Below are 144179 nucleotides of genomic sequence, written 5' to 3'. Positions count from 1 at the left end.
GCAATGCTAACCACTGTGCCGCCCTCCATTGTTGACGTTTTCACTGATGGAGGATGTGGATGACAGCTGCCAGCGACTATTATGGTGGCATCCTCAGAACTCTCCTCTGAGGTGTTCTCTTTGGCGTCATGAGAGGGGGCCACGTGGGATGGGCCAGCGCTGTCGGATGGAGGACCTGTAGGAGAATGGACATGTGGTCAGTGGGAGGGATGGGTCAGTCAGAAAGGCAATCACGACGCACATTTGACAGGTCCTCCGGGTGGATCCCGGTGTCACCTCTGAGGCATCCGCCAGCCTCTGCGTTGGTGACCGCCTAGTTCTTGACTTCACCAGTCACCTCCAGGGCCCGCTCCACGAAGGAGGTTGAGGATTCTTAAGTCCGACACCCCACCGCCAGTCTAGGCCCTCTCCCATCGATTGTGCGAGAGCTTTTCCTGAGGTGACACAGAGAACATTGTTATCTAAATGCGTGGTTCAAGATGGGAGAGGGGGTGTGAAAGCGGGGTTGGGGGGGGGGGGGGCGGAAGGAGGAGGGAGGGCTGGGGGTCACTTGGAGACCTGGGGGGTGGATGCTCCCTTGGTGGGGGTGGGGGGGGGAGCATTGATGTCTACTCATTCATGCTGCCTGCTGTAGACCTTCTTCCTGCACTGCTGGCCAGTCCTCTTGGTTGGAACTAATGGCTGCCGCCACCTCATCTCAGGCAGCACTGGCTGCCTTTTGGCTCACTCTCCAGGACCCCCCGGGGGAACAGGACATCCCTCCTGGCCTCTACCGCATCCAGGAGCCTCCACAGGTCAGCACCCTGAATCTTGGGGCCTGTCTCCTCAGCGCCATTATTGCGCGCTGGCTGGGGTTGACCGAACAAGTGCAATTTAAGTGCTGCTAGACCTTGTGAGCGAGGGGGCTGGCGAGCGCCTTCCTGGCGAATTAGTTGTCGAGGTGTTGTTTGCAGCGAGAAGCCCGTGAGGCCTCCTTAAGTGAATTAACGTTGAATTGCGTTGCCGGTTTCACTGGGTTGAGCGCCGAGAAACTCGCGGCAATTCCTGCTCACTACAACACTTGGAAATTTCTTCGGAGAATCGCACATGAAGTGTCATTTTGGGTGGGTTTGACAGGATCATTGGAGTGAACATTTTTTTTTCAAACATTACAAAGCTGCCAATTCTTCAAGTGAGCTGAGTGAGAAAGTGGTACTGCCCTCGTGAGACCAGTACTAATATTTGCTTATCTCTTCCATTCATTAACAATATTAACACAAGGGAATGACATAAGACCGGCTCACATCATGAATTATTTCACAAATATTGTAATTGTTTTGCGCCTTATCGGTCCCAGAGTTACAGGCCGCAAAGCAAACACTCCGCCTCAGTGCGCTGGAGGCTGAAGTTGGAAAGAATATTCCATCCAGGTGGCCAAAAGCTGTCTCTCCCTCCAGGTCGTGTTTCCTCAGCCAGGGTGTTTGGGTGTGATCCAGACCGGCATTCACCTACACTTAGTCATTTCTTTGGAGTTTGGGGACATTCTCACTGAAATGTTCCACACTTAAAATATTTCCTGGAACTAAAGATACCAGCAAGACTGGCTCCTCAGAGATTTTTAAAGGGTGCCCAGATCTCAAAGTTAAGTTGAATGTCCCCCACACCTCCCACCCACTGACATCATGAGTCACGCTAACATGAGCAATACCCCAACCCTCAGGCCCGGAGCGGCAACCTTCCCCATCACTAAATGGCCGGGTCACCTCTGGTCCCTCCCTCCCCCCACACCACCCAGGCGTGAGGGCGACTTGGCCCCACCCCCATCCATCCTCATCGGTACATCGCCCTTCCCACCACCAAGTGAGCATATCCCACTATGGGGTCAGAGGGCCCCCACCTTTAAGGCCACCCCCCCTTTCAGCCTCTCTTTTCAGGCCACACACTTACGCGCACCACCCCAAGCTCTTGTTCAGAGCCCAGCCTTCATACCTCAACCCCCCCCCCCCCTTCACTCCCCCATCATACCCACCATTGATCCCCCACCCTTCATGCCCCCATCCTTCATACACCCCTTCAGGAAGAAGTGCAAAGTTTAAGAAAATGAACAAGCAGGAAGATGAAATGAAATGAAAATCGCTTATTGGCACAAGTAGGCTTCAAATGAAGTTACTGTGAAAAGCCCCTAATCGCCACATTCCAGCGCCTGTTCGGGGAGGCTGGTACGGGAATTGAACCGTGCTGTTGGCCTGCCTTGGTCTGCTTTCAAAGCCAGCGATTTAGCCCAGTGTGCTAAACCAGCCCCAGATGGGGAATAATTCAATGCGTTATGTGGAGAAAAACACCTGCAAGCACATAACCCACATAAGATTCAGTAATCTTATCTCAATACTCTGCAGGATATGATTTAGGGATCTTTGTAGAATTGGTACTCAATATACCCAACTACTGATGCCAACAATCAACAATTTAAATTGAACAGCAAGTTATATAGGCAAAAGTTTAGAGGGCAGGTCATAGGAAGTTATATAGTAACTGTATAGCACATTATTCACATCCCACCTTGAGCACTCTGTCTAGTTTAATCACCGATAGGCAATGGAGACAAATTTATTTACATTCGATAGTTTCTAAACTTCAAGGTAATTGTTATTTTGTAAAGCAATTTGAGAAGTGATAATTTGTCTTTTTGATACCAGGATGTCTAATACACTATTTTTTTTTACTAAAACAATAATAAATAAGTGAATCAAAAATGAGAGGGGAGATAGCTCCTCATGGGGCACTGTAACAAATATAATTTATTTCAATATTCTGCTGGTCAGGACAAATCTAAATTTGAAGTAATATTAAGTAAATTTGATGACCACTGCAAGATACAAATGAATGAAACATTTGAACGTTTCATATTCAACAAAAAATTTCAGAAAACAGGAGAATCATTTACTACATTTGTGACGGACTTAAAGCTCCTAGCTCAATTTTGCAACTTTGCAGCACGGCATGACTCGTTAATCCGTGATCAAATTGTATATGGCATAAATGAAGAACATCTAAGAGAAAGGCTTTTAAGACAGCAAGACCTAACATTACAATTAGCAATTGAAAAATACCTAGCACATGAGCAGAGCAAGAATCAATATAATGAATATTATACCTGTGAAAAAGGCGCAAAAGTCCATCACAAGGTTGAGTGTGTAAAAATGGTGTTGCAATCGATGAAGAAGCACATTTGAGAAGGCAGCCATCCTGTGCATGTGCACTCGATCCCTGCGCATGCGCACTTAGTCAGAAAATGCGAGATGGAAGAGAACCGGTCTGCGCATACACGGAAGTGTCTCATGCGTCAAAACGTCAACATGTTATCGATATGGAATGCCCATTTAAAGAGGAAATGTCCATCACATGGAAAACAATTTTCTAAGTGTGGCAAAATTAATAATTATGCTTCACAGTGTAGATCTTCTTTCTGATTTCAATCTCCTAAACAAAAATACAAGAACATCAACGTTTTGAGTGTAGATTCAACAGAGCAAGAAACCAAAGAGAACTTTTTAAACAGACAATTACAATTATTCACTCGAAAATACATTTTTCGTAGCAATTATAGAACAATGTGAGGAAACAAAAGAAACGGCAAGTAATCCTCAGCAAGTCAATTCAATCAACACCAATAATGAATGGAATTGTGTCGTTAAAGTTAACAACTGCCCAATTCTGTTTAAGCTTGACACAGGAGTTTCTGCAAATCTACTGTCAAGACTGGATCTCAGTAAGATTCAAGAAGAACCCGAGATACTTCCAGCAGCTTGCAGACTGAAGGACTATAACAGCAACCTGATCTCTTCAGGGGCTCATTAGGGGCTGGTTTAGCTCACTTGGCTAAATCGCTGGCTTTTAAAGCGGACCAAGCAAGCCAGCAGCACGGTTCGATTCCTATACCAGCCTCCCCGGACAGGTGCCGGAATGTGGCGACTAGGGGCTTTTCACAGTAACTTCATTGAAGCCCACTCGTGACAATAAGCGATTTTCATTTCATTTCATTTTCAATAGGGTCATGCCATTTGAAAGTCTCGAACAAACAAATCAAGAAACTCTTTAAGATTTGAAATCGTAAACAATGATAAATCTTCACTTTTAGGAGCACAAGCATGTAAAGTCTTGTAGCTTGCACAAGGTATATACACAGCAACACAATTAACACCAAATTTGGATGAGAAAATACAACACATCTTGAATCAGTACCCTGATGTTTTCAGAGGCATGTGCACACTACCGTTCCAATATAAATTTTACTCAGGAAGGATGCCAAGCCAGTTATTCATCCACCTAGGAAAATTCCTGCTCCTTTGCGAGAAAGGTTAAAACACAAACTGGACCGCCTTCAAACCCAAGGCATTATATCTCAAGTCACACAACCGACTGACTGGGTCAGCTCATTGGTTTGCGTAAAAAAAACGTCCGGTAATCTTCGCATCTGCATTGATCTTAAAGATCTCAAGAAGAACATAAGAAGGGAATACTATCGCATACCAAAGCACAAGGAAATCACAAGTTAGATGGCGAATGCACGCATCTTCACAAAGTTAGATGCGTCACAGGGATTTTGGCAAATGCAACTCGACGACTCGACCAGACTACTATGTATATTTAACGCGCCCTCTGGACGATTTTGCTTCAACCTTATGCCGTTTGGTATCATGACAGCATCTGAGATATTCCACAGGATCATGGAGCAAATGACAGAAGGAATTTAAGGTGTGAGGGTGTATGTTGACGACATCATTATTTGGTCTACAACCAGTGAAGAGCACATTGACTGTTTAAAAAAGCATTCAAACGTATCAACAAGTATGGTCTCAAACTAAATCAAGCGAAATGTACCTTTGCACAGTCTTCATTATAATTTCTGGGAGATACCGGGCGAAATTCTCCGACCCCCACGACGGGTCGGAGAATAGCGGGAGGGCCTTCCCGACATTTTTCCCGCCCTCCCGCTATTCTCCCCCACCCCCCGCCCAACTCCCGACCCAAATCGCTGCCGCCGTTTTTTTACGGCCGGCAGCGATTCACAGCTGTTCGATGGGCCGAAGTCCCAGCCCTTTACGCCGTTTTTACGAACGGCAAACACACCTGGTCTGGCCGTTCGTAAAAACGGCGTCACAAACTCGCTTTTCATAACCATGGCACCGATTGGCACGGCAGTACCACGGCCGTGCCAAGGGTGCCATGGGCCCGCGATCGGTGGGCACCGATCGCGGGCAGCGGGCCCGATGCCCGCGCACTCTTTCTCCTTCCGCCGCCCCGCAGTATCCATTCGCGGGGCGGCTGAGGGGCAACCCGGCCCGCGCATGCGCGGGTTTTGCGCAAATACGCGATGACGTCATCCGCGCATGCACGGGTTGGAGTCTTCCAATCCGCGCATGCGCGGCTGACGTCATATGATGCGTCAGCCGGCGCTAACTCCGGCAAGCGGGCTTAACGATATTCGTTAAGCCCGTCATGCCGGAGCCTACGGCGTCGGGCTGCTAGCCCCGACCGGGGACCAGAATCGGTTCCCGGTCGGGAAGGGGCGCGCTGGCGTCAAACCCGCCCGGGTTGGACGCCAGCTTTACGATTTCTCCCGTTTTGGGAGAATCGCGCCCACCATTTCCCATCAAGGATACTCGCTTTCTTTGATCTGAAAAGGGCAACCAAAATATCCACTGATGCAAGTCAGGATGGGATAGGCACAGTTCTCTTACAAAGAGATGAAAATTCAGATTGGATTCCTGTAGCATATGCTTCAAGAACTCTGACAGCAACAGAATGCAGATACACTGAAATTGAGAAGGAATTTCTAGGTTTATTGACAGGAATACTCAAATTGCATGATTATGTCTATGGACTCCCATCCTTCACAGTTGGGATGGATCACAGGCCATTGGTCTATACCATCGACTAAGAGCGAAATGATATGATGCCCAGACTTCAAAGGATAATGATGAAGTTGCGATAGTATGATTTCAATTTAATTTACACACCTGGGAAATAGTTAATTATTGCAGACACTTTATCACGCTCCATCACAGCTGACAGCACACTGATTGAATTTATACGTGATGTCGAAGCTCAGGCTCACCTCTGTGCGGAGAACCTTCCTGCATCAGATACAAAGTTGAATTGAATCAAGTCAGAAACAAAGAAGGACGCTACATGTCAGAGGATCATGCACCATCTTCAACATGGGTGGCCGAAGGGGCGATGCCCTCAATACCCTAACATTCAATCTGATTTGGTGATCGTAGATGGCCTACTATTGAGACTTGACCGAATTGTTATTCCAGAATGTCTTCCTTCCAACATACCTGAAAAGATTCACGAGGGGCACCTCGGGACCGAAAAATGTAAAAGACAAGGACGACAGGCAGTCTACTGACTGGGAATAAATAGGGACATTACTGACATGATTATCACCTGCGAACCCGGTCATAGACACCAACCTGTGCAACAACACAAACTGGTTACTTCTTGGACCAAAGTAAGGATTGACGTATTTCATTCAACTGGTCGAGATTATGTCTTAATAATAGATTATTATTCTAAGTACGCAGAAGTGATGAAATTTCCAGACTTGACATCAAACTCAGCAATTAAAGTGTGCAAAGAAACATTCTCAAGGCATGGAATACCGGATACTGTCATGTTGGACAATGGTGTTTGCGATGCAGATTCAGTAACGATATCCATTATGACACAGTCCCGGGCGGCACGGTGGCACAGTGGTTAGCATTGCTGCCTACGGCGCTGAGGACCCGGGTTCGAATCCCGGCCCTGGGTCACTGTCTGTGAGGAGTTTGCACATTCTCCCCGTGTCTGTGTGGGTTTCACCCCCACAACCCAAAGATGTGGTTAGGTGGATTGGCCATGTTAAATTGCCCCTTAATTGGAAAAAATTAATTGGATATTCTAAATTTTTAAAAAAGTGTTGGACAATGGTCCATGTTTTGCAAGTTTGGAATGGTCAGAATTCTCGAAGAAATATAACCTCACGCATGTGACATCCAGTCCTCACTACCCTCTGTCCAACGGTAAGGTTAGTCAAACAGTTGATTGGTAAAGCAAATGACTCGATGTCAGGTGTCCATCTCGCGTTGTTACCTTATAGAGCAACACTTCTATCTTCATGACTCTTGCCAACTCAAATGTTATTTAATAGGAATATCAGGTCTACCGTACCAGCATTTAGACTGCAGAATCCAGACCACTTGCCTGTTCTGAAAAAGATTGAAGAACAACGTTCACGACAGCAATCATACAACAACAGACACGCATCTCAATTGGAACCACTCACAACGGATGACCTTGTCAGAATCAAAAATCCAGAAGGAGGATGGTCTGCTCCAGCTACAATCATTCAGCAAGCAGCTCCACGTTCCTACATAGTAAAATCAGCGGAAGGCACAATTTTCCGACCCAACAGACGTGCTTTGCTAAAATTCGACGACACTTAACTTTTCCAACTTTAGACCTCACAGACGCAATATTTTGCGACAATTTATTGCACACGAGAAAATTAGATGACATGCACAAGACTGTGAAAGCTTCAAATTCACCACCTCGTCAGCTAAGAAGATCGACAAGACGACGAAGAAAAACAAACACACTGAACTTGTAACATATGGAATTATTGTGTATAGGCATTACTCAAGTTTTGCTTGTTCTGATATACATCTCATGATTTATAGTTATCTTGCTGTACAATTTTCTCTGCCACATAGAAAATATGTTAAAAAAAGGGGGCGTATGTAGTGGTCTGTATATCTGCTGGCATGTAAAGGGTTAACATCCGAATTATAGTGCTAGACAACCACTAAATGGCAGCACCAGATTTATGTTTATAAACTGTACTCAGAGGAGTTTCCCGCCTCTTTGTATCAGGAGTGACTAGAGAGCAGAGTGTTAGAGATATAGCTTAGTTGGCATGTGTAGTTAAACATTATTTATGCTTCTTATTTACTTAATCATCAGTTTAGTTGTAGAAGAGTGAACAAACTCCTAGATATTTATATTCGTTATTCAATAAATGTTATTTGCTTAAATTGAAGACTGATAGTTTTACTGAACTACAAACATCAGATCATTCTGGAAGTAAGGAAAAGAGTAACGATGTAGTACTATCACGTAATGTGACAGAAGGGGGTGGGGGGGGGGGGTATCTTTTCCAGTCCTCTGAGAGGGCACACATGATCTCAGTTTGACATCTCATCCGGAAGGCTCTCTCAGTACTGTAATGCTCTCTCAGTACTGTTATGGAGTGTCGGCTTTGGGTTTTGTGCTCAAGGCTTGGAGTTATACTTGATCCCACAACTATCTGACGAGATAGTGAGGTGAGGCGAGAGGACTACCAATTTAGCCACAGCTGAGACTAATAATTTCAAAGAATAAAAGAACACTTTGGAAAAACCTGATCTATTTCTCGTCTGAAGACGTTTCCTTGTGAGAAAGGCTGAAGGAAAGGGTTAAAAAAATGAATAGAATGGAAATACAGTCAACTACATCTGAATATGTAGAAGATAAATCAGTGAAATGCAAATGCCAGTCAGATTAAATGTTAAAACTGATTAAAATCTCTGTGCAGATGTGCTGATCGGATGGGCTTCCTAAACATGGATTTTCTCAGAATCAGAAAAGCTTCCTATCACAGTTTACACAATGCGAATGTGCAGTAATACAGTGATTATCTGTTACAATTATACGTAAACACAACATCTAAGCTCTCCAATGAAGGTAGATTTAATTTTAGTTGAGCGCTAAAAGCAGAAGCTTACATCAGTGTTTACGACTGAGAGATACATCATTAAACCTGCTTAACATTTCCAAAGACTAAATACTGGTTTAAACAAAACCGGGTTTGTGTAGTAACAAGAATATTCTCCAATGATAGAAATAGCCAATAATATGACAGATTGCATTCTCTTTCCCCAAATCGGAAGACTGTAATTAAATAGAGTTCTTTAAAAGGTGAATTTTTTTTTTTACTCTCCCATGCAATGGCTGGTGTAAGATGCGTGGATCTAATCCTTAACAGGAGTCTGCGGCATTCCCTCCACTCAGTATCTTGGGTTTCCGATAAATAGTGAAACAAGAGGCTCTTGGCTTGGTTTGGAATCCAGTTTCTAACTTTGTGCAACACTGGATTATTGCTGCTTTTGTGGCATGGTAGTGAAATTGTCAGCATTAAGGACAAAACAAGTATTAGTGTTCTGTGCTTACTGACTAAATGAGAGGGAAATGCAAAGATAGGGCTACCAAAGTGGCTCATATCAATGACAGCATGTACCCAATTGTTACGCACGTTACGCAAAAGTAATCATAGAATAATCGCTTATTGTCACAAGTAGGCTTCAGTGAAGTTACTGTGAAAAGCCCCTAGTTGCCACATTCCAGTGCCTGTTCGGGGAGGCCGGTATGGGAATTGAACCGTGCTGCTGGCCTTGTTCTGCATTACAAGCCAGCTGTCTAGCCCACTGTGCTAAACCAGCCCCTTTTGTTTTATACAGTTTCTTATAATAGTTTACAATTTGACTGTTTCCATTTTGTAAAACTTTATTTTCCTTTCTTTCCCGTTCCAATTCCCATCTATTTCCTCCCTTCTCCCTCTGCTGACAATGCGGACTCTCTCTGCCGTCCAAACCACAGGCATCAGGAAGCCTTTGCCGAAATGGCCGTTCGTTGTATATAAAATAAAAATAATAATAATACTCTTTATCGTCACAAGTAGGCTTGCATTGCAGTGAAGTTACTGTGAAAAGCCCCTAGTCGCCACATTCCGGCGTCTGTTTGGGTACACAAAGGGAGAATTCAGAATGTCCAAATTACGTAACAGCACAACGTTCGGGACTAGTGGAAGGAAACCGGAGCACCCGGAGGAAACCCACGCAGGCACAGGGAGAATGTGCAGACTCCGCATGGACAGTGACCCAGCTGGGAATCAAACCTGTGCTATCTTGCTACCCGATGAGTTGAAGCAAACTGTTGAAGTTATCACAGCCAACTAAGCCAAGCCAATCCTTTCCTCGTCCACCAGGGGATTTATGGATGCTAATTTGGAATAGGAACCTTGGTTGATTCTTTTCCCTAACCTTAATACATGAGCACTGATGCTAGTTGCGGCACTCTTTGCTGCTGCCCCTGCTAACTCAACAGCGACCAGGCATTAAACATGGTGAGCTTTTTCTTGTCCATATGAAACAAGCCCCTCATCGTCCTCACCATCTGATCTATGGAGGAAATCTGTAACATTGGTTTCAAGTTTTCTATCTCTGGCACCCACTCCCACAAGCATCGTGAATTGATTTTTGGAGGAAAATTAATTTTCCTTTGCCTTAATAGTGGGTCACAGTGTAATGCTCCTCTGATGCATTCATGTATTTTCTGTTGCCCACAGCAGCCACATGGTGGTTCCAGAGTGAGATTGCTAATTTAGTAATAAATGCTTCGACCGGTTTGATTTTGAATTTGTAAATAAGGGTCGTCAGCCCAAAGTCCTTGTGGGGAGGGGACATTCAGTAAAATAACCAGGAGTCATGTTCAGCCACCAGTGAATTTTCCAGCGGCAGGCTGCGAGCTGTCCAATCCAAGGAGACAGGCAAATGTTTTACATATTTATAGACAGTTTTGTAGGGCTGCTGGTGTTTTTTGCCAATGGCAGGAAGGCCCACTGTTGCCGAGTACATTGGCAGCATGATGGAGGCAGCCTCCCTGTAGCAGTTGCGGGGTGCGAACCCTCAGAGTCAGAGGCTCCATTGCTTGAACAAGGGTTGTATGGGAGGGTTGGAAAAGCAGCCCTATGGCCCTAATGCTCCCTGCAGAAGGCTCCCCCCCCCCTCTGACCCTGGAGGCACCCAGAAGTCTTCTGCCTGCTTCATCAACGCTCACCTCGCCCGCCAGCATTGCTGAAGCTTCGGAGCTGCTGGCTCCCTGACTGGACTGACAGCCTCAGGAGCCCATTCCCTATGCTTACTTGGACAGCAGACCCACCCCACCAGCAGCCATTTAGAGGGCGGCCTGCGGTAAAATCATCAAACTAGCTCGGCTGCCAACAAGTGCACCCTATCCTTGCCCCCATCAGGGTCTCCCCGCATAAAATTCAACGTTTAAGATTTGAACAGAGGGATAAGCAGATAATTTGCTGACCTATTGCGCCACCCAGTGGTTCTAAGAATGGTATACCAGCATGATAACAACATCAGCTCAGGAAGACAAACAAACTTCTATTTTTATAGCACCTTTTATTATTATATAAGGACATCCCAATGTACGGCACAGCTAATGAAACACTTTTAAATGTTTAAAAAAATATATATATTACAGGATGTGGGCATCGCTGGCTAGACTAGTATTTTTATTGCCCTTCCCTAGTTGCCCTAGAGATCGTGAGCTGCTTTCTTCAACCGCTGCAGTCTTGAGGTGTAGGTATATCCACAGTGTTGTTAGGGAGATATTTCCAGAAGTTTGACTCAATGACAGTGAAGGAACAGCCAATATATTTCCGCAGTAAGAAGTCTTACAACACCAGGTCCAACAGGTTTGTTTTGAATCACTGGCTTTCGGAGCGCAGCTCCTTCCTCAGGTGAATGAAGAGGTGGGTTCCAGAAACACATATATAGACAAAGTCAATGATGCAAGACGATACTTTGAATGAGAGTCTTTGAAGGTAATTAAGTCTTTACAGATCCAGGTGGAGTGACTGGAGAGAGGGTTAAAGAGGTGTGAATTGTCTCAAGCCAGGACAGTTGGTAGGATTTTGCAAGCCCAGGCCAGATGGTAGGGGGTGAATGTAATGTGACATGAATCCAAGGTCCCGGTTGAGGCGGAACTTAGCTATCAGTTTCTGCTCGGCGATTCTGCGTTGTTGTACGTCCTGAAGGCCACCTTGGAGAATGCTTATTCGAAGATCAGAGGCTGAATGCCCTTGACTGCTAAAGTGTTCCCCGACTGGAAGGGAACATTCCTGCCTGGCGATTGTCGCGCGATATCCATTCATGCACTGTTGCAGCGTCTGCATGGTCTTTGGGGCATCCTTTCCTGCAGCGTATGAGGTAGACCAGTGATATTTAAAGTCAGGGGTGCGTCCCGCGGGTGGGTCATGGGCGTGTGTTGGGTCGGCCGCGGAACTGTCCATCGCGACGCTCCCGATTGCACAAATGTTCGTGCAACAGCCACAGCAGCCGCTTTTAACTATGCCGGCTGTGAGCGGCCTCTTTACCATATTAAAAAAATGCACCCGCAATGCGCGTGCATGCCTGCTTATCGGTGTGCACGTGCAGATTTGCGCATGCGCAACCATGAGCAGACACGCATGCGCAGTGTGGGCGCATTTTTTTTTTATATGGTAAAAAGGCTGCTCGCAATCGGCATAGTTAAAAGCCGGCTGCTGCTCACTCTGCCCGGTGTGGAAGTGCTCGGTTTTTCTAAACAAAGCTAAGGCAGAGTTTCCCCCGATGACTAGCACCATCGGACCGACCCGCAGATATCCAGTGCCATGGCCTCCACCTCAGAACTCGCCTGTATCTACAGAGCGCTCATCCTGCACGACAACGTGGTCACCGTCACCGAAGAACAAACTCAATGCCCTGATTAAACTAGCTGGTGTGACCATTGAGCCTTTCTGGCCTAGTCTGTTTTCCAAGGCATTGGCTAATATTGACGTCAATAGTCTGATCTGATCTGCACCGTTGGTGCTGGTAGCAGTGCCCCAGTTGCTGCAGTTGTTTTCATGGCTGCCCCTGTTGCTGCTGAAGTGAAAAAGGAAGAGAAGAAATAGGAAGAATCTGAAGAGTCTGACGATGATAAGGGCCTTGGTCTCTTTGATTAAACGTGCCTGCAACGACATTGTTACAATGTACAAAAATTAAATAAAAATTGAATATAAAAGCTAGCTGCTGCGGCTGGAGACCGTGAATTTGCGAAATCCGAGACGAAGAAGATTTTAAAAAAAATTCTACGTAATCTTCCTGCCTGAGGGAGGCGGGGAGTAGGTCACGGCCCCGAATGTCGCCATCACGTGCTTTGGGCGCAATTGCAATTCCTCCATTTTGTCAGCAGCAAACCAGGTAAGAGAAAATGGTGGGTTGCGAAGGTTGGCCGGCGTGGGTCCCTAAAATTGGCCTGTTAGTAAAAATGGGTCCCCGAAAACAATGTTTGGAAAATACTGAGATCGACAACGTTGGCAGAGTCGCACTAGTATGTCCCGCGTACCTGGTGGGTGGTGTTCTCATGTGCAATGGTGGTACCCATGTCGATGACCTGGCACATCATGCAGAGGTTGCCATGGCATGGTTGTGTGGTGTCGTGGTCGCTGTTCTCCTGAAGGCTGGGTAGTTTGCTGCAAACAATGGTCTGTTTGAGGTTGTGCTGTTCTTTGAAGGCAAGTAGTGGGGGGTGAGGGGATGGCCTTGGCAAGATGTTCGTCTTCATCGATGACGTGTTGAAGGCTGTGAAGAAGATGTCGCAGTTTCTCCACTCCAGGGAAGTATTGGATGATGAAGGGTATTCTGTTGGTTGTGTCCTTTGTTTGTCTTCTGAGGAGGTCAATGCGGTTTTTTGCTGTGGTACTTTGGAACTGTCGATTGATGAGTCGAGTGCCATATCCCATTCATACAAGGGCATCCTTCAGCGTCTGTAGAAGTCTGGTATGCTCCTACTCGTCTGAGAATATGCTGTGTATACGGAAGGCTTGTTCATAGGGGATGGCTTCTTTAATGTGTTTAGCGTGGAAGCTGGAGAAGTGGAGCATTGTGAGATGATCGATGGGCTTGCGGTAAAGCAAAGTGCTGAGGTGACCGTCCTTGATGGAGATGAGTGTGTCCAAGAATGCAACCGATTCTGGAGAGTAGTCCATGATGAGTCTGATGGTGGGATGGAGCTTATTGATGTCATCGTGTAGTCGTTTCAATGATTCTTCGCCGTGGGTCCAAAGGATAAAACAGCCATCGATGTATCTGGTGTATAACGTCGGTTGTGGTAAGAAAGTCTTGTTCAAACTTGTGCATGAAGATGTTGGCGTATTGAGGTGCAAGTTTGGACCCCATGGCTGTTCCATGTGTCTGGATGAAGAACTTGTTGTTGAAGGTGAAGACGTTGTGATCCAGGATCCATGCCAGGATGGTAGGAGTAGCCAGTGTTGTACTGTAAGGAAACACAGTGCCAAATTTGTGCAAAGCAAGGTTCCACCAACAGCAGTAAGATGAACGATAAGATAATGTTTTATAGTGGTGTTGCTTGAGGGATTAATGCTATCCAAGTGGAAGTGTGGTTGATTTCTTATCAGAGAAATTGTACACTTGCTTTAAGGGGAGGGGAAAAAACTGCAAAAATGGTCTTCTGTTAGTACAAAGTCAATTTTAATCCTTTAATCTAGGGGCATTCTTGATTTAATGTATATGTATGTTGTAAAAAGGTAAAGTCGCCACAGTCCCAGATGACCACAGGCTGCTTTCCCATTTGAAGGGGAGAGTTGCCTGATTGTGATTTAACCAGAGGGTCACCACACCTGAGGCAAGGGGCAATGTTGAGAAGGCGGGGCCTTCAGGAATAACCTTAGCCAATTCGGGAATTGAACCCGTACTGCTGGCCTCGCTGTGTGTCATGAACCAGCTGTCGAGCCAACTGAGCGAAACCAGCCCCTAAGTACTATGCAGTGTTCCTTTAAACCACCTGTGGAATTATAATTAGTCAGGATGGCTAATAACTTCCTTTTCAATGCAAAAGTGGGATGTAATGGTCGAAATAATCTTGAGCGCCATCATATCAAGAACGACAAACTCAGTTTGAAGTGAAAATCTCAGATGAACAAACCATCTTGTAGCAAATGAAATCCAGCTAACTGAATATTTATACAATAAAACTATAAAGGTGCAGTTGTTTAACATAGCATTGTCTAAGACATGATGTGCAAAATGAACTGAGCCTGCAGTCCGTTTCTTCCGTTTGCATGCATTAACTTCAACTCCACGGGTCTTGAAGATCAAAAAAGGGGGCACGGCCTGGATGGAGGTTTTGTATTGATTTTATGAGGCGAGAGATTTTTAGGCATGTGCAGCACTCATAGGGCCATAAGTAACCTCTTTGAATGGCAGGACACTTAGTTTAACACATGAGAAGTTGAAGCACAAGTGAAACAATAAACTAAGTCAACAGTTTTCATTGGCTGCTTGTACAGTGCAGAACAAATGCAGCTGAAGTTATCCAGCCTAGTGTATGAATATTTTGTGCAAATGGTCTCATAACACTTGGGTTTAGCTCCAATATGCAAAATGCTGTGCATGAATGCAAAAGTGGCAATTGAACTGTAACCTACTAGTTGAAATCACTGACATTGCTGTGGAAGAGATGTTTAGACTCTTTGCGTTATATTACCTTTGGTGGTAATATGTCGTTGTGCTTTGCCTTTTGATCCAGAATGGCCCATTGAGTTGATGACAAAGAAACCACCAATCTTTAGAGATTCATTGGATAACGATTAATTAAATAAAGTTTGCACACACTACTGTGCTATAACTAATAATAAAGTAAGGTTGCTCTGTCTAGCAGTAATCTATAATCTAGTAATTACAAATGATGTCCTTGTGTTAACTCTCTCGAATCTAAACTACTCCTCGTGCTGTGATCAATCTGTTTCCTCTGCTAACTCTCCACTAACTACCCAGCATTCCCTGAGGTCTGATATTTATACTGGGAACTGGTGTTTCCCTCTAGTGTCTGAGTTACACTGTGATGTAATAATTAACCCTTCACTGGCGTACCGATATACATATCATTACACTTTCAGCATCTGCATGATGGAAACTACATTCCGACTTGCATGGCAGCAGATAAAACAATGGGACAATGCCACACCTCAAATGCAGCAGGTTTAGTTAGCATCCTTTGATGCAAAATTCAAGTGTGAATTCTCTGGACGGGAATCTCCGACCCCCCGCCGGTCGGAGAATTTCCGGGGGCCGGCGTGAATCCCGCCCCCGCCGTCTCCCGAAGTCTGCGGCACCAGAGATTTGGCGGAGGCGGGAATCGCACCGCGCCTGTCGGCGGCCCCCCCCCCCGGCGATTCTCTGGCCTGCGATGGGCCGAAGTCCCGCCGCTGTCATGCCGGTCCCGCTGGCAGGAATCAAACCACCTCCCAGGCGGCGCGGGCAGGCTCCGGGGTCCTGGGGGGGGGGGGGGGGGGCGCAGGGCGATCTGGCCCCAGGGGTTGCCCCCACGGTGGCCTGGCCCGTGATCGGGGCCCACCGATCAGCAGGCGGGCCTGTGCCGTGGGGGCACTCTTTTCCTTCCGCCTTCGCCATAGTCTTCATGATGGCGGAGGCGGAAGTGACCTCCTCCCCTGCGCATGCGCGGGGATGACGTCAGCAACCGCTGACGCTCCGGCGCATGCGTGGACGTCCGCCGGCCGAAGTCCCTTCGGTCCCGGCTGGCGTGGCGCCAAAGGCCGTTCCTGCCAGCCGGCGGGGCGCCAACCACACAAGCGCGGGCCTAGCCCCTCAATGTTAGGGCTTGGCCCCTAAAGGTGCGGAGGTTTCATCCCAGCCCCGGGTCACTGCTGTGGAGTTTGCACATTCTCCCTGTGTCTGCGTGGCTCTTGCCCCCACAACCCAAAAAAGATGTGCAGGGTAGGTGGATTGGCCAAGCTAAATCGGCCCTTAGTCGGGGAAAAAAAATAATTGGATGCTCCAAATTCATTTAAAAAAAAAACAAAAAAATTAAATAAAATCCTAATATGTCAAAAAGACTAACACAGCTGCCTCCTGGACCCCAATCAAACAAGGTTTTAAATCAATGCCGCATATTGTAGATGCTGCAGTGAAGTAATTTAGCAGAATATAATCTATTTTGTGTTATGAGTACCATTAATAGATGTCCTGCAAGACCTAATCAAGACTTCCCAATTAGAGGGAATGAAAGTCCTTAATGGTGATGGTCATTGTACTTCATTAACCAGACCACTAACCAGAATATTTCTGAGTTCATATCCAATGCTTTCAGAAAGGGAGTAGGATTCTGATTCTACAGGGGTTGGTAGAATACCCCCAACAGCCCTTTGAGTTTTCTACCAATAGTTGCTACCTACCTTTCAGTCCAACCAGCAGTGATTGCCTTCCCATGTATATTCTTCATGGCTGCATGCAAATGGTATCAGTTGAATATTTAGAAACATAGAAAATAGGAGCAGGAAGAGGCCATTCGGACCTTCCGAGCCTGGTCAGCCATTCAACATAATCACGGCTGATCATCCAGTGCAACAGCATGATCCCATCCCGCCCCCAACCCCCCCCATATCCTCTGATCCCCTTCGTCCAAAGTGTGATATCGAAATGCATCTTTAAAACACAGGATGGGATTTTCCATCGGCTGATTCCGGAATTGCGGAATGCGATTGGGCAGAGAATCGGTCATGAAGCCGAAATCGTAGTGGGTGCCAGGCACACGCTAGAATGCCATGGTCCGGTGCCTCGGCAGCGGCGCCAAATGCATTCCACTCCGCATGTACAGTAAATTCCGTTTCCATATGGGCCAGCAAGGTAGCTGTGGTTAGCATGGTTGCTTCACAGTGCCAGGGCTTGGGTCACTGTCTGTGCGGAGTCTGCACGTTCTCCCCGTGTCTGCCTGGGGTTTTCTCCAGATGCTCCAGTTTCCTCCCACAGTCCAAAGATGTGCAGGTTAGGTGGATTGGCCATGATAAATTGCCCTTAGTGTTAAAAGGTTAGGTGGGGTTACTGGGTTACGGGGATAGGATGGAGGCGTGGTCTTAAGTAGGGTCCTCATTCCAAGAGTTAGTGCAGACTCGATGGGCCGAATGGCCTCCTTCTGGACTGTAAATTCTATGATCTATGACTAGGGGATTTTCACAGTAACTTCACTGCAGTGTTGATGTAAGCCTACTTGTGACACTAATAAAGATTATTATTATGTGAATAGTGGGTCTGACCCGTTTTTTTCCGGGGATTCCGTGATGCTCCACTTCCTGGGTGAATTATCAATTGCAAATTTAATTTGTGGTTTAAAGAAAAAAAAAAAATCGAGAAACCGGCACCGTGGCCAATGAGAAGAGCAAGGAGATGGGACATGCAGAGGCATGAACAAGTGCTGCCGGCCCTGGCTGGGGGTGTCAGTGGGGGATGACAGGGGCATCCAGGCACAGACCGCCATTGCCACGGCCTGCAAGGCAGCCATATTGCTGTGCACCCCACTGACCGCCCACTGTGGCCCGTGGTCCTGCAGAGTGCCACCCTACCACACCACCCACCACCCTTACAACTCTCCCCCTTCCCCAGCTGGCCACCACCCACGGGTGGGGCAACAAGCAGCCCACCCAGGGGCAATGGCCTCAATAGCCCCTGCAGGAGGGCGCCAGACGGGGGCCGCAGAGTGTACCCCTAGCATGGGTAGTACCGTCCACCGGTACCACTCACAGCAGGGGCGGGCGCCAGGGCCAGAGACCCCCCCACAGTGCCAGGTGCCAACAGGACCAGGGATGTGGAGGGCAGAATGCCAGGGGCAACAGTTGGGTGTGGGGATGGAGGGGGGACAGGGACATGCAGGGGCAGAGTCTGCAGTGCAGACTGGGTCCACTATATAGCCCGGTGGACCTGGTTGGGCACCACGCTATCATGTCTGCCTTTCACCTCCTGCAGACAATAGACATTGGAATTCAACTAGGAATGACGTGCCTTCATCCGAGTCAGCCCTGGGGGATGGACTGAAGATGTACGAGCTAGAGCTGCTCGAGGGGAACCTTCGGAGGTAGGCCACCCATGAGGCGGCCGGTATGGGTACTGACATGTAGTGCAGGGCGGAGGACTGGAGGTCCTCCGGGTGGGGGCTGTTATGGGTGTATGGGTCAGGTGTTAGTGCCAGGGGCACAGTGCAGCCTACTCAACCTGGCTGCCTAAGGAGGTTGTGCAGTTCATTACTGCACTGCTGGCCGCTCCTGGCCATGTTGTCCACGGTGAAAATACAGGTTAACATTTCGCATGTAACCTATTTTTATGTTATTATATATATTAAATATATATTATATTTTTATGGTGTTCGTGGCCTCTCCCACCTGCATCCACGTTGGGTGGCAACCTCCTCCCCACCCCAGGGTACCCGCCTCTCCTCCACTGTGTCCATCAGTGTCTCCAGTTCCACATCGGTGAAATGGGGTGGCATTCTTCTTTCAGTCATCTTGTTGGCTGGGATGGTGTGTGGGGGGAGTGGAGCGCTTATATGTGGCTGCAGCTTGTAGCCTCTCCAGTGTCAATCCTGACTCCGGCAAATCGGATACGGCTTTCCATTGGAATCGAATTTTGTAGATTTTCATAAGATCCCTCCTTATTCTTCTGAACTCCAGGGAATACAATCCAATCTCTCCTCATACGTCAGTCCTGTCACCCCAGGAAGCACTCTGGTAAACCGTCTCTGTACTCTCTCTCTAGCAAGAATATTCCTACTCAGATAAGGAGACCAAACAATCATACAATATTCCAGGTGTGGTCTCACCAAGGCCTTGTATAATTGCTGCAAGACATATGCCATTTGCCTCCTGCTATATATGCATGCTTACCTTCAGTGACTCTTGTTGCACAATCCCCTCTCCTAATTTATGGCCATTCAGATAATAATCCAAATAAACCACATCCACTGATTCCCTTTCATCAACTCTGCTCGTTGCATCCTTGAAGAATTCCTGTAATTTGTCAAGCATGATTTCCCTCTCTTAAATCCATGCTGACTCTGTCCAATCCTTTCACTATTTTCCAAGTGCTATGTATTAAATCTATTACAATGGACTCTAGAATTTTCCCCACTACCGCCATCAGGCTTACTGGTCTATAACTCCCTGTTTTCTCTCTACAGGGGTCTAAGGGGGCAGCAGGGTAGCATGGTGGTTAGCATAAATGCTTCACAGCTCCAGGGTCCCAGGTTCGATTCCCGGCTGGGTCACTGTCTGTGTGGAGTCTGCACGTCCTCCCCGTGTGCGTGGGTTTCCTCCGGGTGCTCCGGTTTCCTCCCACAGTCCAAAGATGTGCGGGTTAGGTGGATTGGCCATGCTAAATTGCCCGTAGTGTCCTAATAAAAGTGAGGTTAAGGTGGGGTTGTTGGGTTACGGGTATAGGGTGGATACGTGGGTTTGAGTAGGGTGATCATGGCTCGGCACAACATTGAGGGCCGAAGGGCCTGTTCTGTGCTGTACTGTTCTATGTTCTATGTTCTATTCCTTATGAAATAGTGGGGTTACATTAGCTACCTTCCAATCTGAAGAAACTGGTCCAGAGTGTATAAATCTTGCAAGACGACCACCAATGCATCCACTATTTCTAGGGCTACTTCCTCAAGTACTCTGGGTTGAAGATTATCAGGCCCTGGGGATTTATCAGTCTTCAATCCCATCAATTTCCCCTCTACCATTTCTATACTGATACTAGTCTCCTTCAGTTCCTCCCTGCCACTAAATCTGGTGTTCCCCAACATTCTTGGCATGTTATTTGTGTCCTTCTTTATCAAGGCAGTGAGGGAAACATAGATCAATGGAAGAAATGAAAGTAAAATAAAAACAGGGTGATGTTGGAGGAGAGAGTTCACAGCCTGAAGCAAGTCTGTTACTCCAGTTTGTGCTGAGCTTCACTGGAACATTGCAGCAGGCAAAGGCCGGATATGTGGGCATAAGAGCACGACGGTGATTTGAAATGGAAAGTGACTGAAGCTCTAGGTCCTGCTTGTGAACGGACCGAAGGTGTCCTGCACAATGGTCGCCCCCAGTCTGCTCCTTGCTCAATTCCAGCATGATGCCACCACCAAATACATCTTTCCCCTACTCCCCTTGTCAGCATTTTCACCGGGACCATTCCCTCCAGGATACCGTGGTCCACTCCTTCATTATCCCCAACACCTCACCCTCTTCCCATGGCACCTTCCCATGCAATTGCAGCAGGTGTAACACCTGCCTCGTTACCTCCTCCCTGCTCACCAACTAAGGACATAAACACTCTTCAAAATGAGGCAGCACGTCACCTTCACCTTCAATCTGGTCTATTGCATTTGCTGCTTCCAATGAGGTCTACTCTATATTAGAGAGACTAAACGCAGCCTTAATCACCCCCATTTACATTCCCCTCGTCTTCCTGTCCACAACATATTTGTCAATCTTTACCTGGTGTGGGCCCTCTATCCAGCTCCACTGCACCATGCCACCCCCCCCCCCCCCCCCAATAACAGTATATATTGGACCCCTCTCCTTTGAGAAAGTTATCCCGACTCGATACGTTAGGCCCCTTCTCTCTCCACAGATGCTGTCAGGCTTGCTGAGATTGTCCAGTACTTTCTGTTTTGTTGGCCCGTTATCTAGTTGGTTCCTCAATGTATTGATCTGGAAAACCATCCCCCACACACTCCAGGAATTCCTCTAGGGTATTGTGACTTATTTGATTTGCACAAACTATATGCAGATCAAATTCACCCACAATTAGAAATGTTCCTTTATTGTGTGCATCTCCAATTTCTTGTTTAATGCCATTCCCAACATAACTGCTACAGTTTGGAGGTCTATATATATATAACCCCTACTAAACTTTTTTGCCCGTTGGGTGTTTTTCAGCTCTACCCATACAGATTCCACATTGTCGGAGCTAATGGGCACCATCCACCCGAATGGGGATGGAGTCCCATATAGCACAAGATTAGCCGGGTCTTTTGTGGCGCTTGGAGTGCCGAGAAACACCCGGCTATCTAATGCCTATCTGGGTAGATCAGAAGCCCCATTCTCTGCACTGACAAGTCCCCGATGCTACCCATGACCCCCCCCCCCCCCCCCACACACACTATAAGGGGGTCCTTGGACCCGTCCACACCCACACAGGGCACCCCGGCCTGTTCATTGCCGCACAAAAAAAGCCACCTGGCAGTGTCCCCTGGGGACCTTGCCAGTGCCAGGCTGGCATCTAGGTGATACTGCCAGGGTGCCCAGGTGGCAGTGTCAGAGTACCATTCTGCCCAAAAGACATGCACCTGGGGCCCTCAAATTCTCTACCCCCCCCCCCCCCCCCCCCCCGTGCTGTTCCGTAAGGGTGCATTGAACGATACTCACCAGAGGTCTGCAAGGCGAGAGAGTTAGATCCCACACCTTGGTTAGATCTCGGGAACACATATAAGAGGGAGACTAGCTGTCTCACTTTAATATGCAGGATTTGCCAGAGTGAATCTCCCACCCACAATGGGTGGGATTCACATTGCGACGTCTCATGAGATCATGTCGCGAGTCGGGTAGATCCTGGTATGGGATCACCTAGCATCTACCGGTCGCCTGCACTGCTCTGCTTTTCAGGCACAATGCAGGTGAATCCTGTCCAATATCTTTCCTCTCTGTTGCATTCATTGCCATATACCACATAGGATCGTGACCATACAGGATGTCAGATGAGCTCATTCCTCTCTTCACTGGACATTGGCAGAGCTCTAGATTAGTCAGCATTAAGAACAAAGGACAATACAGTACAGTAACAGGCCCTTCGGCCCTCCAAGCCTGTAACAGTCATGATACCAACCTTTGCCAAAACCCTCAGCAGTTCCTTGTGCAATATCCCTCTATACCCATCCTATCCATGTGTTTATCAAGATGCCTTTTGAACACCGTTAATGTATATGCTTCCACAACCTTCCCTGGCAACACGTTCCAGGCACTCACCACCCTCTGCATAAAAAACCTGCCTCACACATCCCCTCTAAACTTTGCCCGACAGACCTTAACCTATGCCCCCTGGTGACTGACCCCACCACCCTGAGAAAGAGTGCCTTCCCATGCCCCTCATAATCTTGTAGACCTCTATCAGGTCACCCCTCAATCTTTCTAATGAAAAAAGTAAACTAGAGAAAAATGCAGAGTGGCCATCTTGGTTAATTTTTCTTGCTGCTGCTGTCACTTGTTCCCCCTCCCACCCTAATTGAACCTAGCCGCAAGAAGATCAATTGTAAAACAACTTCTGCCCAATATTGACCGGCTAGTTCTCCTCTTATGTGTCCAGTTCAGAAGGTGCAAATAGGTGGAACAAAAAACAAACTAAACACCCACAATCTATGATTTTTAAACAGCTTCTTGAAGATGGAGGTTCAGTTTGCAAGGATGCAAAGACAAAGGGTAGGCTTATTGTGGTTAGGGCTGACAATAAGGGAAGTGAGCATCAGGGACAATTCCCTGATGGGATAGGATTGGTCTAATGAAAAGACGAGCTGAAAGTTAGGACACCAAAAAAATAGAAGAATTGAGGGCTAAGGCAGGGATGATCTTACGCGGAATACGTCTTGGTGGGCTGGGATAGGAGGAAAGCAGCAGAGGCACCATGAACAGATGGTCTCAATCTTAGTACCTCAAAAAATTGTGTTGTACTCATAGTATTACTAAGACGGCATATTTTTATAAAACAGAAAAAACTATGAAGATACCTTTTATATAAAATTTAAAAAACTAACCAAGGTCCATAAAATGGCTGAAAATGTGTCTGTCTGTAACCCCAGAACAAAATAAACCACTTAGCAGTTTTGGAAATTTCACATCTCTGAGGAGCCACTAATGCCTCCCCGGTGGATTGGACAGCTCAACTACAAAGGCCATCCTCATTTAATAACCCAGGCTGGCAAGAGCTGGGTTGTCTGCTAAGACAAAGACCTCACAATCTTCCTTGCAATGCATTATGGATAAGACTCTTTGGAATCCAGATGATGGATACACCTCCTTTGTCAAAGATAGTGGAGAGGTGGGAGACATGTGACATGGGGCCTCTGGCTTGCAGAACAAGTACTATTGCCTTGCTGAACTGCATAGCTCTGCTCACGTTGAACATCTGTTCCCATCTATACTGTTGGAGGTTCCGTGCCATCGCCGACAAGACTTGATTCATCTCTGCATGCTTATCCCATTGTGTGATGTCAACACGAGAAAATTGAATTCTACGCCATTAGTTTTCAGCCCACTGACCTGCGTTAGGCCTCATTGGTCTTTGATTCTGGTGAAACAATATTTCTTTCCTCTGTGATTTCTGTAATTATTTTCTCTATTCCTCTCTTTATTATCTGAAGGCGAGGTGGATGTTGCAAACTCTCTTTCATGTTTTGAGTGTGTGCAAATAAACTAACCCTTTGAGCTCATCCTGTCTCAGGTTTGCTGTGGGGTTATTCACAGAAAATTGGATTGCACGAAAACAAAGGTTTTTGGAAATAAACCATCACTTATAAAGAGGGAAACAAATTAAAACATCTTTTTGTTTATGGATGGGCTGTGGGAGAAAAATTCAAAGCTGTTAAAATTTTTTTAAAAATTGGAGTACCCAATTCACTTTTTCCAATCAAGGGGCAATTTAGTGAGGCCAATCTACCTACCCTGCACATCTTTGGGTTGGGGGGGGGGGGGGGGGGCAAACACATGCAAACACGGGGAGAATGTGCAAACTACACACGGACAGTGACCCAGAGTCGGGATCAAACCTGGGACCTCGGCGCAGTGAGAACTCCTGCGCCACTGTGCTGCCATTGTACTGTTTAAATTAACCCCGCTCCTGTCTGTAACACTTGTCGAAACATTGGCTTGGCTTGTAATGAATGGAAAAGTTGGGGTTATCTCAGTATTCCAGGATGATCCTGGAACACTGGACAGTTTTAGTGGATGAGATAGTACTCCATGTGGTCCAACCATATCTGACAGTGAATGGCTAAACCCGTAGACCAAAGTAAACTACGGTTTTAATTGGAACAAGGGCAGCATAAGGTGGAGGTGAGACAGTGGCTGAGAAAATCGACTACTGTAGAAATGTGAATGATGGGTAAAAAGCTTGACAGTTGGTAGTATCATTGTCAAGTACTCAATTATAACAATGCATCTCAAACATTTGACTGCTATAGGCTACACCTTGTGCTTGGTCATGATAAAGATACTCGGTCTTACTTCTTAAGAGCACAATTAACCTCTCCTGTTGATTTCAATTAAAGGGGCGATGGGATCGGACCACCTCCAAGCCCCCAACTGTAATGGTTCGGTGACTAATCTCATTCCAAATCTATTAATAGCACATTTTTTTTCTCACACAAAAACAATTTAGATGATCATGCAAGGGATTATGAGGACTGAAAAATCTTCAAGCTTTTCCATCTTCGAAAGTGGCAAATGAAAGAATACTTGTTGTTTATAAGATAGTCAATAGTAGAGAGAAGGTAGAGCTAACACAATATTTTTTCTTGTTACAGTTCAGGGGTAAAAAATTCAAACCATCAAAAACCTTTCAGTAAACTTCTAGATCGGGTAGTCGAAGAAAAACAACCTAGAATCAATAAAGAAATAGATGCCATAATCCTAAGATCATATGAAATAAGAACAGTACAACATTCAGCCCATCAAGCCTGTTCCGTCAGCAAGATCACAGCTGATCTGATCATAGGTTTAATTACAATTTCTTGTCTACCCCATAACTCTTAACTCCCCGTCAATCAAAAAGCTGTCAAACTCAGCCTTCAATATATTCAATGAACCAGTATCTAGTGTTCTGTGGGCGAGAATGATCCTCTGAAAAGGGATTCAACTCTATTTTGAATGGGAGGTCCCGTTTTTAACCACTGTGCTCCCTAGTTTTAGATTCCTCCACAAGAAGAAAATTTCTCTCAGCATCTACCCTGTCAAACCCTCAGAATCTTTTATGTTTCAATACGATCACCTCTTATGCATCTCAACTCGTGAGTACAGACGCAACCTTTGCTCACTAGGCAACTTCTTCATCCCAGAAATCAGCCTAATGAACCTGCTCTTAACTGCTTCAGTGCAGGTATATCCCTCCTTACGGAGACCTAAACGTTTTATGCTCCAAACCCCCTGTAATAATAAACATTTGATTTGCCTTCCTAATTATTTGCTGTACTTGTACACTGACTTTTTAATGTAATTTACAAGGACACACAGATCCCTCTTGCTGCATCATTCTGTATCTCTCTCCCCAATTAAATATTCTACTTTTCTATTCTTTCGACCAAAGTGGACAACCCCACAATTTCCCACATTGTACACCATCTGCCAAAATTGTGCCCAACTCACTTAACCTATCTATATCCCTTTGCAGACTCTGTATCCTCCTCACAACTTGCTCTCTTACCTACCTTTGTATCACCAGCAAACCTGGCTACAGTAACGTCAGTGCCATCACGCAAGTCATTAATATAGATGGCTAATAGTGGAGGCCCACACCAGTTCCTGCTACACTCCACTAGTTGCAGTTATAACGTGAAAATGACCTATTTATCCCAACTCACTGTTACCAGTTAGTTAGCCAATCCTCTATCCAGGCTTATATCACTTCCAAAACCATGAACATCTACTGCAGTGAGCTTTTATGTTGTATTTTATCAAATGCTTTTTAGAAATCCAAACACATCTACTGGTTTGCCTTTATTCACCCAGCTCATTACATCCTCAAAGAACTCTAATAAATTTGCACATAATAAAACCAATTTGATTATATTATTTTCTAAATTACCGTTTACATAATAATGGATTCTACCCTTTTCCCAGTGACATATGTTAGACTAACTGGCCTATAGTTTCCTGTCTCACTCCTCTTTTGAATACTACTGTTATATTTGTGACTTTCCAATCCACTGGAACCTTTCCAGAATCTAGGGAATTTTGGAAGATTACAACCAATACATCCTCTATCTTGCCCTATGATGGAGGCTATTAGGCCCAAGGGACATGTCTGCCTTTAGTCCCATTAGCTTTCCCAGTACTTTTCATCTCGTGATCATCTTTAGCACTTCTCTCCCCTTTCCGTCCTACGTTTCAACTCTTCCGAGGATGCTCTGTCTTTTACTATGAAGACAGATACAAAATAACTCTTTAAAGTGTCTCATCCTCTAAAGGGGCCATGCTCACTTGGACTATTTTCCTTTTTGTATACTTGTAGCTTTTACCATGCTTTTATAATTCTTGCTTGTTATCTCTCACTTCAATTTTCCGCTCTTCAGGATTTGTTTTGAGTCATCGTTTGCTGGTATCTAAAATTTTCACAATCTTCTGGCCTATCACAAAACTTTAGTTAGCCATCATCAGTCCTGTTAAATCTTTCTTCCTCAATGGAATCCATCCTTGTTGAGAGTTGTCAAATATCTCCTTAAAATGTCCGCCACTACTTCTCTACCATCTTACCTTGGATGAGTGCAGCACAGTGGTGCAGTGGTTAGCACTGCTGCCTCACGGCACCGAGGTCTCAGGTTCGATCCTGGTTCTGGGTCACTGTCCGTGTGGAGTTTGCACATTTTCTCCGTGTTTGTTAAGGTTTCTCCCCCACAACCTAAAGATGCGCAGGGTAGGTGGAATGGCCACGCTAAATTGCCCCTTAATTGGAAAAAAAAATGAATTGGGTACTCTAAATTAAAAAAAAATCTCATCTTGGATGAATGTTTCAAGGTGAACAGATTTTCCAGCCCGCAATAGCCAAATATGTCTTCATAAAGTTAAATAAAGACAAATCGTAGAATCCCTACAGTGCAGAAGGATGCCATTCGACCCATCAAGTCTGCACCGGCCCTCTGAAAGGTCCAGTTCCCCACCCTATCCCTGTAACCCCACCTAGAGAATCCTTTACTATGATGTAATGTACTAAACCTGTCCCATTACACATCATGTCTAAAATAGCCTATAACCTGGTAGGTTCGAGAAGACATTGTTCTAAGAAACTGTCCCAAATGCATTCTATGAACTCATCCTCCAAGCTACTTTTTCCAATTTGAGTCATCCAGTCTATAGAAAAGATTAAAATCTCCCACAATGGCCTCATTATTTTTTGATTAATCAAGGAGTCCCCAGTGACTTATTTCCTTTGTCTTATCTCCACCCAAACTGATTCTACATTCTGATCACTGGAACCAAGGTAATTTCTCAGCAGTCTACTGATCTCATCCTTGATTAACAGAACTACCCACCTCCTTTTTTCTTCCAGTCTTTCCAAAATATCAAATACTCTGGAATATTCAGCTCTCCGCCGTGTTCATTTTGCAATCCACTCTCTGTAATGGTTGGATCATCAAATGCATTTATTTCTTTTTGGGCCATCAAATTATCCAGCTTGTTATGAATTTGTGTGCATTCAGATAAAGTGCTTTGAATTCTGACTTTTTTCCGATTCTAATCGTATTTGCTGGTGCACTTTTATAGAATCATAAAATCCCTACAGTGCAGAAGGAGGCCATTCGGTCTATCGGGTCTGCACTGGTCCTTGCGCCGATAGAGCACCCTAACTAGGCACAATTTCCCCACTCCTAGCCTCGTAACTCCAGCTAATGTTTGGGCAATTTAGCATGGCCAATTCACCTAACCTGCACTGTAGGACGAAACCAGAGCACCCAGAGGAAACCCACAAGGTCACAGAGAGAACATGCAACTCCACACAGTCACCAGAGGTCAGAATCAAACTTGGGACCCTGGCGCTGTGAGGCAACAGTGTTAACCACAGTGCCACCCCATACTTGTCAGTTCTCTAAGAGTGGACTCTAATTATTGGTATGTCCAGTTGATACCAAAATTCACAAATACATTTTAAGTGATAATAAGAAAATTCCACAACAAACTTATTGAAATTAATTCAATTGACTAGTCCTGTCACTGTGTAGCGATTGTATAATTATTGCCAATCATTGCTGCCTACAGAAATGCAAGAAAGAGTAATAATACTACAGATATGGACTAAGATTAGAGTCGGACAGCGGGATTCGCCATCGGCAGGATTCTCCGCTTCGCTGGCAGTTCACCCATGCCCGTGGCTTTCCTGACGGTGTGGGGGTAGCCACAATGGGAAACCCCATTGGCCGGCTGCGGGAACGGAAAACCTCACTGCCGGCGGGGGCACGCTGTGCCAGAAAACGGGGCTGATGGGGTAGAGAATCCCGCCCAGACTATTCACACAGAGTTCAACTGTTAAGTAGCACTGCTTGGAAGAGCAATACCCTGCTATACAGGTAGCATATTCTCATGCTATGGGAGCAGCAGCTGTCTGCCTCATAACAATAAAAGATTGGGAGTTTTATAAAGACCCCAGCAGGTCCAAAGGAATAGGCCATTTTTTAAGCAGAACTTTATACTGGACTGGTGAGAAGCCCATTATGGGGTTATAATTATGTACTAGAAATGGTATCAGATCTCCCCAAGTTACCAAGCTTACAATGAGACTGGAAACCATATCACATTGCTGCTTTTATATCTATATGCCTAAAACTGCTTCACAACAAATCATAAGCACCGGTATAATGGCAGTGGAAACGTACATGTGGAAACACTTCCTAGAAAAATAAAAAATGAGAATGCATGATTAAAAAATGAATACAATGTATTGAAAAGAATAAGGTTTTAGAAAACAAACATTAACAACAATTGACAAAGTCAGCAAGAGTAGAATCCAGTGTAGTTGAGGTAATAAGAGTCAACTGCAATCATTTTAGTCCAGTTGGTAAGCAAAATATTTCATCCTATGTAATAAATTATTGTATGTACATTACTGTATATACAGTTTAGTTTCCTAATATTAGCAGGATGTGTTCATGGAAAAAAACAATGCAAATATTGGCTAATGGAAAATTGTAGCGATGGATTATTGATTCCAGCATTGAGAAAGCAACCAAGTGGATGGTTTAACAAACAAAGCTAAATGAGGTGAACAGTATTGAACTCCCAATGAGTTTTTATGCAACCCAGAAATATTAATTAACCCTGTAGCTATCAATATTGGTTTTACTATATCCTTCGATTCATTTGGATTTACTGAGATGGTACAAATTATCGTTGATGTTTTAACATGTGAACATTGTTCAGCATTCAATCCAGGAGAAGACAATATCTTGGCCCATGTTACAAGGCTGGAACACACAAGCTTCCTTATGCTTTATTACCTCTATTCTCAACAGGTCCATCATCTTGCTGTCCAGAGCATGTGAAAAGGCTCCTGATATTCTTTTCCCGGTTAGAGACCTCCAAATAGATTTCATTACTAGTGCCAATTTTCTTACTGTTAGTCACTACAAAAGGGACCAAAGTTAATGACCCAGTGACTGCTGATATCAACCAACTCAGAAGCAGCTGAGTTTGAAGTTGGATATTTTCTGGGTTTATGGTTGAATTTCATACTAGACAGTACACTACACACCGATCCATTAGCAGGTATGGTGGGAGTGGAACGTGGGAGGGGGAAAGTTCCCTGAAACATTTTAAACTTGATTTCAATATGTACCAAGTGCAAATTTTTCAGAAGGGGAATTTCATCCCCCAGAAAAGTTATTCCAGATCCTATCACGTGATCAATATATCAGGTTCCCACATATAAAATAAAAAAAGCAAGAACATTTTCTGTTCTTTCATCTTGAAAACCAAATTCACACAACAGATTGCTGCAATGGCAACTTCTTTTTAAATTCAATATCCGCTATATATTAAAATGGAAAACAAGAGGCAATGATGACTAGGGCAATGAGCTAGCCATTAATTTCTCAACTAGATCATTGTCTTAGAATTCATCCTGCAGGAATTCAATAATCTATACATAATATTTTTGTATATATTCTATATACACCCACATAAATATAAGTCATGTAAGATCTGTGTACAGAACGTTTTTCAAAAGCTGGAACCTTATCTTTTTTTTTTATATACAGGTTCATCAGCCCACATTAAACATTGTGCTAAACTTTTTAAATAACCATCAAAAATGTGATTCATAAATTGGGGTCATTTCTGAGGATTCAGTACCAAGTTTATGGATTTGCAAATTGGTCAATAACTGGACAAGGTAGGGAAGGGGCATGGCAAACAAAATATACAAATAGGCTTTTATCTGTTCATTGCATGCAGGTATCAAGGATTATCTAAGGAAAACCAAAAGTATTATAAGGCAGGGAAAGGGGATCAGTCATTTGTCTCTTTGCTTCACTGTCCCCTTCTCTCTTACTAAAATTGAAAAGTGCTTAAGTCATCTTCTGCTGCCACTTTCATTAGTCTTCAGAGTATGCAATGACCTCAGCCTGAGCCATCTCGTACTGGATTGCTTGTTGCTGAAGCTGTTGTATTTGTTCTTCTGTAGCCTCAGTTGTGTAGATTCCTTGAACCTGAGCGATAGCTGCATCAGCCACAGCTATTAAAGGAAGAGGAAACAGTAGCTTACTTTTAACAACTTTCAGCACAGTCAACAAACTTTCAAAAGAGATAATTCAAAGCTGGTCTTTACCTGACACAAAGCTACCTTTCTCTTTGAACCGCCTGCTGTGTAAATCTGCTTTTACTTTACTATACTTTAAAAGTCAACATTCAGAGCAGCAAAGTATCTCCCATCGGGCAGCTAAGTGTTGACGGCGGCGTAAAAACGGGAGTGTTTTACTCCGGCGTCAACAGGCCTTCCGGTGCCCGATTCTCTGGGCCATAGGGGGCCAGCACGGCGCTGGAGCGGCCCATGCCACTCCAGCTGCTGACCCAGGCGTCAACTGGACGCCACGGGGTCCGCACATGTGCAGTGGCACAGGCGCCAACTCGCGCATGCGCAGTGGCACTCTTCTCCGTGCCAAATGGCGTAGGGCTACAGGAGGCGGCGTGGAAAAATGGAGGCATCCAACCTGAGAGGCCGGCCCGCCGATCAGTGGGCCCTGATCGCGGGCCAGGCCACAACAGAGGCGCCCCCCAGGGTCGGACCACTCCTCCCCTCCCCCACAGGCTGCCCCCCCGGACCCTTCAACGTCGAGGTCCCGCTGCTACGGCCGCTCTGCCCATCCGGTCGGAGAACTGAAGCGGCCCCCGACTGGCGCGATTCGCGCGGCGCCCCGGGGATTCTCCGACATTGGGATGACAGTTGCAAATGGATAGAATAGAGGAAAAGCAGTTGCTGAGAAGCAGGTAAGAGATAATAGGAATTCTCCCACAAACAGGTCTAGCCTATTGGAAACAATGGAGGACAGAAGTAAAGCCCTCTCTGGGGAAGAAACTGTGTTACGAGAGCTGGCTAAATTGTTTAAAGGGTTTGGAGATAGGAATCTCTGGAATTCTGGATCATCAAAACTGTTGGGGCTTGAGAGAGAGGGGGACTTGTCAAGGTGTGCCATTGGCAACGTGATAGTCTGATCTGGAAAAACCATAAAAAGACACTGGAAGTTTTGACCTCGTGTGAAACTGATGGAGAATTTGAAGTGACATTGAGACTGTCCCATTAATGCTACATATCTGCCAGAAGTGAGGCGTGGAGTTAAAGCATTTCTAAGAGATACTTTGTTTGAGTTGATGGTTGCCATTTGAGTGAAGTTGTGGATGACGGTCTTGACTCCCCAGCACAGGTTATTGGTGCTCACACTGATGAGCTACAAGATATCCTAAAGAGAATGGATGAAGCAGAGAAGAGAATCCTATCAGTCAACAGGGCAGTTTCCTCAGTATGGTCTCACCTTCGGTCCTTGGAAATTTTGCTGCATGTTATGTCGAACATCCGGGTTGATTGGAGAGATGGGACCGGAGAAGGTGCAACTGCCACCTCGTCTCCAGAGGGGAGCTGGGGATGAATTCTCGGCCTAATTTGAGATCTGCTGCTCTGCTGTCCTGGTCTCAATTTGAAAGTTGGGTGATTTAAGTTTGAGGGAGCACATTGTATCCAGTCTTCAGGGATGGAGGTCGGTCAAGGACGAAGACCATTGGTCTGAAGTCGTCTTGATCTCGATGTTGGTCGAGAAGAGTTGGAGGCGGCTGGATGCGATGGATCTTCGTCATCCACCGAGGCTAGATTTCTCTTTACCGGGGCTCTGGGAAGATGACTTGGCGGAGGTGCAGGGGCTTCAGTGAAACTCTGGATGGATCCTGCATGTTTCTCGATGATCCGGTCATGGTTTTAGCATTTCCAAGCTCCGTGGATGGTTATATCATCCTGCAGTTCATCATTAATCTTACTTTGTTCCTCGTGATTAGACCCCTGATTTCATGCTATTGCTTTTTATCCTGACAAGGGTATATGATATATGAGCACAGAAGCTGTTGTATAGAGTTGGTTGTAGACATGAAGGTTGTGCAGTATTTAACTGTATTTGTTTTTAAAAAATGATCTGTAATCTGTGCTTTTACACTGAGGGAGTACATTTTTTGATACTATTCACTTTATTTAGAGAAGACGAGTAGCGCCACAGCTGGGTGGCAGGTAGATGGCTTGGTACAGAGGTGGTTGCTATGGCCTTACAAGTCCTTTGTGTGGATGAGGAAAACCCTCGTTAGAAGTGTCGTATTTTTCTTTTGTACTTTGTTATTTTGGGATTAATTAAGGATTCCTTACTCTTCTATCATGTATCCTGAAAATACTTTTTTTATGTCTGTTCCTCTGGCATTGTTGGAATAGTGGGGGGTGGGGTGGGGGGAGGAATATGTAGTGGTGCACTCCCAGGCGTGGTCAGTTAATCCTGGAATATATAGACTTTTTGGATTGGTCTTCTATATTTAACTTAGCTGCGCAGGTAGTGACAGTAGTTACTTGGGGCATGGAATGTATGGTGGGCATATCACCCTGTTGACAGGATTTCTTTGATGAGGGGAAAACGACTGGAATCACGTTGATGACGAGGCCTAAGTGGTGCCTCGGGGTGCTTAAAGATAGTATAGTTTGCTTTGTTCAATGTAGAAGAGTGATCCTTGGCCTGTTGTAATGTGTCATTCATCCTAATTTGCTAAATTGAGGTTAGGGCGGTATTAACTGTGTTTACCCGGGTCAGGTGGAAGGTATGTTGGGCGGGGCATAGGTCACCCTCCCCGGAAATGTCACTTTTTGGGGGTGTCTGGAATACTCTTCTTCTTGAGATCTGGGTTCCCTCGGGAAGTAGTATCCTGGTGGCTGTGGGGCATGCTTTGGTTCAATATTGTTAGAGTCTTTCTTCACTTAGAGATTACACTGGATGGAGGAGTATTATACAAGCACTTACAAACTGTCCTCCTTCTTGATGCTTGGGGAAGTAGCGTGTTTATGAGGTCATTCTGTTCTGCTCCTGGTATCCTTTTTGCAGAAGTGTACATTACTAGACCTTGTCTGACATCTATTGGTTAATTCTGGTGTTCCTCTTTCTCTCGGGATTCCTTTCTTTATTTGGGTAGATGACATGCTGATACAGACTCTGATTTGTTATATTTAATTCTAGAGGGTTTCCCTCATCTTGTTGGGAGGAGGAGAGTTGTATCTCCCTCCGAGATATCCCTTTGATGGGTGTCTTGACAATTCCTCTTCTTATTGGTTGGGATTCCTTGGTGGCAAATGATTCATATTTTCCTGTGATGGAGGGGCCTGAAGAGTGCCTCAGATATGGCTAGAGAGAAGCGAAATCTGTTGTGCTGAGCGTTTTGGTATGGTTTAACAATCCTTGGTTTACTGGCTTCTGTATACGAGTATACATTGCTGGGTCATGTCTTGCACAGTTGGCAGTGTCCTGTCGTTCCCCTTTTTCTGAGGAATCCTTGCATTGCTTGGAGGTCTTGGGATGCTGAGCTCGGTCCTGATTGGTTGCATTTTGCCCCATAAGGGTTCCGTATATCATGTTATTCTGTCTTTGTTGTCCTGTGGAGGAGGGTGTGCGCCATGTGTTCATAGCTTTATCCTGTTAGCTTGAGAACCTCCTCTCTTTTTGGCATCAGGTCGACCATCTTACCTCAGATGAATTTCCAAGGTAAACAATTTCATTTCCTGTATGAATGGAGATGCCGACTACAATGACTGATAATTTGATTCAATTGTATCAATATTTCTTGGTCTTACCTGTGTATGTGAGGAGTAATGATCACTTTCACTGTACTACATTTTGTAATTTGTTGCACCTTGTGATTAAATGCAAAATACCCCCTTAGAATTAGTATCTTCATGAGATTTTTCTATTTGGGGTTAATGAATCGCTGACTGGCTCCTGCAAAGGTACAGGCAGGTCTGTCCGAGGAAAAAACGCCACTGGTCTCTGGTATAATTGGAATTGGGGGGCAGGTATGTTTTAATGCACGCCCGAACGGGACACGGAGACCTTGCCCTATAGTTTCTTTGGCTGAAGGGACCATCGCTACACTGAAGGTGTGCACCTTTTAACCATGGATTTATCTTCTTCGCCCCATTCTCTAGCTTGTCTGTTTGTTGTTTTTTGTTGTATAAAAAGAGGCAACAAGTTTAATGACTAAGCTGAACCAACTGTGTCAGGTGTTCTCCTGCCTTTTTCTGCATTCATACTGTATTGTATCAGTTGAGGGTTTATTGTGTTAATTGTAAAAAATAGAAATAGCTAATAAAAATATATATTCAAAAAGTTATTAGTTTCTATGAGGATGGTAACATGAACCCAATGGACCCAACATCGAGAAATACAGGTTATGATTTTGTGTGCATTAGTGCCTGTTCCGTGGAATATTAGAGCGGTGACTGGACTCTTGGGTGCCAGCTGGAAAGCCAAAGAGGCTCCCACGTTGCCTCCTCCTGGAAAGGCCTGCTAGTGTTACGTGCCACTCAAGTGGGCACTGCTGGGCCATCTACAGGATCAGAATCCGGGAGATGAGAAGTCCCACCTACAGAGCTGGCGCCCAGTGCAGCGCTAACGAGCGAGCAATGGTTGCTGTAGGAAGGATACCCGCCCAAAGCCCAGATCTTTGTTGGATCCCTAGACTCACTTGAGTGATGGAGGAGGAGTTTTATGTGGTGGGCATTGCACAGAGTATGGGAGGGTTGGCAGTAAGTGAAGTGGGTAGCTCTCAGTGCTCCACCACCTTGTTCCACATACCTCACCCTCCCGAGACCACAAGCTCATCGCACTCCCCGTGTGGGGACAGGCCTGCCTGCCACTGAGTTGATGCTGTGGCAGCAGTATGAGTCCGTTAATTGGGCATCTTTGCCCACTAAAAGGCCTCACTTCACAGTGTGGCGAGAAGGCTGTCCACGAGCCTTCCTGCCGTAGAATTAATCAGGACAGACACAGGAAGATGGTGGGGCCATAAAATTAAACTCGCCATTGGCTGCTCTCCCTTTGAGAGAGAGAGAGAGAGAGAGAGAGAGAGAGAGAGAGAGAGAGAGAGAGAGAGAGAGAGAGAGAGAGAGAGAGAGAGAGAGAGAGAGAGAGAGAGAGAGAGAGAAGAGAGAGAGAGAGAGAGAGATAGAGCTGACTGGTGGTGATTTAACCTGAGGGTCACCATACCTCAGGCGAGGAACAAGGTTGCGAAGGCTGGGCCTTAATAATAACAATAATAATAAAAAATCACTTATTGTCACAAGTAGGCTTCAATGAAGTTACTGTGAAAAGCCCCTAGTCGTCACATTCCGGCACCTGTCTGAGGAGGCCGATATGGGAATTGAACCCACGCTGGTCCTGTTCTGCATTACAAGCCAGCTATTTAGCCCACTGTGCTAAACCAGCCAGGGCCTTCATGAATAACCTCAGCTGGTACGGGAATTGAACTCACAAGGTTAGTATCACTCTGCATCACAAATCGGTAGTCTAACCAACTGAGCTAACCGGCCTCGCTGGTCATAAAACACTGCTCATTTAGTTATTTAATTGAAGGTGGCCGCATTTAGAAAGAATTGACATTATGATGAAGAAGTTTACTTATCAGGGAATACAAGTTAAATGTCAGAGTTAGAACAATAGAATGTTTTTCAGGTAGCTTTTAAAAAAATGATTAAACAATAAAGTTGATTAATTAAATAATTTATGAGGAAAGGCCATTGAAGATGTTGCTACAAGTTTAAAAGGACAAATTGAGGGGCTGCAAGAAGAAAATGGAACAGTTAGGTACAGACGCCCAGTCTTAAGGAGTGTCAATGGTACTTCACCATCAACTGGACATATCTTGAAAAGTAAATGGATTTTTATAGTATGATATCCCACAATATTTTTTGTTACGGACTTGCCATTCAGTGACTGAAATTGCAAGAACATAGATCCATCAATAGCCAGGTGAGGATATTCTTAAAACAGCTGCTTAGTATCAATGAGAACAAAGATTCTGATCAGGTTCAGGTTTCGAATACGGAAAAGCTGCTGCTGCCTCACACCAGGCCTGGACCCCTGCATTTGCTTACCTGTCACTGCGGAATGTGCAGCAGCCTCCAGCTCGGCTTGTGTCACTATTTGCTGGTCTGTGATTGGCACGTATTGGATCTGTCCATCATGGCTCACTGCGATCTTAGCAAAGTAACACAACATCAAGAGATTGACAGCAAAAAATATATGTACTACAGCACACCACAGAGAATTAGCATCGGCAAGAAACTGGTCATTACAGTACTGAAGCACAAACACACACACACACACACACACACACACACACACACACACGGGAATATTGGCAACTCCACATTATCTACGAAAGATCGGACTGAAACGAAAGATCATCGGACTGAAACAATCTACGAAAGGTCATCGGACAGAAACTAAGATAGATTATCAGACTGAAACACTATTTTTCTCTCCACAGATGCTACCTGACTGATGAGTATTTCCAGCATTTTGTGTTTTTATTTCAGATTGACAGCACCTACAGCATTTAATTTTGAGTTGGCAGCTTTACATAATGGATTTTTGTAAATTTGAATATCAAAATCGCAAATTAAGAGAATTGTATGCCATTAAATGTGGCCCATATAATAGATCTTTTCTCAATATTTTAAAAAAAATTTCAATTTTTATTTGCAAATGAAAATAAAGAGGACTATGGCCAAAGGCAGAAAAACAACTATGTAATTGTTACCAAAGAGAAAATGCTGGAAAAATCTCAATAGGTCTGGCAACATCTGTAGGGAAAGAACAGAGCTAACGTTTTGAGTCCAGATGACCCTTTGTCAGTTGTGATTCTAATTCGATTGCTGTACTCTTAGTTAAGTGATGATGGGCCAAGAACTATATTTAAAATTAATCAAATATTCAAGTAATTTCCCCACAAAAAAGGTTTGTTCATACAATACCTGAAATCAAATGACTTTAATGACATAGTTGAAGCATGATGGAATAACTTGCTCATCAGTTTGTACCCATAAATCATAGAATTTACAGTGCAGAAGGAGGCCATTCGGCCCATCGAGTCTGCACCGGCTCCTGGAAAGAGCACCCTACCCAAGGTTAACACCTCCATCCTATCCCCATAACCCAGTAACCCCACCCTACACTAAGGGACACTAAGGGCAATTTATCATGGCCAATTCACCTACCCTGCACATCTTTGGACTGTGGGAGGAAACCAGAGCACCCGGAGGAAACCCACGCACACACGGAGAGGATGTGCAGACTCTGCACAGACAGTGACCCAAGCTGGAATCGAACCTGGGACCCTGGAGCTGTGAAGCGATTGTGCTATCCACAACTCGGGCTGGCCATCTGCTGACAGTCACATCAACTGAATGTCTTGTCTAAATTTCACTGTGATCATTCCTTATGCATCTGGACAGTCCAAAGATGCAAGCTAGAAGCTTTAAGATCCTATCTCAATTCAAAGTCTCTTCTAGTTTAGCTTCAGTTGAGATGTTCTAATCTTGACTATGGAGGGAGAAATGCCAGTATTCTCATTCTTGATCACTATCTATTGGGCTGTCAATTAATCCTATAGTTAACTTCTGAGATTAACATGCTAATCTCCAAAAATATTAACGTACATTTATCACAGAAGTTATGCTGGCTGAGTCATACCAGTAACTGGAGTGATTGGTATGGGCATCGCTTAAAGATCCAGGGATATACTGTTCTGTAACAGCACAAAATGTATTTTCTTGCTGCCAATAGTGACAACTGCTGCTGACCAATTGAGACAAATCCCAGATTAAGTCCAGTGTAATATATTTATTTTTACACACTCAATTTCTAAATGTAGGTACATCTTATTAGAGAAGAACTATACCTGTTGTCCCTCCAAAACCTGGTGTATATGTGGATCTGATTCGTACTGGATGTGGTGAATTTGGCCATCCTGCACCTACGGAGAGCATCAGTAAATAAATAAGGTACAATATTAATTGAAAACAACAAAACATTAACAGTTGTATTAATACAACACCTTTAAATCAGGCAAGCATTATCAAACAAAATTTGACATCAAGCTGAAAAAGGAGATATTAAGTCAGGTGTCTAAAAAAAACAGGCAAACGTTTAGGTTTTAAGGGCATCATAAAGGAGAGAAGTGTGGATAGAAGTTGAGGGAATTCCAGAATTTAGGGCCAAAGCAGCTGAAGGCACAAGTAAACCAGGGGACGACACAAAATTGGAGGAGTGCAGTGACCTCGGTGGGGAATACGTCATGAGATACGATACTGACTAAATTTAGAAATACACACAGAACATTTATTCAATTATAAGCACTGTTGTATAATTTTTGAAAAATGCTGTATTTCAAACAATCAAGTTTCTTGATTTCTGGTGACACTGCGGCACAGTGGTTAGCACTGCTGCTTATGGCACTGAGGACCTGGGTTCGATCACGGCTCACTGTCCGTGTGGAGTTTACACATTCTTGCCGTGTCTGCATGGGTTTCACCCCCACCACTCAAAAGATATGCACGTTAGGAGGATTGGTCACACTAAATTTCCCAATTGGAAAAAAATTATTGGGAACTCTAATTTTATAAAAAAAAACTTTATTGATCTCACATTGATGTGTCTCCTATCTATTCATTGTATAGATGCTACATGAAATGAGTTTAGACAAGCTCAATCTAATTCTTCGCAGATATGGGCACAGTGCAAAACTGCTGAAATATACAATTTCATTCAGATAGGGGACAGAATGGCTGGGAAATGGAAGAGTGTGAGATGTTAGGGTAGCAGTGGCACACCTATGGGTTTAGAGCGGAGGCTCATTGTTAGGACAGAATGAAGCAGGGTTATTCTGCATCTAACTCCGCTATTCCTCACCTGGAAGCGTGTTTGCTTCTGATACTTTGGGCTCAAAATCAAAATCATACCATTCACTAACACTTAAATCCTTCACCTTTATCTCCACAAAAAAGTGTTATTTTAACAAATAAATGCAGGCAGTGCAATGGATTAGCATAGCACAGGGCTATAGAGCGGAGGAAAACATCTGGATCACAATGCTCCATCTCAATAGTTTGCAATGCTGGCCGAGGTATCATGTGGCAAACAGAGGTCAGACATATAGGAATCCCAACTCATGTTCTTGGAACACCCCTTTAATAGAAAAAGAGGTGTCTCCAAGTGTTTTAGATTGCTGTGAACAAAAAAGAAAGAGAAGGGGTAGAAGTGGCTGAACATATTCCTAAAGTGAAGGGCTGCAAGGAGCTTTTCATTGCAGTGAGAGGGGTTTTGGAGAGGTACATGGCAGTCATGATAGTGTACAGTGTGTCGGGAAATAGAAGTTTCCACCACAGGCTTATACGGCAAAGGAAGGGTTGGGGAGGTCATGGTGGAATTTCAAACTGAGGGGGAGTCCCTTTATTCTTGCTACCAAAAAGTAACTTCACATTTTCCTACATTATATCCCTCTGTAGACTGTCATCCTCACCATTTGCTGTCCCCACCTATTTTTTTGTCATCCGCAAACGTGGCAATAGTGCATTCACTTCTCGTCCAAATCATTAATATAGATTGTGAATAATTGTGGCTCCAGCACTAATTACAGGATCCGACCCCAGGGGTGGCCTGGCCCGCGATCGGGGGCCTACCAACCTGTGGCCGGATGGTTCCGTTGGGGGACTTCTTTCCTCCGTGCCGGGCTGGGCACCTGTAGGGTTCCGCCATATTGCCCGGTGGCTGGCGCGTAGAAAGAACCCCCTGCGCATGCGCGGAAATACGCCGGCCGGTCTGTGCATGCGCGAACTTGTGCCGGCCCTTCGGCCTAGCCCCCCGAGAAATTGGAGAATTCCTCACTTTCGGAGGCTGTTGACGCTGGAGTGGTTGATGCCGGTTTTCCCACTGGTGTGGGGACATAGCCCCATTTTCAGAGAATCTTGCACATTACATAGAACATAGAACAGTACAGCACAGAACAGGCCCTTCAGTCCTCGATGTTGTGCCGAGCAATGATCACCCTACTCAAACCCACGTATCCACCCCATACCCGTAACCCAACAACCCCCCCCAACCTTACTTTTTTTAGGACACTACGGGCAATTTAGCATGGCCAATCCACCTAACCCACACATCTTTGGACTGTGGGAGGAAACCGGAGCACCCGGAGGAAACCCACGCACACACGGGGAGGACGTGCAGACTTCGCACAGACAGTGACCCAGCCGGGAACCGAACCTGGGACCCTGGAGCTGTGAAGCATTTATGCTAACCACCATGCTACCGTGCTGCCCTATTCTAATGTTTGACTTTCATTAAATGGTAAAATACTAGATTTTACGTGCACAGATTAGGGATGGGGGGGGGGGTCAAGAGAGAGAAAGAGATTATGTACACCGAATGTATGTAAAAACCCTATAACCACAAGGTTTTGATTTTTCATCATTTTTAATTTCCAACAGGTAAAATGGGCAGGTAAAGCACTTATTTTGCCAAAGAAAAAACAAGTTTCCTTGAATGTTCTTTGCGGTTTGCCAATGCTCATCCTAAATTATACATTGCTTTACAAGTAAAAATGTAAAGCATGCTCTACTTACTTGACATTGTCTTCTGCTACTGCCTGAATATAGAAATATTGAGCTGGAAGAACTGTTTGCATCCAGTCCAGGCCCCCAAACTAAACTTCTCATCTGACTTACTGTAGGTGTACTTTCAACTGCACAGTTCGTTGTTGCAATTAAAAGGAAAGTACAAAGCAACCATTTTTCTGGCATAGTTAAAAAAAAGCTAATTTATATGATGTAAGCAGCTGATTGAAAAAAATAATTCTACGATTTTTGACTTAACTTCAGGGTTTGAGACTAAAATCGGTGATCCGTTTGACTAAATTAATATTTGTTCATTTTGTCCTGATTGAAACGCTTTAAACTACGCTATATGTTGATAATGCGACTCTAACTTTCAACAGTATCATATTGATGCATGACTTCTGAAAATATCTACCTCAGTTCAAACTCCGAAGGACAACCAAACTGCCCCTCCCCCAGCTCCACCGTCTTCACGGTACTAGTTCCCCTCATCTATCCTGCTCATTAACACTTCAAAGAATTCTAATAATTTTGCCAGGCATGATTTGCCCTTCATGAAGACATGCTGACTCTGCTTGATTGAATTATACACTTCTAAATACTCTGCTATTACATCCTTGATAATGGACATTTTCCCAATGACAGAATTAAGCTATCCGATAGTTTCTTGCTTTTTGATCCCTCCTTTTTAGAATAAAGGTGTTGTGTTGGCAGTTTTCCAATCCTCTGGGACTTTCTCAGAATTTAAGGATTTTTGGAAGATTACTACCAGTCCATCCACTATCTCTGTAGCTACTTCCTTTAATACCCTGGGATAAAATCCAACAGATCCAGGGGACTTATCAGCCATTAACCCCATTAGTTCAAATAGAATGCAAAAGTATACCATGTTATGGTCACTGCTTCCTAGGGCATTGTTTGCTCGGAGTAAAAGGAAACAAGTTGAATATATAAAAAGCCTTTCACAACCTATTTGTGCTTCACAGCCAATGAATTATTTCTGAAATGCAACCACTGTTATTTTGTAAGCAAAGTAGCAATTGATTTGCACAAAGTAAGGTCCCATGAACAGTGATTAATTCATCCAAGACATTTAGAATGTTAATTGAGATAATTAGTCAGGACAGAGAGCACATTTCTTCAAATAATATCATGCGTTTGCTTATGTCCATCTGAACTGTCAGATAGGGTCTTATTTAATGCTGACAATGGAGCACTCCCTCAGTACCCCACTGAAGTAATTTTAGATTGCAAGTGTATCCATGTCCCATTGTTTAATGATCGTTGGCATTTTTTCCATTGTAAGTCTGTCCCTAATATCTGCCAGTGCATATCACAATAAAAGGCACCTACCTGAATGTGATGGCCTTCAGGGACGACAACGTATTCCTGTGGAACAAGGTGTTGCACACCTTCCTGCGAAATGATGTATTGCACCTTCAGAGAAAAAGAAAATGTAGCAAGATATCGGAAAGAACAACAATCTATGAGGGCAAAAATGTGACTGTCTCTGAAGTGCAAGACCTTCTTGAACCATTAATGAATTTTACTTTAAATCCAACTTTAAAAGTGTATACTCCATGGAAGGCAGACGGTAGAAGATAGTTTGCGATGGTGCTGATCTGCAACTATCACCAGCTTTAATTGGAGAATCTCAATTCCATCCTATATCCATTGTACAATACTACAAGCATTTAATGGCACCAAATTATTTCAAGAATTGGAGATAAGGGCCGGGATTCTCCCCTACTCGGCGTACCGGAGTGGCGAGAACCACTCCAGCGTCGGGCCTCCCCAAAGGTGCGGAATTCTGTGCTGCTTCAGTGGGCTCTTTACTTAATGTAAAACCACAAACGGCTTGAACAGGCTAGAGTTTCTACTGCAGATTACTTCTGCTTGATTGTCTGGCCTCTGTGTCCTCATCTTTTCAAAAATGCCTCTCCCTGATTCATGCATGAAGGTCAAAAGAGTTTGTTAACATCAACTCGTGCGTATTTTCCTGAATGATCTTCTTCTATTCTAAAAACAGAGCACGAGAAAGCTCATCTCATTTTCAGTGAGCAATTTACAGTATCAGGGATAATGTAGATAGCACCTGTCAATGTCACGTTACATGTTCACTCGACGGAACACATGACAGATATCTAGGTACAGCAAGTTCAGACTTCAGAGTCTTTAAAAATGTTGAATTGCTGATCTGTGACCTGGGATGTTTATCAGCTGACCCTGGGGATCTCAATGCGGAAAGGAAAAATTGGAGGGAGGTTTCCCAATTTCTGATGTGCATGACCATACCGTTTATGGAATACAAGTTGGTGTAAGACAAATTGGGTGTATCAAATAGGCTGCATAATTTACGGTCTTCTGTTTATTGCCCAGCAACAGAAGTACAAAATGATCCCCATTCATTCTTGTGTAAGGGAAGACCATGGCTGGATTCTCCGGTTGCCGAAATCACATAAGGCAATCAGCCGGAGAATCAAAATTCCCGACCAAATCAGAGCCCTGTGTGATGCTCTGCCCCCTCCAAATCGGCGTCATTGCAACGCACACTGCGCGCAGCTGCAACCGCACCTGCATCTCATTAAGCTCAACAGTTGTGAGCCTGGAATGGGTGGCCGAGGAGAGAGAGAGAGAGAGAGAGAGAGAGAGAGAGAGAACGTTGCCGACAGTTGTGCTGCTGGTCGGGGTGGGCGGCTATACAATCCAGCACAACCAGTGCCATTTTTTCGGGCGCAATCGATGCGTGTGTGTGAGGATTGTAAGCGTATGCGCGGCTGCAGCTCGTCAGTCCCAGCACAGACCCGGCGATTCTCCCACCATTTCTTTTGTGTTCCGTGGGTGTTTCACACGGAGCCGGTGTAAGTGTGCCGCCGATTTTTCAGTCGCGGAACTCCACGGATCCTCCGTTGGTGTCAGCACTTAGCCGCGGGAACGGAGAATCCAAAACCTTATCTTCAATTCTTGAAATAATTTGATGGCATTAAATTCTTCTTGAAGTATTGTCCATTTACAATGAATCTATGATGGTATTGATATTCTCCAATCTGCAAAAGTTAAACTCTTTGCCTTGCAATTTCAACAGTTAAAGAAGATTAGAACTTCACTGAAAACACCTTGCCTAGCATTAACTCGATCTGCTTTTGGAGAGATTAAAAGTACAAATTTTTAAACCATGTCACACTTCAAGGTCCTGCCATCGCGACAGCAAATACAGGACAGTGGGAGTCAACTCCATAGGTAACTAGACCGCTGAGGATTGACATCACTGAATGTGAGCTGATATCTGTGGAAGCTCTAAACAACAGTTTATAATATACAAAACATACAGAACACATTAAGCACTGCTGACGGGGCAAGTATGGGCACACCACCAAACTATACAATACAATGGGAAGAACCAAAATCACAAAGCTATCAAAATATATAACACCTGGTTGGCTGACGCAAATATATCTTTCACGTTCATTGCTATTCACACTTAAAAATAATTTTTTTAATAGGATGTGGCTAGGCCAGCATTTATTGCCCCTCCCTAGGCCGTCAAGAAGGTGGTGGTGAGCCCCCTTCTTGAACCGCTACAGCCCACCAGGTGTACATATTTCATATATAAAATACAAAGCATGTTACTGGTCACCATTGTCTATATGCCAAACTTTAGGGATTTCCTCAAATGTACATGGAGTATTGCTTCAACTGACTAAAATGGAGTAAGGAGTTGTAAGTTATCCAAATGTTACCTGGTTATCTGCTGTAACTAAATGTTGAACAGTCTGTCCATCAGATGTTATATGTTGGATATATGTCGTCTCATCCTGAGTGGGGAAGCAAAATAAGGTATACTTGTTAGGAAAAAGGCAAAGGGACTGAAAAGCGGTTTGAAGATGAGATGAGAATTTATTACTGGGTAGTGAACAGTGTGCCACCTACCTGGTCAGAAATGGACTGCTCTTGGGCTACTATAATGTGGTCCGGGGCCAAAGCCTGGAATCGGTCTGGTGAAATAACAGTTTCATCTGTCTGTAGAGCTACAGTGAATACAAAGATATTTTCCACAGTAAGCACAGAATTCTCAGAATTAGGTCTGAATCCTTTTGTAAATAATATAAGTCTCTAACATTGAAAGAACAAACATGGAGCAAGGTCTAGAAGGGAGCACACAGGACTCAGCAGCGAGAAATTGCACCATAAGCACCAAAATACTACGTTCAATTCTGTGCATTAGATAGCTTACCTTTCACAAACAGCCTCAACATCCCTAGATTAGGAACATCTCCAGGCCTCCCCAAAAATAAAATTAACCAGGGTCTCCTCCTGAAAATTTATCCCGTCAGGCAAATACAGGATTATACTCTGTTGTGATGCCAACCACAGTCAGATTTATGTTCACTGTGTAAAATGTTGCCTATTGAACCAAATCCCAAACTTGGATTCAAGGGATGTGAAGGTAGTACAGAAAAGTGGAATCGAGACAGTAGATCAGCTATGATCTTGTAAGTGGCAGAGACTGCAAGTTCTACTCCTACTCTTATTTCATATATTATTTTGGAATCAAAAAGGTCAGAGGAGCAAAGTGGTGAGAATAGGAAACACAGGGCCCGATTCTCTTGCAGCGTTGCGCTCAAGTGAGAGCACAATGCAGCCGGAGAATCTCAGGAGAGGCCTCCAGAGGACCTCCAGACAGCCTCTGTGCATCACTAGATTCATCCAAGTTCCAAAAGATGTTGGAGTTGGAACTCTGCCCACAATGGGCGGGTCTGAATGACACTCACTGAAGTAGGTTGTAAACCTGCTTAAGACCTACCTGCCCAGGATCCACCAGCCTCTGTCAATTCTCCGGCCTACCCAGGGAGATTGCAGCTGGGCGCTGATCAGTGCTGGTCCACGCAAACGTGGATCAGGCAGACCGGCACCCGGGGGAATCTCCTGGGCTATCGGAGACCCCTGGGTGGTCAGGGGAAGTGCAGGGTGGCTCCCTGGCTCTCCCTCTGGAACACAGACACCTTGGCACTGCCACCTGGGCACTGCCTGTGTGCGTGCAAGGGTGGCAGTGCAAGGATGCCAGAGTGCCAGGGTGGCACTGCCAAGGCAGAGAGGGGCCACGCTCATGAAAGGAGGGTGGATTTGAAGAGTAGGGGTGTGCAGGGCAGGTAAGTAGGGGTCTCTGGGTGGTTGAAGAGGTGATGAGTGAGGGTTCTGGCAGGGTGGGGGTGCTGCAAGGCAGCCTGATGAAGTGGGGGGGGGGGGGGGGGGGAGAGGAAAAGAAGACTCCCAGGGACCTCAGAGTGGGGTGTCCTCGTGTATAGGGGTGACATTGCCCATGGGTGTGGGGACCCACAAGCTCACTTGAGATCGGGGCACCCTTTCAAAATGACGACCCAATCGCGGAGCTTAGTTCCCATTGCTAAAAAATAAGTGTGGGCTGAACCAGTGAGAAACTCCCCAGGGACAAAAAAAAGTATCATTTTACGGTGGGGAGCTCGCCAGCAGAAAACCCCTCGAAAAACCCACAGAATGATCGTTTCTGCTGGTTATCCGTAATACTAATCATTAGCCAGCAGTCAGGTGCAGACAGATCTCCAGTTTGTTGCGGATTGTGTTTAATAATTAGTTAATATACCCTTATTAGAGAATATCAACAAGGAAACCTTGTTTGGGCCACATAGGAGCAGCCGAAACCTTTTGTAGTATCTGCCATTATAACTCTCTAGTATTTAGTCTGCAACTAGAAAGTTATTTTTCAAGCAACTCTCCTCAGGACTTCCCCCAGAATAGAAACAAAGGAAATGTTAGCATCAAACTATCTTGTGTATCTTCAGTAAACATGAAACAAAAGAACCTATCCCCTTCATGCTGTACTACCCGGTTTGCACTAATTTGATTTAAACGTGTATGAACAGCGCACAAAGTAGGGGCACTGCAAGTTCTATTTTCAAGCACTAATGCATGATATCCAAAATAAATTCATATCTTAAGAATTGTTTGGAAATGTTATGGTTGCTATTTTCTCCACGCAAGTCCACAAACAGCAGTGAGGTGAATGAGAAAATCCATTGACAGGATAGGCACACCAACATCAGTGTACACACTCATGCCGACATCCACAACATCAAAGCATTGACCACGCTTGATCAGCTCTGCTGGGCGGCCACATTGTCTGCATGCCTGACACGAGACTCTCACAACAAGCACTCCACTCTGAGCTTTGACAGGGCAAGCGAGCCCCACGAGGGAAGAGGAAATGCTTCGAGCACCATCCTCAAATCTGCCTTGCAAAACTGCAACAGGCCATCCACTGTCAGATCTGGTGGGATCATATAAACCCCAACATGTCCTGCATCATTTCCCAGAATTTCTTATCTGCAAAACGTTTTCCTAAACTCCTCTTGCCCCCACCACCCTTCTCTTCCACCCAACAATAAGTGTGCTCATTCATTTATTTGTCAAAAGATCAAGACCATCTGGTCTGTTGTTTCTACCATGTCCCTCCCTTCCACTAGCTTAACAGGTCAAAATCCCTTGAAAGGTCCCCCATGCCTAGCCCTAACCCCATATCTTTCTCGACTTTCTCTCCCGTCTCCCCTCATGATCTCTCCGATGTTATATTGTCTGTGAAATCCACCTCTTCTTTCCTCAATCCTAATAAACTGCCGATCACCTAACTTCCCCTTCTGGTAGCCTATTGTTAATGGTTTTCTCTGTTCAGACATTGTCCATCTCTCATTTAAATCTGGCACCATCACTCCTCTCATTAGAAGACCAACTTTTGATCCCCGAGTCCTTAAGAATTACTCCAAAACTCGAAATCCAAACTCCCTTTCCTCTCCAAATTCCTTGAACATATTGTCACCTCCCAAATCCATGCCCATCTTTCCCAGAACTCCATGTTTGAATCACTCCAATCAGATTTCTGCCCCTCTGACAGCTGCAAAATAACTCTTATTAAAGTCACAAATAAGATCCATTGTCCTGTAAACTTTCCCTCCTTATCCTTCTCGAGCTGTTTCAGCCTTTGACATGCATGTCCACACCATCCTCCTCCAATCTCTTGCCACTGAAGGGACTGTTGTAACCTGGTTCCATTTTTATCTCTCTAACCATTGCAAGGGCATCACTTTCAATTGCTTCTCTTTTTTGCTTTGGTCTTCCTCGAGACCTCTCCTTGGCCCTCTCCTCACAAGTGGTTAGAAAGATTCCATTGCATTATTTCTCTGTCAGACAATGAGTGAAATCCACCGGCCACGTTGCACTCTCGCTTGAGCGCCTATGTGGCCGGTGAATCCCGGGAGACCCCTCTCGTGAGTTTCCCGGACGTCTTCCATGGGATTCACCCAAGTCCCGTGAGGCATTGGAAACTGATTCAACTGGCGTGCGCCGAAGCCAGTTTTAAACCGACTCTGGCGAACTTACCCAGGATCCCTGGGCCTCGTGGGATCCACTGGCCTCCCCAGCATGACCCCAGCTTGGCGCCTTTCAGCACTGGTCCAATGTGGAACAGGGGGAACGGCACCCAGGGGAACACCGGGCCATTGGAGACCTCTGATGGTCAGGGCCAGTGCAGGGTAACCCTCCCCCTGGAACGCAGGGAACTTGGTACTGCCCAGCTGGTACCTTGGTACTGCCACCCAGACACTGCCGAGGTGCCTGGGTGGCACTGTCAAATCAGCAGGAGCACTGCCCGGGTGGCAGTGCAAAGGTGCCCATGTGCCAGGGTGGCACCGCCAAGGATCCAGGCTTGAGAAGAGCCATTCTCATGAAAGGAGGGGGTTTGAAAGATGGGGGCGTGCAGGGGAGGTAAGTAAGGGCCTCTGGGAGGTTAGGGGCAGCATGGCAGCGCAGTGGTTAGCACTGTTGCTTCACAGCTCCAGGGTCCCAGGTTCGATTCCCTGCTTGGGTCACTGTCTGTGCGGAGTCTGCATGTTCTCCCAGTGTCTGCGTGGGTTTCCTCCGGGCGCTCTGGTTTCCTCCCACAATCCAAAGATATGCGGGTGAGGTGGATTGGCCATGCTAAATTGCCCTGAGTGTCCAAAAAAGGTTATGTGGGGTTACTGGGTTATGGGGATAATGTAGAGGTGTGGGCTTGGGTAGGGTGCACTCTCCAAGGGACTTGCAGACTTGATGGGCCTAATGACCACCTTCAGCACTGTAAATTCTATGATTCCATGATCTCCACCGACACCTGGGAATCCCCAAAGTGGAAGAAAAGCATCCAGGAAGGATCTGAACAATGAAGTTTCATCTCCGAGAGTAAGCTGACACCAAGGAATGCATGGCAACTTGGGCACGCCACCTACCCATTCCTCCAACCACCGTATGCCCCACCTGTGGTGGAGGTTGTGCATTGAACTCCTCAGTCACCTGAGAACTCATGGTTACTGTGGAAACAAATCATCTTGAATGCTGAGGGACTGCCTAAGATCTTTCACTTTACAGGAAAACATTTTCTTCTAGGTTACCATACCCAGCTGATTAATAACCAGCATCGAGGTACACGAGGAAAAACATTGAAATGATGCAAAATCCACAAATCTCTTCTCAATAACAGGTAGCATTAAGGAACAAAGTGAATGTGGTTCACTAGCCCAGCTGACTGATGACTTGAATCTATGTGATTGGAAAAAGGCCCAAGCGTAAACTGGGGAAAAATACTGTAATTAAATTTGGGTAGAAAAACAGAAGAAATGTTTTGGTATTGCAGTAAATAGATTAGCACATTTCAAATGGAAGTGGCTTATATTCTCAAGGGACTTTTGGTTTAACTATCACCTTGAATTTGTACTATAATTTGCCCGTGCATACTTTTCAGTTAAAAATCACACTTCGGATTCAATGATTTTTCTTTCCAGAAACCAGAATGTCACTTTTACAGCACCTAAACATTTTTCTTAAACAGTGAGTGTTGGCAACATTACTGGTGATGAGATGGCTGAGGCAAGCCACTGAGCTCAACAGCTTAGGTCACAAAGGAGGGGAAACTTGCATTTATATAGCACCTTTCACAGCCTCAGGACCTCCTAATGCGTTGGGTCACTTTCCATGTGGAGTTTGTACATTCTCCCTGTGTCTGCGTGGGTCTCACCTCCACAACCCAAAAGGTGTGCAGGGTAGGTGAATTTGCCACTCTAAATTGACCCTTAAATTAGAAAAAAAATCGAAAACGAAAGGACATCCCGAAACACTCTGCAACCAATGATTACTTTTGAAGTGCAGCCAATGTTGTAATTTAGGAAATCAGCAGCCAATCTGCACACAGTGAGCTCCCACAAAGAGCAACATGACAATGTCCAGATAATCTGTGCCATCTTTTGTGTTTCAGTCACATGTTGGGGTTCAGCAAGTCCACAGAACCAATTTCTCAACGTTTAATATGCAATCAAAAATACTTGGCGAGTTCAGTCAGTTAATTTTTGAAAAGGAGAAAGCCTGGACTGAACGGAACTGGATTCGTATTTTCCAACTTACCGATCGCTTCGTCATCACTGTTCAAAATGACGTGTTGCTGTCGGGGCTGCTTCTGTTGAGAGTCAGAACTGTGTAGTCTCTCAATGTGAAACTTCAGGTGGCCATTTCGATTAAACCTTCAATTTTAAATAAATAAATGGAATTTTATGAAAGATTGTTTTTTCAATTAACACATTCACTTATGCAATAGCAATTCTTTCCATTGTAATAGTTGGATTTGATTACTACTTAGCCCTTTTGTTCTGAATTGCCTTGTAAAAGGATTCCAATTTAAGAAGATTTGCAAGTCAATACCTTTTGAAAAGAAATATACGGTTTTCTAATCTACTCATACTGCTGAGATCTACAAAATATGGGTAAATGAAAAAGAAAATAATTACTTGGTACCATTAAGATTCCCTATAGATTTGGTCAAATAAATTGGTATTTTCTCACTTTATATTTAGAGTTAAGATAATAGGTGCTTTGAGTTTGGGGTAAAGAACGATCAGTCTGTTATGAATGAACTTGGTTCAAATGCTTCTAAACTGCTCCTTAATTTTTCAATGCACGGTTGGGTAGTTTTATACTTTCTTAAAAATTAAAAACACAAGACAAATACTTTTTAAACGGCTACTTCAAAGTAATCATTTGGCAATGCCCTGCCAGGAACAATATTTCAAATATCAATGATCCAATTCCATTATTCACAACATTGCTAAAACCTCCTCAAATATGCACTTTATGCAATGCCTTATGAACCCGTGCTTCCATGCAAAGAATACCAAGTACATTTAATACAACTCAGTACTTTTCCATTGTGTCCCAAGAACACTTAAGAAAAGTAATTAATTTAACAGGTAATGCAATGGGTCATTATATTTCAGAGATAGGAGATGCTTAGAGACAGGTACAATTCATATTGTTGCAAAAAGAACTTCCAAGCAGCTGTCAACTATCTGCTCCCAAGGGATGACAAGAGAAAGGATTTTGGGAAAGGAGTGAAAGAATAGTCGAAAAGTAGATGGTCAGAGGGTTAGCCATGATCTTGTGGCTGGTTCAAAACTTGAAAAAAAAGTGATCTAGTTTAATTAGAACACATGGAGATTAATGGGTAATATGATAGCCATGTTTGGGGACGGGACAGAACATCTTATGACAGACTGTCCACAGGCCATTCAGCCCAAAGAGTCTATGCCAGTGTTTATTCTCAAAGGCGATTAATAGGTTTGATAAGTAATGAAAGGAAATGGCTAGAATTCTGCAGCATATACTCAACTGGGGATGGGCAACAAAATGTTGGCCTTGCGACAAATAAAAGAAACATGCCATTTCATACCAAAAAGCTGAACTAAGTGTGCATTAAAATAAAAGCGGTTTTATAACCTTCACTAGAGTCTAGATCAAGACCATAGAAAGTATTATAAAAAAGGCATATGACTGAAACAGTGAGACCTATTCGTTGATTCTGGGCGACTAAAGATTTGGGAAGGAAGGCCTCAACAGAAGTGGAATGACAAACAGTATTTGGCAGTTCTGTGAAGCCTAGTGGGTGAAAGATTACCTCTGTCCACAAATATCACAGGAAAAGGGCTTCTCATTTGTGTGCGTCAGCAGGTGCCGCCGAAGATCCTTCTTGTTTTTGGATGCAAAACTACACTGATTACATTTATGTGGCCTCAGGTTAGAATGCTGCAGCATATGATTCTGAAGGCAAGACAGATTACCAAAATTACCAAACACAGTACCAAAAAACATAATCAGACTAAAATCAGTTTGCACTATTATAGAAGCATGTCGCAAGTAAGTTACTCAAGAACATACACAGTACTGAAGGTGTGCCTTGGACAGCACATCCAAGATCAGAAAATGCGTGGTGTGTTTAGGTTGAGGGGACAGGGGGATACAGGAGAATGAAAAACATTAGGTCCAATCATTTCCTGCCACAGTGCACTGGTTCACCAGTGTTTACCACTCTGCCTCTGATAAAACCTACCTAATTCAAATCATAGAATCTCAGATTCTCTACAGTGCAGAAGGAGGCCTTTTGGCCCATTGAGTCTGCACCGATCCTCTGAAAGGGCACCCTGTCCCCATAATTCCACCTAACCTGCACATCTTTGGACTGTGCGAGGAAACTGGAGCACCTGAAGGAAGCCCACGCAGACACGGGGAGAACATGCAAATTCCACATAGTCACCCACCCAATTGAACAGAGGGTCTCGGACGCTGTGAGGCAACAGTGCTAACCATTGTGCCGCTATAAGCTTATAGCTATGGGCATGTTGAGCATGTTGAGGTACAATTCCTAGCTCATATAATAATGAAAGGGACCAAATTTTGAATGAGTGAAAACGAAAGGAAGTTGTAAATCAAACTAAAAGCAAAAGCAACAAAGTGCTGATTGAGCCCTTAAGTTTTCAGCTGGCTGATAAACAGACTCTAATTTCAGGCACTAAGAGTCTGGAAATAAGAAACTGGGCAGGAACACTTACTCGGACCTCCGGCCACGTGTTGGCTGCAAAGTTACAATCGAGACACTTGAAACCCTGCTCCCCTGCATGTGCTCGTTTGTGACTCTCCATCTCTGCTCGGCCATGGAACGACACGGTACATATTTTACAGGAAAACTTCTTCATTGAGGATGACTGCAGGTTTGAATCAACTTGTGGAGATGTGATGTCGCCAGCAAACTGGGAAGTCAGAAAACAAATTAAGAATTTTCAACTTTCCTCTTTTTGAAGGGGACGAAATCCAGAGTTGGGTGGTTCTGGATCATCTTCAAGACTGGTCTGAAGCCACAGGCCCTCAAATATAATCAAGTAAGTCTCTCTAAAAGATACAAGCAGCATTTCTGAAATGCTGAATCATTGGAACAACATACCCTGAGACCCTGATGTAGCAGATCAATGCCATGGTAAAACGAATTGATATTTGGGGAAAAAAATAAAATCAAGATTTTTTTAAAATACAAGATGCACTAAAGAATACTCCCTTCACAGGTTATAATCCTATTTATTTAGTTAACTTCACATGCTCCCTGAATGATTAGCTGCAAGTAGCTATTTGCCCATGGCCATCACTGCATACAGCTGGGAGTTCAGCCACCAGGAGTTCTCCTCAACAGCCAAGTGACCTTAGTTTGATACAACCCTGACTTGAACTCAAACTACTAGGACATAAAAATCAGTATTGCAACAGATCATTCAGTGGCCGGACTAAAACTTTAATGCTAGTTGGAAGAGGGCTAGTTGGAAGAGGGATGAAGTGTTATTCAAGGATGGTCTAACCCAATCCAGTTTTGCAACTATGTATTGAACTTTCTTTCTTTGAAACTTCAAACGAAGTCTCTGGAGTTGCACAGCAGATTGGAGCACCATTGCAATGTGTCACAGTATATGAATGACAATGCATGACATGGTACAGCTACCTACAGTGCATCAGGCATAAAAGGACTGTGCTGTTAATTCTTATCCTTTGACTCATTAATATTGATTCCTTCAAACCAGCACTCTTCACAGCATTGGAATAATCTGTCCTTTGGTGCCACAAAGTATTTTGGATATAAAGGATACTAGTGGATTTCAGATGGAGCTGTTCATGGCAAGTTTAAAGATGCTGCGTTATACTGCTAGAGTGTTATAATACGCAACTCGCAATGTATGAAACAATCACTATCTCATTAGCCCATTTCCAATGGGCACAAGCAGCTGCCTCAAGAAAAGCTGGTTGTTGAGAACATGGAGGCACTTTCACTCTGTTGCGTCGCCTTCAGATGCACAAAATGCACTCCCATTGAGGCAAAGACAGAACGTTCCAGCCATTTTGAGGTGATTAGTAGGTAATTTCTGTTGCTGAAGGTTTGTCTCGAGATTGACAGTTGCTTGCAAATCTTAGTTTTTTCTCAGTGAAACCAGCAAGGAATGACTAGTCCCTTGCTCTTATCCTATTTATTTTAAATTACTCAGTTGTGTTTTGTCACTTTCATGAATATGTTATATGGGTTTGTTAGATGCAAATATGACACTAGTTTCAAGTGCAAGACTGCGATACAAGAAATACGATAGACGCAAGAATTATTTTTTCGATATATGAAATACAAGTAGTACAGATAAAGAGGATTTTGCCACATGGGTAGGCCCGTCTTTGCCCCCAGACTTATGCATTGTGTCAAACCAAAATCTAACTTCAGCGGCTCGGAACTCAATCTGTGCATTCATTGATTGGACAAATTAGAAATCAGATATATCTCTACTTCTCAGCTGGAGAACTCTGACTATTTCCTGCATTATCCAGTGCCTCTCCAGAAGAATGACATTTAAACTGAATGCAAGGGCAGATAATGGAGTGGAACAGGTTGGGCGGAATTCTCCGCTCCCGCAAAAAATCGGGAAGGCCGTCGTGAACTCGGCCGAGTTTCACGACGGCCTCGGAGGCCGCTCCTCTCACCTTATTCACCCCCAACCAGGGGACTAGGAGCGGCCCTCCGTAATTTTCGGCCGCCTGGCCTTGACGCTTGCGTCAAGGCGGCGTGACGAGAATGACGCGGCTGGCGCGCCCAAGCGATGTCAGCCGCGCATGCGCAGGTTGGCCGGCTCCAACCCGCACATGCGCGGCTGACGTCACGCTGGCTGACGGCTCAAACTCGCGCATGCGCGGTTGCCGTCTTCCCCTCCGTTGCCCCGCAAGACGTGGTGGCTTGATCTTGCGGGGCGGCGGAGGGGAAAGAGTGCGTCCTTTTGAGACGCTGGCCCGACGATCGGTGGGCAATGATCGCGGGCCAGTCCCCTCCCAAGCACGGCCGTGGTGCTCACTCCCCTCTCCGCGCCCCACAAGCTTCAAACCAGCTTTTGGCGCCATTTTCATGACGGCAGCGACCAGGTGTGGTTGCCGCCGTCGTGAACCGGTCGTGAACGGCAGGCCGCTCGGCAAATCCGGGTCAGAGAATCGGCGGTTGCATGAAAAACGGCGACTGGTGAGTCTTCCGAGCGGGGTGGTGGGAGAATCGAGGGGGCGTGTCGTGAGTCGCTCGGCCCTCCCGTGATTCTCCCACCCTGCGTGGGGAGCGGAGAATCGCGCCCGTTATTTGTGGGCTTTTTAAAACTTCATTCTTGGGATGTGGCCATTGCTGAAAAAAAGTGATGGTGGGAATTTTTCTGCAGGAGGAGGCCTTTTGGCCCATTGAGTCTGTACCGATCCTCTGAAAGGGCGCCCTGTCCCCATAATTCCACCTAACCTGCACATCTTTGGACTGTGGGAGGAAACCGGAGCACCTGGAGCCCCTGCAATCCATGTGATATCCTCTGTAGGGGTTTGATCAACTAAATAGCTCACTGCAACACTTCAAAGGGCTTTTAAGGATCAAGCATGTTGGTGGCCATATGGAGCAAGATTATATATTTCTTCCCCCTGGAAGATCCAATGAACCTGTTGGACTCTTAGTGAAATTTGATAACCTTGAGGTAATTAAAAAACGGATATCAGATTTTAGTACAAAACTAAAAATTCTGATTCTCGAAACTGACATGGGAGATTCAAACTCACATTCACTAGATTAGCAGTCCCATAACAATCAATACACGACTGTACTGTGATGACTCACACTATGACTAAGACAGTGTAGAGAAAACCAATGGAGGAGAGGAAGCGACTGTTGGGTGTCACGTGAGTTCCTTTAAGAAAAGTGTGTTTTATCAAATGGCTGCAGTGATGTCATTTTGTGGGTGGAGCTGGAATGTGATTCTGCTTTTTAATTTTGTTTTTGAGCTTGAAGCTCTTTTTGGCTCTGTGTTTTAGTTTCGCTTTCAGTTGGAGAGCTGAATTTAAACCAAGCAGATGTATACTGGTCTCTCTCTCTGTATGTTAAACAAGGTGTTTAGATCTCTTGATAATTTAAAAGTGATAACTATTCTCTGTAGAGAATTTAAACCTACTGTCGTTGTTAAAAAGTGTTTTGGCTAAGAGTTACCTATAGAATACTGTATCTTTTTGGGGGGTTATCAATGCTGGTAGTTGGTAAGATGTTTACTGTGAGTTTATAAAATGTTAACTGGATGGATTCATAGAATAAACATCATTTTAAAAATACTTTAGATCTCAGTTGCATCACATCTGTAAAATGGGCCCTTGTATTCCCCATTACCAAAATCAATTTAAAGTTGTGGGTCAGGTGAACTCCATGATATACTTTGGTGTTCTCTAAACTCTGACCCATAACATGGGTCACATACCTCAATCTGCTGAAACTGGTTCCCCTGCACGTTTGTCGTCATGATGAAGTGACCATGGTGCTGTTTTAACTCATCACCACTGACGACCACTGTGTGAGCCACATCCCCATTGCCATCTGAGCCACTAAGAAGGGAAGACAAAGCAAATTTAAGCAATTAAATAGATTTACATTGATGTTGCAGGAAATGCACCACAGAATCTTGTCAGTATTATATTCGGTGCTATGTTTGAGATTTTGTATATTACACTCCCCCAATGTTGGAAGTTGTACCCTTTACAGGAGTGAAAGAGCAGTGAAACATGAAAGGTGAGATTTTGCAGATTCAACAACAATTTATTTAGTTTATGCCTTTCTTTTAGTGAAAAGGAAAATTTCACTATAGGCCTCACAGGAGGCATTCCGCTCATATAGTGCAAGTGACAAGAAAACGATGCACACTTGTGGTGTTCAAGTCATGTTTCCCAGTTCATACGCAAGATTTGGAAGCTCAATTATTACATTTTACCAGCTGAAATGTAGTTGCATTAATAATGATATTGTTTCTCAATTAAATTGGGCAGCACAGTAGCACAGTTACTTCACAGCTCCAGGGTCCCGGTTGGATACCGGCTTGAATCACGGTCTGCGTGGAGTCTGCATGTTCTCCCTGTGTCTGCATCGGTTTCCTCCGGGTGTTCCGGTTTCCTCCCACAGTCCAAAGATGTGAAGGTTAGGTGGATTGGCCATGCTAAATTGCCCTTAAGTGTCCAAGAAGGTTGGGTGGAGTTACTGGGTTACGGGGATAGGTTGGAAGTGTGGGCTTAAATAGGGTGCTCTTTCCAAAGCTGGCACAGACACAACAGGTCAAATGGCCTCCTATGTTGTAATTTCATGATCACATGATGTGTAATTACTGTAAAGGGAATTTAAGCTGTTATCTCTTGGTGTGTGACCCCCCCCCCCCCCCCCCCCCCCCGTCCTTGTCTTTTATGTTGATCACAAACAGGAGCAGAGGTAAGTGCTAACAGATCTTTACAGTGACATGTAGTGAGCTGAAGAACTCTGGGCAGCACTCCTGAATAAGTTTCATTGGAGAAAAGGTTTTATTGCATCATATGTTTCAAATGAAACAAAGTTTGCAGCTTTTATTTAGTTCCAATAAATGTTTTTTTTAAAAAAAGCTTCCAGGGGACATTTACTCAGCAATGAACTAATCCGGTGAATGAGAACTACAGCTACACAAGACAGGCATACCTGCAAGAAATTGGATTTCATGTTACCTGTAAACTGTGGTGGCATGTTGCACCTCCTCACTTCCTGGTGTGACTATATTGTATTCTGTCCCATTTGTGTAAGGATTTATGGTGACTTGTGGGATTCCAGAGCTCTCTATGGATGTGGTTTCGTACATTTCCTGAACCACAGTCTCACCATGTTCACCCACGTGAAGCGTGACAATCTTGTGTTGCGGCGATACGGTCAGTTGCTCCTCCTCGTGATTTTGAGATTCCTGAGAAGACGGATCTTGGACTGTACTGTCCGATTTCAGTACAGCTACCTGAGTGGGGCAAATCAGACGAGTGACAACCAAATCTGCTATAACCTATGCTTAAGCTGTTATATTTCTTTGTTGCCTCAAAGAGAAAATATATGAAGCACAAAGTAACCAGACACAATCAGCAATGTGGAAGGGTGAATAACAAAAGACCGACTGAATCATTGTCATTCATCGCTAAAAGATTTACTGTGTGGGTTTGCACTATGGCACACTGCGATCATTGCCCTTCTGCTTTGCTGCTAATAATAGCAGTGGTGATTTTTACAAACCCATCAACATGTACATGTAGGTAAGACTACAGAGTGAGAGCAGGCGAGCAGGGGGTCGACAGCCAATCAAATGGACCTACACCTCTTGGAGGCAGGACTTCTTCTCCACATGGGGGCGCAACACCAATCTCAACCCACTTAACTCTCAGAATGTTAAATGGCTGCCAGGCAACACACCAGAGCATGGGTAAGTTATACAGTGACATTTTAACTGCATAGTGGGAAATATAGAATTTAAAATCAGTGCTCCATTAATTTGTATATTACTATTTTTCCATCAATGAGGCAACAATTCTACATACAGCCAATTGTGAGCCTTCAGGCCCATGAAAAGCAAGAGAATAAACAGTGGGGGAAAGTACAAGCCAAGGCTCAGTTTGCAATTAGCCCATGATCTATAGTGTGCGCAACTCTGCATGGAGGCACAGACACTGGTATTATTTTGAGAAATCGGCAAATAAAAGTCAAAATGGTGTTTCTTTCCCATATTATTATTTGGTGTGAATGACTGTATGGTCTCTTGATAATCAAATTGGGTGAATGCACATTTCCCAAACACACAATTTGTTGAAAGCGTGAAGGTTATTTCAAAGTTCTGCACCTGTAATGAATTTGTGACCAGCTCCCTTGGTGTACTCATATTCAGCAGGAGGTCCAGGGCACTTTGTGCTGTGATTTCTGAGGTTGCACTTGTACCTGACAGGCAGAAGATCATATGCTTATTCATCATTCTGTATATGGTCAATATATTTTTCCCAATGGAAGGACTTAGACTAGAAATACATTGTTAATGATTTACAGGCAGAAATCCACGTGTCACAATAGGACACTGGATTTGTGCTTGGATTCAGAAAGATCAGGGAGCTGGATTCTCTGCACCCCAACGCCGAAATCGCGTTCAGCGACAGGGCGGAGAACCCGATTACCTGCACGAAATCAGGACCACAGCCGGTTCCGCTATCCTCCGCCCCCCGAAAAGCGGTTACTCCAGAGCCTCAGGCCATTGCCCGAGACCCACTTCGCTATTCTCCGTCCCAGACTGGCTGAATTCCCGACGGCGTGTATCTAATCTGGTCCTGCTGTCGGGAATCTCGCGTGGTGGCTGCGGACTCAGTTCAGGACCGCCACAATCGGTGGAGGGCTGATCGGAGGGCAGGGGGGGATTTAATTTGGAGGATGCTAGGATCAGCACTGAACTTATCAATCTAATAACTGGCGACATGCGCAATTTTGTTTTTAAAAAGAAAATGCTCTCCTGACTAGCCTCCCATTTACATCCTTCCTGCTCATCCAAAACGCAGATAATCTTTTTTCCTTAATACACACCAAAATCTATGGCTTCATGGCTTCAGAATCAGTTATGCGAGTTTAAAATCCTCATTCTCACATTCAAACCCAACCTTGACCACACCCCTTAGCACCTCTTGAACCTGCTCCAGGCCCAATAACCCACGAGAAACTCAGAATCCCTTCAACTCTGGTCTCATGTACCCACCCATTCCACACAAACCTTCCCCACACCGTGAGTACCCAACCCAGCCCACCTTCGCTTCCTTTGTTCCACCACTGGTAATTGTCAGAGCCTGAACTCTTGGAATTCACCCCTTAAAACCAGTCTCTCTTTTTTCAGACACTTCAATCTTCAGCTTGGTGTCAATTCTTGTCAGGTTGTGCTGCAATGATGATGCCTGGCATATTTTTCTATATAAATACACATTCTTGTTGTGCGCACACTTGAGGGACAGATGCTTATATCGAAAGGACCATAGAATCAGTAGAACAAAGGGATTTGTTTTTTTACACTTTGAAAAAAAAAGTACTGGAGAGCATCCTACCAAAGTCACATACCTTGCTCATATATGATAGTAGCAGTTCCCAAAGAATCCTGGTTGACCACTGATGTTGGGATGGTCTGGTAGGTCAGAGGTATCTAACAATATAAAATGTACAGAATTTGAGACCGAGTTCAGTCAAAAAAAAAATATCTCCAGCAAGGGAATGTCACCGAATCTGGTTGGTAAATGCTTTGGTCGATTAAAAAAAACTAATTTCCACATTAAACCACAGGCTTAGAAATATATTTGAAAAGTGAACTATATAGCAAGAGTAGAAAGAACTTGATATGTATAATAACATGTCCTCAAAGTCCCCAAGTGAAAGTGTAGTCACGGTTTGTGGACAAACACAGAAATTAATTTAGTACACAGCAAGATACCACAAACAGCAACTGACACAAATGTCCAGTGAACCTGTGCAGTGAGTTGTCCAATTTTAGTGCAAATGAGAGCTGGGGATGGAAGAAAGAGATGAAGGGTGGCAAAAAGTGGAAAGGGAACATTTGCATAATAAACTAGCTTAAAAAGATGAGGATCAAGAGTAATAGATGAGTTTGAACCGTTGATATCACGGCAATACTAAAATAGATCAGTCAGTACTGTTTCTGAAATTGCTGGCTTTAGAACTGTAGGCACAGGCAAGGTCAATCCTCAAAGGGGCAATTTGAATTAGAAAGGTTTCTTTCTACGAGGTTGCTAGCGAATGTTTGGCATTACAATGTAAATAGATGAACAGGATTATATTATTCACCCTTACAGTCTGTTGACCAGAGATAACATTGAATCTCAAGACTAAAGCTCATGTGCCACATTACATTTTTTCAGTCATTTGATGGGTCATGCTGTCTCTCAGACAAATACTCTATTGTGCGCACAATGTAACAAATCAAAAATTAAGGTTAGGTTAGATTCTAAACAATTAGCTTCCAATCTATTTATTGCAGCAATTTAATCCCATGCTTCTGCTCACTTTCATAGTCTACCATCTACTGAATTGCTGCTTTGAAATAGTGGCAGCTTTTCTGATCATTGCATTTTAATCACGGGGTGGAACCCATTGTTTAAAAAGGGAGGAATATAGAAATAAGTGGAATATTTCCAAGAATCCACTGAGAATGTAAGGTAACCATATCTCATGGGGAAAGAAACGTAATCGCCTTGGAACGAAATGGATGTGGGTAAGAAATTAATTGTAACTTTATTTAAATGTATATCTAACAAGTAGATCAGAGGATAGATTACTAGGTTAAAGAGAATAAAAACTGGTTGGAAGCAAAATAGAAAATTAAATGTGAATTGGGGAATGTAAAGCAAATGACAAACTTAAAATATTTAAAATAATCAAAATGACACTTTGCTTAACTACAAGGAAGTGGATAACAAAACCAGTCAGAATTTGGCATCTACGTTTTCTGCGTTTGTTAAGAGGAGTGGGTTGTCAGAATGAGATAATGGCAACCACAATATATAAAAATTGAAGTAACAACAATCCTAATCAGCGAGTCTGACATTCAGAATGAGCAAAATGCGAGGAGGGCATCTTGAAGGGCAAAAAAAGGGATATGTAGAGAAAATGGAATGCAAGTCAGATGTAATTTACTGTGAATGAATCTGAAGCAATGTCTCAAGAAGGGGGAATGGGCATTCAGAATAAAAGTAAAGCAGTAATAAAGAGGAATATTGGATGTGGTGGATGGTTGACTGAAAGCTTCAGTGCAGTGTCAACAGTAAAGACAGTGAACAAAATCTTACTGGTGCATAACTTGAGCAATGAAACATAAATCCAGGTGCAGAGGGCAATATTCAACTGGTGCCGAGCAATGAGCAAAATTCTGACAATCTATAACTATTCTGGCTGTAGAGAAAAGTACATGGTTTAGCACACTGGGCTAAATTGCTGGCTTTAAAGCAGACCAAGGCAGGCCAGCAGCACGGTTCAATTCCCGTACCAGCCTCCCCAAACAGGCGCCGGAATGTGGCGACTAGGGGCTTTTCACAGTAACTTCATTGAAGCCTACTCGTGACAATAAGCGATTTTCATTTCATTTCATTTCATTGAAAAATGAGACACCCAAACTCTAAGACAAAGGAAACCAGGCTGTTTACGATGGAGAATAGGCATCTCCGGGAGAAGTTGCAGAACAAAATCCTAATGGATATAAACTAAACCCAACATTTGTTTTTCCATTGCTCCAAAGTGAGGGCACAGACACGAACAAAAGTTAACAGGAATTTTTAATTTGACTAGCTCACTGAGGCTGGTGAACGAGCGCGTGGGAGTGACTAAGAGAGGGCACGTGGGGAAGCAAATACTAGGCATGATTCTCTTGCTGTGTTGTGCTCTCACTCGAGCAAGAGAACAACATGGCCTCCAGCAGACCACCCAACAGCATCCTCACCTCCCGGTATTCACCCAAGTCCCGCAAGAGGTTGGAGCCAGAACTCCACCATAATGGGCGGGACCAAATAACCCTCGCGGAAGGAGGCCGTAAACCTTCTTATGACCAACCTGCCCGGGATCCACTGCAACCGGGCGCCGATCAGTGCTGGTGTCATGCGAATGTGCACCAGGGCCATTGGAGACCACCCCCAACCCCGAGTGGTCAGGGTAAGTGCAGGGTGGCTCCCACCTCGGATTGTGGGCACCTTGGCACTGCCCAGATGGCACTGCCAAGGTGCCTGGGTGGCACTGCCAAGCCAGCAGCAGCACAGACTGGGTGCCAGGTCCATGAAATGAGTGTGGAAGGGGAGTTTGAAGGGTGGGGGAGTGCAGGGCAGGTAAGTAGGGATGATGGCTGGGGGTCCTGGAAGGGAGGGAGAACCCCCAGGGACCCCATAGTGGGGTGTCCTCACTTGGGGAATGTAGGATAGTGTTCATTTGTGTGGAGGGTGACATTGACCATGTGTGGGGGACCTCACAAGCTCACTCAGAGATCAGGGCGCCCTTTCAAAATGGCAGCCAGAGTTCAGCTCTCCAGTGCTAAAAGAAATTTGAAGTGTGGGCTGAACGGTGAGAAACTTCCCAGGGCCCAAAAATTGACTGAAGTGTCATTGAATAGCAGTGGGGAACTCGCTGGCAGAGTAGACAGTACACTCGCTGAAAAAAAAAAACGCCAAAAATTAACTTAGAAATGTTTTGGGAGAATCATGCCCACTGTCAACAAATTATTTGGCAATACTGTTTAGCAAAGGAAAGCTGTGCTGTGCCTTGTAAATTATATTCACAAACACTCACGGAGAAACACAATATCTAAATTGTGCCAGCATTTTGCTCTGCGGCGTTGGGGGGGGGGGGGGGGGGGGGGGGGGGGGGTTGAAGAGAGAGAGAGAGAGAGGGTGGGGAGAGAGAGAGAGAGAGAGAGAATGTAACCCAATGTTTAGAATGTCCATACGCTCCGATTATACACTCCTGTTATGGGGAAAGACGGGGAGTTGGTGGTGCCAGGATTATAGATAATTTTGAGATGGGGAGGGGAGGAGATAATGTCTTGTACCTTTACGGAGGAGATAATGTCTTATACCTTTATTCTGCCATTCATTTGATTTTGTAGGGGTACACAGTGGACTTGGAGAGAAATTGACAGGACGGTGGACCCAAATGTTTAGTATTTCATGAAAAAAAAACATCTGCATCATTAAGATTTTGAATTAAGATGACTGGAATCAATTTCCTACTTATACTGTTCACCTTTATAGTGGAAAAAACATAGGCAGACAGTGAACCTGCTGCAAGGGAAAAGAAACCTGACACTATTCACGCAGGCTCAGCTGTAGAACAAGAACAGATAAACACAAGTTGGAAGTTATGCACTCCGTGCAATTATTGGGAACAATCCCAAACCAAAGTCCAGAGTTGCCCTTACAATGGTGTCTCGTATGCTTTCCTGCGTAGATTGCATCTGCTCATGCTGTTGCTTCAACTCTTCTATCTGCTGCAGAGTGAAGAATGGCCGACGCCTGCGTGGTGGCTCTTCAGGATGGATCTTTGCCCAGTCATCATAATATTCCTGATGACGGCACTGAACATGAAGTCGCAGGTTCTTCTTGTGTTTGGTGTTGAAATGGCACAGATCACAGGAGAATGGCTTCTCACCTAGGAGAATATGCACTTAATATGTGTAATCCCCTCACAAAAACAAATCATCCACACTGCTAAACCAATCATTCAATTTTAATGGTTACTGGTTAAAATACTGTACAGGGAACATTGCTTGTAGAAAGGAACATAATTCCATTATTAGAACATTAAACTGCAAATCCCAACAAATCACAAACTGCAGTAACCACACGTCAAATTGGATTATTACCGCATGGTCTTTTCATTTCAAACACCTAGGTTTGAATCCATAATTTAGTTTACTGATAATCTTAGAGATTAGTCAGATGGGTGGGGTTATGCGAAACAGGAAAACTTCACATCACCTTCTCCCATTTCAGCTGGCCTCCATATGTAACATCAAACTGCTCCTTGCAATTTTCAAATAGTTGCTCAATAACTGAAGTGGATTATTAATCAGTTCTCACTATAATCACCACCGTTTAAAATACTTGTGTTTAAATCTTTTAAAAATTGGCCAAACAGAGCAAATCAGTTCACACAGGCTCAGCTGTAGAACAAGAACAGATGAACACAAGTTGGAAAGTTATGCATTGCGTGCGATTGTTGGGAACAATCCCAAACCAAAGTCCAGAGTTGCACTTATGGTGTCTCGTATGCTTCTTATTGTTATTGGTGCTCATAGGATCGGCTCTCACAGCATAAGTGCAAGAACTTTTCTTATTTTTCCCCTGAAAAAGCTGTTCAGTGAGTCATTAAGGTGCAACTGCAATGCACATTTAAATTACCTCTAACTGGTGTCAGGTTCCATGTGCACTATTCAGCACTGTCTGTTTAAAAAAATGAGCAAGTTCACACCTCACTAAGGTGCAATAACTGTACATTTAATCCTCTAAATGGAAAGCCATGAAATATGAAACAGTGAATTTTGAAATTAGTGGTATTTAATAATTTGTGCACACAAAAATGTCAACTTTGATAAACCATCTAATGCAGTTAGCAGACAAACTGTATTCACACTACATGCACATACTGTAAACAGTGGAGACAGTATTACTAGATTAACATATTTCAGGTGCCCATAAATAGGATATTATTTGGACAAGTACAACACAGCAACTGCTGGTTATGTGGTCCAAGGAAATTTACTAGCAAGATGCCTTACCCAACGTGCACATTCTCTCACCCACAGTATTAACCATGCAAAGACACTTCCCCCCCCACACACCAATTTAGGTTTCCTCATATGATGTGATGGGAAACACTTGAAGTATTGTGCAGATGGGGGTGTGAGGACCAGGGAGAGATCAACACATTCGAGCAGATCACAGTACTATCGCTGAATGAAAGAGTGTATTTTAGATAAGCTATGGTAACATTGGAATAGGAATGACATGGTCTTTTACTTCACTGTCAGTTGCTTTCCAATGTTAAAGACCGCATATTAGCATAACACAAAGAGTAATGAGAATACTTTGCTTCCCATAAACATCTCGGTTCAAAAGCGTTGTGTTTTTGCCTGAAAAATGAAATTATATGCTTTCTTTAAGGGGAAATAGTAGCCTGGGAAGGAAAGGTTAAGATTGAATATTGTTTAATTGAATATTTTCTCCCAATATATTAGAGGGACGAAAATGGTAAAGAAAATACATCTTTCCTCAATGAGATGGCATCAATATTCTCCCTTAAAAATTCACCTCCAGGAGACCCACTGGCAAGAAAAAAAACAGGCATATTCAGCAAACCTACTCGAGCTAAGTGTTCTTGATTTCACTATGTGGGGATCAACTTCACCCCTACCCCCAGCATCAAACACAACTACAAAAGTCTGCACAGTTTCACCTCACTGCCACTAAAAAGTATATAGAAACCTTTTAATTGTGCAAGCTAAACTAGAAGTTTTCCAACTAATTTGCTGGTGGCAGTGGGAAAGGTAGTGTTAAGGACCTGCTACAGGTATCTTCCATTTTAAGCATCTTTCCCTTCAGTTGAATTCCCTGATGCAAGTGACAAATTCCTACGCAGCAGCAAAGAAATCCTGTGCTGGATTCTCCGTTGCTGCGGCCAAGTGCCGAGGCTGGTGTGGGAACTGTGGCGTTTTACGATGCCAAAATTGGCGCCAACCCCTCACTGATTCTGGGACCGGTGAAGGGCAAGCAGCGATGCCGGGTAAAACTGCCGGCTCACAAGTCAAAAAGGCCAACGAATGGCCGGGCCTGTTGCCGTGCATGGTGACCACCTGCAGCAGTCACACCGTACAACATGGCGCCGGCCATGCATGGACCTGATCTGCCAAATACGGCCCCTCAGGACACCCCTAGCCACCCACCACCCCTCCTCCTCACTGCAGCAGCGATGGACACAGTCCGCGGCCACCATGCCGGGTTCCCGACCGCTCAGACCACACATCAACTACATGGTCGGGAGCTCAGCCCATCAGGGGTGGAGCAGCATGAGAGTGTGTTCCAATGACGCGCCAACGCCGTGCGATGCGATAATACCATTTTGGAGGGGGCAGAGATTCGAAAACCAGCATCAGATCGGCGCTGCCCCCAATTTGGGCGTCGGAAGAGATTCTCTGCCCGATCGCCGATGATATCGGTGTTAGGCAGTGGAGAATCCCACCCCTTATCTCTCCCCTTACCTGTGTGTTTAATGGCAACATGAGAAACCAGAAAGTCTTCTTTAATGGTGGAGTATTTGCAGAAATCACATTTAAATGGTTTATCTGTCGTATGCGATAGCTGGTGGTTAAGCAGAAGTTTCTTGTTCTCACAGACGTAGTCACAGAATTCACATTTAAATCTAGAAAGCAAAACAGAGGTTAGATAAGCAACACTGATCATTGTCTAAGCAGAGTATACATACTGGGCTGAAAAATATATAGAGTCGGATGCTTCTCCCTCCAGAATGTGTTTTGCAGGGACAGAGGGCGGCTCGCCAGTGGCAGGATCTTTTGGTTATGCTGGAAATATGGAAAATGCTAGATAGGCCCCAGCTAGAGTACTGCAAACAACTCCAGTCAGCACAACATTACATGAAGGATATTATTTTACCAGTGAGAACACATGGAGATTTATGGAGATGCAGCCAGGAATGGAGAATTTTAACTATGAGGAAATATTGGATAGGTTGGGGTTTTCGAAGGGGACATTTAATTGAGGTGTATAGAATTACAGGAGCCAAGATGAAATGGATAGGAAGGACCCATTTCCCTTAGAGAGCTGAACAACCAAGGGCAACAGAATTAAAGCAACTGACAGAAGGATAAGACAGGAGTTGAGGAGTATTTTCTTTTCATCCAGAAGGGCAGCACGGTAGCATAGTGGTTAGCACAATTGCTTCACAGCTCCAGGGTCCCAGGTTCGATTCCCGGCTTGGGTCACTGTCTGTGCGGAGTCTGCACGTTCTCCCTGCGTATCCGTGGGTTTCCTACTGTTTCCTCCCACAGTCCAAAGATGTGCAGGTTAGGTGGATTGGTCATGCTAACTTGCCCATAGTGTCCAAAATTGCCCTTAGTGTTGGGTGGGGTTACTGGGTTATGGGGATAGGGTTGAGGTGTGGGCTTGGATAGGGTGCTCTTTCCAAGAGCCGGTGCAGACTCGATGGGCCGAATGGCCTCCTTCTGCACTTCAATGTGCACTTGAAAATGCTGAAACCTACATGGTTATGGGCCAAGAGCTGGAAAGTGGGATTAGGCTGGGTAGCCCTTTTCAGGCAGGCAAGGCACTTGATGGCCTGAATGGCCTCTTTCTGTGCTGAAAATATCTAATTTTAACTTGAAGTTTCTAAGCCCATAGTGCTTTACAGAAAATCAACTTCAGACAGAAGTCTCAGACATTATGTTCAGAAGCAATAAGGTCAACTCTGCAATCTGTAAGGAATCAATATGGGGAGTCTTAGCTCACTTTTCAGCAAACAGACACATAGTGCAAAACTGTCTCTGATTTAGCACTAAATTGGCAAAGTGAGTCAGTGATCATTGAGAATCAGTGTGGCAAGTAGAAAATAATGCCACTAGTGGTTGAAATGAGGGACAATGTGAGGGCAGATAAGTTGGATTTGCCATGCTAAGTTGCCCCTAAGTGTCCAAATATGTACAACTAGATGGATTGGCCATAATCAATGGGGATAGGGTGGGGGAGTGGACCTAGGTGGGCTGCTCTTTCAGAGGGCCAGTGCAGACTCGACAGGCTGAATGGCCTCCTTCTGAACTATAGGGATTCTATTAAAAAAATGCATTACTCTACATTTTCCCCAACTTTTCACGCAGGCGTCAGTTGCTGTCTTTACTGTTTCTGTCCTTGTCCCCTCGGGCTCAGGAAATCTGGCACTGAAAGGGAAGAGTGAACTGGTGGATCCACAAGGCAAGTGCCCTTGCCACTACTCTTCGCAGACCCTGATTTATTGACATTTACAGCACAGAAGGCCATTCTGCCCATTTGTGTCCACACCAGTAAACAAAGATCTGACTCCATTAGTTCCATTTCCCAGTACTTGGCCTGTAGCCCTGGAGGTTATGGCAGGGCAAGTTAACAACAAAATATTTATTAAATGTTACGAGAGTTTCTGACACAACCACCCTTTCAGACAGTGAGATCCAGACTTCCCCCACCCTCAAAGTTTCTCCTCAACTCCCCTCTTAGCCTTCAACCTCTTACCTTAAACCTATGCTCCCTGGTTATTGGCCCCTCTACTATTGCAAAAATGTCTTGCTATCCACCTTATCTAGGTCCCTCAATCTCATTCACTTCTATCAAGTCCCCTCTCAACTTTCACTACTCCAAGGAAACAGACTCAACATAGCCAATGTTTTTTCATAGCTCAGACCCTCAACCCAGGCAGCATCTTTGTAAATTTCCTCTTCGCCTTCTCCAATGCAATTCATCTTTCCTATAACACAGTGACTGGAACTGCACACATTACTCCAGTTGTGGCCTACCCAGTGTTTTATACAGTTCCAGCATGACCACCCCCCCCCCCCCGATACTCTTGTATTCTACGCCTCAGCTAATAAGAGCAACTATCCCATATGCGTTTGTAACCACCTCCTCTACCTGCCTTGCCACCTTCAGGGATCTGTGCAATGCACTCCCAAGGTCCCTCTGGTCCTCATTTCCATCCAGGGTCCTACCAAGAGTACTGTTTTGTTATGCTCTTGACGTGGCATAAACTGCTTCCTTGATGTGCACTCTGACAAAGGAAGGTCCAGACTTGGAGATAGCTTTAACACATATATTAAACTGTTAACGATTCTCCTACTTGGATTCGACTCTCCTGTTAATCCTGCTATAGCTACTCAGACTATCTAACCAGTCTGCTATAATCCACGTGGTGGATGTGATGTGTTTCAATCAACCCTCTCTGTATTCACTAAGTGTCTCCACTGGAACGAGAAAGATCATGTGTGCGGTGTCCTTTTATATGGTTAGCCCCCTTGTAGTAGTGTCACCTCTGGATGTATCTTGACTGTCCATTTGTCGTGTCCTATCTTACTGACCTATTGGTTGAATGTGTGTGTGTCATGATGTCTCTGGTGCTCCCTTTAGTGTTGATCTAGTCTACGTGTACTTACATTAACCCCTTGCGTATTTACAGTGATGTATATCACCACAAGTACGATTGCTCCCCCTGGCTCAAGGAAGGATTAAATTTCTCACCAACATGATCACCTTTCCCTTACGCCCATTGTCCACTCCTACCCCATACTATTGCAATGCCCAACCTTCCCCAAGTCCTGACTACCAGGGAACATTCCCAAGGTTCCTCAGCTGCACGTCTTGTTCTGTAACTAATATGAGTTTATAATTCATTCTACCAATTTGACCAGCTGCAGTTCAGAAAACAGATAGAAAGAAACAATAGTGTTATCCTGCTGTTAGGTTTAGCAAGACCTCCAAACCCTGGCCTTGTTAGGTTCTATGGTTGTTTCCCACCTGCCCTGCAAACTCTTCATAAATGTTGGGGCCAAGACTCAATGCGAACTAAATTAATGGGAAAAAAAAACACAGTCACACTTCCACCAATGAGCTCAGCATCCAAAGTTAAAGAAAAAGAGGGTACATTTCCTTAAGAAATCATATTGTTAAAAATACACAACAGTGCATTCCAATAGGTGAACAACATATATCCTCATACAAGCTGATTTGGGAGGAGCAGTAACTCCATCTCCTGGCAGAAATACAAAAATGCTGCTGCATTTCAAATAAATAAATAAATACTGACTGATATGGATGGTCCAAACATAAAGTATTTAAAAATTGCCGCTATCTTGACTCTCATGCCACCTCCTGCTAATACTTTGTTTTAGGTTCAACCTCACTCAAATCTTTCTTCCTAATGCTCAAATTTAGGGTTCCCAGCCCTCCATGATTGGCCTTGGGAATTGACGATTAATCACCAGGACACACAGCCCTGAAAATAAAAAAGCATGAGGACCTGAAAAAACATTTTGATTGACATTTTCTTTAAACAATATTGAAATTGGGTGGGGAGAAAAGGCTGCTTGGCTGACCATCAAGCATCATCCTCCCTGTGCACACACAACTGCACGGCAAAATTTGGTTCCAACTCCCATCTCCAAGTTTGCTGACGACACAACCATAGTGGGTTGGATCTCGAATAACGACGAGTCAAAATACAGGGCGGAGGTAGAGAACCTAGTGGAGTGGAGCAACGACAACAATCTATCCCTCGATGCCAGCAAAACTAAAGAGCTGGTCATTGACTTCAGGAAGCAGAGTACTGTACACATCCCTGTCTGCATCAATGGAGCCGAGGTGGAGATGGTAAAATTCCGAGGAGCGCACATCACCAAAAATCTGTCCTGGTCCACCCACGACGACACTACCACCAAGAAAGCACAACTTCCTCAGGAAACTAAGGAAATTCAGCATGTCCACACTGACTCTTGCCAACCTTTATAGATGCGCCACAGAAAGCATCCTATCTGGCTGTATCACAGCCTGGTATGGCAACTGCATGGCCCAAGACCGCAAGAACCTTCAAGAGAGCCGTGAACACAGCCCAGTCCATCACACACACCTGCCTCCCATCCATTGACTCTATCTACACCTCCCGCTGCCTGGGGAAAGCAGGCAGCATAATCAAAGACCCCTCCCACCCGGCTTACTCACTCTTCCAACTTCTTCCATCGGGCAGGAGATACAAAAGTCTGAGAACACACACGAACAGATTCAAAAACGGCTCCTTCCCCACTGTTACCAGACCACTAAACGACCCTCTTATGAACTGACCTGATTAATACTACACCCCTATATGCTTCAACCTATGCCGATGCCCATGTATTTACATTGTGGACCTTGTGTTGCCCTTTTATGTATTTTCTTCTTATTTTCTTTTCTTTCATGTACTAAATGATCTGTTTGAGCTGCTTGCAGAAAAATACTTTTCACTGTACCTTGGTACACGTGACAATAAACAAATCCAAGTTGGGTAATAGTCTTCTTGCTTTCCAATTGACGTGGGAAGGCAGTGCGTCACAAGGGTGGATGTGTTGGCCTTCTCAAGGCTGGAGAGTGGGAGCAAGTCATGAGATGAAATCTCCAAGAATAAAACTTATTCATAGTTGGCAACCCTAATTTGACTTTATGTTTAACGCTCAATGCCTCCCACATCTTCTCTCACCCAAGAAACTCCCTCTCAAACAGGTCACTGAAGACTGGAAGCAAAATGTGCTCCGAACCTCTGCTAGCCACACAATTGGTTTAACCTCTCCCAAGAAGCCACCTCTGTATTTACTGCCACACTGCTCCCTTACTCCCCTCTTTGCTGTCCTACAGTTTTACTGTATCTCTGCTATTTTCTTTTCTTTTCTCTCTTGGATGTAGTTTTATTCTTGTTTTCCAGTTGTTCACTCAGCAACACTTTCCCCTCAGCTGAGGGGATACTGCAGGAGTAGACCAGCAGGCTAGGGGACCCCAGGAAGCAACAAGAGTCAATGGTACACTAGTGTGTAGGGAAGGTGCAGCCAGAGGTTGCCAATACAGTCAGAGAATATGTTCCAATTGACTCTGCCAACCTTGGGCTAGGAGGGCAAAAAGAAAAGACACAGTTCCTGCCCCTAACCATCGCTCAAGTGATCCGGCGGGAAAGGTTTAACGTTTGCATGTCAGGCAGAGGCTTGATCATGCTTGGCTGTAATGCACAACTGTGCTCGAGTATCCTGCCAACTCTCAATCTAGGTGCACACATGTAACTAGGAAGTTATGTAGAGTGAGGTAACTAGGAAGTTATGCGGAGTGAGGTCTAAGATTAGGCAACATTTCACCAGCATGGTTCAGTGGCTGCGGTAAGGATTTCAGACTCTGCTTCTGTACTCAATGTACCACATTTAGATAATCAGCTGCATCACAATGGTACTGTAGAAGTCAGACCTACCTGCTGTTTCCAAGAGCCTGAATATGGGTTAGTAGATGCATTTTGAATGTGTACCTCTTCTTAAAAGATTTCCCACACTGAAATAAAAGGGTTACATTATGAGGAAAGGCTTCATAAAATTAAGTTTATATTCCCTCGAATATAGAAGATTCAAGGCAAATTTAATGAGGTGTTTAAGATGACCAAAATAGTTGAGATGGTTGATCCTGAGGTTGGAGTGCAGAACAAGGGAGCAGAACTTTAAATTAGACTATTTGTGGGTGCTGTTAGAAAGCACGTTTTCCACAAAGAATAGTGGCAATCTGGAACTCTCTCTCCGCCTGCCCCAAAAGATATTGAAGCCAGGTCAATTGAAAATTGCAAAAAAGGAGATCAAGTGATTTTTGTTATGCAAATATATTCAGGGTTACAGAACCAACACAGGTAGATGAAATTTAGATACAGGTTAGAGATCAGCCATAATCTCACCAGCTTGAGGGGCTCAATGCCCACTCTTGTCCCTGTGATAAAAGAGAGCTTTATACAGCTAGCAGACTGGTGAAAAGTCAACGATAAAACCAAGCACTGTGTGATCATGTCAAAGAGGTAGAATGTCAGAACTGTCTTTTGACAATTAGGTCGTATAATAATTCTAGTACCAGACGTGGGCAAAAGTTAGATCAGTATTTACAGGAAACAGTAGAAGTAAGAAATGCCCCAACCTTATCGCACATGTGAGGTTTTTCAGCGCTGTGTGTCTTTAAGTGCTGCGTTAGCCTTTTCTGCATGGGATAGACACGATAGCACACAGGGCAAGGATAAGAATTCACCTTGGGAATCTGCAATTAACAAACCAAAACAAGAATTAAGTATAGCTAAGAAAAGGAGAAAGCAAAATTTGCTGAAATATGATTTTACTACCTTAATTCCAAAAAGACAAAAGCCTGGAAAAATATCAGGTTAGTCAGCATCTGTAAATGATTAGAGCAGATTTACCTTTCAGTCACAATCTGTTCTGATAAAGACTAACTAGTCTTTCCTCTTTACAAATGCTAACTGACCTGCTGTGCATTTCCAGCATGTTCTCGTTTTTGTTAAATCTTTTAAAGCAGGTAAAGTTGTTGTATTGCCTCTAGTAGAACAGGGATAATTGATTAGTTATTCTGTCAAAATTTTATCTTTAAAATTAAAAAAAAAAAGTACATTACTCAGCGGGTCTGAGGATAATGTAGAAAACAGCATCACTTCCCAGAAGGATCATACTGCTGTCTCCAGATTTCACCTGCAGACAGCAGGAATAACTCCTCTCTCTGTAATAAAAATGGAAAATGCTAATATAAGCAGCTCTGCTATGCAAATGAGGATGGCCATTCAGCTGCTTTTAATTCAGCTGCCCCAAAAAGTTTCAACAACACCCCCCACCCAGCCCGTTAACTTGGTTAAAGCATCCAATTTAAAACAATAATCCCATGGTTTTCTTGATTTCCTTTATTACTTTGAACCTTACCCACTGCTCACGTTTCCAAATCGATCTTTTCATATGATTTACTACCTTGTACAAGTCTGTGCAGCGAACTACTTATGAGGTGCTATGTTTCACTGTCTTCAGTCATTCCCCTATCTACTAATCAGCCACATGCAGTTCTGGTGATATAATTCTGAATCAACTACTTGAGGAGTTTCTTCTAACTCCACAGAACGTATTGAGCCTCAAATCATAATGGCAAACACCTTATCATCAAGTGAAACATATTTCAAATAAAGTTACAGAAAAGAATGGTCAAAAAATATTCCTTTTAGCCCAGCCCCATATATCATTTTGCCCCCCCCCCCCCCCCCCCCCCGAAAGAATGAAATCAGAGCAACTCAAGTCGACGATCATCTTTGCTGGATTACTGCATAATAATAGGGGTGGAGCCAATAAACTGAGGACCTTGTTCTGCCATAGTATTTGGGATGCAATTCTGTGCTGTGATGAATGGAAGAAATTTTCTATCTGTTACAGTCAAGAGTTTTTAACAGGCTGAGTCAAGGTATATATTTGGTGCAGTCATATTATTAAATAACCCAAGTTAAGGTACCCAGATTGTGTGTCTGTTAAAGCTGCAATTAAGAGGTTACAAAAAAGTGATGTAATTATAAAGGTTACCATTTACTTGTTTACAGAGAGATGCCTAATTCAACATTGTTCGGATTGCTGGAGATTCCCTGGAGAGTAGATAATTTCTGAGGAATTGTACAAGTCCTAGCTAAGCAGATAATGGAATGTCATAGTGGGATACAGATGATTTAATTAGTGGGAGGAACCAGGTCAGTCTGTAGCTTTGTAGTCTGTTAGATGTTTTTAAGGTGAATCGCAGCTTTTCCAAATGCTGTCAGATTGAGCAGAAGCTTCTGACAAGACAAATATTTTCAGGTTGCTCTCGAAAGGTTCTCTCTCCAAAATGTCTCTACACAGATAAACAAGTAACCCGTTTTGTTAAATTTATAAGTGGCATTTTGGGTTGCTTAATTGGAGTTTGGAGCAGGCAGCAGGGAGGCAGTGGCAGTGGTATTGTCACTGGACTACTAATTTAGAGACTCAGAGTAATGTTCTGGGGACCCGGGTTCAAATCTCGCAGTGCCAGATAGTAAAATTTTAATTCAATAAAAATCTGAAAATAAAAGTTCAATGATAATCATGAAACCATTGTCAATTGTTGTTGAAACCCATCTGGTTCACTAATGTCCTTTAGGGAAGGAAATCATAGAATTTACAGTGCAGAAGGAGGCCATTCAGCACCGGCCCTTGAAATGAGCACCCTACGTAAGCCCACGCCTCCATCCTATCCCCGTAACCCCACCTCGGACACAATTTAGCATGGTCAATCCACCTAACATGCACATCTTTGGACTGTGGGAGGAAACCGGAGCACCTGGAGGAAAGCCAGGCAAACACGGGGAGAAAATGCAAACTCCACACAGGCCGTAAACCGAGGCCGGAATTTAACCTGAGACACTGGAGCTGAGAGGCAGCAGTGCTAACCAGTGCCCCGTGCTGCCCATCTACCATCCTTACCCAGTCTGGCCTACATGTGACCCCAGATTCACTGCAATGTAGTTGACTCTTAATTGCCCCCCCTGAAATGGCCTAACAAACCACTCAGTTCAAAGGCAACTAGAGATGGGCAATAAATGCTGGCCCATCCAATGATGCCCACATCCTGCAAATGAATAAAAAGGTAGTTTGTAAATAAGTTTTTCCTTGTTTTAAGAACTGTTTAACTGATAATTGGAAAGCTATTTTATGTGATATTAATGTGGTTAATTCTGTGTGTAAATTGAAGTTTGTTTTAACATAAAAGATACCGATTGGTCAGAGTCATCGCTTCTGGGGTGAAGTATCATTTCCCCACAGTTTTACAAATTTAAAAGATAACTGGTATTCTAACAAATGCTGATGTCTGATCGGAGATCTTAACAGTGCTGAAATTAGGCATGCCAGTTATGGGGATTTGAACATCACTTCTATTCTCAGGAAGTGTCTGCATCCAGTGTCCCTTTAACGCGTCTATACATGGATATTCAAAGACAAACGGAACTGCACCAATGTGAGTTATTCCTTTTCCCTAATCCACCCTTCATTAGGATTACTGTGCTCATTTGTGGCAGATTTGATTTATGCTGTGGGCTCATGTTTATTTGAAGAGAGTTGAGAATGCCAAACCAATAGCTTGGCTGAATTTGATCCACTGCCAGGGGTGAAAGGAGCAAGGTTATAAACTACAACACCCAATCAACCCTCTCTTTTTCTTTTGATCTGCCTACACTAAATACCATTGTCTGCAGATAACCAATGTCCACCCCAGCCTTTTCGAATGCGTCTTGTGATGTCAACCACCAAGAAGCACAAATCTACTGATATTAAGTTGAGGGTATGGCAGATTGTGAACTAAATATTGCAAAAGCACAGATGAGCAGTTTGGATAGATATATGGAAATTTAAGAGAAATATGAAATTCATTGTGGAAGAATAGGGCAAGTTAGTACATCATAACTTTCAAAAGTCTAAGTGTAAAGGATTGCAGAGATCTTGATGCACTGACAAACAGTTTAAAGGGAACAGTGAACAGAAGACCATAAAATAGCATGTGGCACATGGGTTTTGTATCTACAAGCATAGAATATAAAAGCAAAGGGTTAGATCAGAGTTGGAACAGCGTATGCAGTTTTTGACACCTTCCCATGTTAGGAAGAATGCAGAGCCATGGAAACATGTGGCAAAGAGTCATCAGGATGTTAGCAAGTTTGAAGCAGGTTACAGAGATGAATAAATAATTGAGAAGTTATTTTTTCTCTTCCCCCCCACCCCAAAAGTCGGGAGGTGATTGCAAAGGCCTTTGAACCTAAAGAACGAAACACAGAGATTGAAAGATTGTGTGACATGCTAATGAAGCACATATTTTAGATGCTCACAAAAATAATTCAAGATAAATAAAATATATTTACTTAATGCAAAATTTTCTGCAAAACAAAATTGGAACAGAAATATTCAATTATACAGGAAGCAAACAAGAGAAAGATTAGACAAAGGCGGGTCATCTATTGGGAAAAAGCCAATACAGATCTGATGGGCTGAATGGCCTGCTTCTGCATGGTAACATTCTATTTTTCCTCTAAGAGGATGGAAGGAACTGGTTGAATAGAATGACTGAATGCTAAACCAGGATGTGTTGTGCAAAATGCATTTTTTCAAAACCACAGGGTAGAATGGATACTCCCATCTGCTGAATCACAGTGCCATACATAAAATACTGCAGTACATAAAAACAGTTCACACTTAATCCTTTCAGCAAGAAGAATGAAATATCTTGGCGCGCATCGCAAAACTTAAAATCAGCAACAATTTGATTTGTACAGCACCTGAAACTTAGCGAAATATCCCAAGGCACTTACAAAATTTGGCACTGAGCCACAGGAGAAATTAGGGCATATGACCAAAAAGATACCTTGTTTTGTCATTTATTTTGGACTCTTGGATATCCATAGCTTTTAAGGTACCTGCTGCAAACCGCTACAGGCTGGAGTCTTTGCCTCCATGTAAACATAAGAAAAATCAAAGTGATTTCCAATTCAGAATCGGATTTCCTGAGATCACCACCTAATTGTTTTTAAACCAAATCAGCTCAAGTCAAGAAAGTAGATAAGTGAAACATGAACTCTTTTTGATAAAACTGATTTCAGTAATAAAAAGTCAATCAAGTACCCAATCGTTGGTCAGCCTGGTTATAAATTCTGATAATGTACTACTTACAATCTGCATCAATGACTTAATTGAGGAGATTGAGTATAAGGTATACAATTTTGCTGATGATCCAAAGCCATTTATGAAAGTAAGCTGAGTGGAAGAATACAGACAGGTTTTCTGAATGGACAAAAGGGTGGCAGCTGGAGTTTAATGTGGGGAAATGTGAAATTATCTTCGAAAACCAGAATATATATATATTTTTTTTAAACAGAGATGACAGAATGGTCAATGTTGTGTCACAGAGATTTAGATGTCCTTGAACATGAGTCACAAAGTTAACATACAGGTACGAAAAACAATTAGGAAAGCAAATGGTATGTTAACCTTTATTACATGGAGATGGAGTACAAGATTAAGGAAGTTATATAGCAAATATATAGGGCTTTGATGAAACCACACCTGTGTACAGATTTGGGCGGGAGGCAGTGTGCCGTTCGCTGGCTGCGGGATTCCCGGTTCCCACTGCTGTCAATGAGTATTCCCATTGAAGTAACCCCACGCCACCGGGAAACCCGCAGGCGCTGCTGGCGGGACCAGAGAATCCTGCCACCAGCAAACGCCGGAGAAGTCTGGCCTTGGTCTCTTCACCTAAACAAGGCGAGAGAGGCAAGGATGCAAGGTACACTAGATTGATTCCTGGGGTGAGAGGGTTATGTCAGAAAAGATGGAGTAGAATGGGCCCATATTCTGTGGCATTTAGAGGAATGGAAGGCTCTCATCAAAACATAAAACATTCTTAGAGGGTTTGGCAGGGTGATTATTGAAAGGATGTTTCCCCTTGCTGAAGAGCCGAGAACTAGGGGTCACAAGATAAGAAGCTGACCATTTTGAATGAGGTGAAGTGAAATGTCTTCACGCAGATGGTTGTGAATCTTTGGAATTTTCCATCCACAAGATTGTAGATGCTCAAATCGGTGGGTGTATTCAACACCGAGATCGATAAGACTTTTCAGCATTAAGGGAATCATGGGAATAACCTAGCCAAGTGGAGCTCAGGTATATCTAATGGAATGGTACAGCAGACTGACTGAGTGGTATCATAGAATCCCTACAGTGCAGAAGGCCATTCAGCCCATCGAGTCTGCACCGACCCTCTGAAAGAGCACCCTACCTAGGCCCATTTCCCACCCTATCTCCATAACCCCACCCAACCTTTGGACACTATGGGGCAATTTAGCATGGGCAATCCACCTAACCTGCACAAAATTGGACTGTGGGGGGAAACCCATGCAGGCACAGGGAGAACGTGGGAACTCCACACAGACAGTCACCCAAGACCGGAATTGGCCCTTGGTCCCTGGTGCTGTGATGTAGCAGTGCTAACCACTGTGCCACCCTGCCATCTAATATGGCCCACTCCTGCTCCTATTTTTGAAGAAGCACAATTATAATAAATATAGCCATGTTTAATTGTGACCAAAAAGTATGACTGAAGTAAATGTTATGTTTAAAATAAGCACACATTTATTCATAATTTCTAAAGCAATGATGCTTTGAACTTGGCGCTGAATTAATGTTCAACAATCATGTTTGCCCAATCTTATTTAGTACTGGTTATAATAAACTTTTTTCTTTAACTTAAAGTTCTAGAAGTTCACTAAAAGTTTGCATTATCTACTGTATTAGGCAAACTTCCATGCAATATTTTTGATTCATCGCCTGAAACTGTTTCGCATCACTATCCCGACTTTGGACAAAATTCTAATATTTCACCCGAGTGTTATACAACTCCAAGTACTCTCTCAAGTTGCATCATGTTTGGAAGGATAAAAAAAATTGTAATTCTCATTCAATATTTTTTAAGTGGACGTGTATGTCAGTTTGACCTTCTTGAACCACTACAGTCTGTGTGGCGATTTGATACAACCAAGTACCTTACCGTTAAGAGTCAACTACAGTCATATAGATAGAGGACATATAGGCCAGACAGGATAGGAAAATGGCAAGTCTCTTTCCTCAAAAGGATATTTTTGAACCACCTGGATATTTTAATGCCATTCGACATCTTCAATGCCAATTTTTATTGATACCAGCTTTTTATTTCTCTACATTTTAAAAACTTATTTCAAATTCTTAAACTACCACACCAGGTCCATGGTCCATCCAAGCCTTTGGATTACTAGTCAAGTATCACAGCTTTACTGTACAGTCAAGTCTAAAGTTTAAGTTTCTCATTATATTTCCTCAGGGAAAACGCTTGTCTAATTTTGAGCAAGTTAATCCAGTTTTTAAGTGGACTGTTCAGAAGTTTGACAAAGTTTGATAGGGAAGACATGGGCCCAGATCTTCCAATCACCGGATCGTCAAGAGACCAGAGATGTGCGTCGAGACCCTGAGGTCCTGAAGTGCTGACCTCCAATGAATCTCTGATGGGCAATTCTCCACTTCTGCAAAAGTCTCTGGCTGCGTTAGAGTCACAGACTTTGGATAGCACTCCACCCCCCACCACCGCTGATTACTCCCACAAATACCTCCCAGCCTGCTTGGATGGAAGCTGCGCTCTGCATTTCTGAAGAGGCCTGGCTCAGAAGAGCTAACTATAAATGCGGAGCAACGTCTGGGTGGGAAAAAGCACGAGTGCAAGTGCAACCTGACAACGATTGCTGGTTCTCACAAAATTTGGGTCATGGCAACTCAGGAGAAACTCCTTTACCAAGAGAATGTGGAACCTGCTACTAGTTGAGGTAAACAGTATTGATATATTTAAGGGGTAACTAGATAAATACATAGAAAAAAAAGACTAGAAGGATATCCTCATTGGGTAAGAAGTGGTGTGGGAGGAAGCTTGTGCAGCATGGATCCACTGGGGATGAATGGTCTATATCTGTGCTCTACATTCTAGGTAGTGGTTTTAGATCTAAACCAGAAATCCATATTTCTATATGGTTTTGGTTTCAAAGATTGCATTTATAATTAACTGGCAGGGCCAGCAAAGCAAACATCAGAACTGAAGCCACATCAAATACACTGCTGTGCCCAATTTGGATTTGAAGGACGACAATACATTAGATAGGTAAAAATATAAAAAAAACATTTATTCACTCATTTACTTCTATGCATTTAATTACTATTAATGTTCTACCCAAACCTTGTCCGTACTTAATAAGGACTCACCAGGTCAGCTTTTTTCTTTCTGTGGCGGGGTGGGGGAGAGAAAGAAGAAAAGTCGCACATTAAATATTCTGAGAAAGAGGAGTTTTAAGCATTCATGTTCTCGTGATAGGGTTTCTTAGCTTCAAATATTTGGTCACAGCCAGCACACTGGTACACCACATTGGTAGTTTGCACAAACGGATCATTCTACACAACAACACTTTGAAAGGTTGACACTTGACAATCATCAGTACACCCCATTACAAAAGGTCCACAATCTTAGCACAGCCAGGAGCAGGTGTTTAGAGACAAGCTCACAAGAAGATATAGGTGAATTTTATTAGTATGGTAATCAATATTTCCCCTCGATTCTGTGGGGGTCAAAACTGAGGGTAAGGAGATAAAAGAAAAAGGTTGTTCTCCAAGAGGATAATTTTAAAATACTGCATAATTTTTGATATAGTAAATTAAATTCATCAATTTAAAAACAACTCGTGGCCATCTAGTACTAGTCATACCGAAAGCCGACATCAAGAATGTCACAGTTAAATATCTGGAGAAAAAGAAAATCAGGGTACATGACAATTAGATAACTATAAATGCAAATCACTCCACTACCCAGCAATACATACCTCTCCTTAGTGTGAATAGAGGAGTGCCTGAGGACATCCTTCTTGTACACACTTGTATAATCACATTCCTCACATTTGTACGGTTTTGTTCCCACATGATTAAACATATGCTCCTGTTAGACAAAAAGTGAGGTTATTGTAAAAATCAAACAGTGCACTAAAAAATACTGCATCTTGTGCTCCCTCCTTACTCACAATTGCGCAGTCCAGCTGTGAAATAACATTTTAACATTTCCAGCAGCACACAGAGTAGACTGTGTAAAGTTACCAAATTACATTTCTCAATGGCAACTGGAGGCAGTGGCGTAGTAGCATTGTCGCTGGACTAGTCCAGAGACCTAGGATATGGGACCTAGGTTTGAACCCCACCACGGCAGCAGCTGGTCGAATTTAACCTCAATACAATATCTAGAATCAAAAGTTGAATGATGACCATGAAACCATTGTCGCTAAAACCCATCTGGTTCACTAATATCCGTTAGGGAAGGAAATCTGCCATCCTTACTTGGTCTGGCCTACATGTGACTCCAGACCCACAGCAATGTGGTTGACTCTTTACTGCCCTCTGAAATAGCAAGTAACTCAGTTGTATTAAACCACTATAAAAACACAAGAAAGGAATGAAACCGGACAGACCACCTAGACTGGGACCGCAGCAGGTGGTGAGGGAACCAACAAGAGGGAAAAAGATATTTGACTTCACCCTCACCAATCCACCTGCTGCAGATGCATCTGTCCATGACAGTATCGGTAGAAGTGACTACCACACAGTCCTTGTGCAGAAAAGTCCCATCTTCACATTAAGGATACCCCTCCATCGTGTTATAGAACATAGAACAATACAGCGCAGTACAGGCCCTTCGGCCCACGATGTTGCACCAACATGGGAAGTCAAAAACTAAAGGCCATCTAACCTACACTATGCCATTATCATCCATATGCTTATCCAATAAACTTTTAAATGCCCTCAATGTTGGCGAGTTCACTACTGTTGCAGGTAGGGCATTCCACGGCCTCACCACTCTTTGCGTAAAAAACCCACCTCTGACCTCTGTCCTATATCTATTACCCCTCAATTTAAAGCTATGTCCCCTCGTGCTAGCCACCTCCATCCGCGGGAGAAGGCTCTCACTGTCCACCCTATCTAACCCTCTGATCATTTTGTATGCCTCTATTAAGTCACCTCTTAACCTTCTCTCTAACGAAAACAACCTCAAGTCCATCAGCCTTTCCTCATAAGATTTTCCCTCCATACCAGGCAACATCCTGGTAAATCTCCTCTGCACCCGTTCCAAAGCTTCCACGTCCTTCCTATAATGAGGCGACCAGAACTGTACGCAATACTCCAAATGCGGCCGTACCAGAGTTTTGTACAGCTGCAACATGACCTCATGGCTCCGGAACTCAATCCCTCTACCAATAAAGGCCAACACACCATAGGCCTTCTTCACAACCCTATCAACCTGGGTGGCAACTTTCAGGGATCTATGTACATGGACACCGAGATCCCTCTGCTCATCCACACTACCAAGAATTTTACCATTAGCCAAATATTCCGCATTCCTGTTATTCTTTCCAAAGTGAATCACCTCACACTTCTCTACATTAAACTCCATTTGCCACCTCTCAGCCCAGCTCTGCAGCTTATCTATGTCCCTCTGTAACCTGCAACATCCTTCCACACGGTCTACAACTCCACCGACTTTAGTGTCGTCTGCAAATTTACTCATCCAAACTTCTGTGCCCTCCTCTAGGTCATTTATAAAAATGACAAACAGCAACGGCCCCAGAACAGATCCTTGTGGTACGCCACTCGTAACTGAACTCCATTCTGAACATTTGCCATCAACCACCACCCTCTGTCTTCTTTCAACTAGCTAATTTCTGATCCACATCTCTAAATCACCCTCAATCCCCAGCCTCCGTATTTTCTGCAATAGCCGACCGTGGAGAACCTTATCAAACGCTTTACTGAAATCCATATACACCACATCAACTGCTCTACCCTCGTCTACCTGTTCAGTCACCTTCTCAAAGAACTCGATAAGGTTTGTGAGGCATGACCTACCCTTCACAAAACCATGCTGACTATCCCTAATCATATTATTCCTATCTAGATGATTATAAATCGTATCTCTTATAATCCTCTCCAAGACCTTACCCACAACAGACGTGAGGCTTACCGGCCTATAGTTACCGGGGTTATCTCTACTCCCCTTCTTGAGCAAAGGGACCACATTTGCACCCTCCAGTCCTCTGGCACTATTCCTGTAGCCAATAATGACCTAAAAATCAAAGCCAAAGGCTCAGCAATCTCTTCCCTGGCTTCCCAGAGAATCCTACGATAAATCCCATCAGGCTCCGGGGACTTATCTATTTTCACCGTGTCCAGAATTGCCAACAATTCTTCCCTACGCACCTCAATGCCATCTATTCTAATAGCCTGGGTCTCAGCATTCTCCTCCACAACATTATCTTTTTCCGGAGTGAATACTGACGAAAAGTATTCATTTAGTATCTCGCTTATCTCCTCAGCCTCCACACACAACTTCCCACCACTGTCCTTGACTGGCCCTACTCTTACCCTAGTCATTCTTTTATTCCTGACATACCTATAGAAAGCTTTTGGGTTTTCCTTGATCCTACCTGCCAAAGACTTTTCATGTCCCCTCCTTGCTCGTCTTAGCTCTCTCTTTAGATCCTTCCTCGCTTCCTTGTAACTATCAAGCGCCCCAACTGAAACTTCACGCCTCATCTTCACATAGGCCTCCTTCTTCCTCTTAACAAGAGATTCCACTTCTTTGGTAAACCACGGTTCCCTCGCTCTACCCCTTCCTCCCTGCCTGACTGGTACGTACTTATCAAGAACATGCAATAGCTGTTCCTTGAACAAGCTCCACATATCCAGTGTGCCCAACCCTTGCAGCCTACTTCTCCAACCTACACATCCTAAGTCATGTCTAATTGCATCATAATTGCCCTTCCCCCAGCTATAACTCTTGCCCGGCGGGGTATACTTATCCCTTTCCATCACTAACGTAAAGGTCACTACCACCGTTCTAAATGGGATAGACTCAGGGCAGCACGATAGCACAGTGGGTTATCACTGCTGCCTCACAGTGTCAGGGTGTCAGGTTTCCTTCCATAAGTCACAAAAGATGTGTGGGTTAGGTGGATTGGCCATGTTAAGGTGTCCAAAAAAGGTTAGGTGGGGGTACAGGGATAGGGTGGAGGTGTGGGCTTAAGTAGGGTGTTCTTTCCAAGGGCCGGTACAGACTCAATGGGCTGAGTGGCCTCCTGCTGCACTGTAAATTCTATGTAAATAGTTTCTTAGGGCAGCATGGTAGCACAGTGGTTAGCACAGTTGCTTCACAGCTCCAGGGTCCCAGGTTCGATTCTCGGCTTGGGACACTGTCTGTGCGAAGTCTGCACATTGCCCCCGTGTCTGTGTGGGTTTCGTCCGGGTGCTCCGTTTTCCCCTCAGTCCAAAGGTGTGCATGTTGGGTGGATCGGCCATGCTAAATTGCCCTTAGGTTAGGTGGGGCTGCTGTGTTACGGGATAGGGTGGAGGTATGAGCTTAGGTAGGGTGCTCTTTCCAAGAGCCGGTGCGGACTCGATGGGCCGAATGGCCTCCTTCTGCATTGTAAATTCTATGAAATCAATGAAACAGATCTAGCAACTCAAAACTGGGCTATCAGCACAGCAGAATTCCATTCAACCACTATCTGCATCCTCATGGTCCGGCATATCCCCACTCTACCATTATCACCAAGCCAGGGGATCAGCCTTGGTTCAAAGAGGAGTGCAGGAGAGCATGTAAGAAGCGACATCAGGCATACCAAAAAATGAGGCATCAACCTGGTGTAGCTACAACACAGGACAATGTGTGTGTCAAACAGTATAAGCGGCAAGTGATAGACAGAACTAAGCGATTCCACAACAACACATCAAATCCAAACTCTGCAGTCCTGCTACATCCAGCCATGAATGATGGTGGGCAATTAAACAATCGCTGGAGGAGGAGACTCCATAAATATCCCCTTCCTCAAAGATGGAGGAGCCCGCACATATGTGCAAAAGACAAGCGGAGGTATTCGCACCAATCTTCAGCCAGAAGTGCCGAGTGGATGATCCATCTCGCTCTCCTCCAGAGATTCCCAGCATCACAGATGTCAGTCTTCAGCCAACACGATCCACTACACGTGATATCAAGAAATGGCTGAAGGCACTGGACACTGCAAAGGCTATGGGCCTTGATAATATTCCGGCAATAGTACTGAAGAATTAGGCTCCAGCATTTGCCGCACCCCGAGCCAAGGGGCGCGATTCTCCGCCCCCCCCACGCCGGGTGGGAGAATAGCGGGAGGGCCTCCCGACATTTTTCACGCCCTCCCGCTATTCTCCCCCCCCCCCCCCCACGCCACGAATTGCCGCTCGCCGTTTTTTAGGGCGAGCAACGATTCTCCGAGGCCGATGGGCCGGGACTTCACGCCCGTTTCAACACGGCGGCAAACACACCTGCTCGCTGCCGTCATGAAACGGGTGCCAGATGCCTGTTTGGGGCATCTGGGGGCCTGATTGGCACAGCAGTACCACAGCCGTGCCAAGGGGGACATAGGCCAGCGATCGGTGCCCACCGATCGCTGGCCGTGCGTCCGTAACGGATGCACTCTTTTCCCTCCGCCGCCCCGCAAGATCAAGCCCCCATGTCTTGCAGGGCGGCTGAGTGAAAAGACGCCATCTGCGCATGCGCGGCTGACGTCATCGGCCGCGTTAGCCGCCGTGACGCACGGGGCCGCGCTCCTAGCCCCGCCCGGGGGGGGGGGGGGGGGGGGGGGGGAAGGAGGAGGAGAATCGTCCCCGGAAGTGGGCGTGAAGGCTGCCGTGGGTCACGACCTGTCCCATGGCAGCCTTTACGATTCTCCGCATTTGCGGAGAATCTCGCCCAAGTTGTTTGAGCACATCTACAACACTGACATCTATGCAGCAGTGTTGAAAATTGCCCAGGTGTGTCCTGCACACAAGAAGCAGGACAAATCCAAACTGGCCAATTCCCGCCCTAGAACAAAGAAAAGTACAGCACAGGAACAGGCTCTTCAGCCCTGCGCCGACCATGCTGCCTATCTAACCTAAAACCTTTTACACTTCTGGGGCCTGCATCCCTCTAATCCTTAGCTATTCATGTATTTGCTAGAATGCCCCTTAAACGTCACTACCATACCAGCTTCCGCCACCTCCTCCGGCAGCTCCAGGCACCTGTGTAAAAAAAAAAAACTTCCCTCACACATTTCCTCTAAACATGCCCTGGCACCTTAAACCTCTGTTCCCTAATAATTGACTCTTCCATCCTAGAAAAAAGCTCCTGACTATCTACTCTGTCCATGCCCCTCATAATTTTGTAGACTTCTATCAGGTCATCCCTCAACCTCCATCATTCCAGTGAGAAGAAACAGAGTTTATTCAACCTCTCCTCATAGCTAATGCCCTTCATAATAGGCAACAACCTGGTAAACCTCTTCTGTACCCTCTCCAAAACCTCCACATCCTTCTGGTAGTGTGGCGACCAGAATTGAACACTATATTCCAAGTGTTCTATATAGCTTCAGCATGATTTGCTAATTTTTAAACTCAATTCCTCAGCCGATGAAGGCAAGCAAGCCATATGCTTGACTACCTTCTCCACCTGTGTTGCCACTTTCAATGACCTGTGGACCTGTACACCCAGATCCCTCGGTCAATACACTTCAGGGTTCTGACATTTACTGTATATTTCCCACCTATATTAGACCTTTCAAAATGCATTACTCACATTTATCCAGATTAAACTCCATCTGCCATCTCTCCACCCAAGTCTGTAGCCAATCCATATCCTGCTGTATTCTCTGATAGTCCTCATCGCTATCCTCAATTCCACCAACCTTACGGTCGTCTGCAAACTTACTAATTAGACCAGTTACATTTTCCTCCAAATCATTTATATATACTACAAACAGTAAAGGTCCCAGCACTGAACACCATTAGTCACAGTCCTCCTTTCAGGAAAGCATCCTTCCACTGCTACGCTATGTCTTCATTGACCAAGCCACTTCTTGCCAGCTCACCTCTGATCCCATGTGACTTCACCTAGTTCTTCAAGATGGAACTGAAACAACAGTGCAATGTATAATAGTATTGTGTACAGTACACAGAGAGCTGTGAAAATGGTAGATGAAAACCTGAGTTACATCAAGAACTTTTCAATAAAAACAATGTACTAAAAGATTTAAATTACATAATTTGGGATGATTGGCCCGGGGGGGTTAACATTAACTGCCATTTTCTTTATGTTAATAGAAGTTGAGATAAAAGAGGTTTTGTTTCAGAAGTATCACTGACCTTCAGTGATGACCATCGCTTGCAGCGATAGCTGCACTGTTGGCACTTGAAGCGTTCTGGATCATTCCCCTCATGCGAGTCAATGTGAAACCTCAAGTCTTCTTGTGTCAGGAAACGGGAGCCACAGATCCGACAGTGGTGGGGTCTCATCAGGGGCTTGCTGGATCTATAGTAATTGTACCTTTATATACACACAAAAAGTTTTGAATCAGACTTTAAGAATTCTACAAACGTTCACTCATTCTTATCAATCTGGAACGGTCAGCATTTAAAAATATTACACCCTACTCTTCGCTGGAATTATAGATTTGGAACAGACTATATTTTGAGTCTGTATTTCAGAATAGGGATGTAGAGAGAGGAATTCTGTTTTTAAGTTCCTCATTCAAAATTACCAGTTGTCATGAATGAAATGAATGAAATGTAAATCGCTTATTGTCACGAGTAGGCTTCAATGAAGTTACTGTGAAAAGCCCCTAGTCGCCACATTCCGGCGCCTGTCCGGGGAGGCTGGTACGGGAATTGAACCGTGCTGCTGGCCTGCTTTAAAAGCCAGCGATTTAGCCTGGTGAGCTAAACCAGCCCCTATGGTTAATGTAGCTCTAATGAGTACATAGATGTAGTCATCACCATCGTCAGATGGTAGCTGTGTCGAGGAAGCCTTGGATAATGGGCAGAGGATAGTACAAGCCAACATCTGAGTAGCTTCACTTATCTTTGTTTCTAGAAACCTACTCTGCTCACAATGGAGTCGAATGAGGGAGAGCTGCCAAAGAACGCCCAAGGATTGGCAAGCTGAAGGGGAATCTCCAGTCACGATCTTCACAGATCAGACAAAATGAAGAAGTTATATTAATAAAACATTAGGTTGTTCAACTATTTTTTGCAGAACTGCTCCTCCCCAATATGAAGTACAGTCGTATTGGATCTCCCAGGCCTTTTTGGTGTGCCATTCAGTCACTTCCAGACCTATATGAGTCACTCCCAGACCTATATGGTATGACAGTCACTCTCAGGCCTATCTGGTGTGTCATATAGGTGTGACATTGAGTGACCGTTCCATATCTGATCTATGATGCTTAAACAGATTTGTGAAAGTTGTGTTTTTTTGGTGGAGGGTTCTTTGTGAGCTTGAACTCGGGCATGCTAGATATAATACTTGCAGAAATATGGGGTCCAGTTATCCAGAATTAGAGCTACATTCAATTCATAGTATGACAGATACCGAATTAAAACTTCAAGTACTGATATAATTAAGCCAGCATTAAACACCACATACTACATTTTAAACTACATTTTAAACTTCAAAAAGTTTCAACAAATGTCATTCGTACTGATAGGATGCAGTTAAACAGGCACACTTGTATTTTTAAGATTTCAAAATATTGGGCTAACAACGTAAGCATCAATCGATTTACCTGCGCCCCAGGTACCCCCTGTACTTCCTCCTGCCAAACCGCTTGGGTGGGCGACCACGCCTTCTTGCATGCTTGTAAGATATCTCACTGATATTTGATGATGGGTCTTTGTTCTCAGAATCAGATTGGCTGATCCCAGACTCTGCTACTATCTCACTGCTTGCTGATATGTCACCATTCTCTTGTGCAGTCGAGCTGGCTGCTTCAGAACTCTGGAGGTCCATTGGGTTGGACTGGGAGGTGACAAGTGCCTCAACCTCTGCTCCTGTTTCACAAAACGACAACGGGAGAAAGACTCAGAAACCAGAAGAACTAGGGCTTATATCTGTCATGTGCGAGTACCTTTAAGAAATGGGTGTTTATCAGTGATGTCAGAGTGTGGGTGGAGCTGGGCTGTCTGTCAGCTTTTTACTTTCATTTTAGGCTGTTTGCTGCAGGGTGTGTTTTAGTTTCGTTTTCAGAGCTGGATAGCTGCAGTCACAGCCAGAAGGGGTATTGGTCTCTCTCTCTGTAATCTAAAGAATGTAAATCGATCCTTTGGTGATTTAAAACTAATAACTGCTCTCAGTAGTGACGTTAACCTGATGTGCTTCTGTTAAAAGTTTTGTTTTAAGTTTTATGGGATGTTAAAAGGACACCTTAAGGATTACTTAGTGTTGTATTCTTTGGGGATTATATTTGAATTGATGGTCGCTAAGATGTTCACTGTATGTTTTAAAAAGGTTAACTTGTGTACATAGAATAAACATTGTCTTGCTTTAAAAAAATACTTTCCATTTCTGCTGTACTTAACCTGTAGAGTGGGCCGTGTGCTCCCCATACCACAATCTGTTAAATGTTGTGGGTCAGGTGAACTCCATGATACACTTTGGGGTTCTCTAAACCCTGGTCCATAACATAACTCAAACACAATTAAAGTGGTACATTTTGAGGAGAAAATACTGGAAACTGTCAGCTGGTCTGGCAGCATCTGTGTAGAGGGAAACAAAGTTAATATTTAATGTATATGGCTTTTCAAAGTCATAGGCCCAAAATGTAAACTTTGCATCTCCCCCGACAGATACTGCTAGACCTGCTGAGGGTTTCCAGCATTTCTTTTTAATTTCAGGATTTCCAGCATCGTCAACATTGGTTTTTTGAATTTAGGACAAGAGGTTTCAAGAAGGAAGGATTTCGGAATTTCTGAATGCAGGGTACAATGGCTGAAGGCTCCGTCACGAACAGAGCAGCTGGGAAAAAATGGAAGTGCAAAGTGTAACAGAGTTAGAAAGGCTGGGACATAATGCCAGAGGAGCTCACACAAGGTGTCTAAACAAGATGAGGATTTTGTAATCCAAATATTGCCAGTCAGTCGAGGTCTGAAAACACACGCAAGTGGGGGGGAACAGGCCTTCAGAACTTAATGCAGAATTAAATACTGCCAGCAGAGTTCTAGATGGGTTGGAGTTTGTGCAAGTAATTCAGGAGACCAACATGAAGAGCACTGAATGTGTTTGAGCCTAGGCTCAGTGATAACACTGCGTCAGAAGATGGTTGGTTCAAGATCCCTCCAAAGACTTGAGCATATTATTATTGCTGACAATGCAGTACTAAGGCATCAAGTGTCATTCAAATTTTGTGCACAATACTGTAGGCAGGACACTGCAATACAGACCTTTACATTCACTGATTGGACAAATTGATTCTTCCCTCTTGTAGATCTTAGTACTCTGCAAAAAAGAGCATGAGTGTCCTTATGGTGCCCTGGCCAATACCTACCCCTTAAATCAACACAATTTAAACTGTTTAATTGGTAATTTCTTTCATTGTTTGCGAGACTTGCTGTGCGTAAATTGGCTATCATGTTTTCTTACATTATAACAGTGACTGCATTTTCAAAGACAGTGAAGCTCTTCAGATATATTGGGAGGTTGTAAAATGTGCGATATCAATGCAAATTCTTCCTCGTTCACTTGAGACAAAGAAGTTGTAGACGAGGGTTTTAGCAGCAGTAAGGTGAGATATGAATGGAAGCATGTTAGAAAATGGAAGTAAATAAAGATGGTCTTTGTAATGGATTAGATGTGGAGCTTGAAGTACAGTCAGGGCCAAAAAAAAATTATGGCCTGTGAACAATTGAGTTTCTAGTGAGAAACTGAAATATGGAGTGGAGAAATAGACTAAAGTGTGAAACCTTTAATATCAGAAGCTAATCAGCATGGTAAAATTGGTGAAATTTCCCGATTGTCCATGCCTTGATGTCTTTGAAAACCAGCATCCCATTTCAACCTGACTTTACTCTCCAAGGTCACTGAACACCTTATCACTTCCCAGATTTGAATCCCTCCATATTTTCATCCCTGATAAGCCACTGAAATGGCCATAATCAAAGTCACACCAAACACCTGCTTGTGACAACGGTGTGCAATGTGATTGCGACAATGATGAACAACCCCTCGTCATCCTTCTCGACCCATCATCAACCTTTTAAACAGTTGACCATTTCTCCAACTCCTCTCAGTCATTGTCTAGCTGAATGGGATTGCCCTCACCTAGTTCCTTTCCCAGCCTTCTGAGAACTCTGCACTTCACCAGTTCTGATTGTGAACTCCCAAATTAATTTTCTCTACCAGCTGAGCCCAAGCATCAGGATTCCCTCCCACAAACCACCAATTCTCACTTTTCCTACAAGAGGTTCCTTATAATCTACCTCTGACCAAGGCCTAGCATTTATCATCTGCCGTAAAGGTCTTCTTCTTCGTCTCAGGTGTAATTTGGAGTTTGATTTCTTTCCCAGTAAGTGCCATGGAGCTTTTTGTTAACGTCAAAGGCATTATAGAAATGCAACTTGAACTGGACAGGCGACAGTTTTCATGGAGTCGAGAACTAGAGGACTATAGTGGAGCAAATAGAAATTTTATCAGGATACACATGGGGAGTTGACTACATGATCACAGATAATCACATCAATTGCCATCATTTAAAAAAAAAAATTTAGCACCCAATTTATTTTTTCCCCCAATTTAGCATTGCCAATTCACCTATCCTGCACATCTTTGGGTTGTGGGAGTGAGATACATGCAGACATGGGGAGCATGTGCAAACTCCATGGACAGTGACCCAGGACTAGGATCGAACCCGGGTACTTGGCACAGTAAGGCAGCAGTGCTAACCACTGCGCCACCGTGCTGCCCTCATTTGATATCAATTAGGCAAAGAACAGAAAATGGCTAAGGATGGTTCCTTAATCTGGGTGGAAATGCATTTGCAGAAGATATTATGTTCAGGAGATGGAGGAGGAAGGAGTAGTAGACTATATTTAAGGTTGTGAAGAGGTAGAGAGGAATAATGTCCATTGTTACAGTTTCTCAAGCCTGGGTGGTCTCAGTGCTGTACATGGAGACAAAACTATCCTGATGTTAACAATTTTATTTCCATCATTTTGGATTCCAAGTTCAAATCAAAAGATGTGTCATCTCCAAAACATGTCAAATGCCCTGTCCCGAAGGATCATTTAGATCAGAAACATTAATTCAGTTTCTCTCCACAGATGCTGCTGAGTTTATCCAGCATTTCCTGTTTTTATTTAATCTCCAAAAACCCCAGTTCTGAAAAAGAAAAGGTCAACTCTTCTTCCCGCATTCATCCAATTTCTAAATTTAAAATCCTGCTATAGAATTAATTACCACCTGCACTAAATAAATATATTCCCTGTTATGGAACCAAGTCTGCAGATCAAAAAAATAACCCAAGTTCGATTCTCAGTCTATGTTGAATAAATGGTTCTCCGCTACGACAAAGAGAAATTTCAGACCTCTACCCAAAGTACAACAGATAAAGATTATTTGTGATGCCTCGCACTGTCAAATGCCCTGCTAGAAGTCATGATCATGATTCAACTTGAAGGTTGGCTTAAGGAAGTTTGTTGGCAACCTTGGAAACATAACTCAGCAGGGGTCTTCAACTTCAGGAAAGATGGGGTGGAAAAAATGGAAAAAGAAAAAAAAAAGGCATTAACTACATTACTGAAAACTATACAAATCAGGTGTGACCAAGGTAAATACAACCTCTGGTTGCCCGTATAAAGAAGTAGGCTAGAGACTTAGCTCTAATCTCTGAAAAAGAGATAGGCAAGATCTAGATGCCATCCACTCAAGGTGCCCTTGCTTCCTTAGCTTCTCGGTTACATACCATAGGGAAAGACATCATGTGAACGAATGGGCACAGTACAGAAATGATTAGAAGCAAATGCAAAGCTTCCAGATGCTGGCAAGCAACACCTATGGCCAAAAAATACTGAAATCTCAAACACACGACCTGTACCATCTTTCATTTTTCTCATTGGCTTGTGCAGAAGGAAATTGTAAGCATTGTGTCAAGAGCAAAGGAAGAAGTTAAGCAGAACTCTGATAAGAAGCCAACTCAAGAAAGGTAGTATATATTTTACCATTGATCCCAGACATTGCTTCTGTCCGCAAAACCTTGCGAGGTCTTCCAGGACGCCGCCGAGGCCGGTCACTGGTCGAAGTTGTAACATTACGATTGTAGTTTGGTTGCCTTCCACGTGTCTCATCTTCTGCTGGGTTATAATCGCTGTCAGCTAAAGGAAGAGAGTTTATTTTCTAGAATGGCAAACTACCCAAAAGGAGTCAACAATTAACAGATTGAAGGCGCAAAAGCAGCACGATTTTCCTAAAACCACTTGCTTGTTAATTATTTCTAAGTGGGAGTTCACAAGATACCCTATTTAATTCAAATTAAAACCAAAAATTCATTGTGGAGTTTCTCTATTTAAAACATCATTATACCTGCAACAATTCTACTCATCCATCTACATTGATCGATATTAAGGCTCTCATTTACGGCTCCTGAGCCCAGTACATTTGAAAGGCTGATATTCACCTTTAGTACTTTTTTATACCCAAAATGATTTGAAGAGTATTTTCCTTGAGGCTAAAGCGGCTCAATGGCCGAATTGCCTACTCCTGTTCCTCGTTCTTGGTGCAAATAGGTGGTGCCATTTCTGACCTGCAATCATTTGAATGGTGAAACGGTAGCAAAAGAGGAGGCGCCTCATTTCCAAAATTACCTCAAGGAGCACGAAACTAGACCCAAACCCAACAGACGGAATTGTAGAACTAAAGGAATCCAAATGGAATTTCCTCTGGAGGGACGAAAGACATCAGCAACCCTTTGAAACATAGCAATGGAACCATATTGCATTCAACCCTACAAACAAACGAGCAATGTTTGCTTCAGTTGTGTTAGGATGCCAAAATATTGAGACATTGTGACAGATGCCAACCCCTTTTGCCATCCCCTGGCATATTTATTTTAACTCGGTTGGTAGCTGACTTTTGCTACATTTCCTGTGCTTCTCCCTGAAGCAAGCACGCTTAAATGAAAGGCCTGCTCCCCAACATTTCTGAAGGTGCATTACCCTCTCGGTCATCAATGGCTCCAGCATCCACAATGTCATCCTCCTCTTCTTCCTGCTCTTGCTCCGGTGTCTTCTTTTCCTCTGGTCTTGGTGACACATTCTGCTTCCTCGGCCGTCCCCTCCCCCTCTTTTTAAATAGAAAACCACCTAGGAAATGGCATGTAAGTTCAGGTAAAGTTTTCATTTTAATTCCCCACACACAGTTTCATTCGACTATCGGCATTAAGAAGATATTCTCTGCAATTATTTAAAAATACAGAGCTATTCATTCAAAAAAAAAACAGACACCGCTTCTTCCCTCTTTGTGAAAAGGAACGTTATGAAATAATTTAAAGGATGCAAAATATCCAGACAAAGTTATCTTACAAATTATTTGTCGTTCTTATACATTTTTAATTTACAGCTTGCAACAAAGACCCATGATAAAGGGTTTGTTTACTATAGTGTTACAGACTATTATTAATTAAGTCAAGGGCCAGTCTACACAAAACTCCAAACTTATGAAACCATAAGTGGACCAGACCCGCACTTACACGCTGAGCATCCAATTCCAGCTGTATTGTAGGAAACATTACTGACCAGCAGACCAGGAATAAAATCAAAACCAACCACTGGTAGCTTCAGGAAAACAGTTTTGAATGAGTCTGTCACACGGCTCAAACGACAAGTTGGAAGTTCTAGAACTAGGAGGCATAAACTAAAAATGTGGGCTACACTTCAGGAGAGGTATAGAATATAGGAACATAGAACATACAGTGCAGAAGGTCGTCATTCTCCCATCGAGATGCACCGACCCACTTCAGCCCTCACTTCCACCCTAACCCAATAACCTCTCCTAACATTTTTTGGACACTAAGAGCATGGCCAATCCACTTACCCTGCACGTCTTTGGACGGTGGGAGGAAACCAGAACACCCGGAGGAAACCCACGCAGACACGGGAAGAACGTGCAGACTCCACACAGACAGTGACCCAGCAGGGAATCGAACCTGGGACCCTGGCGCTGTGAAGCCACAGTGCTAACCACTATGCTACCGTGCTGCCCACATGTTAGGAAGCGCTTCCACACAAGTGGCAGAGGTTTGGAACTCTCTTCCACAAACCGAAATTGTTGCTAGACTAGTTGTTCATTTTAAATCAGAGATAGATTTTTTTTGTTCAGCAGAAGTATTAAGGGATATGGGCCAAAGGCAGGTATATGGAGTTAGGCCACAGATCAGTCAATGGTGGAGCAAGCTCGAAGGGCTGAATGGTTTACTCCTGTACCTATGAGCATAAAATGTCCTTCAGTAAAATAGTGGGAAGACCATACACAACAGTTCAAATAACCATAGCCATAAACTTCCATCCCTCCACTGCCCATTATCTGTGGTTAAACTGGACTGATCTTACCTCATTGTCCTATTTGACAATGATTCCTGCCCCATATCCTCTTCATCAGTGATTGAAACCCTCATAAACACCTTTGTTACCTCTAGGCTTGACTGTTCCAATGCTCCCATGCTGGCCTCCCACAAAACCTAGCTGCACCAAAGCTCTTCCTGCACACCAAGTGCCATTTACCCTTAAGCCGTGTGTTTGCTAACCTACATTAGCTTCCAGTCTGGCATCGTCTCACTTTAGAATTCTAAACTAGTTCAAATCCCCCCATAGCCTCACCTCTCCCCATCTCTGACCTCCTCCAGCCTGACAACCCTTCTCTGTACTTTTCCAATTCTGGCTTCTTGCACATCCTCAATTTTCATTGCTCCACCATTGGCATTTATGCTTAGGCCCCAAGCTCTGGAATTCTCCCTCTAAGCGTGTTTGCCTCTCATTCAAGTCACTTCATCAAATCTACCTCTTTGACAAAGTTTATGTTCTCATGTCGTTACGTGGATCAGTGTAAAATTCTGCACTCCTGGTAAATCACCTTGGAATGTTTTTACTATGCTAAAGGCACTATATAAACAAGTTCAAGTTGTTTCTCTAGGAGGTGCGGAGATAAAACAAGAAGGATTCCTAATTCTGCCAACCTTTCACAATTGGGCAGGCACATGGGGTAGCAGGATCATGCAGAGCTGCAAGTGAAGGGAAGGTGGGCCAACAAAGGTCTCTCATACAGCATTGCAAATGTTGGTGAGTAAATTGGAATCAGGCTGGAGTCCAAGTGTCAGTTGAAAGCCCAAATTGATACCAAAAACCAGCAAGAACGTCAACCTACACTCTGCAAATCGAGAGCCACCTGTTGACATACAGTGGTTTGTACTCAGACAGCAGCTCTGTCAACACTGAAGCTCGTTGACGAGCATCTCTGTGATTCAATAGAATCAAAGAATGGTTACAGCACAGGAGAAGGCTATTCGGCCCATCATTTCCGTGCTGGCCCTCCCAAGGAGCAACTCACTCCCCATATTCCACCTCTCCAGATATTTTGAAAATTTAATAATAATAATCTATATTAGTGTCACAAGTAGGCTTAAATTAACACGGCAATGAAGATACTGTGAAAATCCCCAAGTTGCCACATTCCGGTGCCTGTTCGGGTATACGGAGTGAGAATTCAGAATGTCTGGCATGGAAGTGACGAATAAGGGTAGGAAAGCTAATGAAGGGAGAACCGTGAGACAGAGTAGTTACATGGACCATGATAGTTGGGGTTTATGCTTGGGAGGAGATGGTTATATTATTGTGATTTTTTTTGTGTTTGTTGGATCTTTTTGTTTAAAATGTTAAAATTATAAATGCCTTAATAAAATATTTTCAAAAAACAAAAGTGAATTCCGCATGTCCAATTCACACAACAAGCATGTCTTTTGATGTAGAAATTTTTACGGCACAAAAGGAAGCCACTCTGCCCATAGTGTCTGCGCCAGCTGAAACCTCTCTTCCCCCTCACCCACCCCATTTTCCAACACTTGGGCCATGGCCCTGGAAGTTACAGGACTTTTTCGTACTGTGCATGGTATAATGAGGTCAGTAAGCAACACAGATTGGGGAAGGGAAAAGGTTGAGAAAACACTGATTTAGAGGTATAGTGCACGATTCTCCCAAAAAAACTTTGGGCTCATTTGTGGCAGCTTTTTCAGGGAGTTTCCCGCCGGCTCTGCCTGTGGGTTTCCCACTGTTTCCCTCAGAGATCAGACTGCCATTTTGAAAGAGTGCCACAATCTTGGAAGTGAGCTTCCATGGGTAATGTCACCTCACACACACTTGGGCATTACTCCCCCCATCCCCCTTCAAGTGAGGACATTTCTCTATGGGGCCATTGTAGTCCCCCCCCCCCCCTCTCTTCAGCCCCCCACCCCCCCTCACCCACTTGCAGGCCCCCCCCTTCCAGGCCCCCCACCCATCACCTCCCAGTGGACTCATTTACCTGCCCTGCATACCCCCATCCATCGAACCCCCCCTCACCTTCCTTTCATGGTCATGGCCCCACCACAGGTCCTGACCCTGGCTACCCTTGCACTGCCATCCTGGCACCTAGGCAGTGCCAGCTGGCAGTGTTACCCTAGCACCTTGATAGTGCCAAGGTGCCCACATACCAGGTGAGGGCCAGGGAGCCACCCTGCACTATCCCTGACCACCCAGGGGTCTCCGATGGCGCGGAGGAGCGCCTGGTCCACGTCTGTGCCTGGCTGCAGATGCCAGTGGATTCCGGATGAGCTCGCTGGAATCGGTTTAAAACCGGTAAGCGCCGTTTGGGCACGTTTCTGATTTGGACGCCTAGCGGGACTTGGGTGGATCCCGTGAGGCACGAAGACTTCTGGGAAGCCCGTGAGAGGCTTCTCTTGGTATTCACCGGCCGCACCACGTTCGAGTGAGCACTCAACGTGGCCGGTGAATCTCGCTCATAAGGTAGTGCGGAAATAACAACAGCTTTTTACAGCTACAGACAGCGAATTAATACGGTATAATATATGTGGGTTATGAGCACTGGATTGAGAATTACCAATGTTGAGATGTCGATCCTTCATGTGATTGATCAGATTGTCCTTCGAGATGCTTTTATATGGACACATCTTACACTTGAACTGCTGAACCACCACCACTTCCATCATGTCCTCCAGGTTAGACAAATCATGCTGCTCAAGATGGTCTGCACAAGTGGATGTCGGCCCTTCTCCCAATCCATCACCTGACATGTTGGAAAGCTGGGAGCTGGACATCTGAGAGTTGGACATTTGGGAATCAATATGACCACCTATAAAATAAATTAGAGGGTAAAAGTCAGGCGTGGCTGGGTACTAAATACTGCAGAAATAATAAACTGCCAAGGACAACTGATCTGATTACTTTTTTCAAATGTGTATCCTACAAACTACCCACAAACATAGGGAGACAATGGGCTGCGAGGAGCAATGTCAGTATTCAAAATAACATTGTACACCTAGACAGAAAGGTTCCAGCAGTTTACAACAAATTGGACTGTCACATAATGATTGGCAGGCTTGCAGCAATCTGTACACTAGAAATATAACAGAGATAAAGTTACATGCAATGTACTGATTAAAATGTCAAAATTACCACCCAGCAAAACAAAATAAATGATGATGTTTGTCGGAAATTGTTGCACCTCTGAAAGATAAGTTCAGCAGAGTTAAATTCTTACCATCATCAGGGTAAGGCAGCACAAGGTACTGAGTGACTTCTGCTCCTTCATCTCCTGCACTTGTTACAGCAATACAACCTGGAAAAGTACCAATTCATTACAGCCAACGACAGAGCACAGATGGCTTATTCATTGTCAAATATGAAACATATGGTACAAAAATGAGATGATTCAGAGAACGTAAATCAGTACCTTCGGTATAATTTTTCAACTCTGATGAAGGGTTCCATACCCAAAACATTAAGTTAATTTCCCCTATTTCATTACTTTGGTTTTTTTTCGTGAATCAGAATCAGTTAACCATTTGACAATTCCAGGTATGCCCATTTAACAAGTTTTAACTACAATGAAGCCCTGCTTCTGATCAGTAATCAATTGACATGGAAACGTCTTACAAGTGCTATATTATTGTGAGAAATAATCAGCAAGTATGGTCTTCCAATAGGAACATTCCCAGGGAACTTACTTTGCATAATGTCAGGTCCAATTGTAGATTCTATTATTTTATCGATAGCTGATCCAAGATCGGAGGATGTAGAAGCGGTGGAGTCTGATACAATCATGGTCCCATCCGGTGCCACACTGGAGTGAACCAAGACTTGAGCAGATTCAGACACCATGACAGACTGTGTGACTGTGGAGACACTGGACACAATAGTGGACTGAGCAATTGAGGAAGAGTCTGGAAGGTGCGTGATGGTAATAACATCAGTGCTGGAACTGGTTTCTGGAAGCACCTCCTGGAATTTCACAGCAAAAGGAAATGCTTTTGTTATGAATGGTTTCAACATTTTTTCAAAGATAGTTCACAGTGCTAAATGGGATCATTTTTCCATTGTAAAGTTGATTGCAAAATTCCTCTACTGCCCACTCCGAGTTCGCAACACGCTTAAAATAAGGGGACAAAAATTGACGCTTAACCCAATACATCTCTATTCCAACAGTCAAGAATTTATTTTCAAGTGTCCCTGATCGCCGAAGGCAGCTTTGCCCATGGAACAAAATGTGTCCAAACACAATTTATACTTTTAAATTTATAAAAAACATTGATAATTTACATCTACAGAAAAGAAAACAAGTTGATGTGCAGCTTCTAATTTCAATTAACAGTACAATTTAAAGTAGTCAGACCATTTGCCTAAAATTCAGTCTGGAATGAAGAGTAATTTCCTCCAGTTAAGTATTAGGAAAACTGAAGTCTTCAACTCTTGCCACAAGGACCAAACTATTACTATCAATTCCTCTTCCTTGCTATAATTGAGTTGAGCCAGACAGTTTGCAATTTTGGCATTCCAAATAATCACAGGTTGGGATTATGATTCAGTGTCCTCTTCATCATAAAGAATACCTACATACATCCTTCATCTTTACCCGTTTTAGCCCTCTGCTTATCCATTACCCTGCCCTTTTTGACCTACATTGAACCATTGAAGGACTGGAGACAAATTTATAACCATCATTCTGGTGTTTAAATCCACCCTCCCAAATTCCCCCAATTTTGCTTCCTTGCATTAAACACTCCTCTCTTTCTCTCTCCCCCTCCTCCCTCACACACACACACACACACACACACACACACCAAACGGTGACGCGCCCAGGCTCTGGAACCCCTCCCTTCTCCTCCTTGAAGAGGTTTCCAAAACCCATAATCTTTGCTCATCTAATTAGCTCTTTGGCTCGGGGCACTCGGATTCACCTTTTGTAAAGCACCTTAGAAATTCTTTTTACATTAAATGCACTGTATAAATAAGCTACATAAATGCAAATTCAAATTAAAACAGGGAGAACCAGATTATGTGCCCCATTTCTAAAGAATAAAATTTACTTTACAAACAAGATTGGTTATTAAATCGTTACGTGATTACCTGAAATTGCAGGCATTATGGGTGGGTTTCTCTGAGCCCGCGCCGGGTCTGAGAATCCCTGGGGGGGGGGGGGAGGCCGTGTGAATCCCGTCACGCCGCACCGGTGCCGGGATGCAATTCTCTGGAGAGCAGAGAATCGGCGCCATTGGCGCCGGTCAGGGCCCGCTCTATGCATCCGCCCCGGCGATTCTCGGCCCGGGATGGGCCGAGTGGCCGTACAAAAAAAACCAAATCCCGCCTGCGCCGTTCTAACCTGGTCTTACCCGGCTGGACCTCAGCGCGAATGGATCCAGAGGTGGCCTGGTGGTGGTGGGGGGGCCGACCCAGGGGGGCCTCCACTGTGGCCTGACCCACGATCGGGGCCTACCGATCGGCGTCTCAGGCTGGGCGCCTGCTTTGTTCCACACCGGCCCCTGTAGCCCTACGCCATGTTGCGTCGGGGCAGGCTCGGAGAAGGCAGCCATGCACCGGTCCCACTGCACATGCGCAGACCCGCGGCGCCCATCTGACGTCGCTATCAACAGCTGGAGCAGCGTGGGTCACTCCAGTGCCTTGCTGGCCCCCTGTGGGGGGTCAGAATCACTGCTCCTGAGGCCAGGTTGACACCGTCGGGAAATGCAACAGCGTTTATGACGGCGTCAACACTTAGCCTCAGAATCCCGCCCTATGTTCTCTACATTGTTTACCTTAGTAAAATGAATTAGCATTGTATATTACTGAATTATCCTGCAAATTCCATTTTAAAGGAGCGAGAAAAAAAGTCATGCAATAGATTACTGTGAAGTATGTCAATGTGATTGTGAATTGCCTCTTTATGGGCACTTTAGAGGACTGTAAACCAGGCAGTCATTATGAATGGAATATGGCTAATTCGCCTCAAACATCAAATGAATGTACGGATGTCCATCCCAAGAATTTAGTCAGTTCCATCCCCACAGTTCACTTGAGTTTGGAAAATTTAACATTCCACCAAGTTCTTGTGTGGACTTAAAGAGGAATATGGGGAGCCTGTGGGAAAATGGAGGTGAAGCCCAAATTGTATTGAACAGTAGAACAGGCTCGAAGGGCTATATGTTCTACTCCTATTTCTTGTGTTCTTGCATTTCAAATGTATCTGGTGGATAGTGGTATGCAAAACATGCAACGATATTTTTAATTTCTATCATTTTGCTGGATTGTGACTCTTGCTATTGACACACTGCCCCAAGGCACAAGGCCTATTTACAGCTCCATACCATAGATTGTTCAGAGCTCTGGCCCACTCCAGAGTCAACACCGGAGCCGTTGTCGGCCTCGAATGCCATGCCAAGGGTGGTTACTGTATCGCTGCTGTCTGCAGATACAGCCTCGGATGTCTCCACTGCCATGCCACTCTCTGAAGGTTCCTCATGGCCCGAGGGAGCAGCATCACTGCTGCTCTGTACTGCGTTCTCCTCCAGCTCCATCATGTCACCTGTCTGTTACAAAAAGGTCTACAATAAAGAATAAAACACAGGGCAGGATTAGACAGGCTGTTTTTAAATAGGAAATGTTACTGTGGTAATGTCCACAGAATTCGGTCTTTACAATACAACTAAAGGCGTGCCAGGAGTGTTCTTCTTTATGCTCAACTCCTAAGCTGCTGCTGCAAATTTCCAGTGCCCCTTGGATTGACTGATTTTGAATGTTTTCAATTCAAAAAACACCATCAAAACAAATCAGTATTCAAATATCAAACCTAGATTTGTGAAATAAGAAGTTTTAAACTGGTTCCATTCTGATTACCTGGTTAACCATCTCTCGCTTCACTTTCCCAACCTGGTTTGGTTTTTGCACCCAACTAAATCTGGCTTTTCAAACCATAAAACTTAAAAATCATTTCCTCGTTGATCCAAAAGGACTGGTGGGAGCAACTTTCATAGTGCTGGGTGTATACATGCTCGACAGGCCATTTTCTCCCTCGGCCAATCAAAAGCTCATACATTTTCACACCCCTCTGGACACCCCAAAGAATACAACAGCCAATTAAGTCACTGTTACACTGTATGAAAATGCAGCCGACAAATTGTACATAGCATGGCTCCTCCAAACAGCAATGAAAAATGACCAGTGACTCTATGTTCATGATGTTGGTCCAGGACTTCCCTGATAAGTACTGCCAAGTGATCTTTTATTTATTCCCAAGAAAATGGGACCTATGTTGAAGATTTATCTGAAAGATGGCACCTCTGACAGTGCAGCACTCCCTTGGTACTGGGAGGAACAGCCTCAATTAAGTTCTCAGGCCTCTGGGGTGGAACTTGAACCTTCAACCTTCTGACTCGGCTGAAACCGAGCCCCCTCCTTTTTAAACGTGTCTGATCGCATGAAATCTAAATAAATCCCTCTCTGATACATACTAACAAATGAAAAGAAAAAAAGACAGGGTGTTGGGAATCAAATAAAAGCAGAGCGTTCTGGAAACAGCACATTGTCAGCATTTCAGTGAAATATATTTGCCATTGCAGAGTTGTCATGGTTGGAGTTGTAATTTCTAGCTGTGGTTAAATGTGAATGTTGGGAATGTGCCGGGTAAGCCATCAACCTCAAGCCTTCATCAGATTGTTTCACTAAGCTGACAAGTTGCTGGAAGCTGCAGAGAGTAAAATCTTCACAAAAAAACGATACTCGCAGCTTTCCATGTCCTGCCACCTACAGTCTGCTATTCTACTTGGATTTTGCAAGGAGTAGAGAAAAAGAACTGTCGAGCAGCACAGCTTATATTACCAAGAAGTTACAAATAAAAGCTGCAAGAATTCACAGATTGATCCTTTCTATTAAAACAATCAAACTGGTTGACACACTGGTTTCACCAGGTGCTGTGTTTGCACTGTGTGTACTGGCCAATATCTTTCCATCAAGTAACATCCCTAAAAAAAATAATTTGGGACATTATTTAGTTGCTTTTGGGCACACATTGTGTCTGAATTGACTGCTGCAATACCATGCACTACAACAGGGGTTACACTTCTTAAGCAAGTAATTGGGGACTAGTTTAGCTCACCTGGCTAGACAGCTGGTTTGTGATGCAAAGCAAGGACAGGAGCATAGGTTCAATTCCTATAACAGCTGAATGTTCATGAAGGCTTGTTTTTTTTGGCTATGCCCCTCGCCTAAGATGTGGTGGTCCTCAGGTTAAATCACCACCAGTGAGCTCTCACCTCAAAAGGGGAAAGCAGCCGATGGTCATCTGGGACTACAGCAACTTTTTCTTTACTTTATTGGCTGTAAAATACTTTAGGGTTCCTCCAGGTTGGAAAAGGTTCTACACTAATGTAAGTATGGCTATTGTGTCCTTGCTTCATCGGTGTATAAACCTGGTGAAGTTAGCCTATACAAATGCTTTCTGCCTCTCGAGGACACAGCAGAGCATGTTGGGTGTCCAACATATTCTCAAGCAAGTGTTCTTTTTTAAATCATGTGACATTATGTGTAATGGCTGGCACATATAAAAGTTAATGTGATACTTTTTATTTTACAACCAGATGGAGCTGGAGAGCAGACCTATAAAAGGAAATGCCTCAGACTTCTGGGAGAAGGTGGAAGAAGATGCTTAGTTAAGGTGAGTTAAGGTAGATCAGTAGTATAGAGTTATGTAGCATAGATATAGTATAGTCTTATTTATTAGTTAATACCTTATAATGTGTTCGAATCATAACATGTCGTGTAAATAAACTAGCCCAGTTTGATAACATAGCTTGATGTTCTTTGGCTACACCAAAACTTTAATCCATTCCAAAAAACTCAACAAATAACATCACATGGTACCAGGAGTAGGAAATGATCACAAATAACGGCATGATGATCACAAATAGCATACAAGCTGTGCAGGGCAACAGCGCAACTTACAGTTCTCAGCTGGACTGTACAGAGGCTTACAATGAGAGTGCAACAGTGAACAAATCAGTTGAGAGCACATCAATTGTCAACAGCCAACAAAGACATCTTGGAGAAGTTGACTCCAGATGAGAAGCACAATGAGCTCAAAGGTATGTCAGAAAAACTCAAAGATACGTCCAATAATCCAAAGGGAACTGATATTAAAAAGTTTTAAAATGAATCAGATAAGCCAAAAGGAACTGATCTTGAGAATACAAAGAGTCGCTACAGAACAACAGAATTTGCACAACGGTACAACTTTGAAACCAAAAACTAGCCAACATATTGCAATTCAATGGAAACAAAGTGTTTGGACTTGCAGTCATACTTGACAAACCATGCAGTAAACAATCCAGATAGCTACTGAGCAAGGGACTGCAGGACATTGGGTGAAGAAAATTTACCATTCGTGATAGAACACACAGATTTGTGTAGGCCATACCAAGTTCGCGTATGAAGGTACGAACGCCAAAAAGAAAAGGAGCAGCATTCCAACAATTTGGAAGAGTTGGTACTTGCTCCAAAACCAGAAAGCAAATCCGTTTTTCGGACAATGGGGACAAGAAATCGACACCACAAGCACAGAAAAAGAAAACAACGTCAGGCAACAAAGTTGGTTCAACCAGTCAAAAACCTGATGACTTGGTGATGTACCACACTACCACAGTGAATATTGAGTACAGACTCAATTCATGAACTGTAAAAAGTTCATAACTACATTGTTAACCATTCACAATATGCATTTCGATGTAGTACCAATCTTGCACTATTGACATATGCATGTTTGAAAAATGTTTTCAAACATTTTCAAAGAAAGGGGGATGTGACATTATGTGTAATGTCTGGCACATGAAGAGTTATACAGCTCCGCACCTGCGGGAGATGTTCACAGACTCGCTAGCTAGGGGCACATTGCCACCCACGTTAGCACAGGCCTCAATCTCGCTGATACCTAAGAAAGACAAAGACCCAACGGAATGTGGGTCAGACAGACCCATCTCACTGGCCAAAATCCTAGCCAAAAGGCTAGAAGACTGTGTACCCGAGGTGGTCACAGAGGACCAGACGGGCTTCGTCAAAGGTAGACAGCTTACCTCGAACATCAGGCGCCTGCTGAACGTGATAGTGACCCCCTTTGGGGAGAGAACACAAGAGGTGATCGTCTTGCTGGACGCAGAAAAGGCCTTCGACAGAGTCGAATGGAAATACCTCGGAGGTACTGGAGCGGTTCGGGCTTGGAACAGGGTTCACCGCTTGGGTAAAGCTCCTATACAGCGCTCCCATGGCGAGCGTAAGGACCAACAATACCAACTCCCAATACTTCCAAAAACGTACTGCCCAGGTTCCTCTTCCTGTTTAGATCCATTCCGATCTACATCCCCAAGGCATTTTTCAAAGTGCTGGACAAACTACTCATGGCGTTCGTATTGGGGGGGGGGGGGGGGGGGGGGGTTTAAAAATGCTAGGATCCCAAAGAAGGTCCTACAAAAAACAAAATCCAGCGGGGGGCTAGCCCTCCCAAACCTACAATTCTACCACTGGGCGGCAACAGCCGAGCAAGTAAGGGGATGGATCCAGGAGCCAGAGTCCGAGTGGGTGCGCGCGGAGGAGGCCTCCTGCATGGGGACCTCCCTCTGGGCCCTCGCCACGGCAGCACTCCCGCCCCCACCCAAAAAACACTCCAGCAGCCCAGTGGTGACAGCCACCCTCCAATCCTGGAACCAACTGCAGCAGCAAGGTGGCCTGACCAAAATGTCGGACAAGGCTCCCATCTGCAACAACCATAGGTTCACACCAGCACTGACTGACGCCACCTTCAAAAGGTGGAGGCAGGACGGAGGGACGCTGACAGTCAGGGACCCATACATGGACGGCAGGATCGCAACACTAGACGAACTGACAGAGAAATTTCGGCTAGCCGGGGGAACGAGCTACGGTATCTGCAGCTCAAAAATTTCTTACGAAAGGAGACAAGGACGTACCCACAACTGCCACTACTGGAAGACCTACTGGACGCAAGTATGTAATGTAAAGGGAACTGTAGCGACATGCATGACCGACACCGTACTGGACGCAACAAGAAAGAAATGGGAGGATGACCTGGGGATTGAGATAGGGTGGGGACTCTGGAGCGAAGCACTGCATAGGGTCAACTCCACCGTCACGTGCGCAAGGCTCAGCCTGACACAACTAAAAGTGGTACATAGACCCACTTAACAAGAAACCGTATGAGTAGGTTCTTCCCAGAGGTGGAGGACAGATGTGAACGGTGCCAAAGAGGCCCGGCCAACCACGCCCACATGTTCTGGTCTTGCCTCAGGCTTGTGGAGTACTGGACAGCCTTCTTCGAGGCTATGTCCAAAGTGGTGGGGGTGAGGGTGGAGCCATGCCCGATAGTGGCGGTCTTCGGGGTTTCAGACCAGCCAGATCTATTCCTGGGGAGGAGGGCGGATGCCCTTGCCTCCCTGATCGCCCGCCGTAGAATCCTGTTTGGCTGGCGGTCAGCAGCACCACCCAGAGCTGCAGACTGGCTGTCCGACGTCTCGGAATCTCCCCAAATGGAGAAAATCAAATTCGCCATCCGAGGGTCAGACGACGGCTTCCACAGAACGTGGGAGCCATTCATGCAACTGTTCCGGGACCTGTTTGTGGCCAATGAACAAGAGGAAGAATAGCCGGGTGGCCAAGAATCAGGGGAAAATGGACGGGAATCGGGGGAAGGTAGCCGGGGGGGGGGGGGAGGGGGGGGGGGGGGGGGGCTAGTTCTCATGGTTTTATGCTTATTTCTTTTTCTTGTTGATTTATTGTTATTGTATTGGAGGGGAGGGGTTACTGTTTTTCTCTGTCGTGATAAAATTTGTTGTTGAACACTTGAATAAAAATTATTTCAAAAAAAAAGTTATACCTCTAGATGGAGCTGGACAACAGACAAAAGGTAATGACTCTCAGACTGCTGGGAGAAGTGTAAGAAGGAGTAAGGAGAAGCTTAGGATAGATGCGAGTTAAGATAGATCAGTAGTCTAGAGTTCTGTATAGTATTATTTATTAGTCAATACCTTGTAACGTACTGAATCATAATTTGTGTAATGTAAATAAACTAGCTTTGTGTGAATACACAAACCAGCTTTGTTTGATAACATAGCTTGATGTTCTTTGGCTCCACTGCAACTTTAATCCATCCTGAGAAACTCAACAAAGAACATCACAAATCAAACTCCATTTTAAGATTATTAAATCTGGGTTGTTCTAATCTAAAGTCAGTGAAGACTAAATGTAGGTTTTTGGTCACAGAAATCGGTGCTTTTGGAAAGCATGGACCAGTTATGAAGGAGGAAAAAAACGCAGATCGAGATGGATTTCATCCAAAATACCCGAGGAATCTCTCTCGAGGGCATAATCTTAATTATTAACAGTTAGGTCATGACATGGAGGAAGTAGTTTCCCTACACAAAGAAGCACGGAATTTTGGAACTCACCTCACAAATGGCTGCACATACTGCATCAATTCAGACTGAAAGATTTTTGCAAGTCAAATCTTCAAGGAATATGGAATAAAGGCAGGATAATGGAGTTGAGTTAGAAACCAGATAGTTTGTTTGAATGACAGAACAGGCTCAAAGGGCTGAATGGTCTTCTCTTGAAATGAAAATCACTTGTCACAAGTAGGCTTCAAATGAAGTTACTGTGAAAAGCTCCTAATCGCCACATTCCGACACCTGTGTGGGGAGGCTGGTACGGGAATTGAACCGTGCTGCTGGCCTGCCTTGGTCTGCTTTCAAAGCCAGTGATTTGGCCCCGTGCTAAACCGGCCCTCTTCTGTATGTTGGCTGACTTGCTGCACATGGCAGTTTTTATTGGTGACGTACAAACCGGTTTCATTAATGATGCTCCAGCTACATTTTGACAAGGTTGTTTTTTTTGTTTTGTTTTTAAAAAAAGAGTATTGCAAATCAAAAATAAGTGTCCAACGTAATGTTGAAGTGACAACACAACATGCTCCAGGAAAGAGAAAAAGATGAGGATCAACTGACAGTTAGAGGAGCAGATGCACAGTGGGTGAGGGACAGACTCCAAGAACCTGCCTGCAGTGACCTATTCGAAAGTTGCAGTGAGCCCTCGTCTCTCCCAGAGTCATAATTCTTTTTGTATGAATTGAATTCTGGCCTCGGACAGCATCCAGTGCTCATTTCAGTATACAAGGTAGGGATGGAGGAAACACTGTTGATGTTAATTTCTGTTGCCATAGATATTTTTGATAGACGTATATAATTCCCCAGTAATCACTGTTCATATTATGTATGGAGCACACTAGTCAACTGTGTAATTTGCAACACAGCTGAGTCCAACAGCGTTATATGTGGGTTACAGCATGGGTTCCTGAATATAATCAGTAGAAACCCTGGATAATCTTTGCCTTTAGCACTGGAATGGAGTACAATTGTTCTTTTACCTTGTGGTAGCTGAATCAGCACAGAGCAGTGACTGAACCTGGTACTTTCCTATTCTGTGTGATAGTTCAAGATTTGACTCTGCATTTGCCAAAAAGAGCAACAGGAATCTCAGGATCTTACTTCTTTAAATTAAAATATATTTCTGAGCAAAGAGGGAAACGTGCTGGCGCGCTTTCCCAACCAGTTGTTAATATTATAACACTGCCAAAACTGCAAATGAAACATGAATCTGACTCAGAACAAGATTTGACTGAAGAGCAATGGGTGTGGTTTTTCTAGTTTTTAATCTTTTTCTTGGTAATACACTTTCAATAAGGTTAATTTCATATTTGGATCATTAGATCTCCAGTCTGGAACTTACTCCCAAACTTCCATCTTCCCCTCAGCCTTTGAGGTCCTCCACTTCTCATTTTTTTTCACCAACTCTTTTATCAATTCTCCTCATTTCTTCATTCTTGGCTCACTACGCGATGTGCCTCTTATTTTGAACTGCAATGGTAGGTTTTTCTCTGTTAATGGCACATTACAATTAGAGATCACTGAATCCAGGTCATTTTGGCCATTCAAAGTAAAAATCTGCAATGGGGAAAGAAAAGCTCTTTCAACAGCAGGTGGTTGCAGGAGGTGTTGGCAGCAAGGGTCCAGGAACCACAGATGCAGGAGTTAGGCCTTGCAGCCAGGGGAAGGGAGCTCATTTTCATAGCCCCATTAATGTTTTGACGCAATGCAAATATTTGACCTCTTGTCTCATGAAACATATTTGCACATGGAAACTGCAATATTTCTACAGGACAATCCATTAAACACCCTGCATTTAAAGAAACTTTCATACCCCATCCAACTTAGAACAATTTGTCATAAACATCGTATACCCAAAATCCCTCTACTCTATTTCCCATCCATTGGGTGCAAAGTAAACTCTCAAACTTATTGTACTTTGTGATTCAATAAAATTCCATGCTTATACCAAACTTGCCATTTATTTCTGAAACCATGACTGTACCATTCTGTCCATTTGGTATCATAATAAAATGACAGCAATCATTTACTCTTGTACTTTGCCTGCCTTGTCAGAGACAGTGATGTCACCAGGGGCAGTGAATAAAATCTTCACACAAATGGGACACTGCGCAGCCTGCAGCCACAGTTGGGATTGCTGCTTATGCAGCGAGCCTCCAGATTGCATTGTCCACATGACTGCAGGTCAGAACTGTCATCCTAATGTTAAAATTGTAATCAATCACAGGGAGCACTTGACCAGAACACATACGAGCAGGTTCTTCCTGGAGGTGGAGGACAATGTGAACGGTGCCAGGGAGGCCCGACCAACCACACCAAATGTTCTGGTCCTGTCCCAGACCGATCGGGTACTGGCTGCCTTTTACGAGGCCATGTCCAAGGTTGTGGAAGTGAGGGTCTTTAGGGTATCGGAACAGCCAGAGCTCTTTATAGGGAGAGGGGCAGATGCCTTTGCCTCCCCGATTGCCCACTGGAGACGTCTGCTTGGCTGGAGATCAGCAGTGCCACCCAAGGACGCAGACTGGTTGTCTAACTTAGCTGAATTTCTCAAATCGGAAAAGATAAAATTCACCAGAGGATCGGAGGAAGGCTCTCATGGTACATGGCAGCAATTTACTAAACTATTTGTGACCAACAACCAGTAAGGGAAGGGAGACCGAAACAGAGGGGCTGGGTTGATAGGAGAAGGGAACTCACCACCCAAAGTACAGGGGAAGCAGAGGGTACCAAAGGAGTGAGTGCCCATGGGTGCAGCCACAACAACAATGTGGCTGCACACACCCCTGGTTATGTTTCAGTACCATGGGGCCACATGTCAATAAATCAAACAATACAGTTGTGGTAACTAGGGACACAATGTTAACATGCCACGTAGCTGTATGTAAATATATATACACATTTATATATATATGGTGTTCATTCTTGATATTCCCTTTCAATTTTATTTGTATTTTTTTTTATTTGTTCATTTGTTTGCAATGCCGTCACAATCAAATGCAAAAACTAATAATTTTTTAATAAAATGTTACCAATTTTGATCCAAGTGACTTTTATTTGTCCCTATCGATTGCAGAATTTGTGACCAACCAGGCTCCCTGTGCAAGCTCCAATGAGTTCCACTCTACTGCTCCCCCCCCCCCCCCTTACATTTTCCCTCCAATTTTTTCAATTATTTTTGAAAGTTACTACTGAATTTACCATAATGTGATCATTATCACTCAATGGTGTGGGATATTATGCTGTTGGCTTAATTTCTGATCGCATCAGCATCCTGTATTTCAGACTAAATTTTCTCAACCCTTCTGTGCTAGTGGCATTAACATTGAACACAATATGAATAGTTTACCAGCAATGTCATAAACGTTAGCCCGTTGCCTCTGCTGTCATTTTGATAGCCAACATTGCTGCACAAACAACCCAAAAAACTTCAAGGAGCCCGTAATCCAGCAAACCATACATTTAGTAAATAGTAATTAGCAGTGTAATGACAGGGGGTAGTTGCCACCCGTGTTTGAGCAGGCTTCCAGAAGTTTCTACACTCTTTAACTTAGCCATTATCATTAAAAAAAAAACACAGCAGAAATGAATCCAGTACTGGGCAGCACGTGGCACAGTGGTTAGCACTGCAGCCTACGGTACCGAGGACCCGGGTTCGAACCCCGGCCCTCCATGTTGAGCATAGTTACATGGATTGCCTTTAATTGGGGGAAAAAAAATTGGGTACTCTAGATTCATTAAAAAAAAAATGACTCCAGCTCAGCACTGCATGGTCCCAGCACTACCTTCACAGTACATTGCTACCAACAGGCATTGAACTCCGCCTGATACACAAGATTCTGGTAAGGGAGCAGCTGCCGCAGATGTGCAGTTTGTGGAAATTGTACACTGACTACAACATTCCTGGCAGCCCTAATCCAATATTCCAGTAAAAGCCATGTGACAGATAGGAACATTGTCCAACTTCAGTTTTGATCATGGCAGAAGGCAACAGGCCTAGTCAGGATCAGCATTTTTCTTCACTTGACTCAAAGTGCTACTGAGCCATTTGAAATGAAAAGAATACACTTGGATTAGTTTCAAAACAGAATATAAATTTCAATGTTTTTAAATATAAACTAAAAATAAATTATACAAAGTACAAAATCAGAGGAGATTCTAATTACTGGTGGCACCCTGGTGGAAACTGGTAATTTTCTATTAATTAATCTTCAACAAGTCTTCGAGCCCCTTAAATACACATTCCACTGTGTACAACCTGCCTTTTAACGACTACACATACAAGCTGCTGCTTGTTCACCCCTGTGGCACTCTACTAAATAACATTGCCGCATTTGATGGTCAATCCCATTCAGTGCCCGCTCATCACCGAGTGCCTGCTCAGCTCTCAGCCCCCACCCAGTGCCCCTGCCAGCCATATCTCATCCCTGCCAGCCCCTACACCCACCAGCCCACCACCCAGTGCCTCCCTCACATCCACCACCCAGTGCCCCCCTCACCCCCACCAGCCCACCACCCAGTGTGCCCCCTCACCCCCACCCCCCTACCAGCCCACAACCCAGTGCCTCCCTCACCCCCACCAGACCACCACCCAATGCCTCCCTCACCCCCACTAGCCCACCACCCAGTGCCTCCCTCACTCCCACCAGCTCACCACCCAGTGCCTCCCTCACCCGCACCAGTCCACCACCCAGTGCCTCCCTCACCCCACCACCCAGTGCCTCCCTCACCCCCACCAGCCTACTGCCTCCCTCACCCCCACCAGCCCACTGCCTCCCTCACCAGCCAGTGCCTCCTTCACCCCCACCAGCCCACCACCCAGTGGCTCCCTCACCCCCACCAGCCAGTGGCTCCCTCACCCCCACCAGCCAGTGGCTCCCTCACCCCCACCAGCCCACCACCCAGTGGCTCCCTCACCCCCACCAGCCCACCACCCAGTGCCTCCCTCACCCCCACCAGCCCACCACCCAGTGCCTCCCTCACCCCCACCAGCCCACCACCCAGTGCCTCCCTCACCCCCACCAGCCCACCACCCAGTGCCTCCCTCACCCCCACCAGCCAACCACCCAGTGCCTCCCTCACCCCCACCAGCCCAGTGCCTCCCTCACCCCCACCACCCAGTGCCCCCTGACCCCCACCACCCAGTGCCCCCTGACCCCCACCACCCAGTGGCTCCCTCACCCCCACCAGCCCACCACCCAGTGGCTCCCTCACCCCCACCAGCCCACCACCCAGTGCCTCCCTCACCCCCACCAGCCCACCACCCAGTGCCTCCCTCTGCCCCACCACCCAGTGCCTCCCTCACCCCCACCAGCCCACCACCCAGTGCCTCCCTCACCCCCACCAGCCCACTGCCTCCCTCACCCCCACCAGCCCACTGCCTCCCTCACCCCCACCAGCCCACTGCCTCCCTCACCCCCACCACCCAGAGCCTCCCTCACCCCGACCAGCCCACCACCCATTGCCTCCCTCACCCCCACCAGCCCACTGCCTCCCTCATCCCCACCACCCAGAGCCTCCCTCACCCCCACCAGCCCACCACCTCCCTCACCCCCACCAGCCCACCACCTCCCTCACCAGCCCACCAATTCCCTCACCCCCACCAGCCCACACCTCCCTCAACCCCACCACCCAATGCCCCCTGACCCCCACCACCCAGTGGCTCCCTCACCCCCACCAGCCCACCACCCAGTGCCTCCCTCACCCCCACCAGCCCACCACCCAGTGCCTCCCTCTGCCCCACCAGTCCACCACCCAGTGCCTCCCTCACCCCCACCAGCCCACCACCCAGTGCCTCCCTCACCCCCACCAGTCCACCACCCAGTGCCTCCCTCACCCCCACCAGCCCACCACCCAGTGCCTCCCTCACCCCCACCAGTCCACCACCCAGTGCCTCCCTCACCCCCACCAGCCCACCACCTCCCTCACCCCCCACCACCTCCCTCACCCCCACCAGCCCACCACCTCCCTCACCAGCCCACCACCTCCCTCACCCCCACCAGCCCACACCTCCCTCAACCCCACCACCCAATGCCTCCCTCACCCCCACCACCCAGTGCCCCCTGACCCCCACCACCCAGTGGCTCCCTCACCCCCACCAGCCCACCACCCAGTGGCTCCCTCACCCCCACCAGCCCACCACCCAGTGCCTCCCTCACCCCCACCAGCCCACCACCCAGTGCCTCCCTCACCCCCACCACCCAGTGCCTCCCTCACCCCCACCAGCCCACCACCCAGTGCCTCCCTCACCCCCACCAGCCCACTGCCTCCCTCACCCCCACCAGCCCACTGCCTCCCTCACCCCCACCAGCCCACTGCCTCCCTCACCCCCACCAGCCCACCACCCATTGCCTCCCTCACCCCCACCAGCCCACTGCCTCCCTCATCCCCACCACCCAGAGCCTCCCTCACCCCCACCAGCCCACCACCTCCCTCACCCCCACCAGCCCACCACCTCCCTCACCAGCCCACCACCTCCCTCACCCCCACCAGCCCACACCTCCCTCAACCCCACCACCCAATGCCCCCTGACCCCCACCACCCAGTGGCTCCCTCACCCCCACCAGCCCACCACCCAGTGCCTCCCTCACCCCCACCAGCCCACCACCCAGTGCCTCCCTCACCCCCACCAGCCCACCACCCAGTGCCTCCCTCTGCCCCACCAGTCCACCACCCAGTGCCTCCCTCACCCCCACCAGCCCACCACCCAGTGCCTCCCTCACCCCCACCAGTCCACCACCCAGTGCCTCCCTCACCCCCACCAGCCCACCACCCAGTGCCTCCCTCACCCCCACCAGTCCACCACCCAGTGCCTCCCTCACCCCCACCAGCCCACCACCCAGTGCCTCCCTCTGCCCCACCAGTCCACCACCCAGTGCCTCCCTCACCCCCACCAGCCCACCACCTCCCTCACCCCCACCACCTCCCTCACCAGCCCACCACCTCCCTCACCAGCCCACCACCTCCCTCACCCCCACCAGCCCACACCTCCCTCAACCCCACCACCCAATGCCTCCCTCACCCCCACCACCGTGCCTCCCTCACCCCCACCAGCCCACCACCCAGTGCCTCCCTCACCCCCACCAGCCCACCACCCAGTGCCTCCCTCACCCCCACCAGCCCACCACCCAGTGCCTCCCTCACCCCCACCAGCCCACCACCCAGTGCCTCCCTTACCCCCACCAGCCCACCACCCAGTGCCTCCCTTACCCCCACCAGCCCACCACCCAGTGCCTCCCTCACCCCCACCAGCCCACCACCCAGTGCCTCCCTCACCCCCACCAGCCCACCACCCAGTGCCTCCCTCACCCCCACCAGCCCACCACCCAGTGCCTCCCTCACCCCCACCAGCCCACCACCCAGTGCCTCCCTCACCCCCCACCAGCCCACCGCCCAGTGCCTCCCTCACCCCCACCAGCCCACCGCCCAGTGCCTCCCTCACCCCCACCAGCCCACCACCCAGTGCCTCCCTCACCCCCACCAGCCCACCACCCAGTGCCTCCCTCACCCCCACCAGCCCACCACCCAGTGCCTCCCTCACCCCCACCAGCCCACCACCCAGTGCCTCCCTCACCCCCCACCAGCCCACCACCCAGTGCCTCCCTCACCCCCCACCAGCCCACCACCCACTGCCTCCCTCACCCCCACCAGCCCACCACCCAGTGCCTCCCTCACCCCCACCAGCCCACCACCCAGTGCCTCCCTCACCCCCACCAGCCCACCACCCACTGCCTCCCTCACCCCTACCAGCCCCTCATCCAGTGCCCCCCTCAACTCTGCCAGCTTCTCACCCATGCCAATCCTCCATCTAATTTCCTCACCCCTGGCAGCCCTCTCACCCCACCCCGTGTCCTACCAGGCTCCCCTGCAGTGCTCCCTCACCCCTGCCAACCCCGCATTCAGTGCCCCTTCACCCGCTTCCCAGCCAGTGCCCCCTTTCTTTCTCTCTCCCCGTGCTGCCCCCGCTCTGCCTGTTCTCATTTCCACTCAGGCACTGAGCCGAGCTCCTATCAAAGGGGGAGGGGGTGATCCCGGGCCCTCAGGCCCCGCTCCGTCAGGCCGCCTTGGCCTTGCCTCCCGCGCCTCGCCCACAACCTGCCTTCCGAGCGACCGCCCGTTCCTTACCTTCGCTCCGGTGTTGCAGAAACCGTAAAATTACAAACTGCCGGCACGACGCGACTGCCTCCCGGCCGCTCACAAACCTACACAAATAAGACGGCAATCTGGGAAGACGCCATGTCACCTCCCCGGCCGCAGCACCCCCTGGGCCTCCTTTTGTATTCATGAACGCAAGGACCTGCCTCTGCAGCTGGAGTAGGGGGAGGCTCAGGATCGAGCGGCAATGGCCACAGAAACTCTCCCCTCTCACACACAATTTATTAGACTCCAGGGGCGGGGTTTTAATTGTGTCCTCAGTGTGATCTGAAAGGGAATTCGGGGAACTAGGTTTCCTCAACTGTGCGGATGCGGACAGGTTTAGCAAGGTCGGGTTTAGTCGGTGAAGTGGCGGCGGTGCAAAAAAAGCTCCAGACGTACCCTGCGCCTGACGTCACGGGCGTCTCGTGCGTCTGACGTCAAAGGGTTCCAGACTGAATGGTGCAACATTGGTTCCAAAGGTGCCCAGGATCAGAGCAACAGTAGCAATGTGTCAAATGCAGAGTCACATTACCCAATGTCTGTTTTTCGATCATACTGAGCCTGTATTTTTTGAAGCAGAACATCTGATAGGGGGTTCCACTCCCTGTCATAATATCCATTCATGTATTTAATGAGATGCAGACAGGCAGTGATTGTCACATAGAATGACCAGTAAGCATATAGCACAGTGCAGCCAATCACCAGACAGGACACTACCACTATAAAGCCAGAGGGCACTAGGTTTCCTGTTCCCTCGGGTCCCAGCTACTGAGACAGTCAGAGTCCATGAGCTAGCAAGTGCAAACACCATGCGTTAGTTAGTAAGTCTGGTCAGGCCACTACAAGGTCACCAGTCAGATCAGTATAGTGTCGACCCACAGCTAAATATGTATAGCAGTTCTATAGTTGAATAAAACAGTATTGGATCTTCTCCAGTGTTAGACGTCTGTTTCTAACTTCTCTGCATCGAGTGCAGTCCACATCGAACCAACCTGCCTAAAACATCATGGTACAGAGTGAAACTGATTTGACGGACCTACCTCGAGTGAATCAGCATTGACCAGCAAGCAGCCATCCAGCGAAATGAAAAACATCCAGCCACCTCCGCAACTCTGCATCTCCGGCAACCTCGGCGCCAACTGGAAAATCTTCAAGCAAAAGTTCCTGTTGGACATTGAGGCCCCCGACCTCGAGGCAGCATCAGATGCCAGGAAGATCGCGCTACTCCTCTCCACTCCGGGGGATCACGCCATCCATATCTACAACTCCCTTACGTTCGCCGAAGGCGAAGACAAAACGAAACTCAAAACAGTCCTGCTGAAGTTCGACAGCCACTGCGACATTGAGGTGAATGAGAGCTTTGAGCGGTACATCTTCCAGCAGAGGCTTCAGGTTAAAGATGAACCTTTTCACTCCTTCTTGGCCCATCTCCGCATCCTAGCGCAGTCATGTAACTATGACTTAATGGCTGATTCCATGATCCGGGATCAGATCGTTTTCGGGGTCCACTCCAACTCCCTGCAGCAGCAACTCCTTAAAATCAAACAGTTGACCCTCTCTCTGTCGCTATTGAGACGTGCGTTGTCCATGAGCATGCCAAGAATCGTTACTCCCACATCAGGGAGGCAGAATCTGCGAAGCTGGCCTCCCACGAGGCGGAAAGGGTGCAGGCCATCGCATATGCAGAGCCTGAGCATCGAGGAGAGTGGCCGTTTCGCACGCTTTTCCTGGATCCCTGCGCATGCACGCCATGACCGAGTGGACAACGAAACCGACAACCGGACTGAGCAGGTGCGTACGCCGATCGACCGCACTGCGCATGCACGATGGCGTACGGAATGCGCTGACGTCAGCATCATGACGTGTCCGAATTGTGGCTCCGCCCACTTAAAGAGACAATGTCTGGCAAAAGGATGCAGATGTCTCCAGTGTGGCAAGCTTGGCCACTACGCATCCCTTTGCAGATCTGCTCCACCGCTCAGCAGCCAGCGATCCCAGCTGCGGCATAGAAGTGTCCGCTCAATACAGCAAGGCATGCCAGATTCCGATCCCAACAGCCCAACGGACCCTGATGCTGACTGCCTCAAGTCTCCATATCGGGTGGGCATCATAACCACACATGAGCTGGCCTCCACCACACCTGCGCAAAGCTTCTCGATCCTCAGTGTGGATCCAGACGACAGGTGGTGTGCTGTCCTCTGTAATTGATAAGATGGAAAGATGTGTCATTTGAAACATGGAAGTCTGGCAATATCTGGTCTGAGAGAAACATGAGAGTAGGGAAAGAGAGTAGGGATCCCACGAAGGGTTAACAGCAGCTGCAAAGAGCAGGATTATAAAATGCAGATTCTTCCAAACAGGCTTAGCAAACAGGACTTTTGTATGAAGCTAAAAACAATGTTTCACACCTTTATTGAAATTGACTATCTTAGTAAGTAGCTGGAAAGGAAAGGATGAGGTTCAGTTGAATTTGGTGACAATTCTAGGTGTGAAATTCTGCTAACACCAAGTAAATTAAAGAAAACTGGAGACTATCAGTCTACGAGAAACATAATGTAAAGCCAGAACCAAAGTCAAAATTATGAGCTGAGGTCACAATTCGAAAATAAAACTATAGAAATGACAGGAACCGAACCAAAATTCACACCTCTATTGAAATCAAAGCATTTTTGAATATCACAAAGGAACTTTGAACATCACAAAGGATACAATGTAATCAGAGACCTGAGAGGTGTGGTCATGTCAAAATGAATACTTAGTTGTATTAGAATGTTTAGATCAAAGATACTTCTTACAATAAAGTGAAATAAAAGTTACTTTACAATAAAGTCATAAAAACTTAATAACTGTTAGAAAGAGAATATAAACCCAGAGACCAGAGCAGGAACTACCAGAACTCGGAGAGGCAGAGAAGGAACAAGAGAAGCAAGCAGAGTCGGCTTACAGTCAGCTTGGTCATGGGAAAGGGACAGAGCCAAGGAGCCAAGCTAAAACAGAGAATACATATAAGGAAGACCAGAATTTAAAGAGTCAGCTCGGAAGTGAGCAGAGCCAGCTCTCATAGCTCGGTAAATGGGAAAGATAGGACATAGCAACCGAGCTCACCAGTGAATACATCTAAAGAAGACCAAATTTTAAAAAGAAGATTGATTGTCAAGTTGGGCCTGAAGGTCCCTTCAACCAACCAGAAGGATCCAGAAGCAAGATCTTTTTACTTTTCTGTAAAGACAGTGATTGCAGCTTTTAAAAGAAAAAATATAATAATAAAATAACTTAATTTAACCTGAAACAGTGATTATTCCAAAGTCTACTTTACTTACTTAGCAATGCGGGACCCAGGATCGATGCTACTAAGTGGTAAGTAGATGCTCGGTGCTTGGGCCTGCAAGCTCCTGAACCTAGTTCAGCGAGTCCACACCCTGTCCTCGTCACCGGTGACAGCCTCGCCCGATGGAAATTTGCAAGCCCCTCAAAGATCGTCTGAAAAAGCAACTACAGGACCTCCAAGACCAGGGCATCATCTCGAAGGTCACAGAGCCAACAGACTGGGTCAGCTCAATGGTCTGCGTAAAGAAGCCATTAGGGGAGTTCTGCATTTGCATTGATCTAAGGATCTAAACCGCAACATCATGCGGGAGCATTACCCGATCCCGAAACGTGAAGAGTTGACCAGTGAGATGGCTCATGCCAAATTCTTCACTAAGCTTGACGCCTCCCGGGGCTTTTGGCAAACACAGCTGGATGCGTCCAGTCGCAAGCTGTTCACGTTCGGTCGCTACTGCTACAACCGCATGCCTTTCGGCATCATATCTGCCTCCGTAGTGTTTCACCGCATCATGGAGCAAATGATGGAGGGCATCGAGGGGGTGCGAGTATACGTAGCCGATGTGATTATCTGGTCCACAACGCTCCAGGAACACATCGCTCGCCTCAAGCAGTTCTTCCAGCGAATTCATGAACATGATCTCCAGCTCAACAGGGCCAAGTGTTCATTTGGTCAATCGGATATTAAGTTTCTAGGTGACCACATCTCACAGCAGGGTGTGCAACCAGACGCCGACAAGGTCTTGGCGATCAACGCCATGAAGACCCCGGAGAATAAGAAGGCGGTCCTCCGCTTCCTCGGGATGGTCAACGTTCTCGGGAAATTCATTCCCAATATGGCATCCCACACCACGGCCCTCCGCCATCTCGTCAAGAAGTCAACGGAATTCCAGTGGCTGCCCACACATGAAGCGGAATGGAATGAATTGAAGGCAAAGCTCACCACAGCCCCAGTTCTAGCGTTCTTCAACCCAACCAAGGAAACTAAGATATAAACTGATGCAAGCCAGGACGGCATTGGGGCAGTGCTCCTCCAACGAGATGACTTCTCGTCCTGGGCTCCAGTGGCATATGCCTCCAGGGCCATGACACCCACTGAGCAACGGTATGTCCAGATCGAAAAGGAGTGTCTGGGTCTCCTGAGAGGAATAGTCAAGTTTTATGACTACGTTTATGGCCTGCCGAAATTCACAGTGGAAAAGGACCACAGGCCTCTAGTCCACATAATCCAGAAGGATTTAAATGACATGACACCTCGCTTACCTCTAATTCTTCTTCGACTCCACCGCTACGACTTCGAACTTGTCTACACGCCAGGCAAAGAGCTGATCATTGCAGATGCCCTATCCCGGTCCATCACCACACCCTGTGAACAAGGTGACTTCATCTGCCACATAGAAGCGCAAGTGTAATTGTGTGCCACCAACCTCCCAGCCTCTGATGAATGGGTGGTCCACATTCGTGAGGAAACGGCCAAGGATCCTCTACTGCAGCATGTGATGCAGCACCTTACACATGGCTGGCAGAAGGTACAATGTCCCCAATTCTTTAACGTGAAAGACGATCTGACGGTTGTGGAGGGAATCCTTCTGAAACTCGACAGGATAGTTATTCCTCAGAGCATGCAGGCTATGGTGCTGGGTCAACTCCATGAGGGTCACCTTGGAGTCGAGAAATGCCGACGCAGAGCTCGGGACGCGGTTTATTGGCCGGGCATTAACCAGGACAAATTCCAACACGGTCCTCAACTGCCCCACCTGTCAGAAGTTTCAACCGGCTCAACCCATGCAACAGCATGAGATCGTGAAATTTCCGTGGTCCAAAGTAGGTGTAAACCTTTTCTATGCCAAGGGGCATGACTACGTACTCCTGGTCGACTACTTCTCCAGTTACCCAGAAGTGGTGAAACTGTCCGACCTCACGCTGAAGACGGTCATCGAAGCCTGCAAAGAAACGTTCGGCAGGCACGGGATACCGCTCACGGTAATGAGCGACAACGGTCCATGCTTTTACAACCAGGAATGATTTTGCACAGTCCTACAACTTCCGTCACGTTACCTCCAGTCCCCACTACCCGCAATCAAACGGGAAGGCCGAGAAAGGGATCCATATTGTCAAGTGGTTGCTGTGCAAAGCTGCAGTCTCAGGCTCCGACTTCAACCTGGCAATACTGGCATACAGGGCAACCCCACTGTCCGCTGGGTTGTCTCCAGCGCAGATGTTCATGAATCGCACTCTGAGGACCACAGTTCCAGCCATCCATGTTCCAGACCTTGACCACCTCATAGTTTTACAAAAGATGCAGCAGTCCCGGGCCCAACAGAAGGCCACATATGATGCTCATGCCACGGATTTACCCGAGCTGGTTCCAGCCGATCATGTTCGCGTCCAGTTGCCTGAGGGCGGCTGTTCAGCCACAGTTGTTGTTGTCAAACAAGTTGCCCCAAGGTCTTTCCTTGTCCGCATGGCTGATGGCTTCCTGCTACGGCGCAACAAACGGGCATTGCAAAGAGTTCCACGCCCACCACCTGACCGCAGTGCTCCGCCGGCCATCATACTTCCTCCGGACGTACCCTGCCATGAGGCCACCGATCTGCCAGCGATCCTGCCGGCCCACGCGACCACCTCGATGGCAGTGATCCCACCTATCCACTTGCAGGCAGCTCCTGATCCACCTCTGTGGCGATCGACAAGAATTTGTCACCCACCACAAAGACTGAATCTGTAGACTGAACTTTTGTAAATTTTGTAACTGAATTCATCGATTTAACCTTGTAAATATTGCTTTGTTTGCCATGTATCTGCACTATCGACACCTTCCCATGTATATACGTTTGTTCAAGCACCGTTTGTATATAGTCAGGCATATATATATATGTATATATATATATACGTATACATACCTCAGTATTTATTTAACTAAAAAAAAGGGAGATGTCATAATATTCACTCATGTATATAATGAGATGCAGACAGGCAGTGATTGACACATAGGATAACCAGTAAGCATACAACACAGTACAGCCAATCACCAGACAGGACACTACCACTATAAAGCCAGAGGGCACTAGGTTTCCCACTCTCTCGGGACCCAGCTAATGAGACAGTCAGAGTCCATGAGCTAGCAAGTGAAAACACCATATGGTAGCTAGTACGTCTGGTCAGGCTACTACAAAGTCACCAGTCAGATCAGTATAATGTCGACCCACAGCTGAATATGTATAGCAGTTCTATTGTTGAATAAAACAGTGTTGGATCTTCTCCAGTGTCAAACGTCTGTTTCTAACTTCCCTGCATCGAGTGAAGTCCACATCGAACCAACCTGTCTTAACACATCACTCCCTATTAGATTGTTTCGCCTTAACCTTTAGCAATTGTTTTTTGCAGTGTCATGCTAAATTGCCCCTTTGTGTCCAACGGTTAGGTGGGGTTACGGGGATAGAGTGGGAGACTGGGCTTGGGCAAAGCACACTTTCAGAGGGTTGATGCAGACTCGATGGGCCGAATGGCCTCTACACTGTATGGATTCTATGAATTTGCTGGAAGTGTCAAGACAGATAGGTCAATGTGACACCAGACAGCTTGGTAGATGACAGCACCAATGGTCTCACTCCCTAACCAACCAGAATTAAGAATAGAGCAATAATGAAGGAAATATAACAAATTTAGTCGGGGGGTGGTAGCCTGGTGGTAATATTAGTAATGCAGACATATGGACTAACGTTCTGAAGAGATGAGTTCAAATCTCCCAACACGGTGACTGCAGAAATGTATCTATTAATTCACAAATCTGGAATAAAAATCCAGTTTCAGTGTGATAATCATGAAACTACAAGATTGTAGTAATAAGAAGCTGCCATTCTTACCTGATCTGGCTTACATGTGACTCCAGACCCACAGCAAAGTGCCCTCTGATCATTGAAGATGGAGATGTTTGTGCAGCATTTTCCTTCATTTAGTAGTTTAATTGTTCACCACCAATTGCAACTAACTGGATGTGGCAGGAGTGTAGAGCTTTGAATTGATCCATTGGCCATGGATCTGTTTATAACATGCTAATTCCGTCATTCATCATGCATGTCGCCCTGTATTGTAGTTTCACTTTGTTGTCACCTTTTTAGGAACAGGGTTCCTAGTCAACTGTAATTTGCAACACAGCTGAGTTCACAGCCTTATATGTGGGTTACAGCATGGGTTCGTGAATATAATCAGGAGTAGAAACCCTGGATAATCTTTGCCTTTAGCACTGAAATGGAGTACAATTATTCTTCTATCTTGCGATAGCTGAATCAGCACTGAGCAGTGACTGAACCTGGTACTTTCCTATTCTGTGTGACAGTTCAAGATTTGCCAAAAAGAGCAACAGGGATCTCTGGATCTTACTTCTTTAAATTAAAATATATTTCTAAGCAAAGAGGGAAACGTGCTGGCGCGCTTTCCCAACCAGTTGTTAGATAACACTACCAAAACTGCAAATGAAACATGAATCTGATTCAGAACAAGATTTGAGTGAAGAGCAATGGGTGTGGTTTTTCTAGTTTTTAATCTTTTTCTTGGTAATACACTTTCGATAAGGTTAATTTCATATTTGGATCATTAGATCTCCAGTCTGGAACTTACTCCCAAACTTCCATCTTCCCCTCAGCCTTTGAGGTCCTCCACTTCTCATTTTTTTTCACCAACTCTTTTATTAATTCTCCTATTTTCTTCATTCTTGGCTCACTACACGATGTGCCTCTTATTTTGAACTGCAATGGTAGGTTTTTCTCTGTTAATGGCACATTACAATTAGAGATCACTGAATCCAGATCATTTTGGCCATTCAAAGTAAAAATCTGCAATGGGGAAAGAAAAGCTCTTTCAACAGCAGGTGGTCGCAGGAGGTGTTGGCAGCAAGGGTCCAATAAAATTCAATGCGTATTATACTAAACTTGCCATTTATTTCTGAAATCATGACTGTACAATTCTGTCCATTTGATATCATAATAAAATAACAGTAATCATTTACTCTTGTACTTTGCCTGTCTTGTCAGAGACAGTGATGTCACCAGAGGCAGTGAATAATAACATGCTAATTCCGCCATTCATCATGCATGTAGCCCTGTATTGTAGTTTCACTTTGTCGTCACTTTTTTAGGAACAGGGTTCAGTACCATGTTCAACTCCTCGGATATGAATAACATTGGGCTGACATGTGTGACATTAATACCACACATTGACCAGTAGCCTAACTAGCCAGCCATGCTCCAGGACCAGGTCAGAGGCTGGTAATTCTGCGGCAAGTAACTCACTTCCTGACTCCCCAAAGCCTGTCCACTATGTACAATGCACAAGTCAGGAATGTCATGGTATACTCTCAATTTCCCTGGATGAGTTCAGCAACGACACTGACAAGACATTAAACACTGTCCAAGACAAAGTAACCTACTTATTAGCTCCCTAGCCACCCAATTGGATGTTCACACCCACCACAACTGGTGTAAGTGTGTACCATCTGTAAGCTGGACTACTGCAGTTTGCCAAGATTCCTTTGAAAGCACCTTCCTCTACCACCTAGAAGAATGAAGGCAGCAGGCACATGGGAATAACAAAACCTGAAAGTTCTGCTCCAAGTCATACAGCATCCTGACCTGGAACTGTATTGTCATTCCTTCACTGTTGCTCGGTCAAAATCCTGGAAATCCCTTCCTGACAGCACTGAGTGAGTACCTAAACCACATGGACTACAGAGGTTCAAGATGTCAGCCCTCCCCCACTTTCTCAAGGACAATCAAGAATGGACAATAAATGATGGGTTTGTTAAAAGAGCTGACATCCATTGAGCAAATATAAAAAAAACACATCAGGTAAGAAAAGAGAAATAGATGGAAAGATTGGATTACGTTAGAGAGAAAAAAGAAGCAGAGTAGAAAATTAAGAGAAAAAAAACTATTTTCCATCTGTAGGAATGATATTCTAGCTTCAATAGTTCCCTTTCTGAGCTAGAGAGATTGAGGTGTGTTGCAAGATTATATATCTTGCCTTTAACAGGATCTTTATATCACAAAGACTTTAAAAATACATTTAGAGTACCAAATTCTTTTTTCCAATTAAGGGGCAATTTAGCATGGCCAATCCACCTATCCTGCACATCTTTGAATTATGGGGGTGAGACCTACGCAGACATGGGGAGAATGTGCGAACTTCACACGGACAGTGATCCGGGGCCAGGATCGAACCCGGGTCCTCAGCGCCTTGAGGCAGCAGTGCCAACCACCGCACCACCGTGCCGCCCATATCACAAAGACTTACCTCTAACTTTCTGCTGAGTTCAATTGGCGGTCAACTGTGCAAATGGAACAATATCTTGAAACGTTGGGACTGTTTGATAGCGAGCTCCAGTTTTGCTCTGTAATGCGAAGCATCACACATTGTACTGTATGGCACTGTTTTTCAAACTTTTTTTCCTGGGATCCACTTTTGCCAACCAGCCAACCCTTGGGATCCGTGCTGAAAGGCCTTCATGACCCATGCCAACCAACCTTCACAAGCCATGCCAAATGACCTTCGCAACGCATGTTACATTCGCTTACCTTTAATGCGAAAGGGGAAGCTGTTTGGTCCTCACAATTTCACTCTAATTGGGTTCACAGGAGGCGAGGGCAATGCACATATCAGGTGCAGACTTCAGTCAGTTCCCTTGTGCCGTATTCACCTTTGTGAAAACTGAAAATTCAACCTTGCACATGTAGGTCATTGTGAAGAGCAATAACAACATAATTTTGTCGCACTCAGCACTGGATACTCTTGGGAGGTGCTACTTTTTGCTGTGTTTTTAATGTGCTGTCACAGATCAGGTATAGCAGCATTGACTTTTCATTTGGAGTCAGCTATGAGTTAATATCTTATTCTGGAGTCTCAACTTCAAAAGGAATTTTTCACCTACCACTTCTCTTTAAAAATCGGAAATTTCTCCTCTCATTTGTCAGTACCTCCCTGTTTATAACATACATGGGCTTTGCATTCTTATTTGCGTTGGCATACTTGACAAAACCATACCTCAAGAAATCTCCTTTATACTTCTTTGTTTCCGAGTTAAGTTTCTTCTTTGTAGACTGTTAACGAAAGGCCCTGAAACTCTGTACAGTGGTAGCACTGCTCTGTCCTACTCTGGACTCTTCTGCGCAACTCTCTCCAGCTGATTCAGTTATGAGATCCTGGTCAGAAATACACTGCCTATTGTGTCTCTGGCCGTCTCTTACTGGTAAGAAAACAATTCATCTTCGCAATACTCTTGCCTTGCTTGCCAGCATCTAGAAAATGGGTAAAGCTCTCCGCAGTGATTTGGCTCCAAAAGCATGTAACGACAGGATGCTTGATGTCAAGTGTATGTGAAGTGTGCGTGACCTGCTCACTACTGCTGCTGTTTGTGGTCGGAAGACTGCATGCAGCCTCATTTCCTTCTTAAAAGGTGGCAGCGGCCGCCATTCGCAGTAAATATGCCTGGAGCAGCCATCAGGCGCTTCTCCCGCGATTGGGATCAACGTAGGAACGCTGTGATCGATCGATCCACGACTCTCCAACACCCACCTACAACCCCTCCGCAGATCGTGACCCCACACTTTGAAAAGTCCTGCTGTATAGCAGTTGATAGCAATTCACCTTTCATGGTGCATACTTACCCCACCACAAATTGCTAGGCTATTAACCGTATATGCATTAAATACACTGTTCATTTCCCAGCAAATTCACAGCCAATAAGGTTTTTATTCACTCTATCCATTATGATACACTTGCCATTTACTTTATAATTTCCACCAACAATATAGAAAATCTGAAAACCAAAGATATGGGGCGGAATTCTCTGCTCCCCACGTGGCATGAGAGAATCGCGGGAAGGCCTCCTGGCACTTTTTTACGCCCTCCCTGGCGCCCCCACGATTCACCCCCCCTCTCGGAAAAATTGACGTCGCCGTTGACACACCTGGTCGCTGCATTCATGAAACGGGTGCCGGATGCCTGTTTTGGGCATCCAGGGGCCCGATGGGGACGGGAGCACCGCGACTGTGCTCGGGAGGGGACAGGCCCGCGATTGGTGCCCACCGATCGTCGGGCCTGCGTCCAAAACGGACAAACTCTTTCCCCTCCGCCGCCCGGCAAGATCAAGCCGCCACGTCTTGCCGGGCGGCGGTGGAGAAAGACGGCACCGCGCATGCGCGGGTTCGCGTCATATGTGCGCTAATGTCATCCGCGAAGCGCCGTTCGGGTGCCATTTTCGGCGGCTGAGGTCGCGGCCGGGAACGACGGGGGCCCGCTCCCAGCCCCCCGGGTGGGGGTGAATTAGGTGCGGGGAGCGGGCCCCGAGGCCGTCGTGAACCTCGGCCGAGTTCACAACGGCCTCCGTGATTTTTGGAGCCGGCGGAGAATTCCGCCTGTGATCTAATTGCCTTATTTCTTACCTGCTGCCTAATTTTGCCCTTGATGAAAGCTGTTGACACAATGAATAATAGTGAACAGGAACTGAATGTGTCAGCTGCATCTCAGTGAAAGGCAACTCACATCTTAATTGGAAGGTTTTGGAATTTTCTCTGGAGGTTTGACCAATATTTATCCCCGAACCAGTATCACTTAAAAAGATAGGGCCATTAACTTGTCGACGGTCATTAGCAGATTAAAAGCAAATTACTGCGGATGCTGCAATCTGAAACCAAAAAAGAAAATGCTGAAAAATCTCAGCAGGTCTGGCAGCATCTGTAGGGAGAGAAAAGAGCTAACATTTCGAGTACAGATGGCCCTTTGTCAAAGCTAAAATGCATAGAAAATGGGAGATATTTATACTGTCGGGTGAGGGAATGAAAGATGAGTCCTACAACCACAGAAACCAAGGGAAAAGAATGCTAATGGCGATCCCCAGAGAGAATAAAAGGTGTGAAAGGCCAAACAGCAGAGAAACTAAAATCAGAGGGTAAACTGTGACATATGTAGCTGTGGGGGAAGGTGGTACATGGGTGGGAGAGAGGTAAAATGAGAAAAAGGGGTGAAGGGGGAAGCAAACGTCAGCTCTTTCCTCTCCCAACAGATGCTGCCAGACCTGCTGAGATATTCCAGCACTTTCTCTTTTGGTCATTAGCAGATTGCTGGCTATGTGACAAATCGACTGCCACATTTCCTACATTTCCAGCAGTGACCACAATTGTAAAGTATTTCATTAGCTGTGAAGTGTTTTGCAACAGTTAAAAGGTTAGGAGGGGTTATTGGGTTACAGGGATAGGGTGGAAGTAAGGCCTTAAATGGGTTGGTGCAGACTCGATGGGCCGAATGGCCTTCTTCTGCATTGTATGTTCTATGTACTATGTACTAACATTGTGAAAGGCTCTATATAAACTCAGAAACTGAAGAAATAGGAGCAGAAAGAAGTAGGCTCTATAGCTCAGCAATCTTGTTCTGTCATTCAGTAAGATCAAATCAGATCTACGACACCAACTCCACATTACCACATTATCTTCATGTATAATTATAAACCTCAGTCTTGAATATCCTCAGTGACAGAGCATCCATGACACTCTGAGGTAGAAAATTCCAAACATTCGCAGTGCTTTGAGTGAAGAGATTTCGCCTCATTTCGGTCCTAACCTGCAGACATAAGACTAGAAACATACAAAGATTTACAGCACAGAGAGAGGTCATTTGCCCCATAGTGCCTGTGCCATTTGGCAAAGAGGCATCTGGCCTAATCCCACCTTCCAGCTCTTGGTCCATGGCTCTGTAGTTACGGCAGCTCAACTGCATGTCCAAGTGTTTTATAATGGTGATGAGGGTTTTGCCTCGACCAGCCTTTCAGACATTGAATGCCAGACCTTACCATCCTCTGCCTGAAAACAAAATACTCCTTAACTCCCCTCTAACCCTTCTACCAAGTACTTTAAATGAATACCCCTGTTTATTAACCTCTCTCTGCTAATGGAAATAGATTCTTCCTAGTCACCCTATCTATGTCGTTCATAATTTTATATGTCTCATTTAAATTTCCCCTCTGTTTCAAAGCAAATAAACCCAGCCTGTCCAATCTTTCTTCATAGCTAAAATTCTCAATTTCTGTCAGCGCCCTTGTAAATCTTTTCTGCACACTTGGTAGTGGTGCAATAATTGCCCTGTTTCGGACTCTTCAGCTAAGGGAGGCAGTATCAACCCTGTCAAGCTTCCTAAGAATTTTATATGTTTCAATCAATTCACCTCTCATTCTCCTGAACTCCAGAGAATTGATGCCTATTCTACTCAATCTCTCCTCATAGAAAACCCTCTGTGGTGAATGTAATATATAGATGCATATATGTTAATTCACTCTGTCTTTGTAAGCGCAGTAGCGTTATCCTACCACTAGGGGGAGTAGCGCCAGGAGCACTCAGGAACTTGTACTGGGCTCCACCCTTGGCTCCGCCCACGACTCCTCCCCCTTGTGCAGCTGTATAAATACCCTTCTCCAGAGTCAGCCTGAGTTCACTACGAGTTCATCAACAGGTAACAGGCTGGCTCTGAAGTAAGTCGATTAAAGCCTAGATTCATATCGGAAACACGTGTCTGGTGAATTGATGGTTCCATCAATTTAATCGAATTAAGAACAGTAAAGATCGATTATGGAATCGGCCCTCAAGCCTGGACGCCTGGAACTCGACCCGCAGGATGCAGAGACTGAAGAAATCTTCTCCCACTGGATCCGATGCTTCAAGGCCTACCTAGCAGAAGCGAGCACAGCCGAAACGACAGAGGATCAGAAGCTAAGTCTACTGCACGCGAGGGTGAGCCACAGAATCTCTACGCAACTAAACTCAGCCAGTTCATATACTGCGGCGCTAGCAGTTCTCGATAAAATTTATGTAAGGCCCATTAATGAAGTTTACGCTCGCCATGTGTTCACGACTCGCTGCCAGCGGCCTACGGAATCACTCGCCGAATTCCTAAGGGAACTCAATAATTTGTCCAATGACTGTAATTACCAAGCGGTTACCGCAGCTGAACACAGGGAATTGGCGGTAGGCGATGTTTTTGTAGTGGGCCTCAGATCTAACTATGTGCGCCAACGACTGCTGGAAAAGGGGGCCCAGGACTTAGAAACGACTGTGGAAGCTGCTACCACGAGGGACGTCTCCTTCTGCAGCCTTAACTCGTTCCCCGCAAACCCCGCGACCCAATCATGGGCCACCGACCAGCGACTCCCCCAGGCCTGTGCTACGCGGCCGCCCAGCCACCATGCTGCCCCAGCCAGCCACTATGCTGTTCCAGCCAGCCACTATGCTGCTCCAGCCTGCCATTTCTGCAGCCAGAACCAGCACCCGCGGCAGCACTGCCCGGCCCGCAACGCGACCTGCAGCAGCTGCGGGCGAAAAGGCCATTACTCAAAAGTGTGCCTCGCAAAAAGGGCCCCAGCTTCCAACTCCTCAGCGACTCGCAGTAATCGTTCCCCTCACTCGCAGGCCCACGGGGACCGAAACGCTGCGGCCTATGCCCCGAATCCGCCCCCTCCAGCCACGTGCGATCTATGGGGGCCGCCATCTTGGAAAACAACCACCACGCGGCCGGCCACATGCGACTCATGGGGGCCACCATCTTGGATGCCATCTTCCTCGCCACCCGCCACGTGCGATCCACGGGCCCGACCTGCATCTCCGCGCTCGGACAACTTATCGGAAGAATACGACTATGAACTCAGAGGGCAGTCATCACGGGGCCACTCCGGCACAGCTGATCGAGCCGGCGACTACCCGCAACTCAGCGCGGTCAAATGACTGAGCCTGGACAAATCATGACCAAAGAATCTACGAATCTCGATGGCAGAGGTCCATATCAATGGGTACAAAACGCCATGCCTCTTCGACTCTGGCAGCACGGAGATCTGCATACATCCAGACCTGGTAAGACGCTGTTCGCTCCCCGTTTTCCCCGTGCAGCAAACTATCTCGCTTGCTTCAGGCTCCCACTCAGTCCAGATCCAGGGGCGCACCGCCGCGACACTCACAATCCGAGGCGCTAGCTACTCGAAATTCAAACTCTACATTTTGCCCGAACTCTGCACGCCACTCTTATTAGGCCTAGACTTCCAATGCAACCTCAAGAGCCTCACCCTCAGCTTCGGAGGGCCCCTGTCCCCACTCACGCTCTGCAGCCTCGCTACGCTGCGAATCCACCCCCTCCTCTCTTTGCCAATCTCACTAAGGACTGTAAACCCATAGCCACTCGTAGCAGGCGGTATAGCCTGCAGGATAGGGTATTTGTCAGAGCAGAGGTCCGAAGGCTACTCAGTGAGGGGGTTATAGAGGCCAGCAATAGTCCCTGGAGAGCTCAAGTGGTGGTCATTAAGACCGGGGAAAAATTCCGTATGGTGGTCGACTACAGTCAGACCATAAATAGATTTACGCTCCTCGACGCGTATCCCCTCCCCAGGATTCCAGACATGGTAAACCAGATTGCCCAGTACCGGCTCTTTTCCATGGTGGATCTGAAGTCTGCATACCACCAGCTCCCAATCCGCCCAGAGGACCGCCACTACACGGCATTCGAGGCCGATGGCCGCCTCTTCCATTTCCTCCAGGTCCCTTTCGGCATCACTAATGGGTTCTCGGTGTTCCAACGAGCAATGGACCGAATGGTGGACCAGTACGGGCTGCGGGCCACGTTTCCGTACTTGGACAATGTCACCATCTGCGGCTATGACCAGCAGGACCACGACGCCAACCTCCACCGTTTTCTCCAGATGGAACAGAAACTGAATCTCACGTATAACAAGGAGAAATGCGTTTTCCGCGCAACCAGACTAGCCATCCTCGGCTATGTCGTGGAAAACGGAGTCCTGGGCACAGACCCGGACCGTATGCGCCCCCTCTTAGAACTCCCCCTCCCCCATTGCCCCAAGGCCCTCAAACGGTGCTTGGGTTTCTTTTCCTACTACGACCAGTGGGTCCCTCAATATGCGGACAAAGCCCGCCCACTCTTTAGGGCCACACGATTTCCCCTGTCAGCCGAGGCATGCCAGGCCTTCGACGGCATCAAGGAGGACATCGCCAAAACGGTCATGCGGGCGGTGGATGAATCCACTCCATTTCAGGTAGAGAGCGACGCCTCAGAGGTAGCTCTTGCAGCCACTTTAAATCAGGCAGGGAGACCAGTCGCATTTTTCTCCCGTACCCTCTCCGCTTCAGAACACCGACACTCCTCATAGAACATAGAGAACATAGAACATTACAGCGCAGTACGGGCCCTTCAGCCCTCGATGTTGCGCCGACCTGTGAAACCATCTGAAGCCTATCTGACCTACACTATTCCATTTTCATCCATATGTCTATCCAGCGACCACTTAAATGCCCTTAAAGTTGGCGAGTCTACTACTGTTGCAGGCAGGGCGTTCCACACCCCTACTACTCTCTGAGTAAAGAAACTGCCTCTGACATCTGTCCTATATCTACTACCCCTCAATTTAAAGCTATGTCCCCTCGTGTTGGTCATCACCATCCGAGGAAAGAGACTCTCACTGTCCACCCTATCTAACCCTCTGACTATCTTATATGTCTCTATTAAGTCACCTCTCAGCCTTCTCCTCTCTAACGAAAACAACCTCAAGTCCCTGAGCCTTTCCTCGTAAGACCTTCCCTCCATACCAGGAAACATCCTAGTCGAGAAAGATGCACAAGCCATTGTGGAGGCTATCCGTTACTGGAGGCACTACCTCGCAGGTAGGAGGTTCACCCTCATCACCGACCAAAGATCGGTTGCCTTCATGTTCGACAACTCGCAAAGGGGCAAAATTAAAAACGACAAAATTCTGAGGTGGAGGATCGAACTCTCCACCTACAATTACGGCATTAAGTATCGACCTGGGAAGCTCAACGAGCCTCCGGATGCCCTATCCCGCGGGACATGTGCCAGTGTGCAGATTGACTGATTGAAAGTCATCCACAATGACCTCTGCCACCCGGGGGTCACCCGGCTCGCACACTACATCAGGGCCCGAAACCTGCCTTTCTCCAACGAGGAGGTAAAAGTGGTCACCAGGATCTGCCCGATCTGTGCGGAGTGCAAACCGCACTTCTATAGACCAGACAGGGCCCACCTGGTCAAGGCTTCTAGGCCCTTTGAACGCCTCGCGATTGATTTCAAAGTTCCACTCCCTCAACTAACAAGAACGTTTACTTTTTAAATGTCGTAGATGAGTTCTCCCATTTCCCATTCGCTATCCCGTGCCCCGATATGACGTCCCACGCAGTCATTAGGCCCCTGCATAGCATCTTCACCCTGTTTGGTTTCCCCAGCTATGTACACAGCGACCGGGGTTTGTCCTTCATGAGCGACGAGCTGCGTCAGTACCTGCTCGACAAGGGCATTGCCTCGAGCAGGACTACCAGCTACAACCCCAGGGGGAACGGGCAGGTGGAGAGGGAGAACGCGACGGTCTGGAAGACCGTCCTACTGACCCTCCGGTCTAGAAAGCTCCAAGTCTCCCAGTGGCAGGAAGTCCTCCCAGACGCGCTTCACGCTATTAGGTCCCTTTTGTGCACAGCGACCAATCAGACCCCTCACGAGAGGCTCTTCATTTTTTCCAGGGGCACTACCATGGGGGTCTCACTTCCGGCATGGCTGAGGACACCGGGCCCCGTACTTCTGAGGAAACATGGCAGGGCACACAAAACCGACCCCCTTGTTGAAAAGATGCGCCTGCTCCACTCCAACCCCCATGTTCGCATTCGTCGAGTTCCCTGACGGCCGTCCGGACATGGTATCCCTCCGGGATCTGGTACCCGCCAGATCCAGCACCCCCTCTACCCCCACAGAGGGACCTCTCATCCTACACCCCATGCTGCCGCCCCCTCGCGTTCCCGAGCCCGCGATCTCGCTCCACCAGTTCCGCGCACCGGCGCCGGCCAGCCCCCAGGGCCCCCAGTCCCCGGTCGAACCAGGAGAGTATGAAGCTCGGATACAACCCTCCCTGGAGTCTGCCATCGTACCCCAGCACACAACACCCATCCAGCCACCGTAAGAGGCTGCAACCCCGGTACTCCGCAGATCACAGCGGACAATTCGACCACCGGACAGACTGACCTTGTAGACCACCACCCCCGCCGGGCTTGATTTTTTTTGCAGGGGGTGAATGTGGTGAATGTAACATGATAATTCACACTATATCTTTGTAAGCGCAGTAGCGTTATCCGACCACTAGAGGGAGTAGCTCTGGGAATGCTCAGGAGCTTGTACAGGGCTCCACCCTTGGCTCCGCCCACAAATCCCCCTCCTAGTGCTGCTGTATAAATACCCTTGTCCGGAGTCAGCCTGCAGTTCACTGAGAGTTCATCAACGGGTAACAGGCTGGCTCTGTAGTAATTCGATTAAAGCCTATATTCATATCAGAAACGCGTGTCTGGTGAATTGATGGTTCCATCAGTCAGTAAAGCCCATCCTATATTTCTCGTTAGCTTTCTCTTATACTCTATTTTTTGTCCCTTTATTAATATTTTTGTCATTCTTTGCTGTTCTTTATAATCTGTCCAGTCTTCTAACCTGCCACCCATCTTTGCAACAGAGTTTTCTTTCTCGTTGGAATATACCTATTCTGTGTATTCTGAAATATCCCTTTAGATGACTGCCACTGCATCTCTATTGACATCTCCCTTAACCTCATTTGCCAGTTCATTTTAGCTAGCTCTGCTTTCATTCCCACATAACTGTCCTTATTTAAGTTTAAAATACTAGTTCTGGATCCACTGTTCTCTCCTGGAAACTGAATGTAAAATTCACTCTTATTATTACTGCTGCCCTGGAGTGCCTTTGCTATAAGGTTATCAATTAATTCTATCTTGTTGCACACCAGTAGATCTAATATAGCCTGCTCTCTGGTTGGCTGCATATTGTGCTGTTCTAAGAAACTATCCCAAAAACATTTGAAGAATTCTTCATCTATGTTACCTTTGCTTGTCTGATTTTTCCAGGCTTTCTATAGATTAAAATCCCCCATTATTATTGCCGTACCTTTCTGACAAGCTCCCATTACCTCTTCCTTTATACTCTGTCTTACCGTGTGGGACACAAAGTATACTCCCACATCAACTTCTTTGTAATGGACAAATCAGTGCTTCCAGGAGTGGTGGAGGAGGAATACTCCGCAGTAGTAATCTCTGACCATGCTCCATGTTATGTGGATTTGAGGTTGCAGACGAGCCGGGCCCAGCGCCCCCCACAGTACCTGGACACAACCCTCCCCGCCAACAAGGCTTTTTGCGAAAGAATGTCACAAACGTTCGACAGATTCTGCAACGAGAGGGAGAGGTCTCACCCTCCACATTCTGGGAGGCTCTGAAGCTGGTGATAAGGGGGGAAATAATAGCATGCAGGGCACTCAGGGACAGGAAGGAGAGGGTGACTGGGCAACAGTTGATCAACTTCATATTGGAGGTAGATAGGCTGTAATCTGTGGCCCCGACAGTGGAACAACTGGTGGAGAGAAAAATACTACAAATGGAATTTGATCTGCTCTCCACCTGGAAAGCAGTCCACCAACTCTGCCAGACACAGGGGACCTTATATGCACATGGAGACAAGGCCAGCCACCTGCTGAGAAAGCAGGCAGCCACGAGGGAAATAGCACAGGTGAAAGACAGGAACAGCAAGCTAGTCACAGCATCAAACAACATCAGCAAGGCCTTTGTGACTTTCCCCTGAGAGCTATGCACCTCTGAGCCCCTGGAGGGGAACTCATAGATTGAACAGTTCCTCAATGTACCACTTGTGGGGAAGTAAAAGAAACAGGGACTGGAAGCACCATTAGACCTGGGGTGCGGGGTCATGGAGAGCATTAGCTCCATGCAGTTGGGCATCGGGTTCAGACAAATTCCCAGTGGGCTTCTACAAAGAATTTGTGACAGTACTGGTCCCGCACCTGTGGGAAATGTTCAACGACTTGTGGTCGAAAGAGACTCTACCACCCACACTGGCACAGGCTTCGATATTGCTGATCCCTAAGAAAGACAAAGACCCGGCCGAGTGTGGGTCAGACAGACCCATCTCACTCCTAAACACTAATGCTAAGGTTCTGGTGAAGGCCCTGGTGAAGTGACAGGAGAGCTCTATGCCAGAGGTAGTTTCGGAGGATCAAGAGCAGACAATGAATGGAAAACATCAGGCACCTGCTGAACGTGATTATGACCCCATCTGGGGAGGAGACACCAGAAGTGATCATCTTCCTGAACGCAGAGAAGGTCTTGGACAGAGTCAAATGGCGGGACCTCATGGAGGTAGTAGAATGGTTTGGGTTTGAGCCAGGATTCACCTCATGGTGAAACTGCTGCATTGTGCTCCCATGGCGAGTGTACAGATGAACGCCACCAGCTCTGAATACTCTGGCTGCTCAGAGGCACGAGGTGGGATGCCCATTTTTGCCATTGCTATTTGGCCTGGCAATTAGCTGCTGGCCATTACTCTCAGATCAGCAAAAGGGTAGAGAAGCAGCCAGAGGGGAGACAGGGAGACCGAGTCTCACTTTATGTGGATGACCTGCTCCTCTACGTCTCAACGCGCCCCATGCCAGCATGGGAGGAATAATGGAACTCCTAAGGGAGTTTGGAGCCTTTGCAGGCGTTGGTATATAAATATACCAAGACCTGACGCCAGAGTTGGCGAGAAGGTTTTGGATGGTTAAGTCGACATTATATGGCAACAGTCTGAGGTTTGGAGTGGTCTACCATACGAAGTTGAGAGTGACACACAATTCGAGGGATTTTTATTTCAAGACTGTGGAGGCGGTGCAGGCGTTTGTTAAGGTTGAAGGGCTGGGACTGAGATGAGATTTGGGACTTGGACGGGGATTGTGTTTTCTTATGGCGGTTTCTTTAAAATTTGATTGGGGTTTTGCTTCTCTGCTTCTTGAATGGAGGGGTTTTGTTTCCATGTGTTTTGTGTTCTGGTTTTCTTTCTTCCTTATGGGTGTGGCTCTGTATTGTTCTTTGGTATAAACGAGGTGGGGCCGGATTACTGAGGGGAGGATGGGGAGCTCTGGCGGGGGCCACTGAACTAGCAAACAAGGTTTGGCTAGTGAATGGGAGTGTGATGGGGGAAGGGGCAAGGAACGTTGGAACTGGTCGAGCAGCTTTCAATGGACTTTGGAGGTGTGTATGGTGGGGGGAGTTTATCAATACTGGGTGAGGTGTTTGCAAAAGGGAATGGCTGGGGGGGGGGATTCTGGGAGGGTGGAGGGATCAACAGTAACAAAAGGATAAGGTGGGTCTGGCCAGTTTGGCAGAGCCCAGATTAATGGTGATGGCAGATCGGAGGAGCAGGGGGTGGGGGTTGTGCGAGATCCCCGGTCAGAATGGAGACGTGGAATGTGAAGGGGTCCGGGGGTCCGGTGAAGAGAGTAAGAGTTTTGGCGCTTTTGAAGAGTATGAAAGCCGATGTGGTGATGTAGCAGGAGATCCATTTGAGGTTGAACTATCAGATGAGGCTTATGAAGGGTTGGGTGAGTCAGATGTTTCATTTGGAGTTTGACTGTAGGGCTTGGAAGTGGCAATATTGGTGGGCAAGATGGTGAGGTTTCAGCTGGAGAAGGTGGTGGCTCATCAGGGGGGCAGGTATGTGATCATGATGGGTGCATTGGGGGGGGGGTTGCTGACATTGGCAAGTGTATATGGCCTCAATTGGGATGATGCGGGGTTTGTGAAGAGAGTATTGGGCGCCATCTCCTGCAACATCACCACATCGGCTTTCATACTCTTCAAAAGCGCCAAAACTCTTACTCTCTTCACCGGACCCCCGGACCCCTTCACATTCCACGTCCCCATTCTGACCGGGGATCTCGCACGACCCCCACCCCCTGCTCCTCCGGTCTGCCATCACCATTAATCTGGGCTCTGCCAAACTGGCCAGACCCGCCTCATCCTTTTGTTACTGTTGATCTGGATACCCATGAGCTGATTGTAGGGGGCATTGGAAATGGTGTTTGAACAGAAGGTGGACAGGTGCCAGCCACGCTCGCTGACCCAGATTGGGGGGGGGGGGGGGGGGGTATGGGGTGGAGAAGGCATTTGGTTGGCTCATGAGGGAGATGGGAGTGTGGACGCATGGAGGTTTGTACACCCAAACAATTGGGATTATTTGTTTTTCTGTCCGGTGCACAAGATGTTTTCGAGGATTGACTTTTTGTGGTGGGAAATGCGCTATTGGCTAGGGTTAAGAGGTCGGAATACTTGGCAATTGTGATCTCGGATCAAGCTCTGCATTGGATGGATGTGGTTTTGGAGAAGGGGTCAGCTCAAAGGCCGGGGTGAAGAATGGATGTGGGGTTACTGGTGGACTGGAGCTTCTGTGACAAGATAAGAAGGTGATTGAGGAGCATGTGGGGTTCAGGGAGGTCAGTGGTCTGGGAGGCTCTCAAGCTGATGGTGAGGGAGGAGGTCATCTAGTAAAGGCTAAGGTGGCTGGGAGGAGAAGGGCGAATGCCAATGACTAATTGAAGAGATTCTGGAGGTGGCTGGGCGGTACGTGTGGTACCCGGAGCGGGATACTTGGCAAAGGGAAAGGAGTTACAGGTGAGGTTTGACCTATTGTCCATGGGGAAAGCGTTGCATTAGTTGAGAAGGGTGAGAAGAGCTGTCTATGCGTACGGGGAGAAGGCAGGGTGGACGTTGGCAAGTCAGCTCCGGAGGGAGGCCGCACTGAGCGAGATAGAGGGGGGAGTTGGTGGTAGCTCCAGAACAGATTAGTAAGATGTTTGAGGTGTTCTCTAGGAACATGTATAGGTCAGAACCACTGAAGGGGGTGAGGAAGATGAGCGAATTTCTGGGTGGTCTGGAGTGTCCGAGGTTGGGGGAGGCAGAGAGGGTAGGGTCGGAGGACCCAGTGGGGGAAGAGGATTGGAAGGTGTAGGCAGGGAAGATGGCAGGGTCTGATGGGTTTTTGGCCAAATTTTCTAAAACATTTAAGGATAGGCTGGTGCTGTTGATGGTGGGAATGTTTGAGGATGCGATGATTCGGGGTGTCTTGCCACAAACAATGGTGCAAGCTACCATCTCGCTGCTGCTAAAGAAGGATAAGGATCCAAGGAGTGTGGGTCATATAGGTCCATATCTCTGCTGAACGTGGATGCCAAAATAGTGGCAAAGGTGCTAGATTAAGGTTAGAAGGGTGTCTCCCAAAGATGATTGGGGAGGACCAGATGTAGTTCGCAAAGGGAAGGAAATTGTCCTTGAATGTGAGGAGGTTGTTGAATGTGGCTATCTGCGCCACAGGGGAGGGAGATGGAGGTGGTAGTGGAGCTGGATGAGGACAAGGCATTTGATTGGGTGGAGTGGAGTTATTTGATGGTGGTATTGGAAAATTTCGGATTGGGCCGAAGTTTGTGGTGCTGCATTGGCTATTGCAGTGTTTTTAAAACTTTTCTTCCTGGGACCCGGTTTTACTAACTGTCTAGCATTCAGGACACACGCTGACTGACGATCGTGATCCAGGCCAGCCAATCTTCCCAACCCAAACCAGCTGACATTCGTGACATCATTATTTCTTGTCTTTAACGCAACAGGTGAGCCTGCTTGATCCTCAGAATCTCACTTGCTTTGTCATTAAATGCTACATTTCTGCTGAGGACTTCAGCTGACCATTTACATTCTTGCTTCATCACTTGAAAAAAATTAAGAGTTTTGTCTTCAAACTCACCAAGCCTTTGAAGTTTTGAGGGTTTTAAACTTTAATTTACCAGTAACTTCCGGCATATAACACATGTGAGCTTTACATCCTGATTTGCATTGGCACAATTAAGCAAGCCACACACCTCAATGAATTATTTTTGTACTGCTTTGTTCACGACTTCAGTTTTTTTCTTTGCTCTGTCTTCACCAGAAGCCCTGGTGCACAGGGACAAGAAGGAGCAGGTGGAGATGGCGAGGTTAGTGGATAAGATTCTGCAGGTGGATAGGAGGTATTCGGAGGCGGGTTTGTTGAGTGAGCATCAGAATCTCCAGATGGAGTTTGGACTCATATATACGGGTAAGAGGGCAGCACGGTGGCCAAGTGGTTAGCATAACCGCCTCACGGCACTGAGGTCCCAGGTTCGATCCCGGCTCTGGGTCACTGTCTGTGTGGAGTTTGCACATTCTCCCCGTGTCTGCGTGGGTTTTGCCCCCACAACCCAAAAATGTGCAGAGTAGGTGGATTGGCCACGCTAAATTGCCCCTTAATTGGAAAAAATAATTGGGTAATCTAAATTTATAAAAAAAAATATATATATATACGGGTAAGATGGTGGGACAGTTGAGGAGCGCCAGGGGTGCAGTATATGAATATGGGGAAAGGAGCGGAGAATGTTGGCACGTCAATTGAGGAAGCAGGAGACGGCGAGGGAGATTGGAAAAATGAAGGATAGGTGGGGGAACATGGTCTTAGACTCAGTGGGGGTGAATGGGTTGTTTGAGGACTTTTATAAGAGGCTATATGATTCGGATCCCCTGGCTGGGCCGGAGGGAATGAGGCGTTTCTTACATGGGTTGTAATTCCTTAAGGTGGAGGAGGACCTGGTAGAGGGACTGGAAGCACCCACTGGGCTGGTGGAGGTGTTGGAGCATATGGGGGTAATGCAGGCAGGGCAGGCCCTGGGATGGGTTACTGGTGGAATTTCCTTCAAAGTTTTCGAGAGACTTGGAGCCCCTGCTGGTAAGGACATTCAATGAGGTGAGAGAATAGGGGATGGTACCCCCTACATTATCGCAGGCCTCAATCTCCTTAATTTTAAAGAGAGATAAGGACACGGAGCAGTGTGGGTCTTACCAGTTAATTTCATTGCTAAATGTGGACACCAAGTTGCTGGCCAAGATCTTGGCCTCACGGATTGAGGACTGTGTGCCGGGGGTGATAGGGAAGATCAGACGGGGTTTGTAAAGTGGAGGCATCTGTCGGCTAATATTAGGTGTTTATCACACGTTATAATGATGCCCCCGGAGGGACCAAGCGTGGAGGTGGCGGTCACCAGGGATGCAAAGAAGGCCTTCAACTGGATGGAATGGAATTATTTGTGGGAGGTGTTGGGGCATTTGGGTTTGGTCAGGGGTTTGTGGATTGAGTCCGGCTGTTGTATCGGGTGCCGGCAGCGAGTGTGCAGACGAACAGGGTGAGCTTGGGGTTGCAACGTGGGACGAGGCAGGGATGCCCAATCTCCCCATTGCTCTTTGCCTTGGCGATTGAACCACTGGTAATGGCACTTAGAGCGTAAAGGGACTGGCAGGGATAGTGCGGGGGTGGGGGGGGGGGTTGGAGCATAAGTTCTCGCTGTATGCGGACGATCTATTGCTCTATATCAAACGCACTGGAAGGTATTGGGGGAATTATGGACATATTGGAGGAATTCGACCGGGTCTTGGGGTACAAATTGAATATGGGAAGAGTGAGGCTTTCATGATCCTAACGAGGGGGCAGGAGAGGACATTGGGGGAGTTGCCGTTTAGAGTCGTGAGGGCAAGCTTCAGGTATTTGGACAGGTGGCGCGGGGGTGGGAAGCTGAATCAGGCTCAGTGGGTGGAGCAAATGAAGGGGGACTTTAGGAGGTGAGGTGTGCTCCCATTTCCTTGGCGGGGCGGGTGCAATTGATGAAGATAACAGTTCTCCCGAGGTTCTTATTTGTGTTCCAGAATCTTCGATCTTTATCCCAAAGGTGTTTTTTAGGAGGGTGAATGCACTGATTTGGGGGATTGTCTGGGTGGGTAAAGTCCCGTGGGTCAAGAAGGTGTCGCTGGAGCAGGGACGAGAGTGGGCGGGAGGGGGCAGGTTGGCTCTTCCAAACTTGATGGGTGGCAAATATAGCCATGGCTAGGAAGTAGGTAATGGGGGAGGGGTCGGTATGGGAGGGGTTGGAGGCAGTCTCTTTCAAGAACTTGAGCGCAGGGGCATTGTTGACGGAGCCTCTCCATTCTCACCGGCCAGGTACTCCACAAGCCCGGTAGTGGTGATGGCCTTAAGGGTGTGAGAACAGTGGCAGCAGCACCTGAGGCTGGAGGGGGCCTCAGTTTGGGCATCGATCTGTGGGAATCATAGGTTTGTTTCGGGGGGGAGCTGGACGGGGGGTCCAGGGGTGGCCATGGGTGGGGATTGAGAGTTTTGGGGATCTGTTCATCGAGGTCAGCGTTTCAAGCTTGGAGGGGTAGATGGAGGAATTTGAGCCGACCAGCGGGACTGGGTTCCGGTATTTGCAGATTTTTAGTAAGCACGTGTCGACCTTTCCCCACCTGCCACCACTGGGGCTACAGGACAAGGTGGTGTCAAAAAGAGGGGTAAGTGAGGTCTGAGTGTCGGAAATCTATAAGGAGCTAATGGATTGGCAAGGGGCCCCGATA

At 45.7% G+C, this 144179-nt stretch overlaps 1 protein-coding gene across 3 annotated transcripts; it reads right to left on the bottom strand.

Annotated features, from left to right (window-relative positions):
• Positions 1-29205: 29205 nt before the first annotated feature.
• Positions 29206-117873, bottom strand: znf335 (zinc finger protein 335). 3 transcript variants are annotated; one of them, XM_038803055.1, is made up of 29 exons: positions 117514-117873; positions 110735-110949; positions 103261-103497; positions 100627-100900; positions 100161-100238; positions 99501-99752; positions 95570-95716; positions 94577-94729; positions 90151-90415; positions 88733-88913; positions 82357-82469; positions 81746-81764; positions 74067-74183; positions 73366-73442; positions 67610-67770; positions 64772-65001; positions 60922-61003; positions 59675-59769; positions 58527-58804; positions 57266-57389; positions 53531-53728; positions 52600-52742; positions 51057-51172; positions 45525-45622; positions 45335-45409; positions 42948-43031; positions 38882-38956; positions 37074-37176; positions 29206-31145 (listed from the first exon to the last, which is right to left on the bottom strand). In XM_038803055.1, exons 3-29 carry the CDS (start codon positions 103471-103473, stop codon positions 31006-31008), a joined length of 3891 nt encoding a protein of 1296 aa, XP_038658983.1. In that variant the 5' UTR covers positions 103474-103497; positions 110735-110949; positions 117514-117873; the 3' UTR covers positions 29206-31005. The 3 variants fall into 3 exon arrangements, with proteins under 3 accessions (XP_038658983.1, XP_038658984.1, XP_038658982.1); XM_038803056.1 differs by lacking the exon at positions 117514-117873 and adding an exon at positions 113556-113801; XM_038803054.1 differs by lacking the exon at positions 110735-110949.
• Positions 117874-144179: the final 26306 nt, after the last annotated feature.

The sequence above is a fragment of the Scyliorhinus canicula genome, chromosome 7 (assembly GCF_902713615.1).
Source record: "Scyliorhinus canicula chromosome 7, sScyCan1.1, whole genome shotgun sequence".
Lineage (NCBI taxonomy): Eukaryota > Metazoa > Chordata > Chondrichthyes > Carcharhiniformes > Scyliorhinidae > Scyliorhinus > Scyliorhinus canicula.
The sequence above is the reverse complement of the archived record's forward strand: the minus strand, read 5'-3'. Positions and strand labels throughout refer to the sequence as shown.

Coding starts and splice junctions, on each gene's coding strand:
- znf335 (XM_038803055.1), bottom strand. CDS start 103,473: ATGATGGAGCTGGAGGAGAACGCAGTACAGAGCAGCAGTGATGCTGCT. Junction 100,239..100,626: donor TGGACCTGACATTATGCAAA/GTAAGTTCCCTG, acceptor GTACTTTTCCAG/GTTGTATTGCTGTAACAAGT. Junction 38,957..42,947: donor CTGAAGGCCATCACATTCAG/GTAGGTGCCTTT, acceptor TGCTCTCCGTAG/GTGCAGGATGGCCAAATTCA.